Raw genomic sequence first — 121,896 nt, 5'->3', positions numbered from 1 at the left:
TGGGGCAGGGAGGGCAAAGGACAAGGCAAAGTGAAGAAAGGGGAAAAGGCAAAGAGGGGCGGGCCCACCGCAGGCACTTCCAAAGGGGAGCGGTTAATTAGCCTGATTGGCAGGTGGGCATGCAGGTGTGGCCAGTAGGGGCCTGAGCTCACACAGGGGCGTGGGAAGGCGTGGTCCTCCAGCTCACAAGCCTAATCGACTCCATCCTCTGTGCCTGCCTACCACAGAGGCTCTGTACTGAAGGGTGTTGTCCGTCGCTGCAGCCGCAGCACCTGCACAGCAAGTGTTGGATGATGGATGAAGGAAAGAAAGACGCGGCCAGGTCCTGGCTTGGTCCCCACGTCCACGTGGGGGCTGAGGACGGAATTCAGGGGGTCTGCACTGGCCCTGGCTTCTCTGTCGCTCTTTGGGTCTTTAGAATCTGTTCTCTGCGGCCACAGAGATGTGCCCAGTGTCAGCCAGACCACATCACACACACACACAGCCCAGTGAACCCGCCCCATTGCGCGTGCTGTCCAGGGCCGGAAAATACAACCACTCTCCCCACCCTCCTGGGTTTGCAGTTGGCCTCGATGCGGTAACAAGAAACAGACGATCAGAGAAAAACAGGCTCGTTCATGAACACGCGCAGGGCACGCGTGGGCGGGGTATCGCTCGCCAAGCCAGGGCTTACCCAGCACCTGGCGGCAGAGGAAAAGGACTTCGACGGACACATGGCAAACAAGCTGTATCAGGGAATTCGGGGGTCCCTTCCGGGGAGAGTGGGGGCAGGTGCGTCCCTGGGACGGAGGGCCGAGCGCCGCTGCACCTGCCGTCCTCAGAGGCAGGCGCCCGCGTTGGGGGCCGGAAGCCCCGGGCGCGGGGCGCTCCTCTCCCGACCTGCCGACCCGCCTCCAGGCCCCGAAAGCAGGGTCGGCCTCGGCAGGCGCGCCGGGACCCAGCGCCGGGCGACACTAGGGCGGAGGGAGGCAGCCCCCGGGGCGGTGGGCCCCGCCGACCCCTACCCCGGCGGCAGCGCCGCGCCCGCACGCGCCAGCGGCGGAACCCGAGGGCGGCGGCCGCGGTTTCCCTCGAGCGAGCGGGGGAATCTTGAGGGAGCGCACAGGAAAGGCAGGGCGAGCGCGGGCCCGGCGCGGGTGAGTGCGGCGGGGCCCGGCGCGGGGCGGCGGGGCCGGGGTGCGGGCGGCGGGGAGACCCGGGAGCCGCGGGGCCGGGGTGCGGGCGCGGGGCTGGGGCGCGGGTGAGTGCGGCGGGGCGCGGGTGAGTGCGGCGGGGCCGGGGTGCGGGCGCGGGGCTGGGGTGCGGGCGGCGGGGCCGGGCGCGGGACGCGGGGCGGGTGAGTGCGGCGGGGCCGGGGTGCGGGCGCGGGGATGGGGTGCGGGCGGCGGGGCTGGGGTGCGGGCGGCGGGGCCGGGCGCGGGGCTGGGGTGCGGGCGCGGGGCTGGGGTGCGGGCGGCGGGGCCGGGGTGCGGGCGGCGGGGAGACCCGGGAGCCGCGGGGCCGGGGTGCGGGCGCGGGGCTGGGGCGCGGGTGAGTGCGGCGGGGCGCGGGTGAGTGCGGCGGGGCCGGGGTGCGGGCGCGGGGCTGGGGTGCGGGCGGCGGGGCCGGGCGCGGGACGCGGGGCGGGTGAGTGCGGCGGGGCCGGGGTGCGGGCGCGGGGATGGGGTGCGGGCGGCGGGGCTGGGGTGCGGGCGGCGGGGCCGGGCGCGGGGCTGGGGTGCGGGCGCGGGGCTGGGGTGCGGGCGGCGGGGCCGGGGTGCGGGCGGCGGGGAGACCCGGGAGCCGCGGGGCCGGGGTGCGGGCGCGGGGCTGGGGCGCGGGTGAGTGCGGCGGGGCGCGGGTGAGTGCGGCGGGGCCGGGGTGCGGGCGCGGGGCTGGGGTGCGGGCGGCGGGGCCGGGCGCGGGACGCGGGGCGGGTGAGTGCGGCGGGGCCGGGGTGCGGGCGCGGGGATGGGGTGCGGGCGGCGGGGCTGGGGTGCGGGCGGCGGGGCCGGGCGCGGGGCTGGGGTGCGGGCGCGGGGCTGGGGTGCGGGCGGCGGGGCCGGGGTGCGGGCGGCGGGGAGACCCGGGAGCCGCGGGGCCGGGGTGCGGGCGCGGGGCTGGGGCGCGGGTGAGTGCGGCGGGGCGCGGGTGAGTGCGGCGGGGCCGGGGTGCGGGCGCGGGGCTGGGGTGCGGGCGGCGGGGCCGGGCGCGGGACGCGGGGCGGGTGAGTGCGGCGGGGCCGGGGTGCGGGCGCGGGGATGGGGTGCGGGCGGCGGGGCTGGGGTGCGGGCGGCGGGGCCGGGCGCGGGGCTGGGGTGCGGGCGCGGGGCTGGGGTGCGGGCGGCGGGGCCGGGGTGCGGGCGGCGGGGCCGGGGTGCGGGCGGCGGGGCCGGGCGCGGGGCCGGGGTGCGGGCGCGGGGATGGGGTGCGGGCGGCGGGGCCGGGCGCGGAGGGGGCGCGGGCGGCGCGTGTGCAGGGCTCGCGTCCCGGCGCCGCCGCTCGCCTGCGGGCCGTCGGCTCGGGCAGCGGTGCGGAGTGGGGCCGGGAGTGGCCGCGCGTGGAGGGCGGGAGGTTCCTTCATGCCCGGCGCCTTCCCGGCTCTGGGGGGCCGGCTCTGGGAGGGCGCACACCCCACCTTCCACGGCGGGGGCGGGGGGGGCACCGCGGGAGTGGAAGCGCTCTCTGGAACGCAGGAAAAGCTGCCTCTACGATACGGTACCTCGATTTTAGCCAAGATGCATAGCCTCTGATGAGATTGGGGAGCGAACATTGCCCCGGTTACTTTGAAGGGGACATGTGTATGTTACATGATGTCATGTGACATGTATGTTACGTAGCTGAAGATTGCATGTGGTGATGACAAATACAGAAAATGTTACAGGTGCTCTTCCCAGCCCCAGACGGTAACCGGAGCAGGTGTAGGTGGTCAGGGCGGGTGTAGGTGGTCAGGGCAGGTGGTGGCCCCTCACTGGCGCAGCCAGAGCAGGTGTAGGTGGTCAGGGCGGGTGGTGGTCCCTCACTGGCGCAGCCAGCACAGGTGTAGGTGGTCAGGGCAGGTGTAGGTGGTCAGGGCGGGTGGTGGTCCCTCACTGGTGCAGCCAGAGCAGGTGTAGGTGGTCAGGGCGGGTGGTGGTCCCTCACTGGCGCAGCCAGCACAGGTGTAGGTGGTCAGGGCAGGTGGTGGTCCCTCACTGGTGCAGCCAGCACAGGTGTAGGTGGTCAGGGCAGGTGTAGGTGGTCAGGGCGGGTGGTGGTCCCTCACTGATGCAGCCAGAACAGGTGTAGGTGGTCAGGGCAGGTGGTGGTCCCTCACTGGTGCAGCCAGAACAGGTGTAGGTGGTCAGGGCGGGTGGTGGTCCCTCACTGGCGCAGCCAGAACAGGTGTAGATGGTCAGGGCAGGTGGTGGTCCCTCACTGGTGCAGCCAGAACAGGTGTAGGTGGTCAGGGCAGGTGTAGGTGGTCAGGGCGGGTGGTGGTCCCTCACTGGTGCAGCTGACCACTCTAGCCTTGGAATCCAGGTCCAGGCTGTGGCCTTGCTCCTTCCAATACGTTTTCCTGTAATCCGCAAGCCATTAAGCACTCAAAGCAGGGTTCTGCTAGGTCAGGACTGGCCTTTAGGCAGACTTGTCACCTCTTAGATTGTTCTCCGGCTTGCTGGCATTCTTTTCACTCCATGGTCACGTTGCCTGGTTTTTTTACTTTCAGTTTTTTAGATGTATTTATTTGTTGGGAAGAGTTAACAGAGAGAGAGGGAGAGCCGCAGAGAGAGATCTTCCATCTGCTGGTTCACTCCCCAGATGGCCCCAGGGACCCCCGGCTGGGGCAGGCCTAGCCCGGAGCCAGGAGCCTCCTCCACGTCTCCCACTTGGGTGCCTTGCCTGACTGGTATCTGCGATCAAACTTGAGTTCCTTTAGGAGGATGAATACCAAGTCTGTCTGCTACCCAGTTTCTCCTGGCTTCAGGGGCTAAACCCTGACCTCCCGTGGGCATGTCCATTTGGTTGCCCCTCAGGCATCAAACGCAGTGTCTCCTCCAACCTTGCACACTGTCTCCATACATGCAGTCCAGGTCTAAGGGACTGAAATCTATTCCTGGCTGGGTTCCTCCTCACCGCTTACAGTCAGTGTATCATCACGTGCTTCGAATTTCCATCAGGACCTCCAAATCCTCTCCGTCTTGCTTGTTCCTTCCTTCAGGTACCGCGAGATGATTCAAATAACTTCCCGGGGTCTTCTTGATGTTTATTTCAGCTTCTGCCAGTGCACTTTCCATCCTGCTACTTAGTGATCTTTGTGCAGTTCAAATATGATTGTATTTCATCAAAGAGTTTTCAACATAATAGCCAAAGTGCTTAGTATAGATTCTAGGTCTCTTCCAGTCTTCCTCCCAACCCCTAGTCCCTTATCTGAAAGCCAGTGGTTACTGGTTCTAAAAGATCTCCCCACGGCAGTCATGGGCGTGCTTGTTAAAAACGAAGATAACAGCTGAATTCAGAGCACGTGAGATTCTTGTGTGGACGGTTAATGCCCAAGTGTGTATTTTTAACAAGCTCTGCCCTGGACCCTTGCTCTTTAGGGGTTCAGGACGTGCTGCCCCAAAATGTGGTGCCTTGGCATTTGAGGGACCAGCAGAGGCAAAGCTCACTCTAGGACTTTCTTCATTCATTCCTCCCACGCTCCTCCCCAAAGCTGGCCATCGAAGAATCCTCTGGCCGTTGTGTAAGGCCCTCCTGTAAGGCACCCTGCCTGTACCCAGAGGAAATGGATGCCCTTCTTGCTGAAAACAGAATCCGAACCAACAGGCCTTGCCGACTTGCCATGTTTATTACTTTTAGGTCATAGCTTCTGCCACTCTTATCAAACAGCATAAAAGCACACATTTCTGTTTCATTGAGTCTTCGTTTCTGAAGACGCCTATGTCATGTAGAACTTGCATTAAATATATTTATATATTTTCTTAAGCCGTCTTTTGCTGTAGGGGTCTCAGCCGTGAACCTAGTGTTGGGTGAGGAAAAAGCCTCCTGCCCCAACACTGCCTCGTGTGTGTCTGAGCACGCCTTCCTGTTTGTCCTTCCCTGTGTGCGTCTTAGTTGGGGCTGCTTTAACAAGATACCATAGACTGGTGGCCTAAGCAGTGGCTGTTTATTTGTCCTAGTTCTGGTGGTGCGAAGTCTGAAGTCAGGGTGCTTGGTAATGGCTCTCTCTCTCCTTGCCGTATCCTCATGAGAGAGGATGAGTGCATAGATCTAGGGATCAGGGCTTTAACGTAAGGACGGGGCCACGCAGGTTTGCAGCATAGAATACACGCAGCTCCTCTCTTGTTCGTGATGACTCGGAAGCCGCCCCTGACCATGCCCCACCCCTGATGCCCAGTCAAGGTGAGCTCTGGTCTTGTAGGCTCGCACTGAGCCCGTGCTCCCCACCTGGCATTCACCTGCCTGTGTTGCAGCCATAACTGTGACAGGTGTGACTCTGTCCTGGTGCCCGGCACAGGGCCTAGCACGCAGGTGCTTTGAAAGGCCTCTGGGATGAGGGAGTGCTTCAGAGCCAGATGGAGCGGAGTCGAGGAATTCGGTGAGCCTTGGGAGCCTCGGTACCAGCCCGGCTGGCAGGCAGACTCACGGGAGGGCAGGCTCCCTGGCACTGGCTTCATTGCTCCTGGTGATGCCTTGTGTTTTAAAGAGTATTTGAGAGGAAGAGTTAGACAGAGATGGAGGGAGAGACAAGGAGATAGGTCTTCCACCTGCTAGTTTACTCCCCAAATGGCTGCAACGGCCGGAGGTCAGCCGATCCAAAGCCAGGAGCCAGGAGCTTCTTCTGGGTCTCCCACGCAGGTGCAGAGGCCCAAGCATCTGGGCCGTCTTCTACTGCTTTCCCAGGCCACAGCAGAGAGCTGGATCGGAAGTGGAGCACCTGGGACTTGAACCGGCGCCCATATGGGATGCTGGCACTGCAGGCAGAGGCTTAGCCCACTATGCCACAGTGTCGGCCCTGATGTTTCTTACCTTAAGAGGAATTTTAAACAAAGGAGGCTAAGAGTGAGACCTTTTGGTGGAAGTAGCTTGGTTTTTTATGTTTTTTTTTTTTTGTCTATTTACATTGCACACAGTCACAGGAGATTTTGTTTAACGTACATATTTAGCAAGTAATTACTATTCATCTTAGAAAACTTAGAAAACACATTGCAATTAAAATGTAAAATAAATAATAATAAAATACCATTACCTGTCCCCAACTTGGAAATACTTTAAGATTTTGTTTGTGATTATTTCTATTGGTATTTTTTTTAACTTACAATCTTTTTTTTAAAAATTTATTTTTATTTGAAAGACAGAGTTACAGAGAGAGAGGTCTTCCATCTGTTGGTTCACTCCCCAGATGGCCACAACAGCTGGAGCTGCGCCGATCCAGAGCCAGGAGCTTCTTCCGAGTCTCCCACAGGGGTGCAGGGGCCCAAGGACTTGGGCCATCTTCTCCTGCTATCCCAGGCCATAGCAGAGAGCTGGATTGGAAGAGGAGCAGCCGGGACTAGAACCGGCGCCCATATGGGATGTCGGCGCTTCAGGCCAGGGTGTTAACCCACTATACCACAGCGCCAGTACAATCATTTTTTTAAATAAGTGTCATCTCCCTTAAAATTTTTTATTTATTTATTTGAAAGGCAGAGCGACAGAGTGATTGGTTGATTGGTTGATTTTGTGACTACTGGTTCTCTCTGTGGTTAGGTCTGGGCCAAGCTGAAGCCGGTAGCCGGGTAACTGCATCCTGGCCTCCCACGTGGGTTGCAGGGACTCAATCACGTGGGCCTTCATCCGCTGCCCTCACAGGTGTATTAGCAGGGAGCTGGATCGGAAGCAGAGAGGTCAGGACTTGAAATGGCACTTGGGTGTGGATGCCAGCATCTCAAGGGGTGGCTCCACCCACTGTGTCACACACTGGTCCTTTGCACTCATTTTATTTTTTTAAAGATTGACTTATTTGAAAGGCAGAGTGACAAGGAGGGACTCTTTCATCTGCTGGCTTACTGCCCAGATGGCTGCAACTGTTGAGGTTAGACCAGGCTGAAGCCACCTGCCAGGAATTCTCTCTGGGTCTCTCATGTGGCTGTCGGGCTCAAGTTCTTGGGCCGTCTGCTGCCTGCCCAGGTCGTTAGCCGGGAGCTGGGTTAGAACAGAGCAATGTCGCCCCCACTCCCTTTTAACTTGATTGAAATATTACCAGTTACGTTTATTGTCTTGTCTATTTTACTTGATATTTTGAGGTTTTTCTGTCATGAAGAAAAACATAGATACTGTACACATCATCCCCTTTTTCGTAAAGTTGTGCTAATTTACCTTTTAGAAATGTGTGAGTGAGAAGCTGGTGCTTGGTGTAGCGGGTAAAGCTGCTGCCTGCAGCGTTGGCATCCCGTATGGGTGCCGGTTCGGATCCCGGCTGCTCCACTTCCGATCCGGCTCTCTGCTGTGGCCTGGGAAAGCAGTAGAAGATGGCTGAAGTCCTTGGGCCCCTGCACCCGTGTGGGAGACCTGGAAGAGGCTTCTGGTTTCTGGTTGGTGCAGCTCCGGCTATTGCAGCCAACTGGGGAGTGAACCAGCGGATGGAAGACCTCTCTCCCTCTCCCTCTCTCTCCCTCCCTCCCTCCCTCCCTCCCTCTCTCTCTCTCTTCTCCTTCTCTCTCTGCGTAACTCTGACTTTCAAATAAATAAATTTTAAAGAAAAGGGTGGTGAGTGTTTCCCTCATTTTATTTCGTCAGCAGTAAAAACCATCTACACAGCCTGTTCCGTGGGAGTGCTGCAAGTTCTTTGTCATCTGCATGCCTTCGAACACTCAGGAGGCTGCACGTCTTCACCTCACCGTGTGCTGCTCCCCTGCTGTGAGTCTCCCTGTCCAGGGCCCAGTGCATGCCAGCATTTGGAGAAGCCCTTTACCTCGCTCGTGCGTTGTTGGGTCCCTTATTTGCAAGGGCCAGCATGGAAGGATGGCAGAGTGAGACTCTAAGCAGGAACAGCAGAGGAAGCTGGACTCCCTCTCTCCTGCCTTCCCCTCTAATGCAGTAAGGAAAAGCTGACCAGACCAGGGAGAAGGGGAGTGTCGGTGGGCTGCTGTGGAGGTGAGGATGAGGCCAGAGAAGTGATAAGAAGGAAGAGGAGCGGGGACGGGCAGCGGGAGTGAGAGAGGATGAAGGAGTGGACCACAGAGTCCCAGGGGTGCTCTATGTGCCTTGAATAATTACTTTTTTTTTCTTTTTCTCTCTCTAACCTAGCAAGTCCTTAGGAGAAGATGACTGTGTTCTTTAAAACACTTCGAAATCATTGGAAGAAAACTACAGCTGGGCTGTGCCTGCTGACGTGGGGAGGCCACTGGCTCTATGGAAAACACTGGTAAGTGTCTGGGAGCCCCCCCACCTTCTCCCCCAGCCCCCAGCAGCAGAACTGCCAGGCAGGGCCTGAGCGTCAGTCGTGTCCAGCTGGGCTTGTCGCTGAAATGCCGCATACGAGAAGCACGTTACACACACCAAACCCAAAGACAGAGGCTTCTCGTTGTGAACGGTTCCGTCTCATCGCCCCGTACGCAGCTGTTACTCCCCTGCTGAGGGGGGCTCTGGCAGCAGGGGAAGGAAGCTGCCTTTACTCCTTCGATTACTGGGAGTCGGGGGTCTCCTGGATGTTACTGCGTCCGTCTCTCACTGCAGCCTCGTTCCCCTGCCTGGCCCTGCCCGGCCCTGCCCTGCCACGTCTCTCACTGCAGCCTTGTTCCCCTGACTGCCCCTGCCCTGCCCTGCCCTGCCCTGCCTCTCACTGCAGCCTCATTCCCCTGCCCGGCCCTGCCTCTCACTGCAGCCTAGTTCCCCTGCCTGGCCCTGCCCTGCCCTGCCGTGTCTCACTGCAGCCTCGTTCCCCTGCCCAGCCTGGCCCTGCCCTGCCCTGCCTCTCACTGCAGCCTCGTTCCCCTGCCCAGCCTGGCCCTGCCCTGCCCTGCCGTGTCTCACTGCAGCCTCGTTCCCCTGCCCTGCCCTGCCCTGCCGTGTCTCACTGCAGCCTCGTTCCCCTGCCCAGCCTGGCCCTGCCCTGCCCTGCCTCTCACTGCAGCCTCGTTCCCCTGCCCAGCCTGGCCCTGCCCTGCCCTGCCGTGTCTCACTGCAGCCTCGTTCCCCTGCCCAGCCTGGCCCTGCCCTGCCGCATCTCTCACTGCAGCCTCGTTCCCCTGCCCAGCCTGGCCCTGCCCTGCCCTGCTGCGTCTCTCTCTGCAGCCTCGTTCCCCTGCCCAGCCTGGCCCTGCCCTGCCGCATCTCTCACTGCAGCCTCGTTCCCCTGCCTGCCCCTGCCCTGCCCTGCCGCGTCTCTCCCCTGTGACTGGCTCCAAGCATCCTCTAAGCCTAGGGTAATTGAAACAAGACAGGACTTTAGCCGTCTGTCTGAATAAGGAATTCCGAGGACTCATGGTGTTAGTATTAGCCTTCCGGCACGGAAGGAGAAAGGCCAGAGCTCCTCTTTTGGTTTAATGTGATAATAAGATTTAAGTAGAGAAACTTTTCAGAGTTACACAAATCATTGAGACAGCCAATCACACTGCCGTCTTTCAGGGGTTAGGACTTTGTTTCAAGAGCACAGCAACACTGAAATGCAGGTGTGTGAGATGCAGGTGTGTGAGATGCGGGTGCGTGAGATGCGGGTGCGTGAGATGCGGGTGCGTGAGATGCGGGTGCGTGAGATGCGGGTGCGTGAGATGCGGGTGCGTGAGATGCGGGTGTGTGAGATGCGGGTGTCTGAGATGCGGGTGTCTGAGATGCGGGTGCGTGACATGCGGGTGCGTGAGATGCGGGTGCGTGAGATGCGGGTGCGTGTGATGCGGGTGCGAAATGCGGGTGTGTGAGATGCGGGTGTGTGAGATGCGGGTGTGTGACATGCAGGTGTGTGACATGCGGGTGCGTGAGATGCGGGTGCGTGAGATGCGGGTGCGTGCAGGTGCGTGAGATGCGGGTGCGTGAGATGCGGGTGCGTGAGATGCGGGTGCGTGAGATGCGGGTGTCTGAGATGCGGGTGTCTGAGATGCGGGTGTGTGAGATGCGGGTGTGTGACATGCAGGTGTGTGACATGCGGGTGTCTGAGATGCGGGTGCGTGAGATGCGGGTGTCTGAGATGCAGATGTGTGAGATGCGGGTGTGTGACATGCAGGTGTGTGACATGCAGGTGTCTGAGATGCGGGTGCGTGAGATGCGGGTGCGTGAGATGCGGGTGCGTGAGATGCGGGTGTGTGAGATGCAGATGTCTGAAATGCAGGTGTCTTAAACAGCCGTTGGGTTAACAGAACAGAGGAGCTGTGCGTTGTGTTGGGAGGTTTCACATGGGAAGTGTGGGGAGCAATCCGGACTAGACTAAGTTACTGGAATTGGGACTTATTCTATGCATCTGCTCTCCCACAATATGGCGCTGGGAGAGGAGGAAACAGCTTCCGCACAGCTGCCTCCAGTTCAACCAATAAACTGTAGGACCTGCTCCTGATTGGAGGAGAGCAGCGTACTCGGCGTGTGGGCAGCCGAGTTAGGATTGGCGGAGGAGGACTATAAAGGAGGAGAGAGACGGCATGCACCAGGAACATCTAAGGGGAACACCTAAGGGGAACACCTGTGCAGCCCCCGAGAGAGCCGGCCGGCGGTGTGCCGCTCCCCTGCGGAAGTGGGGAATGTGGCCAGGGGGAACCGCCCTTCCACGGAGGTGGAAGGGATAGTAGCCAACCCGGGAAGAACCAGCAGCAAACCCGGGGAGGGCCGAGCAGACGAAAGAACAGCGCAGGGTCCTGTGTCGTTCCTCCACGAAGAGGGGGAGCGACAGGAAGGAAATTCAGACTGACGCTTTTGTAAGCGTCCTCAACTCGCCACCTTCAGAAGTAACTGCGATGCAGCCTGCTGTTTGCTGTGTGTTTTGCAGCCCTGGAGAAGTTGGGACAGACTCTCTTTCTCCAAGTGTTTGCAACGCTAAGTAGCTTGCATCTGAAGAATAGACCCAAGAAGTTTAAAATTGTTGTGTAAGAAGAGTTTGAGCAGAGATTTTACAAATAGGGAATACAAGGCGTATATTGTTTGACTTCTCCCCAACATTTTTAAATTTTCAATTTCACAATTCTTTTAAATTTACAAAACAAAAATTGAGTTCCCCTGTGCCCCCTCCCCGGCTTCCCCTGCTGTGAACATCTTGTATTGGTGTGTTGTATTTGGCATAATCCATAAACTATGCTGAGCTTCTGTTACTAACATCTTGTATTGCATAACTGAGTAGAACTGCCACTAATGATCCCCGCCCAGTTCGCCGTATATTTTTTACCCCAGCTCTCTGTCTCCCTCCCTCTGCTAGCCTGTCGACAGTCTGCGTCCAGGTTGAGAACCCCTCCCCTGCTGCACGAGGGAGAACGTGCGGTATAGTTTCTGTGTCTGGCTTGTTTCGCACAGCCTGGCGTCTTGTAGCTGCATCAGTTGTGCTGCAGACGACAGGATTTCATCCTCGAAGGTGGAACAGTTTTCCTTAGCCCTCAAGGGAAGGCTCCTGCGCACCTCTCCAGAAGCGTCCAGTCTAGGCCGTGACCAGTGCAGCCAGGGAACTGCTCACCCACTGAGACGGGCGGGTTTGGGGAGCTCACGGGTCCCCGTCCTGTATGTAGAGATACCATCATAATTTCTTGTGCACGTAGTCTGTGGACTTTAAACAAGTCCTGTTAGATGTCGAGCAAGAACAGAAGCCTCGCTCTGAGTTTGGTCTGAGTAAGCGTGAACCAGAAGTGTGGTAGGAGCCCGGAGACCTCCCTTTGCTGTCTGTACCTTGACTTTCCGGGCTACTGCCCCTCACAGAAGCCCGCGTCGTCCCCTTGCTCCTCCTGTTCTCACCCCTTTCTCCTGTATGCTTGGGTACTATTATGCCCCTTTTATTTATTTATCTTTTTAAAGATTTTATTTATTTGAAAGACAGGTACAGAGAGAAGTAAAGCCAGAGAGAGAGAGAGAGAGAGAAAGAGAGAAAGGTCTTCCATCCATTGGTTCGCTCCCCAGATGGCCGCAACAGCCAGAGTTGAGCTGATCTGAAGCCAGGAGCTTCTTCAGGTCTCCCACACGGGTGCAGGGACTCAAGGACTTGGGCCATCCTCTACTGCTTTCCCAGGCCACAGCAGAGAGCTGGATCGGAAGCAGAGCAGCTTGGACATGAACCGACGCTCATATGGGATGCTGGCGCTGCAGGCCGCGGCTTTAACCCGCTGTGCCACAGCGCTGGCCCCACCCCTTTTAATTTTAAATCGTGATTAAAAGGCAATACCGGATTTGCCGTGTTAGCCATTTATAACTGTAGAGTCCCGAGGTGTTGAGGATGGTCACGTTGTTGTGTAATTGATGCCCAGAGCCTTTGTACCCACTAGGCAGGGCCCCGTTTCTCCCGCCAACCCCCAGCCCCGGCAACTCCGTTCCTGTCCATTTCTGTGAGTTTGCTTTATATAACCCTGATAAGCAGAATCATACAGTATTTGGGTTTGTGACTGGCTGGTTTCACTGAATGAAACACCCGTGTAATAGCATGTGGAGGGATTTTTAACATTTTTAAGTGGAATAATGTTCTGTTCTGTGTATATTCCATATTTTCTTTACCTGTTGGTCTGCCAGTGCACGTGTGGGCTACTTCTGTGTCCAGGTCTTGTGAATCGTTGTGTGGGTAACTTGGGTGTGCAAGTACCTGAGTCCTGCTTTCAGTTCTCTTGGGTATATGCCCAGACGTGGACTGCTGGATTATATTGAGTTCTGTTTTTAATTTTTGAGGGGCCTTCATCCTGTTCTCCATAGCAGCTGCGTCATTTTGAAATCACACCAGTAGTACACTAAGGTTTCATTTTTGCATATTCTTACCAACACTTGTTATTTTTGTCCTTTTTGTCTGATAATGGCCATTCTAATGGGTATGAGGAGCTCCATTATACACTCTTCAACTCCATTTTCCTTTGTGGCCTTTTCTTTTTCTTTTTTTTAAAGATTTATTTATTTATTTGAAAGTCAGAGTTACGCAGAGAGAGGAGAGGCAGAGAGAGAGAGAGAGAGAGGTCTTCCATCCACTGGTTCACTCCCCAAATGACTGAAACTGCCAGAGCTGAGCTGATCTGAAGCCAGGAGCCAGGAGCTTCTTCCGGGTCTCCCACGCGGGTGCAGGGGCCCAAGGACTTGGGCCATCTTCTACTGCTTTCCCAGGCCAGAGCAGAGAGCTGGATTGGAAGTAGAGCAGCTGAGTCTTGAACCATCGCCCATATGGGATGCCGGCACTGCAGGGAGTGGCTTTACCACTGTGCCATAGCACTGGCCCCCCTCTGTGGCCTTTTCAATCTTTCATTCAGAGCTAAACTCATTCAATAGATTTTCCTCTCCTCCCTGCCTCCTCCTCGTGCCACGTTCCGTCAGTCTCCATTAGAAGGGTTTCTCCAGTTCTGCTCATCTGTGTCCTGGCCCACTCAGCCTTAGACACAGTCGACTCTCCTTCAGACAGTTATTTGCCTCGCATTTTGGCCTCACATTCCTGTTTTTCCTTTCCTGCTCCTGGCGGTCCTTTCCTGTTTGTCACCACTGCTGCCTGCTCGGTGTTAGAGGAGCAGTCTTGCCCAGGGGCCCCTTCTCACGTTGTCCTCCCCGTAAGGTCCTAGTCTCTCACACTGTCTTCATTTACCAGCTCTGTACATCCAGATGCCAGGTTTCAGACCTCTGTATGCAGTCATCCCTTGTTATCTGAGTGGGGTGGTTCCAGGTTCTTCCACCCTGCAGACACCAAAATACAGAATGCTCAAGTCTCTTGTACGAAATGGCATAATAAATATTTGCACAAAACCTATACACTTCGATGCATTTCTCAGAACACATCCCATCATTAAGTGACCCCTGACTGTATGCAACGTTGATACTGTGGGGCCGGCACTGTGGCATAGCGGGTAAAGCTGCCGCCTGCAGTGCTGGCATCCCATATGGGTGCTGGTTCGAGTCCTGGCTGCTCCACTTCCCATCCAGCTTTCTGCTGTGTCCTGGGAAAGCAGTAAAAGACGTCTCAAGTCCTTGGGCCCCCGCATCCACACGGGAGACCCAGAAGCTCCTGGCTTCTGGCGTTAGGTTGGCACAGCTCCGGCTGTTGCGGCCATCTTGGGAGTGAACCAGTGGATGGAAGACCTCTCTCTCTCTCTCTCTGCCTCTCTATAATTCTGTCTTTCAAATAAATAAATAAATCTGGAAAAAAAAAATGCTGATGCTTGCAACCTGCCTTTGCCTCTGTACATCTGCTGCACAGAGCTGGGACGGCAAAGTTGGCTGCTAAGTTGTTGTCTTTTGTTGTTTGCCGAGAGAGCGGTGAGGGCTCTCAGCTCTCGGTAATCTCTCCTGCCTTAGCTGCATCCCTGAAGCCTGGCAGCTGGGAGAATCCATTGCAGGGGTGGGGTGGGGTGTGGCCTGGCTGGTCAGCTCACTGCTCCCGAGTCTGAAGAGCAGAAAGGACAGACCGACGGTCAGTGCAGTCGCGCGACCTTGGGATCACAGGGCCGCTGTCCCCGACACCAGCATCCCAGGGCGCTCGAGTTCTGTGGCTAGAGTGGCGCCTCGCACGTCCTGCCCTGTACTCCAAATCAGGACGAGGTGGAAATTACGAGTGACTTTAAGAACTGAGGGCATTGGATAATTGTTTAATCTTTGCCTATAATAACTAACACAGTGTAAGTGCTATGTAAGTAGTTGTTGTTTAGGGATTGATAATGAGCGAAAAAAAGTCTATATATGTTCGGTACAGATGCAGTATTTTTGCATAGTTCCCCTCCTTGGTGGTTTTATCTGTGGCCATGGAACCCAAGGTTAGGGAGGGCTGATTATACGTCCAGCTGCTTGTCTATTGGGTGCTTCGCAGATGTCTTTAAGTAAGCCCTCTGAATCTTCCCTGCCACACCTGCTCTTTGGCAGTAATTGGTGCCGCTCACCATCCATCCAGTTCCCAAATCTGGAACTTGAACGTCATCCTCTATTCTTCCTGAGCCTCATTTCCACACCCAGGTCTCAATGCTGAGTGACTCCTCCCTGGGTGCTCACCCAGGTCTCACATGCCGAGTGACTCCTCCTCCCTGGGTGCTCACCCAGGTCTCAATGCTGAGTGACTCCTCCTCCCTGGGTGCTCACCCAGGTCTCACATGCCGAGTGACTCCTCCCTGGGTGCTCACCCAGGTCTCACATGCTGAGTGACTCCTCCCTGGGTGCTCACCCAGGTCTCAATGCTGAGTGACTCCTCCCTGGGTGCTCACCCAGGTCTCAATGCTGAGTGACTCCTCCCTGGGTGCTCACCCAGGTCTCACATGCTGAGTGACTCCTCCTCCCTGGGTGCTCACCCAGGTCTCACATGCTGAGTGACTCCTCCTCACCCAGGTCTCACATTGTGAGTGACTCCTCCTCACCCAGGTCTCAATGCTGAGTGACTCCTCCTCCCTGGGTGCTCACCCAGGTCTCACATGCTGAGTGACTCCTCCCTGGGTGCTCACCCAGGTCTCACATGCTGAGTGACTCCTCCTCCTGGGTGCTCACCCAGGTCTCAACATGCTGAGTGACTCCTCCTCCCTGGGTGCTCACCCAGGTCTCACATGCTGAGTGACTCCTCCCTGGGTGCTCACCCAGGTCTCACATGCCGAGTGACTCCTCCCTGGGTGCTCACCCAGGTCTCACATGCTGAGTGACTCCTCCTCCCTGGGTGCTCACCCAGGTCTCACATGCCGAGTGACTCCTCCCTGGGTGCTCACCCAGGTCTCAATGCTGAGTGACTCCTCCTCCCTGGGTGCTCACCCAGGTCTCACATGCCGAGTGACTCCTCCCTGGGTGCTCACCCAGGTCTCAATGCTGAGTGACTCCTCCCTGAGTGCTCACCCAGGTCTCACATGCTGAGTGACTCCTCCTCCCTGGGTGCTCACCCAGGTCTCAATGCTGAGTGACTCCTCCTCCCTGGGTGCTCACCCAGGTCTCAATGCTGAGTGACTCCTCCCTGGGTGCTCACCCAGGTCTCACATGCTGAGTGACTCCTCCCTGGGTGCTCACCCAGGTCTCACAAGCTGAGTGACTCCTCCCTGGGTGCTCACCCAGGTCTCACATGCCGAGTGACTCCTCCTCCCTGGGTGCTCACCCAGGTCTCAATGCTGAGTGACTCCTCCCTGGGTGCTCACCCAGGTCACAGGCTGAGTGACTCCTCCCTGAGTGCTCACCCAGGTCTCACATGCTGAGTGACTCCTCCTCCCTGGGTGCTCACCCAGGTCTCACATGCTGAGTGACTCCTCCCTGGGTGCTCACCCAGGTCTCACATGCTGAGTGACTCCTCCTCCCTGGGTGCTCACCCAGGTCTCACATGCCGAGTGACTCCTCCCTGGGTGCTCACCCAGGTCTCAATGCTGAGTGACTCCTCCCTGGGTGCTCACCCAGGTCACAGGCTGAGTGACTCCTCCCTGAGTGCTCACCCAGGTCTCACATGCTGAGTGACTCCTCCTCCCTGGGTGCTCACCCAGGTCTCACATGCTGAGTGACTCCTCCCTGGGTGCTCACCCAGGTCTCAATGCTGAGTGACTCCTCCCTGGGTGCTCACCCAGGTCTCAATGCTGAGTGACTCCTCCCTGGGTGCTCACCCAGGTCTCACAGGCTGAGTGACTCCTCCCTGGGTGCTCACCCAGGTCTCACATGCTGAGTGACTCCTCCCTGGGTGCTCACCCAGGTCTCACATGCTGAGTGACTCCTCCTCCCTGGGTGCTCACCCAGGTCTCAATGCTGAGTGACTCCTCCCTGGGTGCTCACCCAGGTCTCACATGCTGAGTGACTCCTCCTCACCCAGGTCTCACATGCCGAGTGACGCCTCCTCCCTGGGTGTTCATTTCTCTTGTCTGCCCCGCTGTCACCAGCTTCGTCCCCACGAGCACCCTCTCTTGCCTGGACCCTTGCTCTTGACCTCCTGTCCGTTCACCTTGCACCTGCTCTTGCCTGTCTGACGGTTTTGCAGCCCATTGCCAGGCTGATCTTGTACAAGGCTGGACACTGTTGCTTTCGTACTGAAGTGCAGAATTCTCACACGCCCCACAGAAGTTTGGCCCCATCTGTGCGCGTCTAGTCTAGCCTTGTCCTGTTCCACACGTTACCATGTGGAGCTCCTGGGTGTCGCACAGTGGCTGCTCTTCCTGTTGCAGGATTCTGTGGCCCATGCTAGTCCTCGTTGTCTCCTCCATGAGTGCTCTCCGGCTCTCTCCTTGCGAGGCAGCTACCATTTCTGCAGGTCTCGAGTGTTATTTCTTCAAGGAAGTCCTCCATGTCCCCTGCAGTCTGCGTTGGGTGGTCTTCGTCCGTCTTCTCCGTAGCACTGTGCACTTCTCCTGTGTAACGCTCATTCCTATTCTGATTTTTGGTTCCATTCGTTTCTTCTAAGACCGTAAAGGCAGGGCCCCTGTTTGTCTTGCCTGGTGTTGTCCTGAAGGCCCAGGCCATAAAAAGTAATTTTTTTATGTATGGAAGTAATGTTTTATGTATGGAAGAGGGATAAGCAGGAGACTGAAAGCAAATATCAACTCAGAGGGCAGATATGGAGTTCCTGCCTGGCCACTTCTGAATTCATAAATCCATGGTGCTGGGTTCTGAAGGAAACAATGCCCTGACTCCCTAGAGAGGTCACTCCTCCGCTTTCTGGGGCATTTATCTTGAATGTTCACGGTCTTGCTCCCTTCCTCCCTGCCTTCCATCCTTCTCCTTTGACAGCCTTAACCCCACTGCCAAGAGAAAGTAAGAGACGTGGGGCAGATGCCCCGGCACGCATCAGTGCTCCCTTCCTGTCTTGAGGGTGAGGCGCCGTCTTCCTGCACCGGGCCCCCTGCGGGCCCCACTTCCTGCCCAGAAGCAGCCTCCCGGCCCTCCTCTCCCCGACACTGGGTCTCTGGTCCCTCACCTGTACCCTGAGTTCGTACTTCGTGTGTCTTTCCTGGCTTAAACATGGCACTCAACTGGCAGTGCTGCCGGTGGCTCAGTTCCTCGTTACCAGAGTGTGCCTGCGACAGTCTTTCCCCCATTTCTAGCCCAGCAAAGAGGCTGGTAGCATGGAAGCGGGCAGTGTAGGACAAAAGCTGTCCCTGGAGTCGCACAGAAGTGGTCACTTCCCAGCAGTGTGACCCCGGACTCTGTTGGTCCTTAGTCTGTAGAATAGCAATTTTTCCTTGGGGCATTGAGGAGTAAATGAAATAATCAAACAATTCAAGCTGTTGGTGTGCTGTCTGCTAGACATAGAGGATCAGTGAATAGTAGTAATCGTGCGTGAATTTGGGGAAGTAGATTTTACTCGGTGCTTTGGAAGTTACAGTGCTGCCGGCGGCTGGGCAGGGGGGGCTAGGGACGCAGCTACCGGGGAGGAAGACGGGACCTAGTAAGTTGGTGTGGTAAGATCTGGTTTTATGTTTATTTCACCTTCCATGTGTAAGGAGACGGTTGTAAGACTGACACAGCCACTGCGGAAGAGGCAGGGCGCAGGCAGTTAGAAGCAGCGAGCCGTGTGGGCTCAGAATGCTGCCTTCACCTCTGGGGACCTGTCTGGCCCTGGACTGTTTGCCTTGGTCTTGGCTGGTGGGCCCTGGTGTGACTCTCAGCCAGGCCCGTTGTCTCGTTCGGGGTGGCTCTGCTCCTGTGAGTCCCGGCCCCTGGGCCCCGCTCACCCTTTCATAGGTTTGGGGGGGCTGTGCTCCTGTGAGTTCCGGCCCCTGATCCCTGCTCACCCCTTCGGAGGTTCAGGGTAGCTCTGCTCCTGTGAGTCCTGGCCCCTGGGCCCCGCTCGCCTCTTCGGAGGTTGGGGGGGAGGCTGCTCCTGTGAGTCCCGGCCCCTCATCTCCACTCACCCCTTGGGCTCAGCTTCTGACAGTCATGCTACCCCCCCCCCCCCATGTGAGCGAGGGCTCCCTCTCGTCTACTTCCCCAGAGCGTCCTCTCTCTCAGCCAGACTCCCGGTACCTTCCTGCAGATTCTTAACCTCACAAACACTGTGCATCCACCGTGTTACCCGATACAGTAGCGGGCCATGGTCCTGGGCCTACTTTCGTAGGACTTTATTAATAGCGGAGGTTTCTCCCCAGGCATGAGAACGTTAGCCTTGATTACTGTATGCTAGCTTCTCTGAGCATTGGTGCAAGCCACCTTCCGATTCTGTGCTCAGAAACATTTCCTAGGAGAGGTGAAAGGGGATAGCTATGGTTTGCCTGAGGGATGTGTTCAGTGTCATTCAGCTTTATTGAGAACTTAGTATAATGATAATAGCTAATGTTTAGTCAGAGGTTGCCATGTGCCAGACATGATTCTAACACTTTACAAGTACTTTTTTATTGTGGTGATAATTTGATGAGCTGGCTATCAGTCTTAACACCAGCGTGAAATTCCTAGCCCTACGCAGATGAAGAAACTGAGGGCCAGCAAGATTAAGTCCTGTGCCCAAGGTCACATAGCTAGCAAGCACCAGGGCCACAGTTCAAAGCCAGACATCCTGATCCTAGAGAGACTAAAGGCAGCCATGTCCCAGGTGCCCCGAGAGGTACAAAGAGCTGTGAACCGAGACCATCGGAACCCTAAGCCCGTGTGGTGTAAGTGGGGTCGTCGTGATCTGGGCTCCCGGTCAGACCTGAGTGCAGGTCTTGCTTGTGCCACTTTCTGGTTGTGTGATTTGGAGCAAGTTATTTAAGCTTGCTAAACATCTCTCCATTCACCACATTGCTGTGATGTTCAGTAGTCACAGCTCCTGGTGCACCCTGCAGCCACCAGCCAGGCAGGCATTTAGCCTGGGCCACGCTACCAGTCCTGCACACTGCAGCTAACAGCCAGGCAGGCATTTAGCCTGGGCCACGCTACCAGTCCTGCACACTGCAGCTAACAGCCAGGCAGGCATTTAGCCTGGGCCACGCTACCAGTCCAGCTGCCCGTGTGCTTTGTTGGAGTACCAGGGTTTGCTGCTCTGGCTCCTGACCCCAGCTTCCTGCTAACGCAGACCCTGGAGACGATGGTGATGGCCCAAGTGATTGGGGTCTTGCCATCCTTGTGGGAAACCTGGATTAAGTTCCCTGTCCCAGTTTTGACCCAGGCCGTTGTGGACATTTGGAGATGGAACCAGCAGGTGGAAACTCTCTCTCTGCATCTTAAATTAAAACATACGTTCACACATTTCTATTAGAGATGTGCAAGGGAGTATGTGCTTGTGTCTTATTTGAAGGACGCAAAGAAAATGTTAGAGATACCTGAAGAAAAAGAGAATTTTAAATCACATTATTATGGACATTTTAATCAGATAAAAATTAGAATAATGTGGCTCCCCATGTAACGTCACCCAGCTGTGACAAATATCCACACTGCACTTTTAGCTAATATTGTTGGAGGCTATTGATTTGGAAGAGGCACTTGCACTGGGCCCAACAGACCAAATCTGTGTAGAGTTCACTCATAGTGTCAGCTTTGGATGGTGACAGAAGGCTCTGTAGCTCTTTTTGCTGCAAACAATCAACCAAGCTATAGCCAAATAAGTTCTGACAGTGAGATCATGTTTGGGATTTGTTTTCACACATTCCAGTAAGAGATAAAGTAGAGGACGCAGGAAAATGAGATTAGTGTCTTCAAAGGGTAAGTCCTTAGACCAAGTGAATTTAGCAGGGTTTATTTGAGCAAAGCAAAACTGATTCCTGAGTTGAGGGCTCTGAAGAGAAGCTCCAGCGAAGTGACCTGACAGCGCGCGCAGAGAGCAGAAGTGAGGCCTAGGAGAACTGTTTACGTGTCGTTTTGTTCAAGAGAGCATCAAAGCAAGCTTGCCACACTGCATTGTGTCTTCTGAGTCGCGTGAGCTGTGACTCCCCTCCTTTGTAACAGTGTTCATCTGTTTTAGAAACCTGGCGTACGTGTGCCTATAGACTTTCATCGGTGGGTAGGCCCGGCAGAGTGCAGACCAGTGCAGAGCCATGTGCGAGCCTGAAGTGGAAAGCGAAATAAGTAAAGCTGACCTTGACGTCATTTGGAATTGTGATTACTGTTTTCATGGTGGGTTTTTTGCATTCCTTTTTATTTTGTGCAGTGTATTAAAGTAGTTATCTCACTACATTTTGGTATACCCTTAAACGTCGCACCTGAGGCCTGTCAACACCAGCCCTGGATTGTCCCTCCCGTGTCTTGGTGACTGGTGATGGATCCAGGTTCTAGGTCTTCTGTGGCTGGAAGGGATCTCCTGGGAGCTTCTTGGAATGCCGACTCTCGGGCTCCATCCTGAACCTGCTGCGTCAGACCCTGTGCTCCGCGCAGACCCCCAGGCGACCTGTCTGCACGTCAGCATCTGAGAAGCACCGCTCTGGAGCCGTAATTTAAATAAAATTTAGTAGAGCCTGTTGATCGGGCTTGGGCTCCTGCACCAAACACTAACAGGCCAAACCAATAGACACTATGACCATAGTGGCTGAGTGTTGGGTGACTGCCGGAGGCCCTGCCGGCAGTTAACTAAACTGGAATCAGTTAACTAGTTAAGCTGTGGTCAGTTAGGCTTTCTGTGCTGTACTTCTGTTTTCCTAGAAATGCTCTCTGATCATGTTGGCTGGAGTTCTTAAAACCAGTGGCTGCTTCTCAGAATGGTTTTGTTTAGTTTTTATTTCAAAAGCTGAGAGAGTTAGAGATGGTCCATCTGCTGGTTCACTCCCAAAGGCCCACAGCAGCCAGGGCTGGGCCAGGCCCTCGCCAGGAGGCTACAACTCAGTCTCGTCCCTGCTTGGGTAGCAGGGAGCCAGGATCACCTGCTGCCTCCTAGGCTGCTCATTAGCAAGAAGCTGGAATTGCAAAGAGCGCCGGGGCTTCCAGGGGCTCCAGGATGGGTTGCAGGCATCCAAGGCAGGTGTTTAGCCTCTGTGCTAAGCAGCTGCCTGCCCATAAGGGATCGTCCACTCAGCAGGACTGATCGAGGTGGTGTAGGTCAACCGCCCGTTGCTCTGTGCCTGGACTGTGGTTTGCCGTCAGTAAGTGCTGGCTGTTACAGAACCACATGATTGGCTGGGTGTTTGCTTGAGGAAGCGGAAGCCGGGAGAAATAATTTTTTGGCTCCACCACTGGGATACTTGGTGATTTAGGAAGAGGAGAACTGCCTGGGAGAAGTGGTTTGAGGAGGAGGTGTTAGGTTCTGTTTGCCAGAGACCGGAGCAGGACAACCAGGGGCAGGTGTGTGAGATTCCAGGGGTCAATTATGTGTGAGCCACCCTTGAGAGTAGACTCATATTTTTCCTTTTGGTGCAGATTATGGTTTTGTAACCTCCCGGGCTTTGGTACCTCTGAGGTTTCTGGTAAACAGGTGTTTCACTGTGTCGTCAGTTCAGATCCCCCCCGACATCGCAGTCGGCGCACCATGGCCCAGCTGCTTCATGTAGCTGAGGTAGGGAAAGTTTCCCCACTCACAGCTTTTCCCATCGCAGACTTAGTGAAATTGGAAGGAAGCAGTTTGAGTTTGTTTTGCTGTTTTAGCCATCTTGAAGTTCATCTTTCATCAAGCGCTGATGCCGAAATTGGGGTGTTTATGTGTGCTATTTAAATAAGCTCATTTATGGGCAATTAGGTAACACACATGTCAGCCCAGATTTGACAGGGAAAGGGGAATTAAAAAATAAAATGAAGTTTAATTATAGTCTCCTTCCTTTCAACTCTTCTGTTAGATTATCTAGAAAACAAATTCCTTTTAAAAAAACAGCCTACATTTGCTTCCTCTCATGTCTGTGGCCTGCAGGGGGATGAGATGCAAAGGCAGGGGGTATATTTAACCTCCATTTTGTTTTGCTGATTTCCTGAGATGGTCAGGGATTTTTATATCCGTGTGTGTTGTCCCAAAGACTGCAGAGAGAATAATCCTGGCTGATGATCAGCATAACTAACCCCCCCACCCCGCCCCCCGCCCCAGGTAGTAGCTGACACCTCAGAACTTCATGGTGCAGAATAGAACACTGACGAGAAGAGCTACCGAGGATCTGTGGGCCGGAAGTTGTCCTGTATCCTGGAGCCAAAGAGAATACCATTTTGTGCATGCTGCTTATAGAAAACAACTTGCTTGGTGGCAGGGAGGTGGGAAAGAACTCTCATCCTGTGCTGTCTTCTTGAATAGTATCATAATCTCCGTGTAATCTGTTTTCTGTGTTCTTTTTGGATGTACATAGACTGGAGTGCCTTATACATAACTTAGCCTAATTATGTGCTTATAATTGTATATGTAAATGTATAATGGCCGATGGATTGCAAAGAACTAGCATTTTGGTTGTCACCAAAACCTTACCTGATGGTGGTCCTGTCTGGCCTTGAGCATAAACATAGCAGCCAGTCAGTAACAGGACTTTTTTCCAATGTCTGCAGAGCTTGGCTAGCAAACTTTGGCCTCCATGACCATCAGGATGCTGAGAGAGCCCAGGGCTAGAATGAGAGTGTGAAAACAGAAGAGCTGCACGTGTCAGGAAGCCAGGAAGATGAAGGCCTTCTCCACGGTGTTTGTCTTGGTCCACAGAAGGCGGGAGGGAACTGAGAACTGACCCTCGGTTATGAGCAGTTATGTCGGTCAGGGACAAGCCCAGATGATGAGCCTCGTTAAAGATGCATTTATTTGAGAGGCAGAGTTACAGATGGAGAGAGGGAGAGATAGGAACTTCTTCCAGGTCTCCCACGTGAGTGCAGGGACCGAAGCACTTGGGCCATCTTCCACTGCTTTCCCAGGCCATAGAGAGCTGGATCAGAAGAGGAGCAGCCAGGACTCGAACTGGGGCCATATGGTATGATGGTGCCGCAGGCTGAAGCTTAACCTGCCACACCACAGCGCCGGCCCCTTAGTTGGCTTGTTCCTAAGACCACTTGTTGGAGAGAAAATGTGATGGTGGCAGTAGTGTGAAGATGAATTGAGGTGACCACGTGGTGGCATTGGCTGGTGATGTGATGCCGCAATGGCGAGTGCTTTATTAACCGCGTGTTGACCACTCTGGCACGTCTGTAGAGAGCAGATACAAGCAGAGTACTAAGGGGGAAGTTGCCAGGTTAAGAATCGGGAAACGTAAGTTTTAATGCTGCGCCTTTGGGCTGGCGTTGTGGTGCCGTGAGTTACGCTGCTGTGTGCAGTGCTGGCATCCCATAGTGGAGCGCAGGTTTAAATCTCGGCTGCCCTGCTTCCTGTTCAGCTCCCTATTCATATTCCTGGAAAAGCAGTTGATGGTGACCCAATCGCTTGAGCCCCTGCTACCCACGTGGGAGACTAGGGTGGAGTTCCTGACTCCTGGCTTGGGCCTGGCCCAGCCCTGGCTGTTGTGGCCATTTGGGGAGTGAACCAGCCGACAGAAGATCTCTTTCTCCATATCTCTACCTCTGTTTGTCACTCTGCCTTTTAAATAAATAAATCTTAGAAAGAAAACTTGTGTCTGAGACAAATCACGAGGCTGGAAGTTTTCTCGGACTAGATGTGTTGGTTATTGTCGAGGTGCTGGAAGGAGATGAGAGTACTCTGGTAAGTGAGCAGCGCACACTTGTGTGGGGCTTGGACTTGAGACTGGAACCACACATGTACTGTGTGTGCCCACGTGCGTGTGGCTTTGCCCAGAGGAGAAACACTGCTCGAGTGGCCTTTGTTTCTGATGGGGCTCGCCATGCTCCTGGGTCGGTGGGGGTCCCGTGTGTGTGGAGTGGAGTGTGCCGAGCACTGAAGAGGACGCTTCCCAACCTGAGAGACTGAGGTCTCCAGGAAGTGGAATGTGGGCTTGCCGGGATGTGATGTAGGGTTTGTGTACATTGACAGATAAATACAGTACAAATGGGGTTGCAGACCTGAAGGTTAAGCCATGGTTAGGTGGTGGGCAGATCTTCTGTATTAAGTGGGACCAAGGCCCTCTGAGCAGGGTGACATGGAAACGTGAGCTGGATGAGCGTTGTGTGTGGTGCTTCATTCCTCACTGCTCGGGGTTACCACTCATTTCAGTGCTGAATTACTCTTTCTTCCTAGGAAGGAACTTGACCGCCTGCCTCCTTTCCTCTTTCCATTTTAGCACTTAGGTTCTTGGGGAAATGCTCTGGGCTCGCTTTGTGTGATCAGAAACGTTGCTCCTGTTAACTGTGGCGCCCACCAGCATCCGTTCCGAGACACCATTTGACTGCACAGTTCCCGAAGGCAAGGGTGGTACGCTTTTTCCTAGTCCAGGCGTCACTGCTGTGCACTTGTCCCTTAGAGCTGCTGGTGGAATTTTTCTTCTGCTTAAACCCTCTGAGTCAGCAACACGGATGATGGAATTTTAATGCCATTGATTATCTCTGTGTGCTTGTTTCCTCTGTTACGTACTCCGAGGAGTTATTAGTGGGACTGCTTTCTGCTGTCATGACAGAAGGGAACTTCTTTATTGTGTTGTGCTTGGCAGAGAAGCCAGACGGCTCCTCAGGAGCAGGAGCAGGAGGCCCTCAAACCCTCTAAAGTCACTACGCCCTGACTTGCTGGCACAGAGATCCTGATGCACTTGGAACTTCCTGACTGGGAGAAGTGGCTCTGCTTGTGCAAGGCACACCCACTGCAGACACCAGCTGAGCTTGTTTTAATGAGATGCTTTTGGGTGGGATCCCTGGGTGACTTCAGAATGGGGACAGGTGGCCAGAAAAACAAATGCATTCTTTGGGCTATGTGGTGGGACTGAGCCCTGACCCTGTGATTCTAGACTGGGGTGGAAAACATGTAAGTCCTGCAGAATCATTTTGGTCTTGCCCTGCCAAGGCAACTGTTTGCAGGACTCAAATGCAAGGTGAGGTTAGAGATAAGAGTCTGTTCGTTATGCCAGTTTTCAGGCTTTGTTTCGATGATTGCTCCTGTCCCATCGTGAAGTCCAGGGCATCATCCAGTTGGACATGTCTTAAAAATGGAGCTCATTGGCTGGCGCCGCAGCTCACTAGGCTAATCCTCTGCGTGCGGCGCTGGCACCCCGGGTTCTAGTCCCGGTTGGGGCACTGGATTCTGTCCCAGTTGCTCCTCTTCCAGGCCAGCTCTCTGCTGTGGCCTGGGAAGGCAGTAGAGGATGGCCCAAGTGCTTGGGCCCTGCACCCACATGGGAGACTGGGAGGAAGTACCCAGCTCCTGGCTTTGGATCGGCGCAGCGCCGGGTGTAGCGGCCATTTGTGGGGTGAACCAACAGAAGGAAGACCTTTCTCTCTGTCTCTCTCTGTCATAGTCGAACTCTGCCTGTCCAAAAAAAAAAAAAAAAAAAAATGGAGCTCATTGTCAGTTGGAGTGAGGCTTCTTTGTTAGCTGGATCAAAAACCTGCCCTTCTAAATCAACTTTCAGTATGTTCCCAAAATTCCTAATGCAAATATTCACAGAAGCAGGAGAAGATAAAGTGTCTGTGTGAAGTTAAAGTCTAAAAAGGGTATGGAAGATGACGTTATTATGCTTACACGGGTTCCCGGGTGGACTTGGTGTTAAGCGGAATGCTAGCCAGAGTTCATTCTCTAATACAGTATCCATGTGGGATGCTGACACTGCTGGCTGTGCCTGCACCACGGTGTCTCCCCTCTACTCGTGCTCTTTAGAAATACCTCCTCTGGCTTGCTGGGTGGAAGGAGCACATTTTGGATCGAGAGATCTCTTTTCCCCCAAATGCTGGCTTCTCAAAATGAATGCGTTCCTCTTGCCAACACTCAATCTCTGGTGAAATCCAAGTGTCGAGTAGCAAGGGCCTGATTATTTGTTCAGTAGCACCTATTTTCTGCTAACTTTACTAAAAACTGTAAACACCCACAGACTGATTACCCAGTGCCTACATGGGCCTTGGTCAGTTCAGGCGTCTCCCTGGTTTCTTTGTCCCCACAAGTCACCAGATCTGATTCTTTGTGTTTCTTCTCCTAGTTTACTTCTGCTTCTTCCAGAGAAGAGTGTGCTTGCGTTTGTCTCTTGACGTTTCAGGGTGCTGATAGTGACTATTGGTACCACACTAACAGAATGTTTTTCTCTTTTTCCTCCAGTGTTTCTGCACAGATGTTTCTGTTATAGATTGTAGTTCAGGCAGTTCACTCAAAGATTCCAATAATTATGGGATGTTGCTTTCTTCTAGATTATTATTTGATGCCATTTTTTAAATTCCCCACCAGTGCTAATGCATGCTAAATGGTTTTTATTTTTTTTATTTTTTTTATTTTTTGACAGGCAGAGTGGACAGTGAGAGAGAGAGAGAAAGGGCTTCCTTTGCCGTTGGTTCACCCTCCAATGGCCGCCGCGGCCGGCGCACCACGCTGATCCAATGGCAGGAGCCAGGAGCCAGGTGCTTTTCCTGGTCTCCCATGGGGTGCAGGGCCCAAGCACTTGGGCCATCCTCCACTGCACTCCCTGGCCACAGCAGAGAGCTGGCCTGGAAGAGGGGCAACCGGGACAGAATCCGGCGCCCCGACTCGGACTAGAACGCGGTGTGCCGGCGCCACAAGGCGGAGGATTAGCCTAGTGAGCTGCAGCGCCGGCCGCTAAATGTTTTCGATAACTGAGAAAAATACTGTCAGGCTGCAGGTTGTGGATAAACTCAAATTCGGTATGAAATGCTCATGGAGTGGAGGGATTAACTAAACTTTCATCGACGTGTATATTGTGATTTGTCAACACGGGGATGACCTTATTTCCTATTCCATCTGTAGTAACTGGCATCTCCACGATTATTCATTATTAAACACCAGTTTCCCGTGATTTGGTGTATTATATTTATTTGTACTGGTGACTAGTGATGTATCTGTAACGTTCTTTCAGTTGTTTGGGGTTCTACTTTACATGGATTGATGCTAAGGAAACAGTGTAATGTCTTTCTGGAAAACCGCCTGCTGTATCATTGTGTAACCCTTACAATTCTTCTGACCTAAATCCTAGTTAATCAGAAAAAAAAATCATTAGCATTTTCATTGTTTCCTTGGTATTCTCACTGGTTACACTATTGTCTCTCTCAAAATGGATGATTTTAGGCCCCAAAGATCAAGTGCTCCTCCGTGGGCTGCGTTTCCTCCTGCGTGGTCACCTGTGTTTTGGGCGGAATGATCCGCTTTTCCCACGTACCACGAGAGGCAGTGGCCATTGTCTGAGCGGGAGATTGGGTCGGGTGTGAACAGGGAGGTGCTGTGTGTGTAGGGAAAAGCTCTCCCCCTCTGCACACCCCTCTCAAATTCATTTCATCTTTGCTTCCGTCCGGCTGCTCCATGGACAACCAGTGGACGCAACCACTGGCAACATAATGGTTAATTATTCTAGGAAGCTTGGAGAAGTGGAAACAGTTGTTATCAGCATCTAAACTGGAAATCTGTTTTGTGTGAAGCAAAAACTGCATTTGCACGTACCGAGGGAAGAGCTGGTGATAGAAATTGCTACATGATTTGCTTCTAGACTGCAGTGGGAAATATCCTTTTTGGGAAATGGGGTGTATCAGTGTGAGTTTTCTCTCAATGTAAAGTTGTTATTGAAATAACTTATCTTATTTTGCAGTCGTAATCAAGCATTTATGGCTTGGAATAAATTGAGAGCATCCTATTACCTGACGTAGCAGCCAAGTTGGTATTCTTTTAAAGCCTCAAACAGTGACATCAGCAGATTTTTTTCTTATCCAGAGGCTCCTGATTTCTTTGTCAAAGAACCCACATTTTAGTTCTGGGCAGACATTCAGGGACTTTTTTTTTTATATGAATACATTTTGTACCACCTTTTTTAATGTTGTATTTCATTTCAGTCCTCAGGAGACAATTTGTATAAGGAAAAACATATGGGTTAGAATTTATATACAGTATTTTTGTCTGGTAACAGGGTCTCTGGTTCATATTTGGACTTCTGGCCAATTAACAATCTGGAACTTTCTGATGACCAGGCTCAGAATTCATCAGCCACTGGACGGTTCTCGTGGTGCATCCTGCTGCACCAAAACGAACTTGTCGGCCTCTGTAGAGGGCCTGGTTCCCCTCCTCCCCCCCTTCCTCTCTTACTTGAGAAGCAGAGTTACAGACAGAGAGACAGAGAGAGAAGTCTTCCATCTGCTGGCTCACTCCTTGAGTGGCCTCAAAGGCCAGAGCTGGGCTGATCCGGAGCCAGGAGCTTCTTCTGGGTCTCCACGTGGATGCAGGGGCCCAAGCATTTGGGCCATTTTCCACGGCTTTCCCAGGCGCACTAGCAGGGAGCTGGATCAGCAGTTAAGCAGCTGAGGCTTGAACCGGTACCCGTTTGGGATGCTGGCACCACAGGCAAAGGCTTAACTTAACACCACAGCACTGGCTCCACACTAGTTTGATTTATGTAGTGCGTGTGCATATGCACACACACACACACACACACATCCTGGGATCTTCTTGTCTGGTGACATTTCATAATGGTTGGGCATTTTTGTCTTGTCCTACACTGTAACGACTCCTACGCTTGTCCTCTGGTGGTGATCACACTGGCGAACCTGGCCAGCTGATGTTTCAGGAGTCCCCTTCAGTTTTGTGGAGGACAGAGTCCGGCGGTCTGAGCACTGAGTCAGTCTCCTGCTCAAACATTTGCCACTTACTTATTAAACAAGTATTGAGTACCCTCTATCTGTAGGAGAGTGCTGTGGGCTCTGGAAGAGAGAGTGGGGAATTATCTAGGACTTCTGGCAGCTTATAACCCGGGAGGGAAGATAAAGCAAGAATTCTAGGAATGGTGCGAGGGCCTGAGGGTATTGTATTTGGCCTTTTTTTTTTTTTTTTTTTTTTTTTTTGACAGGCAGAGTGGACAGTGAGAGAGAGAGAGAGAAAGGTCTTCCTTTTGCCGTTGGTTCACCCTCCAATGGCCACCGCGGCCGGCGCGCTGCGGCCGGCATACCGCGCTGATCTGATGGCAGGAGTCAGGAGCCAGGTGCTTCTCCTGGTCTCCCATGGGGTGCAGGGCCCAAGCACTTGGGCCATCCTCCACTGCACTCCCTGGCCACAGCAGAGAGCTGGCCTGGAAGAGGGGCAACCGGGACAGAATCCGGCGCCCCGACCGGGACTAGAACCCAGTGTGCCGGCGCCGCTAAGCGGAGGATTAGCCTGGTGAGCCGCGGCGCCGGCCTTATTTGGCCTGTTTTTAAGGAGAGGAATGTAATGATCACATTGGGGCAGGCAATTGGCAGAGTACTCAGATCTGCATCCCAGTGCCCGGCTTCCAGTCCTGGCCCAGCTTCCTGTGGCTGTGCACTCTGGGAGGAGGCAGCAGTGACGGGCTGTGGACTTGGGTGGCTGCCACCCACACGGGGATCAGCCGTGACTTCTTCCTTGCTGGCTTTGCCCTCGCCCAGCCTGGCTGCCGCAGTCATTTGAAAAGTGAACAGCTGATGGGAGAAATCTGACTCCATCTCGGTCTCTCCCTTTACCTTTCTGCCTTTGAAATAAATAAAATCAAAATTAAGGAAAAAATGATGAAATCCTTGTTCAGTAGACTCCACTGTGTCTTTTAGGAATAGTAAAACAAGCAGTTAGAGCAGGAGCGACATTCAGGGGAAAATGGGAAATACGGAAAACTTGACCTCTTCCCGTTACGCACCAGATTTTTTCTGACTTTCAAGTGAAGTGCGGTGTCAACTTACTAAAGAGAGATTTGGCATTCTCTGACGATCATCCCAATATTCCTGCGTTTTTTTCCTTCACTCTGCTTCTGTACTGTGTATGATTTTATCTAGTCTGATGCTTCTCCTGCCATTTTGGCCAAGTTGACTTTCTGGGACCCCAGACTGTGTTTCTCTCCATGCCTTAGACCCTCTGCTTGGCCTCCCGGCCGTCCAAGCTCGTTTCCTCTCGCATCTGGGCCTCCTGCTCTGTTCCATCTCCATGAACGGCACTGCCTGCCACCAGATTGCTCAGTGCACAATGTGGGTTCCATTTTTGATCCCTCTTTTTTTTTTTTTTTTTTTTTTTAAGCTTTATTTTGAAAGATAGAGATCTGTCTTCTATTCACTCCCCAGATGACTGCAACAGCCAGCCCTGGGCCAAGTGGAAGCCAGGAGCCTCTTCCAGGTCTCCCAAGTGTGTGGCAGGGGCCCAAGGACTTGGGTCATCCTCGACTGCTTTCCCAGGCCATTAGCAGGGAGCTGGATGGGAAGTGGAGTAGCTGGGACTCGAACTGGCACCCATATGGGATGCCCGCACTGCGGACAGCGACTTTACCTGCTACGCTATGACGCTGGCCCCTGATCCCTCCTTTTCCATTGATTTCCATGAGCCGTCCCTGAAGTTTGTCTCCCGTATTTACCTGCTGTGTGTCCTCCTTGTTGCTCTACCGCAGTCCTGTTCCAGTCACCAGCACTGAACCGCGTGACCGAGCGAGCCTCCTTGGTCTCCCCGGACTCAGTCTTACCTTCTGACCAGTGCCTGCCTTCAGTCTGCAACCAAAAGGGTCCCTGTAAAATGCACATCTGGCCACGTCAGTTCTCTTCAAACTCTGGCTCCTCATGGTCCTTAGAACAAAATCCAGAATGCCCTGAACAATGAGCAGGCCTCTGGGGCCCTGGTCTTCGCCTGGTTCTCGGTCCGGTCTGGCAGCGCCTGCACGGCTTGCTGCCCCCAGCTGTCCTGAGCTTCTCATGCGCTGGCACGGGCAGCCGTTTACGTGCTGTTGACTTTGCCTGGATTCTACTTCGTTTTTGCCTGGCTATTGCTTGTTTCTGTGCTGGACCTCGGCGTCAGTGTCACTGCTATAAGGAACTTCTCCAATTCCTGCAGAGCTCGGTTAGACACCCTGTTGCGTGGCCCCTATGGAGCACATAGAGGTCACACTGCATAGTGGTTGCGTGTTGACGTGTCTTCTTTCCCTTCTATGCTGGGAACGTAACGAGGCAGGAAAGTGGGGCTGCTTCGCTGGCACATCAGTGCCTGGCGTATTACCTACCAAGAACTGGTCCTCTACTCGGCCACCAGTCCTCGCCAAGAGCCGCTGTTGGCCGGTGATCCTGAGGGACCCTGCTCATTGCGCCGTGCTGGCACTTACGTTAAATGAGTGTTTTCCTGTTTTTGGGAGCTTAATCACACCTGAACTTTCAAACAACATTATCTAAATGTAAATTGTGGAAGTTGTATTAGATGAGGCTGGGAAGCAGTTTATGAATTTACTGTGCCGTGAAGTATACCTTTGAAGGTTTGTCCACCCAGCGTTGACTGAAGTCAAGAAAGCACCCGGGCAGTTCCGTGGAGTCGGGTCGGCAAAGGAAGGGCTACAGCCCAGCTTCCTGGCCCGCCCTGCCTGCAGCCAGCTTCCCATCTCTGAGTGCGTGCTGTGTGTGACGTCCTCACGCCTGCCTTGCGGCGCTGTGACGGAGATGAAACGTTGATGAAGCAGCTGCTGTTGGGTGGTTACCGTAGGATGTTAAGTTACCTTCAGTTCCAGCTCTGCTGCTCTTACTGAAACGCTTTTGGGTTTCCTTTCTGAAATGGCTTTCCGAGCTTGCTGCGGACATCAGACAGTCTCAGTGGAGACATCTTTTTTTTCCTTTGAGGATGTGTTTGATTTTTAGGAACAGCCTGGTTCAAAGAGTAGGATCAAGATAGTTGCCACCTGCTTTTGATATTGAAGTGAAGTATGATTGTGAGATTTTCTTCTGTACTATCCAACGTGGTGCATATTCCGCCTTCCTTACCGGTGGCATTAACAGTGTATTCCACTTGGCATATTAAATTCAGAGTTAATTCCAACAGACTTTTGACTGTGAGAACACTGATAAATCAAGCAGCATTAAGCTCCAGATTGAGATCTTTAGATACGTGTCGCAGCCATCAAAACTTGGCTTGTGGCAGTAAAGGGTTTGGGGGGGTGAGTATGTGGTGATGACTTAGAGGAGCCTGATGCCTTGCAGTGTCTGTCCTTTGTGGAAGGGTTCTGGAACCTGATGGCAGAAATGAGGCAACACGGGCAGGGATGTAGACAGGCTTGCAGCCTTCACAGTTTCTTTCACAGCTTGTGCGGGAAAATCCAGAGTGAGTTCGCAGTGTAAAGGGTTGGAGGCACAAAGTAGTGTTTCTCTGCAAACAGCAAAGCACGAGGGCTGGAAGGTGTTCCTGGGGCCATGTGGAAGGTGGGCGGGGCATCGGCGCAGTCCAGGGAGAGCCAGTGGCCAGTGGCTGTGCCCACTCAGGGCAGTGTGACTGGCGTTCAGTTTCAGCTCTCCTTGTGTATGGTCAGACATGTGAAGTATTCATAAACTACGAGGGTTGTTAGTGTTAATTGCTTTAAACTGCTTTGCTGGTTTTTACCACATTGACCCTATCCTGTTTAGTTGGTTGCTGCTCTAAGATGACTCACTGACGACTGATGGTGAGGGAAACGGAACAGCAAAGCACGAGCGTGCCTGCGTTCTGGGGAGGGAGAAGGTGGCACAGCTCCGCTTGCCGCCCGGGCGGGAGCAGAGTCTCACAGGGCCTTGTTGTGAGGACCCAGACTCCACCAGGCACTGGTTCCCTAAAATCTCTACCGAACAACCTGGGCTTTGAGATGCTGGTTCTCTTTAACGGAAGCTTATTCTTGGGCTTCAGACGTGCAGCATTGGTTCTCTGCGTTGGGCAGTGGTTTCCTGTCGCGGGAGGTTGCTCGATGGAACGTGGGCGTATCCTGCAGCTCGGCGGGGGAAGACCAGTCACTGAGCAGCTCTGACTGTGGCCGTGGCCAAAGGCAGCCGGTTGCTTATTTTCATTTATTCTCATTCAAATTTCAGTACCAAAGTGGACTTTGAATAACTGAAAGTAGTGCAGAATTCAAGGTCCTTGATGTTAGAAAAAGGAAGAGAACATGGCCTTTCCTTTCTTTGAAATTTTTTCTGCTAGGTTGGTTATTGGTCATCTTTTCTAGGTATTAGTTGCTATTTTTTTTTTTTTTTGAAAGAGTTAGGGAGGGAGGGAGGGAGAAGCAGAGATTGTCCGTCCTCTCTGGTTCACTCCCCTGATGGCCACAGCAGCTGGAGCTGGGCCAGGCTGAGCTGGGGAGCTTGTTCCTGTTCTCCCACGTGGGTGCAGGGCCCAAGGACTTGGACCACCTTCTGCTGCTTTCCCTGGTGCGTTAGCCAGGAGCTGGATCGGAAGTGGAGCAGCCGGGTCTTGAACCAGTGCCCCCATCCTGGCCCCATGTAGGATGCTGGCGTCTCAGGCAGAGGCTTAACCTACTATGCCAAAACACTGACCCCTAGTTTCTTGACTGAGGTTAAGCAGGTTGAAGTTGTCAACGTGGGTAGCACTGACTCTAATGGAGAAGATTCTGGAGCTATCTAGGCAGTTAGCACTATTTAAAGTCCTCTCTGGTTTATACCTCCTTTAGAGCCCTTTTGTATTTAATGTAATTCTTATTTATTGCTAAATAAACTAGATACTTTGGTTACATGACCAGGAAATTGTACTTTTTCACATGGATACTGCAAGAATTTGTTGAATCATGCTTAATCTCACATCTTTTCCACTTAATTACAGTCTAACTGTATTTTTCCATTTTAGAGATGATTAAAACATTTATTTGCATCCATTAACCAGTACAAATATGAGCATTTAAAAAAATTTTTTAGGTCATCAAATTCTGAGAGAAGGTTTTCATTTTTGGAAGCCAAAATTTTGCCTCTTGACAGAATTTTCCATTCATTATATAATTGAGTGTTTGACAGTGATAAAAGAAAACAAAGGACTTATATAAAACAGTAGCAAAAGCAAGTAAACATCAGATTTATTTCTGGCAAATGACCTCAGTAATTTCCATTGAATATGAATTCCATTGAATGCAGGAGGCAAATGACCTGAGTAATTTTTCCCTGGTTAAGAAATTGTGGGAAGTAGGGAATGCGTGTGTGTGTGTGTGTGTGTGTGTGTGAATTTCTCACCATTGTTTTAACAAATTCCCACAAACTTAGAGGTGCAACAGTGTCTCATCACACACGCGCTCTGTGGATTCGTGGGTTGCCCGGGACTCGACCTTCTGGGGGCTCCAGGAGGCTGTCCACTCCCTGGCCTTCCTGTTGCTGGACTGCTGCTTGTCTTGATGCCTGCTCAGCCTCCATTTCCAAAGCCATCAAGGCTGTGTGCTTCTGACCCTTCTTCTTCTTCAAAATTTATTTATTTATTTGAAAGTCAGAGTTACACAGAGAGGCAGAGAGAGGGGGAGAGAGAGGTCTTCCATCTGATGGTTCACTCCCCAGTTGGCCACAATGGCTGGAGCTGTGCCGATCTGAAACCAGGAGCCAGGTGCTTCTTTCTGGTCTCCCATGTGGATGCAGGGGCTCAAGGACTTGGGCCATCTTCTACTGCTTTCCCAGGCCATAGCAGAGAGCTGGATCAGAAGTGGAGCAGGCGGGACTGGAACCGGTGCCCATATGGGATGCCTGCACCGTAGGCGGCAGCTTTACCCACTACGCCACAGTGCCAGCCCCTTCTTTGTTTCTGATAATATTTGGGAAGGCTGTGCTTTAAGGACCCTGTGGTTAGCTTGGGCCTGTCCAGAGAATCTAAAATAATCTCCGCATCCCAGGTCCTAAATTTAACCACAGCTGCAAAGTCCCTGATGTGAAGTGAAGTAAGGTGTCCTCTGGCGATGAGGATGTGGATGTTTTAGGGGGAGGGACGCTGTCCTACCAACCACAGGACGGAGAGACTTGCATTTAACACAAAATTTCATTCAGAGAACATACATTTTTCAGAAGTGCCCGTGGTTTGTTACCGGGTCCGTAAGAAGCTTCCACGTGGCGTTTGAGGGAGGAGGTGTGTGTGTGGTCAGGATCTCGGCTGTTGAAGCTCATGGCCGTCTGCTTTGTTTCTTTCGACAGTGATAACCTGCTGAGGAGAGCGGCCTGTCAGGAAGCCCAGGTAATGCATTCTCGGGACAGAGTTACGGCTCCTTATCTCCACGCTGCAGGAAACCCAGGCCGCCCCTGGGACCTGGCAGTGTTCGTGTCCAGTGTTTCGGCTCCTCTTCCCCAGCGTCAGGGATGAATCGGGCTGAGAGCCAACTCCGAGTAGAAGGGGAGGAAGCTGTCCACCTGCTGAAGAGCAGCTCTGGCGCCCGCCCCTTCAGCCTGGGTTGCTTCTGGATCATTCCCAAGAATGCATACCTGGACTGGCTGGAGCTCTGGGAATTTGTTTCTGCAGTTGTCCTGGAAGATCTGGCTAAACTGTGAATCACCGCTGATCCAAATAACCCCCAAGGATATCAGTTCAAAACAGGTGTTGCCGCTGAAAGTCAAATCCTCTTAACATGGTTGATTCGTATTTTTGAATCCCATCTGTCTAGCACAGCTGATTCTTACCATGTGTCCTGCTTGCCCAACTCCATGAGGTTTACTTAAATACCCGTTTGTCTGGGAGCATTTATAGCTGAACGGTGAATCCTTTGAGCTGTAAGACCGTAGTTCTGCTCCTCCCTCCCGGTTTGTGCGCTACACCTTGGGGCTGCATGGCTGGGACTCAGTAACTGGTTATATGTCAGTTAAGCTTATGACGTCAGAAGTACCACAGAAGAAACGTGAAGGTAAAAAAATAGCAAAGGGATAAAGAAGTTAGTCAGAGAAGTGGTTTTCTTTTTTTTTTTTTAATAGAAAACATTTAATAAATTTCAAAAGTGCAACTTTTGGATTATAGTGGTTCTTCCCCCATAACCACCCTCCCACCCACAAACCACCCCATCTCCTACTCCCTCTGCCATCCCATTCTTCATTAAGATTCATTTTTAATTATCTTTATATACAGATCAACTCTATACTAAGTAAAGATTTCAACAGTTTGCACCCACACAGACACGCAAAGTATACAGTACTGTTTGAAGACTAGTTTTACCATTAATTCTCATAGTACAACACATTAAGGACAGAGATCCTACATGGGGAGCAAGTGCACAGTGACTCCTGTTGTTGATTTAACAGCTGACACTCTTATTTATGACGTCAATAATCACCCGAGGCTCTTGAGACAATGAAAGATTGAGCTGCTAAGGCCATGGAAGCCTCTTGAGTTCACAAACTCCAACCTTATTTAGACAAGGTCATAATCAAAGTGGAAGTTCTCTCCTCCCTTTAGAGAAAGGTATCTATCTCCTCCTCTGTTGGCCCCTACAGAAGTGGTTTTCAGAGTTCATGCTTGTTTCTGAAACAAATAACCATGAAGACAGATGCTAGTCACAAATTTATCTCTTTAAATCCATGTTTTAAGAATTTTATTTATTTTTTTGTTTCAATGTGTTATGATTCTAAGTTGTTTTGGAAACCAATTCAAATAAACTTCAGTAATAACTGAGGTGGTCACTGCCCCCAGCTGGCCATTAGCAATGGAGACTCCTCTTGGGAGAAGAACTGGAGCTTTGAGTACATAAGATTCTAGGAGCTATGGAATCAGGACAAGGAGGAATAATGTAGTTGTGTAGATCTGGAATCTGGCATGCTGGAGAGCCTTGTTAATTTAATCACTTCTGGCCACATTCAAGAAAGGGTAAGAAAAGAACAAATGACAGTATTTGGAAATTTGTTGGCAAAATGTTAAGTCTAAGACTGAAAACAAGGAAATGATAACAACCAGCACCTTTCTATATGTAACATATGTATATATATAAACAGTCCATCAGAAATAATCTGAAGGTTTTTGTTTTTGTTTTAGAAAGATTAATTTACTGGGGCCAGTACTGTGATACAGAGGGTTAAAGCCCTGGCCTGCAGTGCTGGCATCCCATACGGGTGCTGGTTCGAGTCCCAGTTACTCTGCTTCCAGTCCAGTTCCCTGCTGATGTGCCCGGGCAAACAGCAGAGGCTGACCCAAGTGCTTGGGCCCTGCACCCACATGGAAGATCCAGAAGAAGCTTCTGGCTTCAGATTGGCTCAGCTGCAGCCATTGCAGTCATTTTGGGAGTGATCCAGCAGATGGAAGACCCCTCCCTCCCTCCCTCCCTCCATCTCTACCTCTCTCTCTCTCTCTCTCTCTCTCTGTAACCCTTTCAAATAATAAAATCCTTTCAAAAAGATTTATTTATTTGAAAGGCAAAGTTGGAGATACCTTCCATTCGCTGACTCACTCTCCAAATGGTTGCAACAACTGGGGCTGGGCCAGGATGAAGCCAGGAGTCAGGAACTCTATCCTGGTCTCCCAGGCACATTAGCAGGGAGTTGGATCAGAAGCAGAGCAGCTGGGACTCACACCGGCGCTCATAGAATATTGGCATTGCAGGAGGCAGGTCAACACACTTTGCCACAAGTCTGGCCCCAGAAGCGTTTCTTCAAAGCAAGAAATCATCAGTCATGAGAAAGAATTTCTAGTGGATTGATAGTAGATTTAGTGAGTTATTTGATAAGAATCTTTGCATAACTTCAATTTTTCTCCTGTCTCTCCTTTCTAGAATTCTAGAATTGTAGAACTTGCTGCCTTGGTCCATCCAAGACTTTTTTTTTTTTTTTTTTTTTTGACAGGCAGAGTGGACAGTGAGAGAGAGAGACAGAGAGAAAGGTCTTCCTTTGCTGTTGGTTCACCTTCCAATGGCTGCCGCGGCCGGTGCGCTGCGGCCGGCGCACCGCGCTGATCCGATGGCAGGAGCCAGGTGCTTCTCCTGGTCTCCCATGGGGTGCAGGGCCCAAGTACTTGGGCCATCCTGCACTGCACTCCTGGGCCACAGCAGAGAGCTGGCCTGGAAGGGGGGCAACCGGGACAGAATCCGGTGCCCCGACCGGGACTAGAACCCGGTGTGCTGGCACCGCAAGGCGGAGGATTAGCCTAGTGAACCGCAGCGCTGGCTCATCCAAGACTCTTATCTTTGCCCCTCTTAGTGCTGTCGCTCTCATTCTCTTTGTCCACCTCATTCTCCAGTCCAAATATAATGGCAGCCGCTCCTACTCAGCCCCCATTTTCACTCCCCAGATCTAGTTCTCTGCCTCACCCTTCATTGTTCTTTAGCGCTGAGACAATGAAAGATTGAATTTTGGAGTTAGGTAAAAATTCTTGGCTTATAACTTTGAATAACTTAACTTTTGGAATCTTGGCTTTCTGATCTGTAAAAATGAGATTATTCAATACCTCTGTGGTTTCTGAGAATTATGTGTGTAAATGTGCAGCTATTCGGGGCCTAGTAAATACTAACTGCATTTCTGTGTGAGTTGCTGTTGTCTAGTTAGCATTCAGAGTTGCAAAGAGGAGGAGGCAAATAGAGGGGTTCATTTCTCATATGTATAAAGATATGAAGATGAGTTGGTAATATTTTTATGAACAAGCTATACCAATAAAAGTTGAAGAAAAGGATTGTACTCAGAAAACTAAACACTCCCTCCAGACAGCCTGTGGTGTTACAGGTTTTATGTTTATAAAAAAACCTAACCATATCTTACAGAGAAAAGAAAAAGTTACTTTCCTCCCGTAGGTGAGGCAAGGTGTTTATTCCAGTATAAAATTGAGCCTTCTGCCCTTAAATAGTGGTACACTTTTGATGTTAATATGCGATCATAAAAGATATGGTATCCACTCTGGGAAGAAAACCAGATCTATAGGAGTGAGTTTTTTGGAATTGAAGAATGTATGTGATCTGAATGAAAGGACATTTGTAGAAAGCTGTTCTTTTTTCTTTTTCAGGTGTTTGGCAATCAGCTCATTCCTCCCAACGCACAAGTGAAGAAGGCGACGGTCTTTCTCAACCCTGCAGCTTGCAAAGGGTAGTTCAGTCTGTGCTGTGCTGTGTGCGGCGTTTCTAAGCGGGAAATCGCAGCGCGTCGAGCAGCTGGTTAGATTGTGTGGAACTGGAAGAAGGAGCTTCCGTACTCCTTTAGCACTGAGATTCATCTGCAATGTAGAAATAACACTTAATAAGAAATAGCTGTAAAGCGAATCGATGCTTAGCCCAGTTGTCTGATTGCAGTCTAATAAGCATTCTAGAGTTAACACACTCAAGGAAGTCTTATCTGCTTGAACATAGTCCCCGTGGGAGCGGCCGCTCTGCTGTGTGGCGTAATTGTTGGTCCATTTCTGTCAACAGGATGTTCAGAGATGGCTAAGAGCACCGGGGGCTGGGGAGGGCAGAACGTTCTTCCTGGAAGGCTTGGAACCTCGAGCGGGGTCTTCCTGACTGAGGAGATGGGCCCTGGGGCGCGAGGGCCCTGCGTGTGCCCGTTTCGTCACAGGGCAGTCTGCGAGGAGACTGGGGGAGGAGCTGGGGTGCCGGTAGGTAGTGATGGGTTCGTGGGGTTCACCGACTGCACCAAATGTAGCACCAGAAGGGGAGGCTGCGGGGGTTGGGCAGCTGGGAATTCAGTCTGTTCCCCGGAACACATGCCATAGGCAAAAACCTCGTCGGCAGTGTTAGTTAGATGACAACTCTCATTTGGAAAGGTGAATACAGAGACCCCTAATGCCTTTGGAGGAAATCACTTAGAATTTACGTTAAAAAAATGTTGAGGAAGAATAAAAATGTGATCCCTTTTATTTTCCTTCTGCCCACAACAGCTCATGTGGGCTTTCCTGAGGATTCGTCGTGCGCCACCCAGTGACAGGGACGCTCTGACAGGTGCATTGTTGAACAGTTGGGCCGTGCATTTCATTTTGTTCATTTTGTGAGATTCCATTGAGAGCACGCGCACTAACCTCGTGGTATAGCTTATTACACACCTAGGCTGCATGGTGTAGCCCATCACTCCCGGGTTAGTGTGCTACTGAAGTAGATACAGGCAGTGTGGGTGCAGTGGTATTCGTGTATCTAAACACAGAAAAGCACAGTGAGAGTACGGTGTAGGGCCAGGCCTTTGCCCTGACCGTGAGGGTGCTGGTTAGGACGCCCATGGCCGTGTTGCCTCAACTCAATTATTTGTCTGCTCCTAACTCTGGCTTCCTGCTGTTGCAGACCTTGGGAGGCCGTAGTGATGGCTTAAGTAATTGGCCGTCTGCCACCCACATGGGAGACTTGGATTGAGTTCCTGGCTCTCAGCTTTAGCCCAGTCTTCACTGTAGCTGGCATTTGGAGAGTGAACCAGCGGATAGAACTTTCTCACTCTGTCTCTTTGCCTCTCAAATAAAAAATTTAGAAAATATGGCATGAAAGATGAAAAGTGGGGTCTGTGCAGTACACCTCCCACGACTGGGACTGGCCGTTGCTGTGGGCGAGTCCGGGGTGAGTGCCTACGACGTTTTATACACTACAGTAAAGTGTACGTGGGGCCACAGTGGGTGTATACACATCTTTCTTCAGTAATCACTGTAGCTTACTGTGACTTGTATGCTTTATAAACTTTTTTTTTTTTACTCCTGTACTAACACTTAGCTTAACTTTTTAAACTCTTCTGTTAAAACTAAGACAGAAACACGCTAGCTTTGGCCTGTCCGGGGCTGGCCTCGTCCGTATCACTGACTGCCACAGCTTGTCTCACTGTGGTGAAGACACTTGTCTTCGGGGGTGGTCACGTGCACAGAGCTGTCATCTCCTGTGCTGACAGTGCCTTTTGTGGAACAGCAGCTGGAGGACCAGCCTGAGACTGCTCTTATAGTGAACCTTCTGAGTAAGGAGTACGCTCTGCCGTGATGACTGCAGTGTATACAATAGCCAGTGACTGGATTTATTATTATCACTACCATGTACTTCAGGTTGAACGTCTGTAATCTGAAAACCTGAAGTCTGAAATGCTCCAAAATTTGAAACTATCTCAAAAAGTTTCCGATTTTTTTTTTAAAGAGGTGTTTATGTGAAGGGCAGAGAGAGAAGGAGAGCGAAGTCTTCCATCTGCTGGTGCACTCCCCAAATGGCTGCAGTGGCTGGAGCTGAACCGATCTGAAACAAGGAGCTAGAAGCTTCTTCTGGGTCTCCCTTGTGGGTGGCAGGGGCCCAAGCACTTAGGCTGCCTTCCGTTGCTTTCCCAGGCCATTAGCAGGGAGCTGAATGAGAAGTGGAGCAGCTGGGACTTGAACTGGTACCCAAATGGGATGCCAGTGTTGCAGGCAGTGGCTTAACACCCTACACCACATCACCAGTCCAAAAAGTTCCGAATTTTAAAACCTTTTCTTTTTTTTTTTTTTTAAAGATGTATTTATTTGAAAATCAGAGTTAGAGAAAAGGAGAGGCAGAGAGAGGGATAGGGAGGGAGGGAGGGAGGGAGGGAGGGAGGGAGGGAGGGAGGGAGGGAGAGAGGTCTTTCATCCACTAGTTCACTCCCCAAATGGCTACAACAGCCGGAGCTGTGCCAATCTGGAGCCAGGAGCTTCTTCCGGGTCTCCCACGTGGGTGCAGGGGCCCAAGGACTTGGGCATCTTCTACTGCTTTCCCAGGCCACAGCAGAGAGCTGGATTGGAAGAGGAGCAGCGGGGACTCAAACCGATGCCCATATGGGATGCTGGCACTGCAGGCAGCGGCTTTACCCGCTACGCCACAGCGCCATCCCCAGAACATTTTCAATTTGAGATTTTTGCATTAGAACTGGTCGACTGGTAAAACTTATGCAGGTATTGTGAAATCTAAAAATAGTGGATTGAAACTACTTCTGACTCCACTCACTTTGGATAAGAGATATGGAACCTGTGTGTACTGTACACAGTTGGTGCGCTATACGCTGATATAACCAGCAGCGTAGCTTTGTTTATCTGAGTTGCCCACAAGGGTGCAGAGGTCCAAGGACTTGGGCCATTTTCCGCTGCTTTCCTGGTCACAGTAGCAGGAAGCTGTGTTGGAAGCAGAGGGGCGGGACTTGAGCTGGTGCTCCCGTGTGGGCTATGGTGTCACGGGCAGTGGCTTAGCCCACCGCGACACAACACTGGTCCAGCTTGGATTCTGTCAGCTCTCAGTGACGTAAAACGAGAACAGCGACCACAAAACCGTGGCTGGGAACAGACTGTAAAGGGGTGAGGTCAGTGTTGTCTGGGTCAGACACAGCTCTGGAGTCGGTTCCTCTAGACATTTCTTGGGAGACAGTGAGTGGGGATTCACAAACAATGAAGACAAATCATGCCTTACTTAAAAATAAGTTTTCTTTATTTGAAAGGCAGATGCAGACAGGGAGACCAGTCTCCCACCCACTGGTTGATTCCCCCAGATGCCTGGGCCAGGCTGCAGCCAGGCGCCCAGGACGCAGTCCCGAGTCTCCCTGTGGATGGCAGGGACTCCACACAGCATCAGCACCTGCTGTGTGTCGGGTGCACGTAGAAGAAGCTGGACTGGGAGCAGAGCTGGGGCTGCAGCCAGGCTCTGATGCTAACTGCTGGGTACAGTGCTGGCCCGTGCTTCAGTTCTCATCCACGTTCAGACTTCTGCCCAGGTTGCCTCGGGGGGCTCCTGTCCCTGCTTAGTTGAATGTTTGCCCAGCTTTGTTAGAGCTGTTTCCCTCCGCCTGTGAACAGAGCAGTCATAGTGCCTGTTGATCACTGTTGTGTAATAGCAGTGCCGAGCGTTACCACCAATAAACAAGCTTGACCCCAGAGCCAGCGCCAGCACTGTGGTGCAGCGGGTAAAGCCGCCACCTGCAGCGCCAGCATCCTGTATGGGCGCCAGTTCAAGTCCCGGCTGCTGCTCTTCCGATTCGGTTCTCTGCTATGGCCTGGGATAGCAGTGGAGGATGGCCCAAGTGCTTGAGCCCCTGCACCCACGTGGGAGACCCAGAAGAAGCTCCTGGCTTCAGATAAGCGTAGCTCCGGCTGTTGCGGCCAACTGGGGAGTGAACCAGCGGATGGAAGAGCTCTCTATCTCTACCTCTCTCTGTAACTCTTTCAGATTGAAAACAACAAAAAGCTTAAGCCCAACTGAACACCAAGATCACTGCTTAGTCCGTGCTGGCCTGTGGCAGAGGACCACGGAGAATTTGGTCTGGGGCCCGGTCTGGGTGCTGTTAGGCTAACTAGCTCTGTGAAACTGTGGGAGTCATTTCTTGGATCCTTAGTTGCTCACCTGTAAAATCAGAAAGGAAATGGCAGGTACGAGGTAGAATGGGTGCTTTGGCCTTAAATGAGACACTGCTGTGGAGCCATGATCATCATTCCCATCCTGGTCAGCCTTCATGGGAGCTGCCGCTGCCCGGTCTGAGCTGTGTTGAGGACATCCTCTCCTTCGCTCTCCCATCTGCCCTAAAGCTCTCCACCTCTCTGCTGGCCTACTTAATGCCACTTGTGTGTTCTGTTCCTGTGCTAGAGACCTAATAAAGTGGCAGCTTGCTAGTTTCTGATGAAGCATGGCAATTTGTTTAGCCTCTAGTCAGTGGTTTTGGGTTCCGACGTCTACGACATCTCCACCTTTTGCATGTTTCCGTAGCTGTTTCAGAGTTTGACACGTAACTGCACTTGCACTTCCGAGGGTGGACTCTTGTTTGAGGCTGTGGTGCCTCTGTCCGAGGGCAGGCTAGGACACCGCCCCTGGAGGACGGCCCTCTTTTCTGGAGGCTGCTCCGCCACACTGCGGCTCCATCACACTCCAGCTCCGCTTCGCGAGGCTGCAGCTGCTGCACTGTGGTCCCGCCCCATCATGGCTCTTCCCTGCGGATGATTTATAATTTATCGTGAAGCTGATTTAAAACTACATAAGAGCTTAAAGAAATAAGATGACTGTGTTTAGCATTAATTAATAATGCATTAAAGAGCAATTGTGTGCACATCTGAGAGCCTGGAAATTGCTCTAAGTACATGAAGTTTTCCTTCAGCCCTGGTGCTGTCTCACCCCTAATTATGTAGTAAATAATAGATTTTTCCATCTTTTAGAGGGAGCATTGGGAATCAAAAGGATTCACCCTGGTTTTAGAGCTTTTCTGGACCTGTGGCGTTGTAGACGTGCATGACAACCCAAGTGCTCTAGTCTTGACCTGGGTTGGAGATGTTAGCTTTGTCTGTGGGTGTGGCACGTCCCCTTCTTCAGGGTTTGCTTTTAGGAAATGACAGGCCACTCGATTGTTACGCTTTACTACCTACTGGACTTTGAGACCAGTCCCTGGCCGGGGTTGGGGAGGGAGGACTTACAACTTCTGCAGTCCTTGCTCCCAGCTGTGTTCTCTAGTCCTGACCTGAACTGGACAGTAGCTCCCTTCCACAAGACGTCGCGGTTGGATCACTTCCTTCTCAGACTTGCATGTCTGTGTTTGGGACGGGGCATTCCTTCAGACCGTCCGTGTCCTCTCAGTGTGCCACCTGGCATCCTGGGGGCTAGGGGCTTCCAGCGGTAGCAAGAGCGGCTGTCCTGCAGTGCCTCCTGTGCAGTTCCAAAGGCAGCTTGGCCATGTGTGCCCCCACAGGTCTGCAGAAGGGCGTGGCTGTGCCTGCAAGGTCGAGGCGTGCCGCTGACCGGTCTCCTGTTGCCACATCAGATCATTTCTGACTTGATCCTTTCCTAGCAGAGATTCTGCTTTCATGGAGAAGATTTTTGCTGTGTGTGCGGGGATTTCACTGTAGGCTTAAAGTTCAAGGAATGGAGATAGCCCTGGTGTTGGAAATTCTTAGAACTGATGTATCTTTCCTCACAAGATGTTTACTGGGCTAGAATTGAAGGCACTGTTTGACTCCGTTCTCTGGCCAAACGAGAAATGTTGCAGCAATAAGTCGCTTCCCTTTTCCCACCGGGATAGAAGTTCCACGAGCACACGTGGTTTGGTCTGCGTTGTCACGCCCTGTCCCCAGCTCCTCCAGCCCTGTCTGTCACGCAGTAGAGGCTGTTGACAGGCATTGAGTGTGAGCTATGATACGCAAATGGGCACAAACTGACGCTACAGACGGGGCCAGCTCGTGAGAGCGTGAAGGTTCTAGTTCTCAGTCCATAGTAGTTCATGCTCCTTGTTCAGCCTCCTGTGCTTGACCAAAGAAAGAAGACCCGTGTCACATGGTCTACCCTAGAGAACATGGTTGGGCTTTTTATCCTTCTCCTGAGAACTTGTGGTAAATACTTATACTTTCTCTTTTGTCTGCAGCAAAGCCAGGACTCTATTTGAAAAAAATGCCGCCCCGATTTTGCATTTATCTGGCATGGATGTGACCGTCGTTAAGGTGAGAATGGCTCTGGTTGTTAATTTTGTCCAACTACCACTCCTTACGACATGCGCTCTTCTCTTGACTTCATAGCAGAAGTCACTTGCTACTAAGACAGGAGCAGAAGACTTAGTGGGGTGTCCCGTTCTGAGATTTAATGAGAGCCGTTTTGTTTTTTTCTGAACATTGTCACATTGTCAGCTTTTTATTTTCAGAATAGGACTGGCTGAGGCATAGAGCGCTTGATACATATCACCTGAGAGGCAGACTGAAGGGACATTCCTTGTGGAAGAGGGAAGTTTTTAAAACTAGGACTTCTTTTCTTGGGGTGGGTGATGGGACTCCGTGGGCTAGGCCGCCACCTGGGACACCTGCACCCCATGGGAGAGTGCCAATTTGTGCCCCAGCACCTCTGCTCCCAGGCCTTGCTGCTGCTGTGTCCTGGGAGGCGGTCGATGATGGCTCGAGGACTTGGACCACCGCCACCTACGTGGGAAACCCAGGTGGTGTTCTGGGATCCCGACGTAAGCCTGGCTGCTGTGGGCATTTGGGAAGGGAACCAATGGACGGAAGATCTCTCTCTGTCTCTCTGTCTCTTTCTCACTCTTCTTTCCAGGTGGATGAAAATAAAGCTTTTATAGAAGAACGTTTTTCCTGAGAATACAGACCTTCGTGATTGAGTAGTAACTTTCTTGTTTCACAAATAAGTACAAACTTTTCTCTCTGGTAAGGGGTTATCTCTGATGAGGAATTTAACATTGTAGATCTCAAGAGTTTGTGAGATTCGAGGCTGGCGTTAAGGCACAGCACGTTAAGCCACTGCCTGCAACACCGGCACCTCGTTTGGGTACTGGTTTGAGTCCCAGTTGCTCCACTTCCAATTTAACTCCCTGCTAATGTGCCTGGGAAAGCAACAGAAGATGGCCCAAGTCCTCAGACCCCTGCACCCATGTAGGAGACCCAGGTGAAGGGTTCTCTCTCTCCCTCTCCCTCTCCCTCTCCCTCTCCCTCTCCCCTCCTTCCCCCTCTCTCCCCTCCCACTCGGACCTTCACCCCTTTTCCTCCTCCATGTGTTTCTAACTCTGCCTTTCAAATAAATCTTCAAAAATTATTAAGATTAGAAAAGGCAACAAAATGAGTTAGAAGAAATTGTTTTATTTCAGTAGATGACTCAGAACACCACTTTGTTGAATTTTAATTGACTTACGTGTGGAGGTGTACATAGGAGTCTGTGTTTAGTGAAATTAGAAATCCCACTCTGTGGATTTGTCTGTTGCTCACTGTAGTTTTGTCCATTTTTGCTCCTTGAGAATGTTATGAGCTAAAGTTTTGATTTATTTGATTTTCTTGCATTTTGACCCTATGATAGAGTGACTCTATTTAGCATTAATACTAGCTTTTGCTGTCATTCTGTCTTTCCTGGTATTAGTATTAATTATATTAGCTTCTTGTATATTTTTTGCTGTTATAATATTTTTGAAAAAGGTCTATTTGAAAGGCAGAGTAAGAACTGGAGAGATGGTTCTTCCGTTGCTGGTTTACTACCCAGCCGGCCACAGCAGCCAGGTCTCGGCCAGGTTGAAGCCAGGAGCCAGGAATTCTGTCCGGGTCTCTGACGTAGGTGGCAGAGAACCAAGTCCTCGGGCCACCCTCTGCCTTCCCAGGCGAGCGGAAGTGGAGCAGCCAGGCCTCAAAGCGGCACTCCGGTATGGGAGCTGGCGTCTTGAGGCAGTCCGACCTGCTGCACCACAGTGCGGGCCCCACTGCGGTGCTGCGGTTTTGCACTCTTTTTCTTTCAACATTTTTATGGTCTGTATATTTAAGTTGCATCATTGATTAAGGCATGAGAACAGGATATTTTAAAGACTTGGCACACCCCTCAGTATCTAGCTAGGGAGTGGCGCCTCTGACACACCCCTCGGTGTCTAGCTAGGGAGTGAGGTCTCTCACACACCCCTTAGTGTCTAGCTAGGGAGTGAGGTCTCTCACACACCCCTCGGTGTCTAGCTAGGGAGTGAGGTCTCTCACACACCCCTCGGTGTCTAGCTAGGGAGTGAGGTCTCTCACACACCCCTCGGTGTCTAGCTAGGGAGTGAGGTCTCTCACACACCCCTCGGTGTCTAGCTAGGGAGTGAGGCCTCTCACACACCCCTCGGTGTCTAGCTAGGGAGTGAGGCCTCTCACACACCCCTCGGTGTCTAGCTAGGGAGTGAGGCCTCTGACACACCCCTCGGTGTCTAGCTAGGGAGTGAGGTCTCTGACACACCCCTCGGTGTCTAGCTAGGGAGTGAGGTCTCTCACACACCCCTCGGTGTCTAGCTAGGGAGTGAGGTCTCTCACACACCCCTCGGTGTCTAGCTAGGGAGTGAGGTCTCTCACACACCCCTCAGTGTCTAGCTAGGGAGTGAGGTCTCTCACACACCTCCCTGTGGCCTAGGTAGGGAGTGAGGTCTCTCACACACCCCTCGGTGTCTAGCTAGGGAGTGAGGTCTCTCACACACCCCTCAGTGTCTAGCTAGGGAGTGAGGTCTCTCACACACCTCCCTGTGGCCTAGGTAGGGAGTGAGGTCTCTCACACACCCCTCAGTGTCTAGCTAGGGAGTGAGGTCTCTCACACACCCCTCGGTGTCTAGCTAGGGAGTGAGGTCTCTCACACACCCCTCAGTGTCTAGCTAGGGAGTGAGGTCTCTCACACACCCCTCAGTGTCTAGCTAGGGAGTGGCGTCTCTGACACACCCCTCGGTGTCTAGCTAGGGAGTGAGGTCTCTCACACACCCCTCGGTGTCTAGCTAGGGAGTGAGGCCTCTCACACACCTCCCTGTGGCCTCGGTAGGCAGTGACGTCTCTGAGCGCCTCTTGTGTCTTTAGGGTGCTGCTCACCTCTGCTGGCCCTGCGGTCTCCCCTAGGCGTCTTTATATGGCCGTTGTGTTCCCTGAGGCTAATGTCATTATCTCATTATACCCCTTTGTCTTTTAACAAATAAGGATACAAATTATTTTAACAAATAAGGATACTTTATAACTTTTTCTGTATAACTGCAGTGGCGTTTTTATATCCAGTGAAAGTAACAATTCTTATGTCATCTTATGCTAGCTAGCCCGTGTTCAAATTGTCATGTGACCCATGTATTTGCAATTTCCCCATTTTAGATACTTATTACTTGCAAGTACTTAAGTATTATGTGTGTTACATGCACAGAAACTAGAAATTTAAAAGGATGCTGTTTCAAAATTGGTGTCCTCACACGTCCTCACTCCTGCATTTCTTCCTGGTGTAGGGTTTCTGATGCTATTTGCTTTTCTTAATTTTTTTTTTTTTGACAGACAGAGAGACAGAGAGGAAAGTCTCCCTTTTACCGTTGGTTCACCCCCCAAATGGCCGCTACGGCCCACGTGTTGAGGCTGGCACACCGCGCTGATCTGAAGCCAGGAGCCAGGTGCTTCTCCTGGTCTCCCATGAGGTGCAGGGCCCAAGCGCTTGGGCCATCCTCCACTGCACTCCCGGGCCACAGCAGAGAGCTGGCCTGGAAGAAGAGCAACCGGGATAGAATCCGGCGCCCCGACCGGGACTAGAACCTGGGGTGCTGGCGCCGCTAGGTGGAGGATTAGCCTCGTGAGCCGCGGTGCCGGCCCTCCGATGCCATTTTCTAAGAGGACGCTGTCAGTCCTGTGAGTTCAGAAGCTGAGAGACGGTTCTAATTTTGAGAGCTCAGACATAACCCTTAACATGGCGGGCTGTGGGTTGAGCCACTGATTGCAGTGCTGGCATTCCGTATTAGCACTTGTTGAAATCCTGGCTGATCCAGCTCCTTGCTCATGCATCTTGAAAAGCAGCAAAGAATGGCCCACGTGCTTGGGACCCTGCACCTATGTGGGAGACCTGGAGGAAGCTCCTGGCTCCTCACTTGGACCAGCTGGGCTCTGGCCATTGTGGCCATTTGGGAGTAAACCAGCAGATGGAAGCGCTCTCTCTGTGTCTCTGTCTCTGTCTCTGTCTCTCTCTCTCTCTGTAACTGCCTTTCTTAGGGAAGGAGAGAGAGGGAGATATCTTCCATCCTTTGGCTCACTCTCCAACTGTCTGCAACAGCTGGAGCTGGGTGGATCTGCAGCCAGGAGCTCACGGGTCTCCCAGGCAGGTGCAGGGCTCAAGCACTTGGGCATCTTCACTGCCCTCCCAGGTGCGCAGGGAGCTGGATTAAAAGTGGAACAGCCAGGATTCGAACTGATGCTTGTACGGGATGCTGGCGATGTAGGTGGCGACTTTACCCACTATGCCCCAGTGCTAGCCCCCACATTTAAAATATTTAAAAATAAATTTTAACATATAGATTCAAAAAAAATTTCTGAGGCAGATTTCCCATCAGCTGTTTCACTCCCCAAGTGCCTGCTTTGGCCTCGGGGTGGGAGTAGAAGCCAGGAACTCAGCCCGGGTCTCCCGTGTAGAGGGCAGGGACCCAGCTGCTTGAACCGTCTCTTGCTGGTTCCCATTAGCAGGCTGCTGGAATCAGGAGCTGGTTCCTGGTTCCTGGTGTTGAACCCAGGCACTCGAGTGTGGGACATAAGTATTCCCATTGGTGTTGTAACTGCGAGGTCAAATTCTGCCCCTAATGTAGTCTGTTGAATTTGTCAAGACCTCTTAAAATTTTGGTTCTTTCATTCATGTACTCATTCTTATTAAATTTTTTGTGCAAATTTATTGTGCCTACTATGAGCTAAACTCTGTTGTACGTCTTGCAGATACATTCTGAACAAAACAGACTCCTTATCTGTACTTAAAGGGCTTTCTTTCAAAGTTTGAAAGGTGGAACATAGGCAAGAAGCAAATGCATCCGTTGTCAGATGGTGACGAGTGCTGAGAAAGACGGAGCAGGGGGAGGGGGCGGGGCAGGGGGCAGGGGTGGGGGCGGGGCAGGGGAGGAGGGGAGCAGGAGGAGCAGGGGGAGCAGGGGGAGGGGGCGGAGCAGGGGGAGGGTGGCAGGGGGAGGGGGCGGAGCAAGGGGAGGGTGGCAGGGGGAGCAAGGGGAGCAGGGGAGGGTGGCAGGGGAGGAGGGGGAGCAGGGGGAGGGGGTGGAGCAGAGGGAGCAGGGGGAGGGTGGCAGGGGAGGAGGGGGAGCAGGGGGAGGGTGGCAGGGGGAGCAGGGGGAGGGTGGCAGGGATGCTGTTTTAGTGGAGGTGCTCAGTGAAGGCTGGGCTGACTGTGAACAGAGGCCTGAAGGAGACAAGTGAGCCATGCAGATGCTGGAAAGGGAACCCAGGCCAATGGTACGGCATGTGCAAAGGCCCTGTGGCAGCGTGTACTCGGTGTGTTTGGAGTGGAGTGTGCAGAATGCGAACGTGAGAGGGATGAGGTTGGAGGAAGAGAGGCAGCAGCAGCAGCAGCCTGTGTCAGTCACGGATTCAGTAAATTGCCTTCATCTCCCTCGCGTTACTTCAGGTGAGGCAGAAGAGAGAGCCTCAATGAAATGTCCCTGGTTATCTGCCAGCGCTTTGACCTCATTCCATTAAGCGTTTCACTGTAGGCAGGCGTAGTCATTCGGTAGCTGATCCACGTGACTGTCTCCTGCACACTGTTTCTAGATGTTTTTATAGCCTGCCCACAGGGCTGTCAGAGAACTTGCCAGGAGGAGCCTTGCTGAGGACCGGATAAACTGTCTCTGGTTTCAGAGACCCCTGATCCAGGCTCTGCCAAAGAAGGAAACGAGGATGGTCTGCAACGATTTGTTCTCAGCAGACCCAGGCTGATTCCTAGTGGCCGCGTGTGTGTGTTCAGAACCAACCTTTACTCAGGATTTTAAATTGTAGTCAAGGTATTCGCAAATATGTAGCTGGTGAAGCCAGTCATTGCGTCTTTAGAATAAAAGTACAGCTGTTCGTCGTACAGCTCAGCAGTGCTATGCTGGGGACTTCCCGCCTGCTGTCCGCTGTGAGTTCATGTCATGATATGCTGGGGACTTCCTGCCTGCTGTCCGCTGTGAGTTCATGTCATGATATGCTGGGGACTTCCCGCCTGCTGTCCGCTGTGAGTTCATGTCATGATATGCTGGGGACTTCCCGCCTGCTGTCCGCTGTGAGTTCATGTCATGCTAGGACCCCCTGTGGTGTGTTCTCATGCCAGTGGGCTGTCCAGCCCAGGGCCGTTTGCAGACCCCAGCACGGTGGCACAACACCTGTGCTGATGACCTGCAAGCCCCTCCTGCGCGCGTGGTGAGCGCTCACACGACTCAAGTTCACCGTCTGATCGTCAAGGACCAGCCCAATGGAACGATGCGTATTGGAAGGTGAGGGGCAGAGGGACTGGCAGAGAGCCCCGGTGCCCTCCTCGGCTGTGCCGGCCTCTCACCAACCTGGAAGCTCCCTGGACTGTGTCTGAGGGTTTATGGAGTCCTTGTTAAGTAGCCGTGGTTGAGTAAGTCAGGGGTGGCTGGCGAGCGAGCCTGCCTCGGGGCCCTCGCCCCTCTCCTGGGGATGGGGTTAGAAGTTCCAACCTCTAACCACCTTGCCGGCCCTTCTGGCCACCAGTCTGCATCTTGAGACCATGGAGGGGCCCACAGGAGTCAGCTCATTAGCACAAGCTCTGGTATGGCTGGGACAGGCTCGCCGTGAGTATTGAGAGGCCCTCTCAGCTCTCAGGAAAGCCCAGGAGGTGCAGGAGCTCTGGGCCAGGAACAGCGGACAGAACCCACGGAGATGTTTTATTGCAGCTCTGATGCCGCAGCCCAACTGAAAGCTGATCTTTGAGATTAACAATCTGAAAATTAATGAATAATCTTTGCCTATTAGTTTCTCTAGAGTACTGTCAATTGGAGGAAGTGTTTGCTATTTTAGAATTAGTTGCATCGTGCCTGTTAAAATGTAGGGTTTGGTTATAGGGGTGTGCACATCATTGGCGACATACATGCTTCATTTAGTCTATGTATCTGCAATGACGTGCTCTCAATAAAAATGATACAGCTGAGGTACTGTTTTGTGACCACGCAGGCCTAACTGTGTGCGATCAGAGCAACCATAATAATCTCTTTTTATTTTGTACAGCACCAATTATGAATATTTACCTGCTAGATGCTTTACATACTGCTTTTGTTTGTTTGTTTGTTTCGTGTATGTGTGTGTGTGGGGGGTGGTTTGTGTGTGTTTTAAAAGATTATTTATCTCATTTGAAAGGCAGAGTTGGGGCCAGCGCTATGGAGCAGTAGGTTAATCTTCTGCCTGTGGCGCCAGCATCCCATATGGGCACCGGTTCTAGTCTTGGCTGCTCTTCTTCCAATCCAGCTCTTCTATGGCCTGAGAAAGCAGTAGAAGATGGCCCAAGTGCTTGAGCCCCTGCACCTGTGTGGGAGACCAGGAAGAAGCTCCTGGCTTCTGCTTGGCCCAGCTCTAGCTGTTGTGTCCATTTGGGGACTGGACCAGCCGATGGAAGACCTTTCTCTCTGTCTCTCCTTCTCACTGTCTGTAACTCTACCTCTCAAATAAATAAATAATATAATAATAATAAAAGGTAGAGTTATGGAGAGAGAGAGGGAGAGACAGAGGTCTTCCATCCACTGGTTCACTCCCCAAATGGCTACAATAGCTGGAGCTGTGCTAGACTGAAGCTAGGAGCTTCCTCCAGGTTTCCTACATGAGTGCAGGGCCCAAGCACCCTGGCCATCTTCTCCGTTCCTTCCAGGAGCATTAACAGGGAGCTGGATCGGAAGTGCAACAGCTGGGAATCAAATTGGCACCCATATGGGATGCTGGCTCGCAGGTGGTGGTTTAACCCTCTGCATCACAGTGTCAGCTCCTACATACTGCTTTAACAGTATGATAAGGAAGCTATGATTACCCCCTCCCCCAGTATATAAATTGAAAAGGAAATGAAGATCCCGAGAGTTTAAGGCCATCCAGTAGCAGAGTTGAGATTGGATCTGGGTGTCTGGGGCTCCCGGATCTGGGCTGTTTGCATTACGTCTGCTCCTTGTTTGCATACACACTGGGCTTCCTGCTTCGGATGGAGCGCAGCGGGTGAGTGATGGGTGGGATCTGCAGTAAACGGGAAGAGCGTCCCTTGACGAGCTGGCTGGCTGACAGGCCAGTTGTCAGGTTTGAATTTTAAAGTAAGGAGCTGACTATGTGGTTTCTGAGGTTCTCGTTGGGCTCTGAAACTGTGAAAACTGTACATAATGATATGAGCTGTTTTCATATTGATCAGTTGCGTTCAGTTTAAGAAGACAGTCAGTGTAAAACTCTGATTTTTAGCCTTTGGCCTTGTGATGCAACAGCGATGGGTTTGATCAGGGCTTCCTCTGTATTTCAGACAGATTACGAGGGACAAGCCAAGAAACTCCTGGAGTTGATGGAAAGTACAGATGTGATCATTGTCGCTGGAGGAGATGGGACCCTGCAGGAGGTATGGCTGTCTTTCTCTTTGCAGCACTTTGAAGGTGAGAAAGCTAGAAAATTTAGAGCAGCAAGATAAAGTAGTTACAACTTACGGAAATGACCTTTTTCATTCTCTTAGGGTTGTTGCTCTGAGACTACAGCTGTCAGCTTTCCTTGTGTGCTTTTATTTCATTGCATTTTATAAACTCTCCATGCAGCACGCGGAGGGTTCATATGTTAATCAAATTTGAGTTTAATAAAACAGACAGAACGCTAGTGGGGGAATAAGCTTCTTATGTTTTGAGGATTCGTATAAAGTGGCCCTGCTTGTAATGGAATCATAGTTTTATTATGAAGATAATTTTTTTAAAGATTTTTTAAAAAAAATTATTTGAAAGGCAGAATTAGAGGGAGAGACAGAGACAGAGATCTTCCATTCGTTTGTTCATTCCCCAGATGGCTGCAATGGCCAGGGCTGGGCCAGGCTGAAGCCAGGAGCCCAGCTTCAGGGTGTCCCACATGGGTTTGGGACCCAAACGCTTGGGTCATCTTCCACTGCTTTCCCAGACACATTAGCAGGGAGCTGGATCAGAAGTGAAGCAGCCAGGTCCTGAACTGGCATGTGGGGTGCCAGCATCGCAGATGGCTGCTTAATCTTCTATGCCACAACACTGGCCCTGAGGAATATTTAGTAAAAATTAAGCTGAAGGGGCTGGTGCTGTGGCTTAGTAGGTTAACCTTCCACCTGCGGTACCTGCTTCCCACAGGGGTGCCCTAGTGCAGGCTGCTCCTCTTCTGATCCAACTCTGCTGTGGCCTGGGAAAGCAGTAGAAGATGGCCCCAGTGCCTGGGTCCCTGCACCCGTGTAGGAGACCTGGAGGAAGCTCCTGGCTCTTGGCTTCGGGTCCACTCAGCTCTGGCCATTGTGACCATTTGGGCAGTGAACCAGCGGATGGGAGATCTCTCTGTGTCTCTCCCTCTCTCTGTAACTCTGCCTTTCAAATAAATAAATAAATCTTTTAAAAAACTAAAAATTACTCGTAAGAAGATGGATTCGTCCATTCACACTTCGTTTCCATCATTTATCCTGTTATCACAGTGCGACATTAATAGGACGAGGTATGTAGGTGCAGAGTGTGCGTGCGTCTGCCTTTGTTTTAATGTTAGATAGCTTCAGTGAGGTAACACCACACAGCTACTAAGGTGGCCCAGATCCTGAACACTGACAGTATCAAGGGCTGGTCAGGCTGCTGGCCACAGTGCAGAACGGTGTAGACAATCCGGGACAGCTGGGTGGTTTGTTAAACTGAACGGATTTTACTGTGTCATCCAGCGAGCACGCTCGTTGATATTTACACAGAGGAGCTGAAAACCTGTATCCACACAAAGCCATACACATGGTTATTTGGGACATCTTTGGTCACAGTTGCCAACACTTGGAAACAACCGGCGTATCGTTGAGTGGTGAATAAGTCAAGTGTGGTACTTCCAGGCAGTGCCGTGGCACTCAGCACTGGGAAGGAAGGAGCTGTCTAGCCCTGGGAGGGTCGGGGGACCTGGTGCGTGTTTTAAGTGACAGAGAGGCTGATCTGGAAAGGCTGTACTGTGTGCGTCCAGCCTTTTGATGTTTGGGAGAGGGGAGGTGATGGGGACGATAGAGCGTGTTTGTTGTCGGGGGTCGGGGGTGGTGGATGGTCAGCACCCAGGGCTTCCGGGGCAGTGAGAACAGCCGTGAGGATACTGTAACAGGGGTGCGTGTCATCCTACATGTGTCAGAGCCCACAGACAGAGTGACACTTGAGTGAACTGTGGACTTTGGGGGCAGTGTGCCGGTGCAGGCTCATCAGGAGAGCAAGTGTGCGTCCACTCTGGTCAGGGACGCCAGCCGCGGGGGATCAGCCATCTGTGGCCGCAGGGGGACAGGGAAAGTCAGTTTCCCTTCCTCCCAGTTCTGCTGTGAGCCTACCGTTGTTTTAAAAAATAAGTCTCACTATAAAGAAATGTTACATGCTCGAAAAGAGAAGTGTACTTACTGATTAAATATCACACAGTGTGTACAGGTAATGAGACATAAATGTGCGCAGTTTCCTGTTACACTTTTTAAAAAATAAGAAAGCAGTTGAATAACCATGGCATGTCCTTGCTGCTTTGGTCCACCGTTCCCTGCAGATGTCCCCTTCTCACGCTGACACGTGCTGTCGTGTGTTGGAAACCCCTGGAGAGCCCTGCGCAGGTGGCCTTGCCCGGTGCTCAGTTCCGGGTCCTGTGTCCCACAGTGCGCATCGGTGCCTCCCCTCTGCTGGCCTCCTGTCTCTGATGGTTTCACTGGTGTCCAGGGATCAGATGCCAGCAGCACACAGGGCACTGTCCTAAAAATTCTGGGAGCCCTACTCAGCTCCTTTTTAAAAAGCTGTGCTAATGACCTTGTAACTGTTTGTATGGCTTTGTAATGAAGTGTGAACAGTACTGATGACACGCCGGACAAGAATGAAGTGGACCACTTGGTCCCTCACTTAATCCTGGGATCCAGTGAGGCAGGAAAAGATGAGAGATCTGCATCAACCTCTACTTTATAGGATGTCCTTAAAGATACCAGATTATGTTTGAGGATACTTCCAAACGTTAGTGAAAAACAACTAAAAGATAAGTTTATTTTTATGTAAAAGAAGTTTGAAATTCTTGTATCTTTTTTTTCTAAAAAGCATTTTTCATGAACTTTTTGGATATCCTGTAAATGCCTGGATTTTAAAATTCTCTACACCAAAATCAACTTCGTGTTTTTTAGAGTTAGATAGAAGGAGAGATCTTTTATCTGCTAGTTCACTTCCCAAATGGCTGCAATGGCCGGAGCTGGGCCAATTTGAAGCCAGGAGCTTCCTCCAGGTCTCCCATATGCGGGGACCAAATCCCTGGGCCATCCTCCACTGCCTTCCCAGGTACACCAGTAGGGAGCTGGATTGGAAGTGGAACAGCCGGGACACAAACTAGCCCCATATGAAATGCTGGTGTCGCAGGCCGTGGCTTTACCTGCTCCACCACAAAACCGGCCCCCAAAATAAACTTAATTCTATTGTCCATGGACTTTTTAAAGTAGCTTCATGTTTGGTAGAATTACAGTGATGTATTGCTTTATAAAAGAGGATTAGGGGCAAGGATTAGGGGCCGGTGCTGCGGCCCCTAATAGGCTAATAGGCTAATCAATAGGCTAATCCTCCGCCTGTGGCGCCAGCACACCAGATTCTAGTCCCGGTCGGGGCGCTGGATTCTGTCCCAGTTGCCCCTCTTCCAGGCCAGCTCTCTGCTGTGGCCTGGGAGTGCAGTGGAGGATGGCCCAAGTGCTTGGGCCCTGCACCCCATGGGAGACCGGGAGAAGCACCTGGCTCCTGCCTTTGGATCAGCGCGGTGCACCGGCCGCAGCACACTGGGGCGGCCATTGGAGGGTGAACCAACAGCAAAAGGAAGACCTTTCTCTCTGTCTCTCTCTCACTGTCCACTCTGCCTGTCAAAAAAAAAAAAAAAAAAAAAGGATTAGGGAGAAATATTCCAAAATAAAAATAAGTGATTAATATAAGTTAACTGTAGTGGATTTATGGGAACTTAATTCTTCTTGTATTTTTTAGTTTTCATAAGAATACTATTCCCATTTTCCTGCTCAGAATAAGAAACGTTTATTTACTGAGTACAGACTTCTCTGAGTATAGCAAGGTGGGTTTGTTTTTTCCTGTGTGACTATTTCATAATGTAAACTAGGATCTCTTATCTAATTGATATGTATTTCACATTTATATAGAGCCTAACATATAGATACCAGTAAGGTTATGTCACATAGAACTTAAAATACAACTTTAATAGTATGATGTAGAGTTTTTACAATTGTTGTGTCTTAGCCTTACTATTGATCATAAGTCGAGAATACAGTTTATTTTAGCTCTGACTGTAGTGGAGAATGCTGTCTGTTTTAAGATCTAATACATAATTTAAAAAACACTTCGTAAGAACTTATTGAGAGGCCAAGAGAGAGCTCCTGTCTAGTGGTTCGCACCCCACATACCAGCAGTGGCCCTGTCTGGGCCAGGTCTCATGTGGGTGGTTGGAACCCAAACACCTGAGCCAGTGCCACTGCCTCCCAGGGTGCGCATCGACTGAACTGGGACCCAGAGTCCAGCGCAGGCACTCGGATATGGGGTTCGAACGTCTTAACCACTAGGCTAAACACCCATTCCCCAGTTCATCTTGTAACATGGTTTCCAGGACCAAAACAAGGGTAAGTGTTTGGTCTGAAAATTGGGTCCATTTCCTTTGTGATGAAATACGTGTTTATAACTTTTTTATGTCTGCAGGTGGTTACTGGACTTCTTCGAAGAGCAGACGAGGTGAGCGTGAAGAAAGTAGTTGTGCTGTAGCTTTTCCTCTTCTGTTCCTTCACCTCTCTCCTTCTGTTTCCTCCCGCCACCTCCCTGGTTACCTTTCACAGCAGGCAGAGTTGGGCTTTCTTGGATTTTAGGCCAGAAAGTACGGCTGCCTGCGTCATAAAGGTCTCCATTCGCTTTGGTAGTCCATCGTATCCAGGAACTCTTACCAACTGTTGTTGGAATACAAAGTCTCCTGTGGACTCACGTGGGAATAGATTGTAGCCAGCCAGCAGTTGCAAGGAATGATGATGCCTACAAACATCAAACACGGAGAAGGCAACTTTCTGATTTTCCACTTCTACACAGTTTTAAAATTGAGAAAACAGTACTGCAGATTGTTAAGGAATGTCTCACTCTGTAGTGAAAGAATAATAACCTAGGTGAAAAGGAGTTGCACCGATCTCAGGATTGGGGGAATAGGAATGATTGGAACAAACTCCAATTATATCTGTAATCATTTTATTTCTTGAAATGTCTGAAGCAAATTGGCCAGTGTTAACGTTTGTTAAATGTGGTTTGTGGGCCCATGGCGTTGGCAGTGTTACTTTGTGCGCTTCCTACAATAGTGTAAAATAGTTCAGAAGTCACAGAAAGAGCCTTCTGGCCCTTGGTGCTCCAGAGTCTTGAGGCCCCTTGCAGTCCCGTAGTGTTGTGGCCTTAATTAGCTGCTGTGCCTTCTGCTACCTGAACGTTGGCGTCGTCTAACGCACTCGCGCCTCGCTGGGCACTCTACACGTGGTAGGCCCTCCCAGTTGAACTTCGTCTGCAACTGTGAAACACGGGGAACCGTGTGCAGTGGTCTCGTGTCTGCAAATCCTCGCTCTGTCGACCAGTTTTCCTTCCACTGCTTGTCAGTAGTGGGTACTGAAACCTCCCTCTGAACTGTAGGCCGCTTGCTGCATCGATTGCTGCTCACTGCGTGTTGTTGGATTGCTGGGGTAGGGGTGGGGCAGGGAGCGGGGAGGCACAGCGGGCTCAGTGCTGTCGCGGCGGGCACACCTGCACATCGGTGTGAGGGCTCGCTTTGTGACCCTAACAGTACAACCTCCTCCTCCTCCCCCAGGCGACCTTCAGTAAGATCCCCATCGGATTCATCCCACTGGGGCAGACCAGCAGTTTGAGTCCCACCCTCTTTGCCAAGAGTGGAAACAAAGTCCAGTAGGTGTTCAGTGTGGAGTATTAGCATGTGTGGGTGAGCAGGCCCGGGAGTGAAAAATGCATGCATGCATGCATGTGTGTGTGTGTGCACGTGTATGTGTGTATGTATGTGTGTGTGCACATGTGGGTGTGTATGTGTATGTGTGTATGTGTGTATATGTGTGTGTGTGTACACGTGCGTGCACTTGAGTTCCCTGAAACTTTACATATTTGAGAGAAGGAACTGTGTCGGAGTTCCACCTCTCCGTTCCTTGGAAAACTTCTCAGAACTCTGATAATCTGGTAGGTCCAGGGCAGGTGTGGAGATGAGTACTTCAGGTCCTGTGTCCGCTGTGAATGCCGTATCCCTGAGCCAAGCTCTTTGTGCGTTTTCATGGTAAGATTCGTCAGGGGAGACGGATTTGCACTATTTGATTGCTTTGAATAGACGTGGTGACAAGCAGCAGCAAGCTCCTTGTAAAGACTAAACTGGTAGCCTTGGCTTCATTACCTTGATATTGTGCTTGGCTAAAATAGTCCAGCCCTTGTGGGAATGCTGAAAGTGGTAGACAGTGTGGAAGAAGCGGACAGAGAAGGTGGTGTAGCTCTGATGGTAAATGAAATCGCCGTGAGTGTAACAATGCCGGCCGAGTTACTGCCACTGTTCTCCGTTCTTAAAAGCACTGGGTGGGTGCACTGAGCTCCAGTTTTTCAGGAGGGTAGGGATCTTGAATTAGAGGCCTGGCTCTCACGCTGGTCAGTATGCAGTCCTGGGCAGATCTGAATGGTCCCCGCTAGGAAGGTGTCTGAGGGAGCAGGTGCATCGTTCCTGTACGCCGTGAGACGCTGGAGGTGGTCAGGAGTGAACAGTAGTTGAATGAATCCGTTTTCTTTTCCTGATTATAGCCTATAAATGCCTATATTTTAGTTATGCTGTGGAATTCCTTGATTGGGTTAATTTTGTGACCTCGTTTTTCTTTTGATTTTTGGAGTCAGTTGTTATTTTTGACAGTTCTGTATTTTTCATATAAGCCGTGGTCCATATATCAAATACTAGGCATGCACTTAAGACGTTTATCAGACCTTCATTCAAACTCCTCTTATACTTAAGCTTTAATTTATCTACTCACCAACCATCCTGAGGCCTAACAGGAGAGATCATTTCAGCTAACCATACTTTTTATTTTTAGTTTAGAATTTTTGAGCAGCTATATATAATGACAATGAATTACTGAAATATTTGTGCTTATCTGAGATAAATGGTCCCTGGTTTGGCTTTTGGTTACATTAGAGAGCTTATTTTTCCCTTGGGTCAGTATAGATTATTTGAACTGCTTTAGTGAACATTTTCAAAAACAAATGTCAGTAATCAGAGAGATACCATTTTCCCTGGAGAATCCCTTGCCTGTCCAAAAGCCAACTTATGTGCAGTGCAGCAACTGTGAGAGCCAGAGATAGCATTCAGTTTTAGGGGAGCTGGTTTCCCCTGTAATTAAACTGCTGTAGTTGCTGCTTCTATTGATAATTTAAAGATTTCTGAAACAATTTATAAACATGCCACAGGGCTCTTAGGTAATTGAGTAAGCCTACCGTGGGTTCAGATTTTCTGTAGACTTCTTAACGCTGCAGGTGCCTAAGGCTGTTTACAAAGAACTAGGCTTTGCTCTTTGTACTGCTGTCAAGATTGTCGGACCATAATTACTACAAAGGAAGAAAGAATCCTGCATTTGGAGTGTTGGGGGTAAATAATCCTTAAAGTGCTGTTCGCTGCTCCATGTGGCTTTACTAACAGCTGTAAGTTACTGCCGGAGAGTGATAAGTCTGAAGTTTTGTTTTGGTTGTCTTCTGCTAAGCAATCTAGAAAAAAACTAACATAAAGAGAGTTTTCGAGTTGTGGTTTTCTTTTTCTAAGACCCGTCTTTCAAAGGCACTTACTAGACGTCTTGCTGTGCTGTCTACTCTGCAGGATGAGCCGGGCCTTCGGATCCTTTCAGAAGGAACCTGTTCATACATACAAAGTTCATCTAAACTGAATCTCCTTTTTAACTGCTTCCTACTTCCCAGGCAGCATTTGTATTAGAGGAAAACAATGCATGCAAATTTGTTGATAGAGAAACAGAGAAAGTATAACAGTTTGAACGTGCTGACAGAGCGAGTGTGAGAACCGAGAACTTGGGCGTTTGAGTGGCGTGTGTGTTGTGGGGATTTTAGTTTCTGAGGTTCTGCCTGCCTGGTTCACTGGCTCGGTGTTTACATGTTAAGCCTGGCCACACTGATGGCGGAGGGCCTGAGGACGACACAGCTTTTAGATGCGGCATCTCCTTTTGGGACTCCGTCGACACCCATTTGATGTGGCCACAGCAGCCTCACGTGAAGAGAGCCCCTCTTTGGAGTTAGACCGAAAGTCGAATTTCACTCTGCCCCATGCTCGCTCTGTCACTGTGGGGATTTAATTGAATCTCTGTGAACCTCACTTTCCTTGGCTGTGTTTATCAAATACACGATAGCAGTACCTGAGAAAACTGACAATGCTAAACGTCAGGACTGCTGGGCGTCCGTAGTTAGCACGGTGAGGGGCCTCACATTGAAGACTTCAGTTAGGAGGAACAGAAGCTGATGATACACAGATGAACTGTACCTTTCCTGATTCCAAATTTTGTAATTAAATGTAAACAAAACCAGAGAAGTTTCCATTCTACTGATAACTGATTCACCTAGAAAAGGTTTTCAAGAACATTTTATAGACATTCGAGTCAGGTGCCATGGAAAGACGACTTTTTCTCCCAAAGATACAGTATTGACTCGACCTGCACATCTTCTTTGAATGGAAATTACATAATTTCTAAATAACTCATATCTTATAGTATAAATTAAAGTCCAGACAGAATATTTACTTTCATTTCATTAATACAAATTTTCCTAAAATAATTATATAATGACAGTAAAGGTGGTGGAATAACAACATTGCTGAATATAAGAAACATTTGAAATATTTAAGGATAAATCTAACAAAATGTGTAAGATTTTTATGCTGAAAATGTAGAACTTGAAGGAGAGAAATCAAGAAGACCAAAATAAAGGTATTATCTGTGTTCCTGGATTGTAAGACTCAACACTGAGCTGTCAGTTCTCCAAATTGACCTATAAAGTCAGCACAACCCTAATCAGGTTTCCAGAAGGATTTTTGGTACGAATTGACAGATTGATTCCAAGATTTATGTAGAAAAATAGATTAGAATAGCCAAAAGAATTTTGAAACAGAAGCAGTTTGAGAGCTCATCAACTTACCCTGTTCTACCCTCTAAAGCTGTAGGGATTGAGGTAGTGTGGTGTTGACAAAAGAGACATAAAGATGCGTGGAAGAAAAAGTCCAGAATTAGGCCCACACATGTATGGGCAGCTGGTTTTTCAACAAAGGTGCCAAGGTAGTTCAGTGGAAAAAAGACAGTTTTTTCAAGAAGTGCTTGTGGGACAGTTGGACAACCGTATACGAAGAGAATAACCTTCGGCCTGTCCATCATATTATATATAAAAATTAACATGAAATGGTTCATAGACCCTATCTTTAAATCCTATAATGGTAAAGCTTCTAAAAGAAAACCTTCAGTTAATAGGTAAATGCAAATTGAAATAAATCCATGAAATGCCACTACACATCTATTAGAATTGTTTATACAAAACAAAACCAAAAATCAACCACCAAAACCTGGAGTGCTAAGTATACGCAGCAATTTAAGCTCAATTGAAGGTACTTCAAAAAGTTTGTGGAAAAATGGGATTAAGTGTATTCCTGGTACAAAAAAATTTTTGGAACCCATGCCTAGTTTTTTCATAGTACCATTTTCCATGAACGTTTTGAAGACCCGTTATTGATTTGCGGGTGTGAATGCAAAATGGTATAGCCACTATGGAAGAAAAGTTGACCGTTTCTTACACAACTAAACACATACTTACCATATGCACACCAGTGACATTTCTATATGTTTCCCCAAAAGAAATGAAAATGTCCATTTAAAAATCTATATATGAATATTTATAGTAGCTTCATTCCTAACTGCCAAAATCTTGGAACACTGCCAATCATCTGTTGACAAATTCATCAACACAAACAAATCTCAAACTCACACTAACAGAAAAAACTTGAATTTCTTGATTCTGATGTCTGACATTCTGGAAAAGTCAAACCAGGAGCTGCTGGTCGGGGCGAAGGATTGGCTACAGGGCGTCTGCACTGTTGGAAATGTTCTCTGTCTTGGTCATGGTGGCGGCTGCGTGACCGCGTGTGTTTGTCAAAGCGTGCGCAGCAGTGTGCTTCAGGGTGAATTTTACCGAGCGTAGGTGGTACCTCCCCAGGGCTGGCGTTAGAGGTCATGTGAGGAGCTTGGAAGCAGCCACTCTGCCTAACGCCAAGTAAAAGCTGAGCAACACTGAAAACAGCACTGCTCTGGGACCTGAAGGGGGGACAGGTTCAGGGCGGACAGCTGCCCTCAGGACTGGAGGCCGGCAGGAGCCATGGTTTGGTGGAGACTAATGGCAGAAGCCGCCGTGGGAAAGCCTGAACAGAGCCTGGCAAACGCTGGACATCAGAACAGTCGACTCTGACAATTAGACCTGCAGGGGGACCCCGCTGTTGTGAAATTTGCCTTCAGAAGCTCTCTCAGGACCCTGCAGTGACTAACAGAAATCTCATGCTTTTCACATGGGGAAGGGGAAGGGGAAGGAGCCATTTGAAATACGCCAGAGCAGATTGGTTTTCAGAGCCTACTCTCAGGAGAAACAGGTTGACCAGGGGCTGACCTAGTGGAGCGTTTTCAGGGCTTAAGCTGGGTGAAGGAAAATACCTGACTCCAGTCAGTTCTAGCCATCCTGTCGCACCTAAGGAGGGGGAAAAAGGAATTAAACTAGAAAGGTAACTGGAAAAATCTCCAAATCCGTTGAGGTTACACAACATGCTTCTAAGTGACACATAGATCAAAGGAGAAATGAAATTGCAAACAGGAAATCAGTAGGAAAAAAAAGCAAACCCAATGCTAATTATTTGAAAAGATTGATGGAATCTGTAGCCAAGCTAAGAGAAAAAAGACACAGATTCTCAGTACTGGTAATGAAAGAGGACATCACTACAGATCTTACAGAAATTTAAAAGGATGATAAAGAATAGGAAGGACAACTCTGCCCACAAATTCCTGGAAAGACGTAATTGTCCCAAACCCACACGAGAAGTGGGCAGCAGGTGAATGTACTAATAAACTGTGGTGTGTGCAGACTCTGGAATATGATTGAGCAGTGAACAGAAACGAGCCGTCAAGTCTGAAAATGCCTGGAGGAACAACCTCAGTGCCTCTCACTGAGTGAAAGAAGGCTCTCTGGAGAGGCTGCATCCTGTGATGGAGCCAGGAGACAGGATTCTGACGACCTGAGAGAGCATCCTGTAGGATCAGCGGGGGATGCACTGCACCCCTGCAGAACGTCCAATACCAAGAGTGGCCCTGGAGGCAAGGGTGAGTTTAGGGTGATAGTGAGGGGTTAAGGTAGGTTCCTCGTTGTAGCAAACGTACCAGCCACTCTGGCGGGAGATGCTGTCCGTGTGTTGGAGCAGGAGAAATGTGGGAGTCTATGCACTTTCCTCTTAGTTTGCTAAGAGAGCCTAAAACTTCTCTAAAGAAGTAAAGTCCAAAAAATAAGTTAAAAAATTAGTTTTTTCAAACTGAAGTAATTTGCCTTCTTAGTGTTAAGAAAGAACTATTAATTTCTTCTCAGTTTGGTTAACATCAACGTGGACTTTATGTGGCTACCCTTTGTTATAGTTCATTTCAATTATGTATTAACCCTTGTAGTCCATTATTAAAGTTCATTCATATGGGATAATTTGAGTATTAGGCTAATAACTATATTACATTAAAACATCAAGTGTATATTTAAATCTTTGAGCTGGTAAGGCTAAGAAAATAAAAGTGAGAAACTGGTGACTTTGGGATGATGGTAGGGAATCGGCTTATTTTGAACACTGGTTAAAATGAATTTATCCTGACATTCTTGTGTGACCTCTTCTTTAGGGTATCCAAATTAAGGATGGATGCAGAGACTCTTTGTAAGCCAGATGAGAAATTAGAAGGGGTAGCAGAATTGAAAGGTCACTGGTTAGTAACTGTTAATACGTGTAGGTAGTGATTTTCAGAGCTTGCCACAGTCGTGAGAATCAGCCAGGTAGTGTCTGAGCTGGCGCACCACCACGTATGGGGAGTGTTTTTCCCAAAACTCAAGAAGCCAAACCGGATGCACGTTTTCTATCCTAGGTACAAATTTTCAGAAAACACAAGAAATGTAGATATGTTAATATTATGGGATGCAGTCAGTAAAATCCAGACCCTCATATACTTAATAAAACAACCCATCTCTTCAAGTAGGAAAAAGTAAAGGAGAGAAAATGAACCTATGGGCTTCAAGAGACTTGAGACATATGAACTAAGTGCAGTAGATACATCTTTTTTGGATCTGCTTTGAACATATGAGTTCCTTGATTAAATGTAACCATTGACTAAATATCTGCTGCTATGAAGGATTTTTACTGTTTGAGGTGTGATAGTGACAACTTATGTTATTTTTAAGTCTGTCTTTTGAAACACAATGAACTATTTATGGGTGAAGGGTATCCAGGATTTACTGCGGTTGACACGGGATGGGGTGATACATAGGGAAAATGAAAGGAGATAAGCTTGGTCATGAGTTGGTAATTGTTGAGGAGTTCATGTTACTGGGCTCTGTGCTGTTTTATAGACTTGAAATTCTACAGCATATAGTCATCCAGCAAATAATTGAGAGCCTACTGTGTGCCGTGCACTGCTAGACTTAATTATATTTTGTTTGATAATTAGATGTAAATTATCACTAGCCTGGTGGAAATTTTGTTGTCCAGAAGGAGGCAGATAAAAAAGTAAAGAACCATAAACTGTGACGCACTGTGAAGAGAAAGTGATAGTTCCCTGGTAGAAAGTTAGAGAAGGGCCCAGGTCTGGGCTTGCTGGTGTGGGCCTCTGAAGGCACACAGGTGGTAGACTTGCAGGCAGGGGTTGGGGAGAGGACGTGGTCCTGTGGGTCTGCTGCTCGTCGCGGCTGTGAGAGAGGGTGTCTTCAGCCACGTCTGATGTGTTTCTGTTGTTGACAGCATTGCGGATTTGTGTGTCTAAGTTTGAACAAGCATGAACTCCAGAATTGAGTAGTTAACACACTGTGAATGGGTGTCAGTAGTAATGTGTTTTGATTCATCGTTACCTATAGATTCTTAAATGGCTATCCAGGTACAAATAAGAACACATTTTTGTCTTTGAATAACAGAATCATCAGTTAAAATGAAGCCTACTTCCTGGTAATCTTGGAAAATAAGGGAAATGTATTTTGGGTTCTGGGTTATATTTTGCTAAGAAAACTACAACAAATCCTGTCATTAGCTACCCTTCTGGCTGTTAGGGTAAAAAGAAATACTGTTTTTAGAAGTATGTCAGGTTCTAAAAATGAATAGAAGATTTTTTTATTCATTTAAGAGTCATATTTTCCAGTGTTAAATATGCAGGCACAATGTGGAGACCCAGCAGATGTTAAATAAGTAAGTGATATCTTGTATGAGCTTCTCCTCGCCAAGGCCTGCTCTCTCTGAGCCCCAGTCAGAGCCTTCTACTCTAGTTGTGCCCACTAAGTTTGCAGTTTTTGAAAATATTCCCTTCCTGACAGGGCAAGAGGGTGTGTGTGTGTGTGTGTGTGTGTGTGTCTATGGCTAGGTGTGTGTCTGCATGTGCATGTGTGTGTCTATGGCCAGGTGTGTGAGCGTGTGTGTGTACATGTCTATGGCCAGGTATGTGTGTGTGTCTATGGCCAGGTGTGTGTGTGAGTGTGAGCGTGTCTATGGTCAGGTGTGTGTCTGTATGTGCATGTGTGTCTATGGCCAGGTGTGTGAGTGTGTGCATGTCTGTGGCCAGGGGAGGTGTGGCTTGGTTTTCACAGCACCTGCTTTCCTTCCCGTTCTCTTTCAGACATATCACAGATGCCACGCTTGCGATTGTGAAAGGAGAGACAGTCCCACTTGATGTGTTACAAATCAAGGTAAAGTCTTCAGATTCTCAACAATTATCGAAGTGATACATAGATACTATTAAAGAAATATGGCAGTTGGAATTAAAGTGAAAACAGTCCACTTTCCCTTCCCATTCCAAGTCTTACCCCCAGGAAAAACTACTTTCCCTGGTAATTCTGGTTGCTACAACTAATTTACTAGTGTTACTGCTTTTTTAAAAAGTGGAAAAACATAAATCAGAACCACCACGTTAACCATCTGAGGTGTGTGATGCATTACTGTGGAGCCAAGAACGCTGTTTCTTGGTTTACCAGTTCCAGACTTTGATCCTGTGACTTCTTGATTGAGTGAAGATACTTGAAAAAGTTCATGGAAAATGTGTATTAAGAAAATGTATAGCCAGCGCCGCGGCTCACTAGGCTAATCCTCCGCCTTGCGGTGCCGGCACACCGGGTTCTAGTCCCGGTCGGGGCGCTGGATTCTGTCCCGGTTGCCCCTCTTCCAGGCCAGCTCTCTGCTGTGGCCCGGAAGTGCAGTGGAGGATGGCCCAAGTGCTTGGGCCCTGCACCCCATGGGAGACCAGGAGAAGCACCTGGCACCTGCCATCAGATCAGCGCAGTGTGCCGGCTGCATTGCGCCGGCCGTGGCAGCCATTGGGGGGGTGAACCAACAGCAAAAGGAAGACCTTTCTCTCTGTCTCTCTCTCTCTCTCACTGTCCACTCTGCCTGTCAAAAAAAAAAAAAAAAAAAGTATGAATTGGCTCAAATTTTTTGCTACCGAAATCTTTTAATTCCATTTGAACCAAAATGAACTTTTAATTTTCCCACAGTTTTTGTAATACTCTCGTAGGTAAGAATTCCTCTGCATCTCCTCCAGTCTGTTCACTGTTTTTGGTTCCTCTATGGGTTGCCTTTGAACTGTGAGGCGCTATCTGCCGCGGTGGCTGCTTTGAGCAGTGGCAGAGCTGAATAAATGCAGACCTGGGCGGTGACCGATTTCCTCTTCGCCCCTGCTGCCTCAGAGCTGGGACCTTTCCGTGCAGCCTGTCTTCCCGGAGTGCGGGTCGCTTGGTTGTCTGGTACCATCGGCTCTCTGACAAGCTTAAGAGAATTACGCTTTTGTGGATTTTCTGGCGTTTTTTTTTTTTTTTTTTTTTTTTTTTTTTGACAGAGTGGACAGTGAGAGAGAGACAGAGACAAAGGTCTTCCTTTGCCGTTGGTTCACCCTCCAATGGCCACCGTGGCCGGTGCGCTGCGGCCGGTGCACCACGCTGATCAGATGCCAGGAGCCAGGTGCTTCTCCTGGTCTCCCATGGGGTGCAGGGCCCAAGCACTTGGGCCATCCTCCACTGCACTCCCTGGCCACAGCAGAGAGCTGGCCTGGAAGAGGGGCAACTGGGACAGAATCCGGCGCCCCGACCAGGACTAGAACCCGGTGTGCTGGCGCTGCTAGGCGGAGGATTAGCCTAGTGAGCCACGGCGCCGGTGATTTTCTGGCTTTTTTAAAATATTTATTTATTTGTTTTACCTTTTTAAAATGGGAATGCTGTTCACGTAGCTTCTTCCATCCTGGGTGGGAACAGAGCTTCTGTTTTTCTGGTAGGCTGTCCAGTGTTTACTTGCTGACTTGTTGATGAACTCATGAATGGTTTCAGAAGTATACTTAGTATTCACTGATTATGCTCACTGAAGGCGGTCGGAGGCAGTAAGGCCCAAGAGCAGTGAGCATGCGCATCTGTACCGTTCATTCCTGAGAAAAATAACCGGGACGCCGTGAGGGGACGGCTTTCAGAGGCAGGGCAAGAACAAGGCAAAGAGGGGCCAGCGCTGTGGCATAGTCGGCTAAGCCTTTGCTTGCGGTGCCGGCATCCTCTATGGGCGCTTGTTGGAGTCCTGGCTGCACCACTTTGGGTCCAGCTCCCTGCCATGGCCTGGGAAATCAGCAGAAGATGGCCCAAGTGCTTGGGTCCCTGCACCTGCATGGGAGACCCAGAAGAAACTCCTGGCTTCAAATTGGCCCAACTCTGGCCGTTGGGGCCATATTAGAAGTGAACCAGTGGGTGGAAGACCTTTCTCTCTGTCTCTACCTCTTAGATAGATAGATAGATAGACAGACAGACCTTTTCTCTCTGTCTCTACCTCTTAGATAGATAGATAGACAGACAGACAGACAGACCTTTTCTCTCTGTCTCTACCTCTTAGATAGATAGATAGATAGATAGACCTTTTCTCTCTGTCTCTACCTCTTAGATAGATAGATCGATCGATCGATCGATCGATTTTTTAAAAAGGTGAAGAAGTACTCACAAACCTATGGGCATCACAGAGGCGTAGGAGCCAGCCCAGTGGTGTCCTACTCACTGATGTTAGGAGTTTGAATGTCAGAAAGAATAATGTGGTGGTTATAATGCCATGAATAAAAATAAAGGATCCCTGACCCCCGGTAACTTCTTCACAGGTTTAGCAGTGCTGCAGAACTTACACACACGCACAGACGGTCACTCTCAGGCAGTGTTGGGAACCTATGTGAAGGGTACAAATGCTCAGTGTACTCTTCAAGTATGTTTGATTTGTCCAGTAACCATTCCAATTCTTGATCAGAATCTTCTCTTTAAAAAATTTTATTCATAAAAAAAAAACACTTATTTGGCCGGCGCTGTGGCTCACTAGGCTAATCCTCTGCCTGCAGCGCCGGCACCCCGGGTTCTAGTTCCGGTCGGAGCACCGGATTCTGTCCCGGTTGCTCCTCTTCCAGTCCAGCTCTCTGCTGTGGCCCGGGAGGGCAGTGGAGGATGACCCAAGTGCTTGGGCCCTGCACCCCATGGGAGACCAGGAGGAAGCACCTGGCTCCTGGCTTTGGATCAGCGTGTGGTGTGCCGCCCACAGCGGCCATTGGGGGGTGAACCAACAGCAAAAGGAAGACCTTTCTCTCTGTCTCTCTCTCTCTCGCTGTCCACTCTGCCTGCCTGTCAAAAAAAAAAAAAAAAAAAAAAAAAAAACAAGAAAACAAAACAAAAAAACCACTTATTCATGTAAATTCACCCCCAGCCCCCAGAAAGACCAAATTCCTAAGTAGGCAGATCCATGAAGTTAAATAATCCTATGGATGTTGAGCCCTGTGTACTCTGCTCATATTTCTTATATTTCCGAGAGGAGTCCCCCCACCTTGTCATCATTCCAGACTTGGGTCCTGGAAGGTCTTGTGTATAGAGTTTGCTTTGAGCATATTCCCAGCTGGTGAACCCAGGAGCCCACAACCTACTTGCCTTTTATGTTCCTTTTTTCTTCATGCAGCAATGTCAGAACTGTCCATCACAACCTCCCTGGTCATGACAAAGTGATTTAATTTCTATTTGATCTTTTAGTATATAATAAAATTGTCCTCAAAAAATGGTACGGCTATGCTGAAAGATGTTCCAGCCTACGAAAGGTGTTATAGATGCTTATCTATGAAAATATTATTTTAAAATATTACCAAAGGAAAGCGGTCAGGATAAGTATCTTAGTAATGGAGTGACTTGCTGTTTCTTATACATACCTGAATTTAACTGGAATATCTTGCCTTGCTTATATTTAAATCTCTTGTCTCTCTCTTTCCTTCAAATATACTGACTTGGTGAACTGATGAAACCAGGGTTAAATTTACTACAGGCTCCGTATTTTCATGACAGCCCAGGAAACAAAGCTTTGAATCCATTCCTAGAAAATGTGGCGCGGCAGCCTCTAGTTTGGTCTCTGAGGAACCCAGCTAAGTCGAATTCTTGCTCTTTTTCCCCCTCTTTCTGGAAATTGCTTTCAGACATGGAGAAAAGCATTGTAAGCCCAGGCCTGATGCTGCATCCTTCACCTTGTGAACGATAGCCCCAACCCCATTGAACTGTAACACGAGATTCTCCAAAGAGAAGAGAAATTGTAACAGTGCCGTATGCTTAGCTTTTACACTGACCAGTGGTCACACCTCCAGCTCTGTATGTCAGCAGGAATATTTTGCCCTCGTAAATAGAAGACATCTGGTGATATGAGTAATTGTCCCGGAGACCGAACTAGGATCTAGGTTTACTGCCTCAGTCCGTTGCATTTTGCACTTCACGCCTTGTCAGGTGGTGTAACAGGTGGCACCATCCTGTGACTTTGAAAGAGCAGTTCTTCCAACAGAAATATCTGCACTGCCTAAGAGCTGGCTGTAAAGAAACTGCCAGAACAGGTTCAGAAATGTTTTCAACTTTTTTTTTAAATCAGATGTTTAGATGCTGCCAACCCACAGCCAAAGGGCCTATGCCAGAGAGGGGGTTGTGGGGGCTGGAGTATCTCCCTCTCCCCTGTCGTTCCTGGCTAGCTCCGTGGTTTCTGTTTTTTCAGACCCTGGCTTTAACCATTCTCTTCAGAGGTGCTTGGAGCCCCTTGAGAATTCCTTCTACCTCCTTCTTTTCTCTTGATCCCGGATCCCTGAAATTCCTAGAGGAGGCAGAAATTGTCTTCCTGTCCTTCAGTCTTTGCGTGGTATTCCAGCCAGCTCCTTCTGACTGTGTGCCTGTTTTGTTTTTTCTTTTTTCTTAAATTTTATTTAAGTTACACAAGTTTCATGTATTTCATCAGTACAGACTGTGTTTGTCGATTGACCTATTCATCTCATCATCTGATACCTGCCAGGACCTGATGTTTTGTCTCTTGGCTCCCCCTGTGTCCATCTGGCCTTGCTTGCCTTCACTGTGCTCGTGCGTACTCAACAGAAGGGACCGGTCTCTATCACTCACTTGCATTTCACGTCTGAACGGCGACAGCCATGCTCAAGTCACTGTCTGAAGATACACAGGTCGTGTGTGTCTGGGTGCTCACTTACTGTCCAGAGCCGTTCTTACCCTCCTCAGTGAAACCTTGGGGTTACAGGCTTTTCCCTCAACCCTAACAGGAAACCCCTGAAACACTTCTCCCAGACGAAGAAAGCAAACAGTGTTTGTTGTTGTTGTTGTTGTTTTCTTTGACAGGCAGAGTTAGACAGCGAGAGAGAGAGAGAAAGGTCTTTCTTCCGTTGGTTCACCCCCCAAATGGCCGCTATGGCCGGCGCACCGCACTGATCCGATGGCAGGAGCCAGGTACTTCATCCTGGTCTCCCATGCAGGTGCAGGGCCCAAGCACTTGGGCCATCCTCCACTGCACTCCCGGGCCACAGCAGAGAGCTGGACTGGAAGAGGGGCAACCGGGACAGAATCCGGCGCCCCAGCTGGGACTTAGAACCCGGGGTGCCAGCGATGCAGGCGGAGGATTAGCCAAGTGAGCCGCGATACCGGCCTGAAAGCAAACAGTGTTAGAGCTGTCAGCAGGTCTTGCCCGTAGCACACAATTCAGAACATCGTTTCTCAAGGAGCCGTAGTTGTGCTGAAGGGTCCTCCGGGGGGGCTGGCCCATTAGCTCAGGACCGCTTCTTTAAAAAAAATTATTTGAAAGGCAGAGAGAGAGGGAGGGAAGGAGAGGAGAGGAGATCTTCCATCCACTGGTTCACTCCCCAAATGATCACAGCAGCTGGGGCCGGGCCAGCTGAAGCCAGGAGCTTCCTCCGGGTCTCCTACATGGATGCAGAGGCCCACACGGTTGGGCCATCTTCCTCTGTTTTCCAGGCACATGAGCAAAGAGCTGGATTGGAGCAGCTGGGACATGAACCAAAACTCATAAGGGATGCCAGTGTCCTGGGTGGTGGCTTAACCCTCTGTGCCACAACACCAAACCCAGGAAAACTTATGTCTCTCTCCCTGTAGAATTTATAATGCACACTGACATATTAAAGACCTCAGTTTCTGTCAAGATAACTTGTTTCCAATTGGATAGCTTTGGTGTTTGCTAGCTAATTTCACCATGGCATCCTCTGTGGTACCTTCTGGAGTGCTTGTTAAAGTGCCTTAACCTTGAAATGTTCGTCCAGGGACACAAAGTTGCAGTCAGACAGGAAGGGTAAGCTTTGGGTCTGACTCACAATAATAAAAACATTTTAGCACAGCTAAAATTGCATTTCAAAATTCTCACCACAAAAAAATAAGGGAGTTGGTGGATATGTTAATTGGCTTGATATAATAACTTTGCATCGTGTATGTACATGAGGTCATCACATTGAATCCCGTAAATGCCAGTTAAGATAATGAAAGCAAACAGGTTTATGCTTCGTGCTGCCATGTGCAGTGCTTGCCCTGACCCGTCGTCCGTCACTGTCAGTACCGCGTCAGCTCTCAGTAACCGGCAGTCACCCCTCGCTCCGTGTCTGAACTGTTTGATTCCATCCTCCCCGCCCACCGCCTGCTGTTCCTAGCTCCTCTGTCAGTGCAGAGGAGGAGACTAAAGGAGAAGCTTCTACTTACCAAGTGCTCTCTCGCTCTTCCGGGTTCGTGGCGATTGTTGGGTGCCTCCCATGACGTAGTTGTCTGGTGTCGGAAGCCTTTCCTGGCTTCACCTCTAAGTTCCCAGGTTCGGTACCCTCGGTCCCTGGTGCAGATTCTGAGACGAGGCTGTCAGATGGCTCAGAGTCTGTTGCGTCTGCAGTGTCCACTTGGCGCAGGGAGGCAGAAGAGTCCTGGCCGTGCAGCCAGTGAGTTCCTCACACCCGTCTCCACGCTGCCCTCGAGTTCCTTCCTCCTCGCAGCGAGCAGAAAGGCACATCTGTGCAGGCAGATGCCCAACACTGGGACAAGAGGCCAGCATCTTTTTTTTTTTTTTTTTAAGTGTTGTTTTATTTATTTGAAAGAGATACAGGGAGAAGTAGAGACAGAGGTCTTCCATCTGCTGATTCACTCCCCAAATGGCTGCAACAACCAGAGCTGAGCTGAGCTGAAACCAGGAGCCTGGAGTTTCTTCCGGGTCCGTGTAGGTGCAGGATCCCAGGCACTTGGGCCACCCTCTGCTGCTTTCCCAGGCACATTAGCAGGGAGCTGGATCGGAAGTGGAGCAGCTGGGACTCGAACTGGCTCCCATATGGGATGCCGGCGCTGCAGGTTGGGGCCTTAACCCACTGTGCCACAGCACCTGCCCCAAGAGAGGCCAGCATCTTGTAGGTTTTCCTGTTCATGATTCTCCCTCACTTGGCTTTGGCAGAGTTGGAATGGGAGTACAGTGGAGTTGGAGGGCTGCACCCCCTTCCCTAAGGAGAAGGCGTAGAGTACTTCTCTTCCAGTGCCCAGGATTCTCATCAGTTCTTAATTTTCTGCTTATACTGGTTGTGGTGGGGCGATGACTTGGTTCTAGAAATTAAAAATGAGAGTGAGACAAAGAGTGCCCATCCACTGGTTTGCTACCCAAATGCCAGTGGCAGCCAGCACAGAGGGGACACTGGGGCCAGAACCTGGGAATGCAATCCAGGTCTCCCATGTGGGAGGCAGGAACCCAGGCACTCTGCTGTATTACTAGTTTTTTTGTTTGTTTGTTTTTTTGACAGGCAGAGTGGACAGTGAGAGAGAGACAGAGAGAAAGGTCTTCCTTTGCCGTTGGTTCACCCTCCAATGGCCGCCGCGGCCGGCGCGCTGCGGCCAGCGCACCATGCTGATCCGATGGCAGGAGCCAGGTACTTGTCCTGGTCTCCCATGGGGTGCAGGGCCCAAGCACTTGGGCCATCCTCCACTGCACTCCCTGGCCACAGCAGAGAGCTGGCCTGGAAGAGGGGCAACCGGGACAGAATCTGGCGCCCTGACCGGGACTAGAACCCGGTGTGCTGGCGCTGCAAGGCGGAGGATTAGCCTAGTGAGGCACGGCGCCGGCCCTCTGCTGTATTACTTGTATCTAAGTATTACTTGTACTTAACTTCCTTAAGGAAGGTTGCTTATGGAGTCCAAACTCTTAAACTCTGTAAACTTCATTGTTATGAATTGCTTAATTCACGATTTGCTGGAAACTTGCTGATTGGGATATGCAGTGTTTGACCACAAAGCTTTGGGCTAAATTCACCTCGGTTTTTTTATGGTGTGCTGTGAAATACTTGACTGAATTTTCAGATGTTCGAGTGCAATATTCTGAAGTATCAGGACTTGAGGGCTCTGGCCTTCCAAAAAGAACGCTGCTTAAATCATCTTCGTGCTGGACAAGTATGAGGCACTTGAAAAAGTTCATGGGAAAGTGGAATAAAAGATGCTTGTGTGAGGAGAGGAGTGGCTGCTGACCGAGCGCTCCCTGAGTGACGGTCTGCGGGTGGCAGTGTGTCCCCTCGCAGCAGGTTCAGGAGCTAATAAAGAACAACTTCTTGCATGGCTTCTTCATGTCCTCCTGCTGGGCACTCACAAGGTTCATTTCTTCAAAGTTGGAACGTGCCTTGTAGAGTTCGGGTCTGATAGAAAGCAGGCCGTGAGCGTTTGCTGGTGCCTGCCCATAGAGAGTTGCCAGTTGCCGTACTTGTTAATCTAAATGAAGTGCATTTAACTTCCAGGGTGAAAAGGAACAGCCTGTGTTTGCGATGACTGGCCTGCGCTGGGGATCCTTCAGAGATGCCGCTGTCAAAGTTAGCAAGTAAAGAACGACCATCCCGATGTGTGACTGTCTTTAAGATGTCTTTGCTGTCCTGGTCTTTGAGGTTTTAATGTGCAGTGATCTGCTGGGGATAAGTCTGGTGGGCCTGGAGTGGAGTTGTGTGTGAATAATGAAGGTCATACAGGTAGAGGTTGCAGAGGTTATAGAGGTCATACATAAGAAGGTAGAGGTTATACCCTCGGGGAAGACACTCGCTTGCTGGGAGTTGAAGAGAGAAGGGTGTGGCGCTCTCTTCGGAGGGCAGCCTGCGGTTGAGTGTAGCTTAGGCTCAAGCTAGACTGAGCAGAGAACGGGATTTCCTGTCCTGCTTAGCTGGGCACCAAGCCAAAGGCGTGCCTATGCCATGGCCTCCTGGAGCTCACAGACTATTCCAGAGGGGTGGTGTTTTTTCTTTCTTTTTGAAAGAAAAGCTTGAGAGACCACATGCTGCCCCTCTTAAGGAAGGGAGGCAGATAGCAGCTGTGTTATGGAATAACAGGCCTGTTGAGTGGCCGTCTTTTCCTGGAAATGGACTTACTCCTGGAGATCCATTGCTTGAAATGAAACTTGGCTTGGAAAGAGGGTGTGAGCAGGCCCATTGATGTGTGTGAGAGAACAGGGACACTGTGGGTTCACGTCACACCTGGGGGCTGCTGTTCATCCCTTACTTTTCTTACAAAATGAGGGCTTCCAGTTTTAGTTACAGTTTAACTGAATTATGACTGATCTCCCACAGCTCTCATCAAGAAATCCCTCTTCGTGTCGTGGGCCAGCCTGCCACACGGATTACAAAAATGTCTCACTTGTGTCATTTTATCATTTCTGCTAATGAAAGCCCCGACAGAAGAATGTCAGCGGGAGACACTATTGTGTTATATTACACCCTGTATTCTTAAATACTCTATGTCTTTATTTTCAAATGTGCTCTGGTATGTTGATGCCACCAATTGCTTTGTGTTCTATGCACAACCTCAAATTTCAGGAGCTCATCAAGAGGAGTTGTTTAGCATTCCCTGAAAAAGTCTGTGAGAGCAAATTGTTTTCCAAATGCTTTAATTAATAACTAAACACACGCACAGGTCGGCGTTTTAGGAGTATCTTGCCCTTTATTTCAGTTTTTTCTGAATGGTGAATTCTAACATTTTAGTGATGGTTGTAATGCCCGGCTAGTGCTGTCTGCCGAGTTGCTTTGTGTTAAGGAAGAAACAGTAAGGACACAATAAATCATTTCTTCACTGGCCATGGGAAGACTGCAAGCATAGTGTCAAAATGTGCTGCTGGTGGAGATGAAAGACCTGCCGACAGTATAGAAGGTAGTTAGCTGCCTGAGCTGGATGTGTTTCTGTTTGGCTAACTGGTTTAAAAAAAAAAACAAGCAAACTCTAAGGAAACACACACACACACATATATATATAGGGGGAAAATCATATGAGCAAGGATCTCATTAGTAGCATCAACTTGAATAATAATTTAGAATGGTTCTACATTGCCCATTGGATTTTTTTTAATTTATTTTTTAAGGAATACAAATTTTATAAGTACAACTTTGGGAATACATTTATTCTTCCCACCATACCTGCCCTCTCACCCACACTCCCATCCTCTCCCTTCCTCCTCCTCCCTCTCCCCTTGCCAGTCCCATCCTCCATTAAGATTCATTTTCAGTTAACTTTGTGCACAGAAGACCAACTCTATCCTAAGTAAAGATTTCAACAATTTGCACATACATACACACCAAAACACAAACTGTTTGAGAACTAGTTTTACGGTTAACTCATAATACAACTCATTGAGGACAGAGGTCCTGCATGGAGAGTTAGTGCACAGTGACTCCTGTTAATTTAACAGTTAACATGCTTATGTATGACATCAGTGCCCACGCAAGGCTCTTGACATGAGCTGCCAAGGCTATGGAAGCCATCTGAGTCCACAAACTCCATCAGTATTTAGACAAAGCCATAAGCAGAGTGAAGTTCTCTCCTCCCTTCAGAGAAAAGTACATCCTTCTTTGATGGCCACTTCTTTCCGCTGGGGGTTCATGCACAGAGATCCTTCATGTAGGACATTTTTTGCCCCAGTGTCTTGGCTTTCCATGCCTGAAATGCTCTCACAGGCTTTTCAGCCAGACCAGGAAGCCTTAAGGGTTGATTCCAAGGTCAGAGTGTTACTTAAAGCGATAGTCATTCTGTAAGTCTGCTGAGTGGACTGCTTCCCATGTTGGAACGTTATCTCCTTTTTAATCCTATCTACTATTATTGCCAGACACTTGATCCTATTTGTATGATCACTTTAACACTTAATATGATCACTTTAACAATTAAGATGGAATTTTTAGCACCAAGCTTAATGGGATTTGGAATCCTATGACAAGTTTTTTAACTGTACCTTTAGAAGTAACTCTGTAGAAATGTATGCAGAACTATACAGCTTTACAGTTACAAACTTCCTCCTCCCTCTCTTATTCCCACTCTTATTTTTTATTGAGATCTACTGTAAATTGACTTTATACACATATGATTAACTCTGTATTAAGTAAAGAGTGCAACAAATAGTGTGATGAAAAAACAAAAAACTGAAACTTGTCAAGACAAGGGTAGCTCAAGTCATTGCTTCTCGGGGCCAGTTTCACTTCTGCAGGCTCCCTTGTAGGTGCTCTGTTGGTTCTCACAGAGCAGGGAGAACATACGGTATTTGTCCCTTTGGGGCTGGCTTATTTCACTCAGCATGATGCTTTCCAGATTCCTCCATCTTGTTGCAAATGACCAGATTTCATTTTTTTTTTTTTTTTACTGCTGTGTAGTATTCCGTAGAGTACATATCCCATAATTTCTTTATCCAGTCTTCCATGATGGGCATTGAGGTTGATTCCATGTCTTAGCTATTGTGGATTGAGCTGCAGTAAACTTGGGGGTGCAGATAATTCTTTTTTACTGATTTCATTTCCGTTGGGTACATTCTGAGGAGGGGGATTACTGGGTCATATGGTAGGTCTATATTCAGATTTCTGAGGTATTTCCAAACTCTCTTCCATAGTGGTTTTACCAGTTTACATGCCCACCAACAGTGGATTAAGGTACCTTTTTCCCTACATCCTCGCCAGCATTTGTTGTTTGTTGGTATCTGTATGAGAGCCATTCTAACCGGGGTGAGGTGAAACCACATTGTGATCTTGATTTGCATTCCCCTGATGGCTAGTGATCTGGAACATTTTTTCATGTGTCTGTTGGCCATTTGGATTTCCTCTTTTGAAAAATGTCTGTTTAACTCCTTGGCTCATCTCTCTCTCTTTTTTTTTTAAAGGTTTATTTATTTATTTGAATGTCAGAGTTAAACAGAGTGAGAAGGAGAGGCAGAGAGAGGGAGAGAGGGAGGGAGGCAGAGAGAGAGGGAGGGAGAAAGGTCTTCGATCCGCTGGTTCACTCCCCAGTTGGCCGCAATGGCAGGAGCTGTGCTGATCTGAAGCCAGGAGCTTCTTCCAGGTCTCACACACGGGTGCAGGAGCCCAAGGACTTGGACCATCTTCTGCTGCTTTCCCATACCAGCAGAGAGCTGGATCAGAAGTGGAGCATCTGAGACTCGAACCGGCGCCCATATGGGATGCCGGCACTGCAGGCAGCAGCTTTACCTGCTACGCCACAGCGCCGCTTGGCCCATCTCTTAACTGGGTTGTTTGTTTTGTAGTTGTGGAGTTTCTTGATCTCTTTGTAGATTCTGGTTGTTAATCCTTTATCAGTTGCATAGTTTGCACATAATTTCTCCCATTCTGTCGGTTGCTTCTTCACTTTCCTGTTTCTTTTGCAGTATGGTAACTTTTCAATTCGATGTAATCCCAGTTGTTAATGTTGGCTTTCACTGCCTGTGCCGCTGGGGTCTTTTCCATGAACTCTTTGCCAGTGTCTTGCAGAATATCCCTGATGTTCTCTAATAATTTGATGGTGTCGGGTCATAGATTTAGATCTTTAACCCATGTTGAGTGGATTTTTGTGTAAGGTGTAAGGTAGGGGTCTTGCTTCATGCTTCTGCACGCAGAAATCCAGTTTTCCCAGCACCATTTATTGAATAGACTGTCCTTGCTCTAAGGATTGAATTTAGCTCCTGATCACATGTAAGTTGGTTGCAGATGCTTGGATTGACTTCTGCTGTTTCTGTTCTGCTCCATTGGTCTATCCATCTATTTTTGTAGCAGTACCATTGCTGTTTTAATAACAACTGCCTTGTAGTATGTCTTGAAATCTGGTATTGTGATGCATCTGGCTGTGTTTTTGTTGTATAGGATTGCTTTAGCCATTCGAGGTCTCCTGTGCCTCCATATGAATTTCAGCATCATTTGTTCTAGATCTGAGAAGAATGTCTTTGGTATTTTGATTGGTTTTGCATTGAGTCTGTAAATTGCTTTTAGAAGAATGGACATTTGATCATATTGATTGTTCCAATCCATGAGCATGGAGGATTTTTCCTTTTTTTTTTTTTTTTTTTTTTTGTATCATCTTCTATTTTTTCTTTAGTGTTTTATAATTCTCATGGTAGAGATCTTTGACCTCCTTGGTTAAATTTATTCCAAGGTATTTGATTTTTTTTTTATTTTGTAGCTATTGTGAATGATATTGGTCTTAGAAGTTCTTTCTCGGCCAGCGCCGCGGCTCACTTGGCTAATCCTCCGCCTGCGGCGCCGGCACCCTGGGTTCTAGCCCCGGTTGGGGCGCCGGATTCTGTCCCGGTTGCTCCTCTTCCAGTCCAGCTCTCTGCTGTGGCCTGGAAGGCAGTGGAGGATGGCCCAGGTGCTTGGGCCCTGCACCTGCATGGGAGACCAGGAGGGGGCACCTGGCTCCTGGCTTCAGATTGGTGCAGTGCACACTGGCCATAGCTGCCAGTTGTGGGGGGTGAACCAACGGAAAAAGAAGACCTTTCTCTCTGTCTCTCTCTCACTGTCTGCTTGTAAAAAAAAAAAAAAAAAAAAAAAAAAAAAAAAAACCTCTCTCAGACATGGCATTGTCTGTGTGTGTTTTGACTATATATCCTGCTACTTTAGCAAAGTCTTCCCTGAGTTCCAGTAGTCTCTGAGTGGGGACGTTTCGATCCTCTATATGTAGAATCATGTCATCTGCAAATAGGGATTGCTTGACTTCTTCCTTCCCAATTTGTATCCCTTGGATTTCTTTTTCTTGCCTGATGGCTCTGGCTAAAACTTCCAGGACTATATTGAATAGCAATGGTGAAAGTGAGCATCCCTGTCTAGTACCGGATCTCAGTGGAAATGCTTCCAACTTTTTCCCCTTCAATAGGATGCTGGCTGTGGGTCTGTCATAAACTGCCTTGATTGTGTTAAGGAATGTTCCTTCTGTACCCAATTTGTTTAGAGTTTTCATCATGAGAGGGTGTTGTATTTTATCAAATGCTTTTTCTGCATCTATTGAGATAATCATATGGTGTTTGTTCTGCAGTTTGTTAATGTGGTGAATCACATTGGTTGATCTTCGAATATTGAACCATCCCTGCATACCAGAGATAAATCCCACATGGTGTGGGTGGATGATCTTTCTGATGTGTTGTTGGATTCGATTGTAGAATTTTGTTGAGGATTTTTGCATCTATTTCATCTGGGAAATTGATCTGTAGTTCTCTTTCTCTGTTGCATGTTTTTCAGATTTAGGTATTAAGGTGATCCTGGCTTCTTAGAATTTGGGAGGATTCCCTCCCTTTCAGTTGTTTTGAATAGCTTGAGAAGAATTGGAGGTAGTTCTTTAAATATCTGGTAGAATTCAGCTTTGAAGCCATCTGGTCATCGGCTTTTCTTTATTGGTAGGGGCTTTATTACTAATTCAATTTCTGTCTTGGTTATGGGTCTATTTAGGTTTTCTTTGTCTTCATGGCTCAATTTAGGTAGTTTGTATGTGTCCAGGAATCCATCCATTTCTTCTAGGTTTCCCAGTTTGTTGCCATACAGCTCTTTCAGAATGGACTAGAAGGTTTTTACCCGCTACGCCACAGCATCGGCCTCCCATTCACAATTTTTGGCCCTTCTTAATTTCCCTTACCAGTAAAGAGTCATCAGTTTATACTGTGTCATATATAGTCACTTTCTGTTACCTCTTTTGGTCTTATTTCTTCAAATCATAAGCACTCAAGGATAGGGATCTTATACTGTGAATTTCTTCTGTTTCATTCAGGTACATAGTTGGTGCTAAGTAAATACATAATGACCAGAATCACTAGTGCACAGTTAAGGTGGGGTGATTGGTAACAGATAAATCTAGGAGAGGAATCTACTGTATGGTAGTGTCTAATTCCAACCAAGCACCTTCCCTGTATTCAGTATCTTTTATGTATTTAGATTTAGCAAAATGTAGAGATCCTGTTCATTCCCATGCAGCATTCGACATCTCAGAGCTTCGTAACGTGAGTGACGTGAAATGGCCTGTGTGTATGAGAGGAGACGGAGGAACGGACCCAGTCAGAGAGCTCAGGCTCGGCCCCGGGTGACGCAGCCTCCAGCAGGGAGCTCACGCGCGGCCCCGGGTGACGCGGCCTCCAGCAGGGAGCTCGCGCGCGGCCCCGGGTGACGCGGCCTCCAGCAGGGAGCTCACGCGCGGCCCCGGGTGACGCAGCCTCCAGTCAGAGAGCTCAGGCGCGGCCCCGGGTGACGCAGCCTCCAGTAGGGAGCTCACGCGCGGCCCCGGGTGACGCGGCCTCCAGCAGGGAGCTCACGCGCGGCCCCGGGTGACGCAGCCTCCAGCAGGGAGCTCGCGCGCGGCCCCGGGTGACGCGGCCTCCAGTCGGGAGCTCACGCGCGGCCCCGGGTGACGCGGCCTCCAGTCGGGAGCTCACGCGCGGCCCCGGGTGACGCAGCCTCTAGTCAGGGAGCTCGCGCGGCCCCGGGTGACACAGCCTCCAGTAGGGAGCTCACGCGCGGCCCCGGGTGACACAGCCTTCAGTAGGGAGCTCACGCGCGGCCCCGGGTGACGCGGCCTCTAGTCAGGGAGCTCGCGCGGCCCCGGGTGACACAGCCTCCAGTAGGGAGCTCACGCGCGGCCCCGGGTGACACAGCCTCCAGTAGGGAGCTCACGCGCGGCCCCGGGTGACACAGCCTTCAGTAGGGAGCTCACGCGCGGCCCCGGGTGACGCAGCCTCCAGCAGGGAGCTCAGGCGCGGCCCCGGGTGACGCAGCCTCTAGTCAGGGAGCTCACGCGCGGCCCCGGGTGACGCGGCCTCCAGTAGGGAGCTCACGCGCGGCCCCGGGTGACGCGGCCTCTAGTCAGGGAGCTCACGCGCGGCCCCGGGTGACGCGGCCTCTAGTCAGGGAGCTCACGCGCGGCCCCGGGTGACGCGGCCTCCAGCAGGGAGCTCGCGCGCGTCCCCGGGTGACACATGTGCGTCCTGTGTGACTGTCCCATCCTCTTTTGTGGCTCTGTGGGGTGAGGGGCACTCCACCATGTTCTGTGGTTGGAGGTCAGTACTACAGCAATACCTGCCAATCTGAGGGCTCGGGAGACTGGTTGTATATCCCTTACAAACTGCAAGAAACTCTTCTGTCTAACTACGTACTATTGGGCATTGTGTTGAAACGCAAATCAACAGTTCACTCTTGTGCTGAGCCGTGATCTCGAAGCCTCCCAGAGCAGCCCCTCGCAGTAGAGGTGCAATCTGATGTGTTGTGTGTCCTGGACGGTACTGATCACCGTGATAGTTACTCTCATATCCTAAGCTGTGCTCATCTTGTCTTTCTCAGGTACTGGTATCTCGGACCTTTAAAAATCAAAGCAGCCCACTTTCTCAGCACTCTTAAGGTAAATGCAGTTTGCATGATCAAGACTTGCTGTGTTTGCTTTGTTGTTTCTCTGTGATGTGTTTATTTGCGATAGTTTAAGGGTTCTTGCTACAGATGCACATGATATACTCCAGCTCTAAAGTGCGGTATTTTGGTCACATGCAAATATGGAAAACATTCCTGTTTGAAAAGCATCAGCCCCCAACTGCCAACTCACCCCCCCCCATGACCAAACCCATATTAATCTCTCAAAATGATGTATTTATGTATTTGGTTTTATTTGGAAGGCAGAGGGAGACACACATGTACACACACATGCACATGGCGCACACACACACAATCTTCATCCATTGGTTCAGTCTCCGTATGCCTACAATAGCCACGGCTGGTCACAGGCAAAGCCAAGAGCCAGGAACTCCATCTGTGTCTTCTATGAGGGTGGCAGCAACCCAGCCCCTGGGCCATCATCCACTGCCTCCCAGGCACAGCAGCAGGGAGCTGGGTGGGATGCCCAGAGTAACCAGGGTGGCGCTGGCACTCCTGTGTGAGATGTGGGCATCTCGAGAGGTGGCTCCACCCCCTGTGCCACGGCAGTCACCCCTGGGTTTCTCCTTAGCAATCTACTTCTTTGTGCTATTAATTCACACAGTCTGCTCGGACTTTGAGCAGAGTAACATATGTTTCGTCAGTTATTTGTAGTGTGTCTGTATTAGTAGCTGTAAATGGAGTTTATATCAGAATACATCTAATTATACAGGCTCACCTATAATATATTTCAAACTTTTCTTGCTAAATGTGGATAATGGTTACTATATTGGATAGTCCATATATAGAATATTCCCATTATCAGAGAAAGCTCTATTGGGCATTGCTTCTGTGTTGGTATAGAGAAAAGTGTAACAATTTATATGAATGAAAATGCTAATGAAGTCACCTGTGACTGTGGACTACATATTATGTTCCGCTTTTATGCAGATCAAAGTAGTGTATTCCCAGTTTGTCATCTGGAGGTTGGCAGATAAAGTTTGAATGTAGTGAGAAGTGTGGCTCCAATGTTACTATCCAGAGTTATCAGACTTTTTCTTTTCTAATTATAAAAGTAAGATCTGTCATTATAAAACTTTTTGGAATAATAGTTCCCTTTACCTGCTAAAAAATTCCAGTTTTAAAAACTCAAGTGTAAAAAGCAAAAAGTACTAGAGGTAAACCTGTGTGAGTTTCACAACAGATTTCCGAGAACAAGACCTTTCTGTATCTGGGGTCAACTGGGTTAATAAATGTATTTCTCAGGGAGCAGTTCCACTGGGGGAAGAGTGAGTGGATTCTGGAAGAAACAGGAGCTATGTGTTTAAATGTTAGAGTCCAGGAGAATGTAAACTGCTTTCATCCGTTTATTTAGCTAACAACTGTCGATATATTCTTGAGACACAAAAATCGAGTAAGACAGCTTTGTTGCCCTCAGGAAGTAGTCTTATGCTGGGGCAGAGGTGCAGGTAAGGAGATCCGTGGTTTGGCAGGTGTGGAGAGAATGAGACGGAGTGGAGAGGAGGGCCGTGTACACCTGACTGCAGGTCAGAGAGTCTTCCTGGGGAACGTGGTGCTTAGGGAACTTGGAATACATATGCAGGACCAGATAAAGGGCATCCCAGGCAGGAGGCAGGACGTGTGAACTCCCAGTGGTGTTAATATGGTAATTAATTGCTGTCCACACAGTAGGCTGGCAGGCAACAAAGGTAGAGGGCCAGAGAGTGGAAGGGCAGGGCAGGCTTTGAGGTGCCCTTGGACTTACCCCCTTAAAGCACTGGGGAGTTAGTGAGTCTTGAGCAGAGGTGTGACGTGAGCAGAGGTCTGACGTGAGCAGAGGTCTGACGTGAGCAGAGGACTGACGTGAGCAGAGGTGTGACGTGAGCAGAGGTCTGACGTGAGCAGAGGTGTGACGTGAGCAGAGGTGTGACGTGAGCAGAGGTCTGACGTGGGCAGAGGTGTGACGTGAGCAGAGGTCTGACGTGAGCAGAGGACTGACGTGAGCAGAGGTGTGACGTGAGCAGAGGTGTGACGTGAGCAGAGGTGTGACGTGAGCAGAGGACTGACGTGAGCAGAGGTGTGACGTGAGCAGAGGTGTGACGTGAGCAGAGGTGTGACGTGAGCAGAGGTGTGACGTGAGCAGAGGACTGACGTGAGCAGAGGTGTGACGTGAGCAGAGGACTGACGTGAGCAGAGGTGTGACGTGAGCAGAGGTGTGACGTGAGCAGAGGTGTGACGTGAGCAGAGGTCTGACGTGAGCAGAGGACTGACGTGAGCAGAGGTGTGACGTGAGCAGAGGTGTGACGTGAGCAGAGGTCTGACGTGAGCAGAGGTGTGACGTGAGCAGAGGTCTGACGTGAGCAGAGGTCTGACGTGAGCAGAGGACTGACGTGAGCAGAGGTGTGACGTGAGCAGAGGTGTGACGTGAGCAGAGGTGTGACGTGAGCAGAGGTGTGACGTGAGCAGAGGTGTGACGTGAGCAGAGGACTGACGTGAGCAGAGGACTGACGTGAGCAGAGGTGTGACGTGAGCAGAGGTCTGACGTGAGCAGAGGTGTGACGTGAGCAGAGGTCTGACGTGAGCAGAGGTGTGACGTGAGCAGAGGTCTGACGTGAGCAGAGGTGTGACGTGAGCAGAGGACTGACGTGAGCAGAGGACTGACGTGAGCAGAGGTGTGACGTGAGCAGAGGTGTGACGTGAGCAGAGGACTGACGTGAGCAGAGGTGTGACGTGAGCAGAGGTGTGACGTGAGCAGAGGTGTGACGTGAGCAGAGGTGTGACGTGAGCAGAGGTGTGACGTGAGCAGAGGACTGACGTGAGCAGAGGTGTGACGTGAGCAGAGGTGTGACGTGAGCAGAGGTGTGACGTGAGCAGAGGTGTGACGTGAGCAGAGGACTGACGTGAGCAGAGGTGTGACGTGAGCAGAGGTGTGACGTGAGCAGAGGTGTGACGTGAGCAGAGGTCTGACGTGAGCAGAGGTCTGACGTGAGCAGAGGTCTGACGTGAGCAGAGGTGTGACGTGAGCAGAGGACTGACGTGAGCAGAGGACTGACGTGAGCAGAGGTCTGACGTGAGCAGAGGTGTGACGTGAGCAGAGGTCTGACGTGAGCAGAGGTGTGACGTGAGCAGAGGTGTGACGTGAGCAGAGGTGTGACGTGAGCAGAGGTGTGACGTGAGCAGAGGTGTGACGTGAGCAGAGGACTGACGTGAGCAGAGGTCTGACGTGAGCAGAGGTCTGACGTGAGCAGAGGTGTGACGTGAGCAGAGGACTGACGTGAGCAGAGGTGTGACGTGAGCAGAGGACTGACGTGAGCAGAGGACTGACGTGAGCAGAGGTGTGACGTGAGCAGAGGTGTGACGTGAGCAGAGGTCTGACGTGAGCAGAGGTGTGACGTGAGCAGAGGTCTGACGTGAGCAGAGGTGTGACGTGAGCAGAGGACTGACGTGAGCAGAGGTGTGACGTGAGCAGAGGTGTGACGTGAGCAGAGGTCTGACGTGAGCAGAGGTGTGACGTGAGCAGAGGTGTGACGTGAGCAGAGGTGTGACGTGAGCAGAGGACTGACGTGAGCAGAGGACTGACGTGAGCAGAGGACTGACGTGAGCAGAGGTGTGACGTGAGCAGAGGTGTGACGTGAGCAGAGGTGTGACGTGAGCAGAGGTCTGACGTGAGCAGAGGTGTGACGTGAGCAGAGGTGTGACGTGAGCAGAGGTGTGACGTGAGCAGAGGTCTGACGTGAGCAGAGGTGTGACGTGAGCAGAGGACTGACGTGAGCAGAGGACTGACATGAGCAGAGGTGTGACATGAACAGATATGCAATTTATTTTTTTTTTATCTTTGACAGAGTGGACAGTGAGAGAGAGAGAGACAAAGGTCTTCCTTTTGCCGTTGGTTCACCTTCCAATGGCCACCACGGCCAGCGCACCGCGCTGATCCGATGGCAGGAGCCAGGTGCTTCTTCCTGGTCTCCCATGGCGTGCAGGGCCCAAGCACCTGGGCCATCCTCCACTGCACTCCCGGGCCACAGCAGAGAGCTGGCCTGGAAGAGGGGCAACCGGGACAGAATCCGGCGCCCCGACCGGGACTAGAACCTGGTGTGCTGGCGCCGCAAGGCGGAGGATTAGCCTAGTGAGCCGCGGCGCCGGCCAGATATGCACTTTAAAAAATTGTTCGGCAACAGTGTGGACGAGAGATTGCATATGAGTAGCTAAAGGTGAGGGCATGAGATAGAAGATTGCTGTAACCGCAGGGAGAAGCGATTAGGTATAGACTGAAGTGCTGAGTGTTACCAGCAGAGGGTGCATGAAAGAGCTTACGGAGGGGGAACGGGCAAACGCTGGAAGAATATGGGTTTGCCAGAGTTTGGTGTGAGGCGCTAGAGTTTTGTAACTAGAGTTTTCTATCAGTGTGAGGGTTAGAGTAAGACCAAGTGTGTGCAGAAAGACGAAGTTTTCAGTTTGGTTCACACTGAATTTGTCAAGCCCACGGTACAGACAAGTGTGGGTAGAGTTGTGATTCAGGCCTGGAATTCGGCAGAGGTCTGGGCTGAGGAAATCCATGTGGATGTCTCTGAGTGCAGCTGTGGCATTGACACTGTGGGGGTGGTGAAGTTACCACTGCTAACAGCTGGCCAGGAACAGCCCTGAGGAATATGAGCATTTAAAGGGCCAGAAAAGACGACGAGGGCGTACTAAGAGCAGATCTAGGAGGGGGCGCTGACATAGAAGCCCACAGAAGTGAGAATCCCAGGAAGCAGCAGCAAGTGTGTGACTACAGACAGGACAGTGTCCACTGACTCGGCAGCCTCCAAGCTGGTGGCTTCCAGACTGGGGAGGCTGCAGCCATGTTTAAGAACGCTCAGGAACGTATGGGGGACGAGGCGGCGGCAGCGGCAGCGAGCGGAGGCCTCTCAGGCCAAGGAGTTTGATTTGCAGAGAAGGCGAAAGTTCTAAGTAGGGGTCGGTGGAGTGTTGCTTTTTTGATTGAAGAAATATCCTTGCCTTTACACTCCTAAGCACAAGAATAGAGTGGGAAGAGGTGAAGAAAAAGGAGAGAGGAAAGCATGAGTGGTTTGGTAAGGCCCACGCCAATAGAAGTGTGTGGGAGGGATCTTAGCCCTGGGCTGTCCCAGGACAGGAAGGGACACCTTCCTTGATGCAGGAGAAATAGAGAATAGGTGCTACAATCTTGCTTTCATCTGCAAGTTACGGAAGTTCTCTCCTGTCCCTGCTACTCTCAGGGAAGTGCTGAGAAGGAGGTGGGCGGTGGCGGGGGTGGGGTTGGGGGAAACATGAGAGAGCAGGTTCAGGGGGATGATCAAGCGGCTCTGAAGCCCTGAGACCAGGGATCTGTGGGGACCAAGAATTTGGGTGACTGGACGGATTCCCGAGCCGTGACGTAGTGACAGGTGTCTCCACAACTGGGCTTCTTGGCAAGTGCATTATGAACGAAAACAAGGGCCAAGGAAGCAACAGGAAGTAATTAACAAGGCGCTGAGAAAAACAGAATGGCCAGCGAGCGGAATTCCCAGTGGGGTTAGCATCTTCAGGGGCCAAACAGTAACATCCCTGTCCTCTGCCTTTGCATTCGGACCGAATCATGCAGTCGTTCCTAGGAACCCGGCAGATGGGGATGGAAAGTGTCAGTTTTATGCATGTCGCAGGAGGGAGGGACACAGTTTCGATGCAGGGTCACAACCTGACTTCCTGGTGCCACAGACTGGACTCGTCCACTGGAAGTGGCTTCTCCAGGGCAGAGACCACCGCAGTGAGCTTCCTGTGGGAAGCCGCAGCAGAGGCGTGCCTGGAGGACAGCTGCTGGCAGAGGGGCGGGAGGAAGGGGCGGGGCCGTGGGGCAGAGGGGCTGGAGGAAGGGGCGGGGCCGTGGGGCAGAGGGGCTGGAGGAAGGGGCGGGGCCGCGGGGCAGGGAGGAAGGGGCAGGGGCCGTGGGAAAGAGGGGCGGGAGGAAGGGGCGGGGGCCATGGGGCGGGGGCCGTGGGAAAGAGGGGCAGGAGGAAGGGGCGGGGGCCGCGGGGCAGAGGGGTGGGAGGAAGGGGCCAGGACCATGGGGCAGAGGGGCCGGAGGAAGGGGCGGGGGCCGTGGGGCAGAGGGGCGGGAGGAAGAGGTGGGGCTGTGGGGCAGGAAGAAGGGGCTGGGGCCATGGGGCAGGGAGGAAGGGGTGGGGGCCGCGGGGCAGGGGGCAGGAGGAAGGGGCTGGGGCCATGGGTCAGGGAGGAAGGGGCAGGAGCCGTGGGGCAGAGGGGCGGGAGGAAGGGGCCGGGGCCATGGGGCAGAGGGGCGGGAGGAAGGGGCCAGGGCCATGGGGCAGAGGGGTGGGAGGAAGGGGCCGGCCGGGACCATGCCTCAGCCCTCTGGACGTGGGCAGGAGTAAGTGGTGAAGCTGAGACCTGCTTCTTACTGTTTGTAATTCACGCCATGGAAGCTTGAGAGGAGGGAGAAGTTTACCCTGAGACTCTGGGTACGTGGGATGTGGGTGTGACTGGAGAGTAGGAGATCAGAATTTTCGCTTTTCAGGATGTAAGGGCCAGGGTGTGGCCACGGGAAGGGCTGGCCTGGTGAGTCAGAGCCGCCGTCAAGGGGTGAGGCGCAGACACCATCAGGTGACTCAGGACGACACTGGGCCGGGGGCTCCCAGAAGTAGAAAACAGACTGCAACCTGAGGCTGCTGGGCTTTGGAGCAGAGGCGAGAAGCCTTGGGCCGACTTGCAAGCCTGACCAAGCCTGGCTGGCCTCTGTGATGTGGGTGCAGAAGTGAAGTAAGTGCCGGATGCAACTGGCTGATTTCATTGTTGCGTCACCACGGATAGCGTTTTTAGGGGATGACTTTATTCATGGGTTTTTGGACCAGTGTAAGCAGTGGTTATCGGTCCACTTGGATTTCCTGCTCTGTGGTAGAGCGGTGGTGGCAACAGCCACGGGGTCTGTGGTTCTCAGAAAGGAACTGTCGCAGGAAACGACACTTGAGTCCATGCACCGAGAGGTGGCCCCAGCAAGTAGAGCTAGAATATCGATGTTTGCAGAGACAGACTCCCAGAATGAAGAATCGTGTGTGACGAAAGCTTTTCTCTTCTCATTTAAAGGAGTGGCCTCAAACGCATCAAGCCTCCATCTCGTACACGGGTCCTACAGTGAGACCACCCAGTGAGCCAGAAGGGACCCCTCCCCGGCCGTCTTTGTACAGGAGAATATTGCGAAGGCTCGCGTCATACTGGGCACCACCTCCGGAAGGTGAGCAGCGTGGTGACGGAAGGGAGATGAGAGCGCCCGAAAGCAGACCCCCAGAAATCGGTCTAGAGCCTTAGCTAGCACCGAGGTGGACCTGAAGGGTCGTTGAAGGCAGCCTTCCGTGTGCCACCAGGGTAGGCCCAAACGAGGCCCCAGCGATGGGCCCAGGAGGCTGTGCACTCTCCCTGACACTGACGCTGACGCCAGCACAGCTACTTTTGGTGTGGGTGTTGCAGACACATCCCACTTGGAGCCTGGCTCCTTACCCGTTGTGTCTAAGAAGGGTGAGGGACGGTCAGTAGAAGGGCTGGTGGAGCTGAGTGGACTGTGCTGCTAGTGGGTGGTGAGTTGTTGGTGCAAGAAGTTGACTTGTGCCTGTGCGTCTCCCACAGCCCTCTCCCAAGAGGTGAGCCTGCAAGACTGGAAGGAAGTACAGCTGTCCACCATTGAACTGTCCATCACAACACGGAACAGCCAGCTTGACCTGACGGTGAGTGTGCTTTTGCTTGAGAAACATCTGGTGTCTGGGAAAACTGACCAAGGCTACGTGTTCTTGCACTGATTGATTTTGACCCTGTGCAGACAGAGAGGAACCGATCAGGAGAAAAGGGGTGTGTGTGGCTGTCAAGGAGTGCAGAGGTGCCGGGGAAGCTCCGTGGGCTCTGAGTTAGAGTTCTGGCCGTTGCGTAGTGGCCTGTACAGATGAAAAGTTACCTACTCCTTGGGGCCGGTGCTGTGGTGGAGTGGGTGAAGCCGCCACCGGCAGTGCCGTCATCGCATGTGGGCACCAGTTCATTTCCGGGCTGCTCCACTTCTGATCCAGCTCCCTGATGATGCACCTGGGAGAGCAGTGGAGGATGGACCAAGTGCTGGGGCCCTGCACCCACGTGGGAGACCCGGAGGAAGCTCCTGGCTCCTGTGCCGTTTGGGGAGTGAACCAGTGGATGAAAGTGCTCTCTGTCTCTCTCTTGTTCTCTAACTCTGGATTTCAAATAAATAAATCTTTTTTTTTTTTTAATTTATTTGACAGGTAGAGTTATAGACAGAGACAGAGAGAAAGGTCCTCCCTCCTTTGGTTCACTCCCCAAATGGCCGCCATGGCCAGCACTGCACCAATCCAAAGCCAGGAGCCAGGTGCTTCCTCCTGGTCTCCCATGCAGGTGCAGGGCCCAAGCACTTGGGCCATCCTCCACTGCCCTCCTGGGTCACAGCAGAGTGCTGGACTGGAAGAGGAGAAACTGGGACTAGAACCCGGCGCCCATATGGAATGCCGGCACTGCAGGCGGAGGATTAACCAAGTGAGCCACAGCGCTGGCCCCATCAAATAAATAAATCTTAAAAAAAAGTCCTACTTCCATTTGTCACTGGGATAAAAAAGGATGCAAATTTTACTTATGTCAATACTTTATTTTTAGATACAGTCCTTTTTTAAAAAAAATTTGAGCCAGAGCTCCCATCTACTGGTTCAGTCCTCAAATGTTTGCAGTGAATTCAATCCAGGTCTCCCCTGTAGGTAGCGGGAATCAGTCACTGAAGCCAGGGTCCACCTCTCCGCTCTGGGTCCATGGCAGCAGGAAGTCGGAGTCAGGACCTGGAGCTGGAAATCAAACCCAGGAGCTCTGATACGGGAGCAGGCGTCTTCACCACCAGGCCAGAGACCTGCCCCAGCAGCCATTATTTTTGTGATGGTATTGAATCATAGCTTCAGAGCCCCGTAAAAAGAAACACACACATACACATGCCTGTGTTTGTATTCATACATGGTTTTGTCTTAGTCCTGTCTATAGACATGCATTGAACAACATGGTATCCAGTAGCCATATGCTAGCTACCTAAACTTAAACTAATTACGATTAAAATTTGAAACTCAGTTCCTCAGTCGCATTAGCTACAGTTCAAGTGTCCACTCTCATGCGTGGCTGTCAATACCCTGTGTGTAAACCATTCTCATCAGCATAGACAGCTACAGCGGATAGGGCTGCCATAGACAACACACCAAAGACAAGTTCAAATAAGGCAGGAGTTGGCAAACTGGTCTGCCATGTGTTTTTGTATAGTTCATAAGCTAAGAATTGATTTTCTAATTTTAAATGGCAGAAAATGAAAAGAATAATGTTTTGTGATACAAAGATGTCAAGTTTCAGTATCCAGAAATAGTTTCACTGGAACACAGCCGTGTTCATTCCAAAACAGATTCTCTGGCTGCCCCAGTGCTACAGTGGCAGAGCTGGGGACTGCGCAGAGAGACTGTGTGGTCCAAAAGCAAAAACCATTTACCATTTGGCCATTTACAAAAATCATTTCTGACCCCCATATAGAGAAAACTTTAGTAAATTTATGTTAATGAGACTGCAAGTAGAACAGCCATTCATAACTGTGGGTTAACAGGTTTTTTAATAAAGATTTTATTTCATTTATTTGAGAGGAGAGGGAGAGACAGAGAGAAAGGTCTTCCATCTGCTGGTTCACTCCCCAAATGGTTGCAATGGCTGGAGCTGCACTGAACCAAAGATAGGAGCCAGGAGCTCTTGTCTCCCATGCGGGTGCAGGGGCCCAAGCACTTGAGCCATCTTCCACTGCCTTTCTGGGCCATTAGCAGAGAGCTGGACTGGAAGAGGAGCAACTGGGACTAGAACCCGGTGCCCATATGGTATACTGGTACTGCAGGCAGAGCCTTAGCCTACTATGCCACAGCACCGGCCCCTAATTAATCAGATAGTATGTGCACAGTTGTCCTGGCCACTTGGAAAACTGGCAGATGGAGCTGGAATGTGGTGAGGCGTTTGATTCCAGTATTAAGACTCAGAACAGTGAGTTGTTTCTAATTGTTCTCAGGAAACACATGTCCACTGCAAAGCACCTGGAAAGCATAGCTCTCCCATGAAGAAATCCACTTGAATTAACTAAAAATAAAATAAATAAAGCTGTGAACGGGCTCGTCAGTATAAACCTGGCAGGACAAGGTCTTTTTCTTAGCACGGCATCTAAGGCAAAACGCGTATTAATGCATTTGTCTACGTGTTAAAAGACACCATAAACAAACTTTTTAATGAGAAATTGGCTGACTAGTAGGATGTGATAGACTAAGAACAAATGGCTTTCCTTATAATAAAGCCTTAGTGTAAACTAATAAGAAATAGGCAATGCGGTAATGTGAAAATGCACAAAGGAAAGCGTGTGACATGCACTCACAAATGATGAAGCTCCCAAATGCTTCTATTTGCTGAACTTGTACAAGCTAGGCCCTGTCCTAAGAATTTTTCGTGTGTTAACTTCTCCCTTGTAACTGCATTATTAGATACAACTTTTGTCTGAATTTCAAGGGAAGGACAGAAAATGTGCTCAAGGTCAAAGAAATGTGGATTAGTGACTGGAATTGACATCCAAGCTGGACGCATGATGGATAGCACTCGCTGGAACAAGCAGCCGCCTGCGTTTCTGATGGAAATGCCAATGGGACGCCTTTCTCAGTGGCAGCTTGCTTGTCCTATCAAGTGTATTTCTAGGAATGTATCCTACAGAAGCGATCAAATGAATCTATAATGCAGGCAGTCCTTTATTTCTTACATAATGAATTTGGAAAACATAGGTAAAAGTGAGATTACGAAGGTTTAAAGAAGTAGATTCTGTCCCAGAAATACTTTAAAAAGAAAGATAAAATTTCTAATTACACATTTCCCCTCATCCATTCTTTGATACTGCGTACTTCCCGTGTTTTGCTCATGTTCTTGTCTCTGATGATTGAATACCAATGAATGGACTGAGTTTAATGAGTACATGATTGTGGCTTGAGATTAGTTATATTGAGAATTCAGTCAGTTTTATCTTTGTCCCAGTTATAAACGTCTATGATACTGTGCTGCTTATCACTGATTTTCTTCCCTCACATTTCTTTGTAAAAATAAAAGCAAATGCAATAAAATATTCAAAGAAAACGAGGCTGCATGTAACAGTCCAGAATGTTCATTTATCATGAAAAGCAGCACATTTGGAGTCTGAAAGAAGCTGTATGAATGTGGATTTGTGAGAACTGAGTTCCCTGTACAGCTGTGTTCACAGTATCTGATAGCAAAGGATAAGGAGCAAATGCGTCCGTTTAATGAACTGGTATATGTAAGGTTATAAACGTGATTCTATATTGGTTTGCATGGAAGGATGCTGATCATATATTGTCAGGTTAAGAACAAGGTTACAATAATTTGTATGAAATGACTGCGTTTTTTATTTAAAAGGAAATTCTAAAACTGGATTTCATGGATGATGGCGCTGAGGCTCCAATTTGACGTTCTTTCCAAATGGAAAGCCAGCTGTCCAAACACCACTTCTGCAAATGTCCCTTCTTTCCCACTGGTCTTCAGGAAACCTCCGTGTACGTCAGGTGTCCATATACATGTAGACGTCTCTAGTCTGTTGCTCTCTTTATTCTGGTACTAATAATCTGCTTCTCTTAGGATAGTATTACATTCCTCTGTTCTGTTCTTTTTCCCTAAAGAGTCTCCTGGCTATTCTTGGCTCTTGGACTTCTATAAATACTGTAGAATGTTTATTAGACTCCACATAAAAGCGCTGTACTGATCTGGGTTGCATGTGCGGATAGATGAGTCCTGAACCATGCAGCGTGTGTCTTCACTGGTCAGCCTCAGTCTCTGTCAGTGACGTCTGGGAGTTTTTTATGTAGGATTCTGTTGGGACCGGCACCGTGGCTCACTTGGTTAATCCTCCGCCTGCGACGCCGGCATCCCAAGTAGGTGCCGGGTTCTAGTCCCAGTTGCTCCTCTTCTAGTCCAGCTCTCTGCTGTGGCCCGGGAGGGCAGTGGAGGATGGCCCAAGTGCTTGGGCCCTGCACCCCATGGGAGAGCAGGAGAAGCACCTGGCTCCTGGCTTCAGATTGGTGTAGCTCCGGCCGTAGTGGCCATTTGGGGGGTGAACCAACGGAAGGAAGACCTTTCTGTCTCTCCATCTATCAAAAAAAAAAAAAAAAATCTGTCTTCTGCTGGATGTATTTCTTGAAAATAGTTTCTTAAAATGTCATTTTCTATCTGATTTAGTAGATAGGCATGTAATTGGTGTTTACATTGATGCTGAATTAGCAGTCTAAATTCTTACTGATTTTAGTTTTTTTGTGTGGATTCTGTTGGATTTCTTGGCGGTTCCGTCAAATGAGACTGCAGACGGTGCCCGGTTTTGTTTCCTGCTCGGAGTTCTCAAGTTCACACCTTTCATCTCACTCCTGGACAGTGTTGTGTAGAGGTCATGGTGGTAAGGGCCATCATCTGCCTGATTAGAGAAGGGTTCCCGGCCTCATTCTCCTTTCTCAGGTTGAAGTTGCCTTCCATTCCCAGTTTGTTAATAGTTATTATCTGTTATCGTAAAAATCTTTCCAGCCTCTTCTGAAATGGTCAATCTTCCCATTTAATCTGTAATAAATTTACTTTTGAACGTTGATATGAGACTTTTGGCCAAGCTGAAGCACCAGGTTTACCTTTGCACCTTACAGTCGGGGCAGAATCTGAAACAGTGTTGACAGACAGTGGTCTGAATTAAGCAGCGAGGGACTGACTCCAGACAAAAGGGAATCAAACAAGACAAGCCCTCTGCTGGTCCCAGCCTGCTGCTGGAGAGGCTGCAGCCTGGGTCAGCTAAGGCCCCGCGGGGTCCCTTTGTGACCTGAACAGCCCGCGTCTGGACTGTGGAGGAACAGTGTGTGTTTCTGTTAGCATGAGAAAGAAAAAGAGGAAAAACACAAAGTGTTGAACTCTTTACCTATAATAGAGTTATAGATGTTAATAAAAAACAAGACTGGGAAGCGGAGGAGGGTATGGTGGGAAGAATTACTATGTTGCTAAGGTTGTATTAATGAAATCCATGCAGATAAATTTTAAAGAAAGGCCTTTGAGAATTGAGGGTCATCGAGACAGCCAGCAGAGCATGAGAGCCGCGCCAAGAGGGAGCCGGAGACCTGCAGGTTTCCTGTGGCGTCGCCGGGGAGTGCCTGCTGGGACAGGCCCGTGGGAGAGCCCCCAGGCTGGAGAAGGAACTGGCCGCCCTGCACAGCCAGAGGCTCCGTCCCGTCACAGGGCCGGGGCTCCGTGTTCCCGGCAGCGGGTCCTGTCAGACTCAGGGTTTGAGGAGCTGCTGCAGGAAGCTGGCGCCTCAGCAGTGGGCGAGATTGGCTGAGGCTGCCTGCGGTCTCCTAGCTACGCGCAGGGACTGAACTCCAGGGCTCCATGGAGGGGGCTGTCCCGCTGCCTGGATTTGTACGGTCTCCGAGCTAAGCATGGCTGTTACAGTTGTGGAGTTTTTTAAAAAACAGGAGTGTTCTCTTGTCACACGTGAATATTGTTTAGAATTTGCATGTCAGGGTGTGGAAGGCCATCCTGGACCTCAGCCACATGGCTGCATGGCCGCTGGTGCGCCTCCATGGCAGAGCCGAGCGCCCGGGGCGGGGCCTCCTGGCCCTGGATGGACGAGGACCGCTTTCCCCACCTCCACTCCCGGTGGCCGTTCCGCCTGTGCCCCGGACGCGCGGCCTGCGGAGGAGGTGCTTCACCGCCTCGCTGATGCTGCTTTGGACCGACTCCTCCGGCCCCCCGTCACCGCATCACATCCCTCTTCCTGCGTTCCCTGGACCCGGGCCCCTCCTGCTGCTTTCCCTAGGCTGCTGTTTCCTGGCTCACTGCCGCCCCCCGCGCCATCCCTACTCCTGCTCTGATTCCCAGCCCAGCAGCCTAAGGATCCTATTAAAATGAAGCCTGAATGGTGCCCCTTCCCCTCTCTGGAACCCTCCCGTGGTTCTCCGCATCACTCAGTCTAAGAGCCTGATTCCCAGAGAGGTCTACAAGGGCCTCCTGACGGAGCACCCCCGGTCTCTGTCCCAGCATGCCACTGCAGCCGCACTGGCTTCCTGGCACAGGTCAGGCACACTCCACGGCAGCCCCCTTTGCAGGGATACCCCTCCCCCGGGGCCAGTGGCTCTCCAAGTGTGGCCCCGACACTGGTAGCATCAGCCATGCCTGAGACTTGTTTGCAATGAAGTCTTGGGCCACACCCCAGATCTGCTGAACCAAAAACGGGGGAAGAAGCCAGAGTCTGAGTTTGGTTTGGAACCCACAGGAGCAGGCCTTGAGTGCTGTCAGGCCCTTGGGGATACCTGCTAAGGTCTGAGGCCCCGGGGCTGGGCGCCCGCAGTGCTGGACCGCTTCCCCTTTCAGGCTCAGCGGTACTCTTCCAGCTGGCCCCCTCTCCCGTCAAAGCCACCTCGCGCTCCTCGTTCTAGGTCTTTGGTCGCATTTCCTGCTACGTTGCAATACAATTCCCGCATACTTGCCTCCAGATAGCCTCTGTAACTCAGGATTTTATTACAGTTTTTCATTTCCTCCGTTCCCTACAGTTGAATGTAAGCTCTTTGCAGGCAGAAATTTGTGATTTTGCTGATGTGACCCGGGCTCTTCTTGGTACGTGGTTGGTGCCCATGAAGTTGCATACGAACCCTTGAGCAGAGTGTCCCACTCTGTGTCTTGTAATTCCTAGTTAAGGGAGGTGACTGTGCTTTAGTTGTACCCTTTAGCTTTAGGCATAGGCTTTAGGCTCTCAGAAGGCTGTGGGTTGTCTAGGTTACCGAAAAGAATTCCATCTGAAGCTCACAACGCGTTGGTATTTATAAGAGGCTGGGTTTGTATTGCTAGGCACAGACTGGTAGCAATTGTGAGGAGTGGTGCAAGAACCAAGTAGGTTTTCATACCCACTTCCTTGCAGCTCAGCTCTTTCTGTGGGTAGACATGGAGAGGTCTCAGAACATTATCATGGACTAAATGGATGCTGTTTCCAACTCTGGTTGCATACAAGTTTGAGAGCATGCTTGAAACCCAGACACCCGAGCTCTCCAGCCCACGCAGCTGGCGGTGGTGCGGTGTGTGCTGTGTTCAGTGGGCACTGAGAATCGCTGGCACGGGTGGGCAGAAGGCATCCTAGGGACTTTAACAGCCACGATTATTACTGAGTGGCAGAACTTCAAAAACCTCTGGGGTCTTATTTTGTGTACATGGTACAAAGCAGCAAATGCATTGAAGCAAGCCGTGCAGATGAGTCTGATGTAATTCTGCTTCAGTAAAGCCCTGGGGGAACTAAAGGACTAAAAATCTATTCTGGATTCGGCCACTAGAAGTGCAGCTTCCCAGTGGGAACCTCGGGAGACGACCGTGCGCGGGCCCGGGGTACTGACGCCTGTTTGCTTGCCTCCCTCAGAGCAAGGACGACTTCATGAACATCTGCGTGGAGCCCGACACGGTCAGCAAAGGAGACTTCATAAGCATAGGGTAGGTGGGCGGGGCCCTGGGGGAGGGCGGCTCGGGGCTGCGGACTGTCCGCAGTGCCCACCGCACGCCCCGGCCTATGTGGGAATTGTTTCTCCTGGGCCCCTCTCCTGTCCATTTCAGAAGATCAGAATGGAAGAGCAGTTTTTGCCTTTTAATTCAAAGTAGGAAATTCAGTGTAGCCTGGCAGCAAATCGAGAACTGTGGTTCTGGGGTCAGAGACGTGAATGCAAGTCCTGACTCTGGCCTTGGGCCTCAAGTCACTGAACTCAGGGTCGTTTCCTCTCTGGAGCGGGGTGTACAGTCGCCTGTGCTGCCTCTGGCCTGCTCTCCAGCCTCAGACAATGGGATGCGATCGTGCAGCACTTGAGTACCCCTTACCACTCCTGTCCTGCTCCCAGGCATGGATGAGAAGCTGGAAGGCGTATGGAGGGTTCTGGGGCCTTTCCCAGACGGCATGGCCTTCCCGGGCCAGCCTGATTTGTTCAGCCCTGTCTCTGCCAGAATCTCATTGGCTGAGAATACCGTAAGCTGCACCGAGCAGCTGGGGAGTTGCCATGCCGACTGGCAGCTGCTCAGCCCGTCTTCCTCTGCTTTGTCTCGGCGCTCCCCCTCGTGCCCGTGCCCACCGAGGAGGTGGACGTTTCTGGGGCAGTGGCCGGTCGCCATGGCTACGTCGTTAGCTGCGGCAGCAGCAGGAGGGCGTGCATTGGGCGCTGCGGCCTGTTTACTGGCTGTGTCTGGTGAGAGGAGCAGAGCCTGTGCCGTCTCTTAAGGGAGTCTGCTCCCTCATGCTGACGTCCCCACCCAGAAAACCCATCAAGTTCATGCCTGAACTTCACCGCTCTCTGGTACACGGGCTTGCGAGCAGCAGCAAGTCTGCTTTAGGTCCTTGAAGGACGTGAAATCCAGTGACGCACGCAGGCTTCCTCCGCATGTCGGACTGGGGCACTGGCGAGTTGCTCTTGGAAGCTGACACAGTTTCGTCGGTTGTCCATTAGTGCTAAGTAGAGGACTGACTGACGGGGTCACTTCTACCTCCTCCTCCTGACCGTGCCTAGCCACCGCGGGTACATGTGCGTGTGCACGGTAGCTGTACGCCACAACCATTTAGTCAAAGATAGAAGTAGACTGTTAATATAAGTGTAGGGAATTAGAGACCTTCTAAGACTGGTGGTTCACTTATATAAAAGAAACGTGTACCTTAAATTAGAATAAAAATGTTCTCCAAGAATCAGAAGAATGAAATAACAGAAATTCGGTACTTTCTCTGAAGAATTTCATTTCATTCTAATTTTTGCATTTAATTTAAAATAAACAAGTCAGAGAAAGCTGCAGTTTGCTTTCGCAATCTTGAATGTAGCAGCGCTGAGCAAGCGTCACCGGGAGACAGTCTATCACAGGACCCCACGGCTCACAGGCCATCTGTGTCTCTGCTCTCACACAGAGGAGGAGAGAACCTGCTGTACCTTTGGTCTAACGTGGTTGCCATTACTGGTTTAAGCTTGCTTTTCCTGTACCCACAGAAGCAAGAAGGTGAGAGACCCCAGGCTGCATGCGGATGGCACCGAGTGTCTGCAGGCCAGCCAGTGCAGCCTGCACCTGCCGGAGGTGAGGGGCAGCGGGCCGCGGGTCCCCTCTCGAGGCAGCTCGCGCTTGCCCGGGCTTTGTCAGCTCCTGGGTCACGTGAGGGAGGCAGACCTGAAGTTTGCAGTGTCCTCGAGCAAGGACCCTGTGGGCGCCGGAGCCTTCTGGGTGCGAATGCGCAAAGCTTCCTAGGCTTGGGTTAGGACGCACGGAGAATTCTCTAGCTGCAAGAGCTAACAGTGGGTTTTATTTTAACGTCTTTTATTGAGGACCTGGAAGTGTTTTTCATTTTGGCACTGAGTTTTTCTTTATTGGGAAATGACCCGCGTGGGAAGAGTTGGGAGTCTAACCTGAATGCTGAGGGCACTGACAGCCCCGGCGAGGCAGCTCGCCTCCACAGAGCAGGGAGGACCAGCGTTTCTCCACGGCTTACAGAACAGGTTTTTACAGAGAATAAGGAGGAAAATAAATCAGTGGATTTAAAGGCTTTCCCAAGAAAATTAAGCTTTCTTTTCATTTGAGAAAGATTAGGGCCAAGAAGGGAGCTTATGTTCATGAATCCCTTAAAGATGTATGTTTTAGTAAGTGTTTGAAGGAGATATGGAAAACTACTGGATTGGGGGATCTGGGTCTTCCCACAACCGGTGCTGTGGCCGGTGCAGTAGGCACTGAGAGAGGTCTTCCATCTGCTGGTTCTCTCCCGATTGGCCACAATGGCCAGAGCTGCACCAGTCCAAAACCAGGAGCTTCTCCCTGGTCTCCCACACGAGTGCAGGGACCCAAGGACTTGGGCCATCTTCTACTGCTTTCCCAGGCCACAGCAGAGAGCCGGATGGGAAGTGGAGCGGCAGGACTCGAACCGGCACCCACATGGGATGGTGGCTTTACCCGCTGCGCCACAGCGCTGGGCGGAGATGTTTGGAAAGACCAGTAGGCTGCATCCCCGGGCCCGGCGTCCCCCCAGGAGCTGCGCTGCCGGGTCGCGGGCGGGCGGGCGGGGCCGTCCTGAGCGCTGCTCTCTCTCCAGGGCACAGGAGGCGCTTTCAGCATCGACAGCGAGGAGTACGAAGCCATGCGCGTGGAGGTCAAGCTGCTCCCCAGGAAACTGCGGTTCTTCTGCGACCCCCGGAGGAGGGAGGAGATGCTGCAGGGGGCAGCTCCGTGAGCGGCCGCGGCGGGGGCGCCCGAGACGGATCCCCAGGGCCTGCTCGCGGCCAGTACCCTGCGCGCCGCCCGCAGCACGCCCTGCCCCGAGCGGCGATCCGTCCTCCGGGCTGATTGTCCCTTGTCTGCCCCGAGTGGACGGAGAGGACTCGAACTTTCTGCCCAAGCACAGCCGCCGCAGACTAAGTCCTCAGTGTGTTGTCGCGTCCAGGAATCCCGGGGCAGTGCCTGCCTTCCCCGGCTCCCGGCTCCCATTTCTAGGCTCTTCGTGGGTGTTGCTACCGTGGGGCTTTGGTTCAGTTTGTCCTCAATCCAAAAACAGTTGTGAGGCCATGTCCCTAGTCAGCCACCGCTAAAATACGGTAAAAGCCGAGTTGTTTCAAGCTGTCCTTTAACTGTTGGTCTGCATGAGAGCCTCCCGGGGTGGGCCTCACTCCCAGGCTGAGCTAGCAGTTTGAGGTGAGCGCCAGAAACGGCAGCTTGCCACGCTCCCCGGTGACAGTGTCCCCCACCCGTTCTCGGGAGAACGTAGCCGGAAGCGGCGGTCACCGCCTCTTCCACTCCCGTCTCCTGCAAAGTATTTTGAAAAATCATGTACCCCTCACCCATCCCAGTCGACGTCTGGAGTCTTTCGTGGGAAGTTGTCTAGTTGCCCAAGTCTGTACTTCCTGGTGTCATGTAAATATTGGTATTTTAAAATAAAAGCTGTTACATCACTCTTTTAAACATACTCAGTGTAGTTTAAATTCCACAGCAATTATTTATGAATGAACTAGTTCCTCAGTAGCTACCGTTTTTAAGTTGGTTTTTCTCCTGGTGTGTGTGAATTTTGTCATAATGTGATCTATTCTTACTGCTCACCCCAGCTACTTGTCAACAGCAAACAGCAACACTCACTCCCAAGGCTGACACAGCTGCTGGTATATAGCTCATGTTCATGTTTAACTTGGAATTTTTCATTAGGATATTCCTTGACCAAGAATACACATGATATTCATAGCTGAGATGAAGTGCAATGTCAGTTATATTCCTTGCTCCATTGTCACACGTCAGACTTCGCACACTGAAAATCAGTGCTCTACCAAGTGTCAGTTGAAAGCAGAGCACTAGAGCCCGCCCGACTGCTTCCTTACCATCTGATGCCACCACGGACTCTGTCCACAGGGAGGTGGAGATGTGTCCCTCTCTTTCTGGAAGGGGAGAAGTAGGGAGGCAGAACAGGTTCATTTTCAAACAGCTCAAGTTAGAATTAGAGGTATGAGTTTATTTTGGTGCAGAAACAATTTCGAAAGCCATGTGTGGTTTTCCACAGTAGACACTTTCACCTGGAAATTCTGCACTGAAACAAACTCAGTTTTCATTTTTTTTCTGGGAAGACCACTGCAAGAAATTCCTGAATGATGATCACAAAAAAATAAGGCTTCCGTATCTGGTATTGTAAGGAAGGAAATCCCGTCCCATGGAAGGGAGAGGGGAGGCCCCTGGGGCTGGGCATCTGGAGTAGCCGTCAAGAGGGCTCCTGGCTCCAGCTTCCTGCCCAGGTGCACCTGGGAGGCTCTGGGTCCTTGCCACTCACTGGCTCTGTCCCAGCCCTGCTGCAGGCACCTGGGTGATAACTGCTTGAGCGAGGGTTCGGCACCGCCTGGGCCTGCAGCAGCGTGGGAAGGCCCAGCAGACGGTCGGGCTGCCTGTGCGGGGGTTCCAGTCACAGCGGTGTGCTTTGTCTCCTCATCCAGATCACTGCCTGTGAGCACTGGGCTTCTCGCTCGTTCTCTGGATCCTTGTCTGCAGAAGCCCGACTGCTGATCTGTCTGGAGAACCTTAGTGCCTCTCCTCCTGTTTAGTGCAAATCATCTCAGCTCTTAGTGAAAGTTCTATGTTCTTAAATGTAAAGCTTATTTCTTCGCCCCATGGCTGATTGGCATGCAAAGTTATAATTAGTGAGTGTCCTTGCCTTACACCTGCAGCTAACCCTCAGGCCCCACCACCACAGGAAGCAAAGGCCCGAAGTAGGAAGGTGACTGAACACAGGTCACCTGATCCCAGAGCCACCACTGTCAGCCACCTAGAAACCCCCCAGAAGGTTAAAGATAGAAGCTTAGTGTATAATCTGTCCACACAGGTACCTACTGGCCCATACGTTTTACCAAAGGTCCATGTGGGGTTCTAGAAGCTCCCTGGTGTGGCTCAGAGTGCGCAACCCTGCCTCTTCGGGACGGGGACGGTACCTGCTGACTGTCCAGACCCTGGCCGCCTCGTCACCAGCACAGTCCGTGGGCAGCCCTGCCGGGAGTAAACCGCGTTCCCTGGACCAGGTGAAGGACTGCAGCACACAGATTCGTGTTAAAATGCACTTTAATTGTAAAAATCGTTTTGTGTAAATATAGTTATACATCTACCAGTCTGCACACGATTCTTTATGTATACAGATATGATGCACACGTCCTCCGTAGCACAGAACAAACAACCTCAGCTGTAGGGTTAACGCTGCCTTTCACTGGGCCCCTCCAGGACCACCATCAAACACAACAGCTGTGTGCAGGGCTCCAGGGCAGAACTGAGAACTGTCTCGCTCATTCTGTAATATGAGGTAAACACTTAGAAATAGATTCAGTTGCTCTTATTGCTATAAAATCATGCTGGGGTGTTAATCAAAATAGGGTTTTTACATTTAAGGCGACAGGGAGGCTATGTTGATCCTAATTTGGAAAAAAACAAAAATCAAGAAAACAGTTTTTCCAAGGAAAAACTTTTCAGGAAAGGTTCATTTTCCAGACCTCTATGGAAATTGAGTCAGCAAGGTCAGCCCAGGCTGCACAGAGCACAGAATTCCCCCCGGTCTTCACTGGGGGCTCTGGGACGTGCTAGACTCAGACCTTCCCCTCCTACTGCTAGTGGTACCCGAGCATCCCTCCGTGGAGGTTTCCTTCTGCCGATCACCTCTGGCTGGCTGACAGCGCCCTGTCTCGTCCCTGCATTCCCCACCCGTACTTAGAAAGCCAATCTACTGGTCTACACAGGTACTCTGTAGCAACATAGGTCACTCACCTCTCCTCCCTTGGGGTTAAATACGTCCTCAGAATTTAGGGCCACACCAGCTCTAAAAGCCCATGCTATGCTGGAATTCTAGAATAAATTCCAAAAAAACTGAAAAGAAGGCTTTCTTTCTTCATCGTTCCCTTCCTAAATCTGTAATTTCATTCAATGGCCCCAAGATTCCAGCTCCAGAAGTGGATTAAAGTGCCAGTCAGCAAACTACCTCCAGCTCGCCTCCGGTTGCCCCAGAGGCCCAACAATCATAATGGTCATGCCTCCCTGTTCCGCACCAGAGCTCTGCTTACGGGGCACCCGTCTGCCCCATTAGGACTGGCAGGCTTGGCCTCAGAAGAGCCCAGGTGGGTATCACAGAGCAGTCTGTTCACTCCAGCACACTCAGAGTAAAACTTCTCTGGGGTCTCAGCTGCTACCCAGTTACAGAACTTTCCCTTCCTTCTAGAGTCGTGGTTTGAACTTCCCCTGCATTTAACATCTTCATACTTGGCTCAGCACATAGAAACAGCAGTATAAAAATAAACTTCCAATGCTCGTAAGACAGACATTAACTTATTCACAGTCAGCCCTTCCCACAGCACTCCGTGCGCCAGCTGCTCCTGGGAACAGAGGTAGATTAGTAAGGAAAATGGAATACGAAAAACCCACGACTTGGGAGTCAGAAGAGGTTTTCCTGAAATGAGAGGGGTGGGGCCGGGCCTGCAGGACCCCCACCTCAGGAGTGGGGAGGAGGAAGCCCACACAGGGCGCGCTGGGCCCATTGGGGAGCTGTCCTCACACCAAGGCAGTCACTGCCAAGCCCAACAGTGTCTAGTGATTGCACTCGCCCCAGGCTCCACCCCCCTCCCTGACCTCCAAGGATGGTCCGCCTTGGGCCTGGAAGCAGCTCAGCCCATTCCCTGGGCCACCCAGGTCGGAGGGGAAAGCAGGCTCCGCCTCTCCTGGGGCGCCACTGCCCTCCCTCCGAGGGGCTGATCCTCTCTGCTCTTCACAAAAGGTCGCCCCCGGCCCGGTCAAAGGTGAGTCACTCGGTTGTGTTTGGAGGGCTTTCAGTGCACCCAGACAGACACCAAGTAGTCACCAGAATGACAAGCAGTGAATCAGCTGTGATTCTCCTGCTAGCTGGAATGTCCTGGGTGCTGTGTGACAGAGGACGCCACTGTGGCTCCTGGAATTACCCACCCCGCCTAGAGCGCTAGGTGGAAGAGAACAAGGTGCGCTCCAGCGGCAGGTTCCAAGGCAGAACTCCGGTCAGAACGTCAGAAAATCCAGCACCCCCGCCTCCCCACACACACGGAAGAGGAGACGCACAACAGACGCCGCATGTGGCAGGCAAGTGCCTTCCAACTCACTGCAGTCCTAACTTAGAGACCCTGCGGGCCCGAGCTGGGACGCCGACACCGGGATGGATCTACGCCAGGCATATGGAAGGCGTCACGTGTCACTACAGCCACAGCTAACTCTAAAATCATTTGGCCCATATTTTTGAGTCTGGTGGCAGACAAGGCCCTACCATTTCTGACTCCTTCTAAACAGAGTCCGAAGCCAGGCAGCAACTGGACCTCTTCCCAAAGGCTGAGAGCTGCCGTCCGCTGAGCCCGCACTTGGAAACATCCACGCCAGCGGGCCTTTGTCACATCCTGCCTGGACAGCAATCCCCACAAGGAATCGTGACACCTGGCGTTTTCTCCAGCTTACACAGGAGTGATAGGACAGGCCCAGTGTCATGGGTCACTCGCACTTGGGCAGGGACGGCAGAAGGGAGCACACCCTCGGTTTCCAGTCGTCAGAGTGCCCACCCCTACAGAGGGTGCACACCCGGACCGCAGCCACCAACTTCGAACAACGGCAGCTGGCGGGTGAGCGGTCAGTGGACGCACCCAGCTCAGCTTCTGCCACGACTGCGGAGGCCCCCATCCCTGCCAGGGAGCGGGCAGCTGGGCCAAGGCAAACCTTCAAATGGGGACCTTGCAAGCAAGAGGCCGCACTCGCCGACTCAGCAAGACACGCGCCGTTTACCCGTGTTGGTCAGCCAGGCCGGGGTGCCCCGCACCAGGCTCCTGCCCCTTGAGGAAGCTGACGAGCTGGGCAGAGACTCAAGTTTTGCTTTAGGGTCAGCTGAGTGCAGACCCCCTAAGGTGTGACACCGCCTCACTGGTCCATTGCCCTCTGGGACACCCGTGCCTCGGGGCTATCTGATTACGAGGCGGGGACACACACAGACACCAGGAGGACAGCAGGGAGACCCAAGGAGCCCGGAAGCCCCGACTCACAGCGGCAGTGAAAACAGGACCTCATTGCCACCCTGCTAACCCTCAGCACGAGAGGGCTCAGGTGCACAAGTGCTTCAACACTGTCCGTGCAGCCCCGTCCCGGTTCCAGGAAGTGAGGGTCTGCCCGTGCCCTCCCCCTCCAGGAGTCAGGCCCCGCCCCTCACCCCTACCCCTGCCTCTAGCCACCCACTGAGCCCTAGGAGACCACTAGAAGCAGCCATTACTTGACCCAAGTAAGAAAGTCCCTCCCTCCAGAGAGGCAGCGCGAGACGGCCACTCAGAAAGGGGACAGCTACACACAGATAGCTACACACAGTGGTTTTTCCTTTTGTAAACACACATCTTACTGAAATGATGGCTGGCCCCACACTGCAGAGAAAAGTGTTATTAGTTGCACATTTCAGTAACCAAACCTATTTATATATTTACATAAGTAAGATGTCCCCTTGATTCAGTGTCTGCACTTGTGTGGATTCCTTCAGTCTTAAACTCTTTAGCAAGGAGCAACAGCGGAGATTTTTTTTGATTAAAGCAGTTAAGCCCTAAGAACCCAGTCTTGAGACAGAGGAGTGAGCCTTCCGTTCGGAGGTTACTTCTCTCTGCTGTGTCCATGCCTGGCTGATCCTGACCACAGGCACGGCACACGGGTGGCATTTCCAGGTCGGGCGGGGAAGTGAGAGACGACTTATCACCAACCACCGTATCCCAAGCCGAAACCCTCCACTAGGGCGAGACCCCGACGACTCGGAAGAGCTGGCTTTCCGAGTACGAGTAACAGTCGCCCTCTCACTGCGGCTGCCAGCCTCAGGGCACAGGGTGGGCTAGGGGCCCGCGCTCCCCGCAGCGTCTCGGAGCAGGCTGGTACGTTCACTGCAGACACGCGGGCTTCCTGGAGGAAGGCACTGTCAGATTTCCTAGCAAGTCCTGTCTTAGGTCTCTGGAGCCCGCTACTCGGCCTAAGCGTGTCACTTCCACGGGAGACGCGTGTGAGGCCCGACACGCACACAGGCGCGTCCGCCGCAGGCTCCAGCCTCTGCGCACTCGGCCGCTCTCTGTCCTGCACGCGTGCCAGGGCCCCGCCCTTTACCACCACCCCGTACTCCAAAAGCACACTCAGCCCTGCGAGTCCATTTGCTTGCAAGTTCCAGGTCCAACACCGGCCCTTAGGAATTTGCCGGCTCAGCCCAAGAGCAGGGGACTGCGACAAAGGAACAGGACACCGAGTGGCCACCATGACCTGCCTCTGAGGAGGACGTCCAGGCTCCACTCTGACCTCAGGCAGAGCAGTGAGCAACCTGGCCCTGCCGGTCCTCGCAGAAGCCGGGCTTGGGCACATCCTTCTGCCTCTCCTTGTGGCCCCCACTCCCGTGATTCCCCACCGAGTCCTAGAACCGACTGAAAACCCTTGCAAGGTCTAAGGCCACACTGGACAGCTGGCCGTCTCGTTCCTGAACACATCCCGCGACAGAGACCAAGGCCACTTTCCGAGCAGTCACCCTCGGGTGTCCAGAGCTCAGCCCGCTCCTGGCGACGCAACTCCCGACACCACAGCCAAGGAGCAGGCAGCTCCGGGAGACAGTGGCGGAGTCCTCATGGCAGGACCCGAGCAGGGCACCCTCCCCTCCCCTCCGGAGAAGGAAGGCAGGAAGTCACGAAGCGGACGCTGGCTGGGAAGCAGGAGCCGTCAGAGGCGAGGCCAGCTCCGGCTGCCCGGGCCCGCGCCCTCTGCCTACGGGCAGCAGGGGTTGTCGATGACCAACATGACGTCGATGCCGTAGGCCTCCAGCAGGTCCATGAGAAAGCCGCGGTCGCCCTGGGGGTCGAGACCCATGCCCCGCGCGTGCTCTGCTGTCAGAGTTTTGTCCTGACTGGCGGACACCTCCAACAAAGTCTGAAATATCCGGTTGTTCTGCTCCAGGAAAAACCTGCGTTTGTAAGACAAGACACAGGGCAGGGAGGAGAAGACAAGACAGAAAAGCTCGCCAGAAAATCCACACACGGGGAACCAAAACTCGACTGCTTTGGGGCCGGCGCAGTGGCGTAGCAGGTAAAGCTGCTGCCAGCGTCCCATATGGGTGCTGGTTCAAGTCCCAGCTGCTCCACTTCTGATCCATCTCCCAGTGCCAGGAAAAGCAGTGGAAGACGGCCCAAGTGCTCGGGCCCTGCACCCACGTGGGAGACCTGGGAGAAGCTTCTGGCTTCAGCTCAGCTCCAGCCATTGTGGCCATCGGGGGAGTGAACCAGCGGATGGAAGACCTCTCTCTCTCCCTCTATCTCGATATAACTCTGCCTTTCAAATAAAAGAAACAAATCTTAAAAAAAAAAAAAAACTATACTGCTTTGTGTAATACACGTTTAGATGACTTCAAAACAAAAATATTTTTAAAAAAGAAAAGGACACAGGGTGCAAGTTCAAGTCTCATTGCAGTGCTTGGCGCGCCTCACAGGACGGCGAGGGCGGTCTCTGAGCGCCAGCCTGCTGATGCCAGCACTGCACCTGCTGGGTAAGAGGGGAGTGAGGAGGGCCTTCCGCCCAGCTCCAGGGCCCTGGGACGGGCAACATCAGCCAAAGCAACCCGCTAACCCGGGTCTGAGGCCAAGGCTTGCAGGGAGAGACTGAAATCTACTTTCCAATCCAGGACCTCAGTTAGGAGCAGCAGCTGAGCCTCACTGGAGAAGAGGCGGGCCCTGCAGTGCGCCACCCACATGGCCCTGCCTGACCCCACCCACGAGGTCCTGTAGTGCGACACCCACGCAGCCCTGCCCGGCCCCACCCACGCGGCCCTGCAGTGTGCCACCCACATGGCCCTGCCTGACTCCACCCACGCGGCTTGCAGTGTCCCACCCACACGGGAAGGGCGGCCCCAGGAGGGGGCAGGCGCAGCGACCTCGTGAGCCCGGGGTCTGGGGCTGGAGGGGGAAGGGGGAGGCAAGGCGCAGGCCTGGCCCTGGCACGGCACGCCTGTCCCCCAGTGAGCACTGCTCGAGTGGACAGGGATGATGCACAGCCTGACTCTGCAGTCGCTGCGTCAGAGCCCTGGCGTATGAATGAGCCCACGAGGGAGGCAGCAGCGCCCGCAGAGCCCTTGGCTGCAGCCTTGGGCCCAAAGCCGCCGTGGGCGCTGAGAAATCGAGACCACACCGGGGTCCAGCCCTGACACCCACACACCTACAGGGCGCCGTGTCAGAAAGGGCTCTCAGAGTCAAGTCTGCCGCACCTGCGCACAAACGGCCACAGCCCAGCCAGAAGCCGTCCCCCACCCAGCCCACCGCACCCCGGACCTGGGGCAGGAGGACCAGGCAGGAAGAAGGCGGAGGGGGTGGGGTTCCATCCTGCGAGAACACGATCCGCGCCTAAGGGCTGAACCACGACTCTGCCCCCGCGCCACGGGAAGCAGCTCATCTGACTCGGGCGCTATGTTTCAGATGGTCCCCTAATGTCAGTGCAGGCACTGCCCCCCTGGGAGGAAGCGGCAGCTGACAAGTCCCGGTCCCGAGGGACACACGGAGGCTGTGTGGTGGCTCCAGGCAGTGAGCTCCACAGAAAGGCACGCGGGACCCTCCCATTCCTCCACCGACATGCCCCTGCCTCCCCGCCTCCCCTGGGGTCCCCGCACGGCCTCGCTACAGCGCCCCGTTCTGAGTGTCCCTGGACACAATGAGGGACATCCTGGGCCGCAGCGGGGACAAGGGAAGGGGCCGGGTCGTCCTCCGCAGGGCGTGCCGCCGCCCAGGGCCACTCACAGCACAAAGAGGTCCTCTTCGCAGGGGCTGTAGTCTTCCTCCACCTCCTGGGAGTACAGCAGCATCTGCCTGTGGGCGGGAGGCAGGTCAGCGCCCCGGGGGAGCCCAGCCACGGGCTCAGCACCAGGCTGCACCGGCCACAGCAGGCCCCTGGGCTCGAGGCACGGAGGGAAGGGACAGGAAGGGTTCGGATCCTACGTCCAGGGTCCAGGGCCAGCTGTGCCCCAGGTAATCCCAGGTGAGTGACAATCTCCCCTACCTGTCCATGAAATGGGGACGGTGACACGTTCAGCTCACAGGACAACTGGACTGAGATGGTGCACAAGCCTGTTTCTAATGCAAAGTAGATGCTGCACACTCACAACCAGACCTAAGGGTCGCCTGGGCAGTTTCTGGACGCAACTGCCTTCCCTGGGCTCCACAGGTTCCCAAGTGCATCGGGAGGAAACGGCCCCCAGGGACGCGCCCCTCCCATCAGGGCAGCAGGCAGGGAGCCTGCCCTACCCCACTGCAGCGCCCCCTTCAGGTCCGGCTCCGAGGCAGCAGGCCAGCCGGCAGGAAGGCCCCGGGAGGGACGGCTGGCAGGTAGGACAGGCTTCGTGGAGAGGCACCCCCAGCCTGGGGCCAGCCAGGCCTCTCTCCCAGTGTGGCAGGTGCCAGTCTAGGCTGTGGCCACCAGCACCCACGGCACACGCGGCATGGCCCCGGGAGGGACGTTGGGCAGGCAGGACAGGCTTCATGGAGAGGCACCCCCAGCCTGGGGCCAGCCAGGCCTCTCTCCCAACGTGGCAGGTGCCAGTCTGGGCTGTGGCCACCAGCACCCACGGCACACGCGGCATGGCCCTGGGAGGGACGGTGGGCAGGCAGGACAGGCTTCGTGGAGAGGCACCCCCAGCCCGGGGCCAGCCAGGCCTCTCTCCCAACATGGCGGGTGCCAGTCTAGGCTGTGGCCACCAGCACCCACGGCACACGCGGCATGGCCCCAGGAGGGACGGCGGGCAGGCAGGACAGGCTTCATGAAGAGGCACCCCCAGCCCGGGGCCAGCCAGGTCTCTCTCCCAGCGTGGCGGGTGCCAGTCTGGGCTGTGGCCACCAGCGCCCACGGCACACGCGGCATGGCCCCAGGAGGGACGTCAGGCAGGCAGGACAGGCTTCATGGAGAGGCACCCCCAGCCCAGGGTTAGCCAGGCCTCTCTCCCAGTGTGGCAGGTGCCAGTCTAGGCTGTGGCCACCAGCACCCACGGCACACACGGCATGGCCCCAGGAGGGACGTCGGGCAGGCAGGACAGGCTTCGTGGGGAGGCACCCCCAGCCCGGGGCCAGCCAGGCCTCTCCCAGCGTGGCAGGTGCCAGTCTAGGCTGTGGCCACCAGCGCCCGCGGCACACGCGGCCCGGCCCAGGGCTGCCGCTACCTCTGCTCGTTGAGCCGCCGGTACTTCTCCCTGTCAGCGCTGTTGAGCTTCAGCAGGGGCTGCAGGTGGTCGTGGTGCGTCCTCACGTTCTGGTTATCCACGTAGACGTCGTATAGCTCCCGCTTCTCCTCGAATATCTTCTCTGTGGTGCCTGTGGGCCGAGGTCAGGGAGGTGGCAACCCTGGGGCGGGACCTGAAGGGAACTGGCCCAAGCCCAGTGGGAAACAGAGCAGGAGCCCGGGTGTGAATGTGGGAGGGGGCTCAGGCACGTGGGCAGGCGGGGTGAGGCCGGCCGGTACTCACAGGCCACATAGGACACCTCCACCTCCAGGCTCTCGATGTCGGCCACGTTCACATAGAAGAAGGGCTTGGACTCGGGAACAGTGCCCCCAATGCCGGGCAGTGACACGTTGGCCAGGCAGCAGCAGCAGTACACTGCGGGGAGGGGGGAGGGGGGCGGTCAGGAGAGGCCTGCGCCCCCCCCAGCCCCTTCCTCCTTCGAAGCCTGCTAGTCAACACCTTCTCTCCACGGTCAGCAGGTGGGCTGTCCCCACCCGAACTCATGCTGAGGGGCCAGCGTTGTGCTGCAGTGGGTTAAGTGCCACGTGCAGCACCGCCCATAGCGGAGTGCCAGTGTGGGTCCCGGCTGCTCCACTTCTGATCCGGCTCTCTGGGAAAGCAGAAGGCGGCCCAAATGCTTACGATTCTTGCCACCCATGTGGGAGTCCTGGATGGAGTTCCAGGCTCCTGGCTTCAGCCTGGACCAGCCCCAGTAGTTCTGGCCATCTGGGGAGTGAACCAGCAAATGGAAGATCTCTCTCCCTGTCACTGTACCTTTCAAATAATTCATCTTGAAAAACCAGCACAAACTCGTGTTGAGGCTTGGTCCCGGATGTGGTGCTGGGCTTTTAGGAGGTAATTGGGTCCCAGGGCTCCACCCTCACGAAGGGGTTGATATAGCTCCCTAGAGTCCAGGATCTCGAGAGCAGCTTACACAGGGGGCCCCTCAGCTCCCCTCCCCTCCACACATGCCTGTCGTCTGCGTGCACCCAGCCTCCCACCACGAGGCCCTCACTGGAAGCCAGTCATGCTCTTAGACGTCTAGAACTGTGCGCCAAGATAATCCTCTCTCTGTATAAAGTTACCCACCCTGGGGGGTTCGTTTCAGCTACGGGAAACTGACTACGGCAGGAGCCGGCTAGTGCCGGCATGGGCGAGCCTCCTCTCCTTGGGGTCACACCAGCACCCTGCTCACCGACCCACTAGGCACTTTTCAGTCTTCCTCTGGACGCTGTGGCCTCTCCCCTGCTCCAGGCTGGCCTGCTGGAACCCTTGCCTCTTCTGGCTCTCCCTTCCTCTGCCCGCCCCATCTCCGTCTCTGTCCTGCTACCCTGGGTGCTGCACCTGCTGTGCCCGCATGCTGCCCTCCCCCCACCCTCTCCCACCCTCCGAATCCCTTTTGCAGTGCAACTTTGCCCCAAAGGACCTGACCCAAACCTACGAGGGCCTGGCACACAGCCTCCTGCGCAGCTCTCACAGGCAGCACACCCCGTCATGTCCCAAGTTAGCCCCACACCTGTGCCTCCCCAACCACCCCAATCCTTGTCATCTTGGACTCCAGGACCTCACACAGAACAGCACCTCGAACACCACCACCCGCCCCCGCTGCTGCCCAGGGCATCTCGGGCCTGCTGGGGCCCACCGTGCCTGCTCTAATCCAGACCCCCACCTCTCACCAGAGTACTGAGGTGTCCCCAGCCCCCCAGGGCCCACGTTGTGAACACAGACCCACGCGGGCCACCGCTCCGCTTCCAGCCCCTGACACGGCCCAAACCCTCGCAGCCGCGGTCAGCAGTGCGGAGCCTCTGGAAGAACAGCCCGCCCCCCGCCTTGCTTTCCAGTCACCTCTATAGCACACGACGCCTACGGGCGGCGGGGAGAAGATCAGGATGCGCTTTCGAAGTAAGGCAAATTTCCAGAGGATGAGGATCTGTTCGCCAAAGAACTTGATAAACTGAGACATGCAGCCAGCTGGGTGTGTGATCTGCAAGAATACAGGGGGTTGGGAAGGAGGGAGGGAGGGACAGCTCGTTAGGATGATTGCAAAAATACACAGTGCAGCTGAGTGCTCAGTTCTGCTGCACTCCCCAAAACACAAAGCACAGCCACACAGCTCTGCTAGGGGGTGGGTATTTCCACATAAAATGACACTTGTCACCTTAACCGTCTCAGGTTTAAACCGGACCTCTGCACTACAACAGCTCCCCTGAGACACAAGTTTGAGTGTAGGGATCATTACCCACTTTTCTGGGAAGAGGTACATAGGAAGACTGCTCAATTTAACATTATAAAGGATCTCTGAAGAGACAGGGCACATGAATGAGAAAGTGCAACTCAGGGGCCGGCGCTGTGGCACAGCGGGCCACGGCCTGCAGCGCCGGTACCCCGTGTGGGCGCCGGTTCGAGTCCCAGCTGCTCCACCTCTGACCCAGTTCTCTGCTATGGCCTGGGAAAGCAGTGGAAGCTGGCCTAAGTCCTTGGGTCCCTGGACCCGCCTGGGGGACCCAGAAGCAGCTCCTGGCTTTGAATCAGTGCAGCTCCAGCCATTGCAGCCATTTGGGGAGTAAAGCAGTGGATGGAAGACCTCTCTGTCTCTGCCTCTCTGTAACTCTGCCTTTGAAATAAATCTTAAAAATGTGCTATGTATGTATATATATGTGTGTACATACATACATACATACACACACACACACTAGAATATTTGGCCATGAAAAAGAATGAAATCCTGAGACTGCAGTGAAATGGGTGGCATTGGAAATCATTACACTAAGTAAAATAAGCCAGGCCCAGAAAGACAAGAACCACATTTTCTCTTTCATATGGAAATTTACTTACATTTTTATATACCGTATTCTTTGGTACCTAAGCGGGCATACATGTCGTCTTCACTGAGTTACACATATTACATAACACACCCTTCTTTGTTCATTTTATATCTTTGCCATGAACCCCACGTTGCGTGTTCTTATGTGTATGTAAATGTTCATATACGAAGTGAACGTGGCAAAGCGCTGAAAACTGGCAAATCCATGTGTCCCCACTGAACTCTGTATACTTCTCTGTCCTGAAGTGTTCCAAAATAAACATCCTAAGAAGAGCCACTTGCCTGTCCTGGCCCTGCCACATAGCAGCAGGGAGGCCTGGGAGAGGGAGCTGCTGTTTCCGGGGCACCCGCCTTAGCTGGGAGGTGGGCGGAGCACCACCACCTCACACCGCCACTGAGACCAAGGGACACAAGACGGGGCGTGCTCGGCTTGTCGCCCAGGCCCACGTGCGGGGACCGCTGCTGCCACTGACCAAACAGGGGTTTCCAAGCGGGTGCCTCGTGAGACTTTTAGGGACACGGGCCAGAGCTGCTGTGACAAAAGGCGCCAACACCAAGGCCACCTGCTGTGATTCAAGCAAGGGGAGCCCTCGGGAGCCCTGAGGCAGCAGTGCACTGTGTCTCCTGCAGCTGCAGGAGGAGCGCCCTTCCCTGGCGTCTCCCTGTCCTGAAGCCGCCGCCCAGCACGCCCTGGCCCTGGCCCTGGCCCTCTGCCTCTCCTCAGCCTCCATCCAATTCCTGAATCCCTACGAGAGGTACCGTGGCCAGGCCTGCTCAGGCCTCTTTCACGGAAGTCGGACAGGAAAGGGAGCCCACGCACATCCCAGGTCCACCGCGCCCTCCCCATGCCCATCTTCCAGCCCTTAACGTGCGCTTCCAGGGCACCAGGCCCTGGCAGGGCTTGTACCAGTGTGTCCTGGGCATCTGAATCTACAAGGATCCATTCAGGTCGTCCTCCTCTGCCCGCTCATGGATGTAGTCATTCAAGAAAGACGTCTTACGGGCTCACTTTGTATTCTAGTCCCAACAATGAACAGAAAAGCCCCAAGCTCTCCTTGCTGTAGTTCACAGGCCAGCAAAACAGACAATTCCAACACAGCCCGAAGGCAGCGGGGATGGGAGGCGGGCAGGAGGCCAGGGCGGCGCACGGGAGGGTGCCTCACCCCTCTCTGGGAGTGATGTCTACATCAGCTCACACAGAGGCCTGGAGACAAGGGGGGACATGCCACTTGCTGGGAACAGCGAGCTCAGTGCTTGCCGAGCCCAGGTCTAGGGCTGGAAAGTGCCGGAGGAGCCAGGGCAGGTGCCGTCTCCTCTCCTCTGAGTGTCAGAGAGACTCACACCCTCCCTCACTCCCCTGTTCAACTGCACAGCGCACAGACACTTCTTGTGCAAACCTGGGGCTTCTCCTCCCATTTCCCAAGCCGGCACACCATCCCTCCCACGCCCCTGGACCCCACCTGACCCATCCGGGGGCTTCTCCCTCCCATCTCCCAAGCCAGCACGCCATCCCTCCCATGCTCCTGGACCCCACTTGACCCACCCGGGCCGCACCCGAGGCTCTGCCCCACAGCCCCCTGTCCGTTGCACTCCTATCTGCCCGGGGAGCAGTTAGCAGCCACCATTGGATCTCTGCCTCTGTCACCCCTCCCACCTCTGCCTCAGTCTTCCCTCTCACTCCTGTACCAAAAACTCACTTGTTTAACATTTCCCCTTACAAACTGTGTTTATTTTGCAATAATTCACTGACTACACTTGGGATTTTTGAACTTGTTCCCATGAATGTCATATTTCAATAAACAGTCTGAATAAAAATTCTTTAGTATGTGCACGTGTGTGATTTTCTATAAATGACAAATGGATTCATGTCATATATGCCGTTTTTTAAAAAGTCGTGGCATTTTTTTCTGGTCCCATCCTTGTTTATATGGATAGGCACTGTCTTTCCCACACCCTCCCTCTCAATAACCTAGTATGTGCATCCACGCACGTTTTCCCATGTTCATGTATGCATGTGTGTCTACCCATATCGATATTCAAGGCTGTGATAATTCAAGAAAAGCATGATCGTATCATACAGAGTTTCCTGTACCAACAGCCCTGGGAAATCTTCCACATGGATTTCTTATGCTCCACTCATCTTCATAATGGTCATGAGAGTTGGGCATCTGGTTTTTGATCCTTCAACAACTGGATGTGCTTCACACACATCATGTATTGTGTGCTACACACACATCATGTGGTAGTCTTCTATCTGCAGAAGTACATCATTGTGGTGGGCTTCTACCTACAGAAGGGACTGACACACAAGACTGCTGGACAGTTTAAATACGTTGGCATCTCGTGGTGTTTCAAGATTCTCCACATTTGTATTGCAACCCATGAAAGCACCCTTCTCCCTGCGGCTCACAGGATGCAGCAGGTGGGACTGAGCGGCCCTCAAGCAGAGCAAAAGCATGTGGTGAACCTCCCTTTTCTGTGCTGTTTGGCCTCTCGGGAGAGGGTTCCAGAGACAGTCGGGTGAGCCTGCTCATCTCTATAGATTGGGAGACAGTCCTGGAGCAATTTGACTCAGCAGGAAAAAAGGGGCAGAGTTAGGAACAGACAGAGGCAGGGACTTGTGTCAGTACAAGCCCGGAATCCCCCAGATGCCTACTCTGACCACTGGATTGTCCCTCAGCCCAGGCCAGGTGGGGGGAGAATCTGCAGACCAAGTCTCCTGGGCTCCCACACCAACAGGCTTCCCTCAGGCCCTCTCAGCGGGAGGCAAGGACGGGAGCTGGGCGGCAGGAGGGAGGCAGCAGGAGCTCCCTTCCATTTCCAGCCCTGGAAGTCCCTATGGCGCCAGCCTCCAGCTCTTCTTAGTTCCCTCAGCACACGCCGGGTCACACACCGAGAGGGACCAGCATCAGATGCGCAGCACTTCAGAGGCTGGGCAGTGCACAGCCCCTCTTCAAGCTCCTGTGTTTTTTTGTTTGCTTGTTTTGACAGGTGGAGTTAGACAGTGAGAGAGAGACAGAGAGAGGTCTGCCTTCCATTGATTCACCCCCCAAATGGCCGCTATGGCTGGTGCACTGCACTGGTTCGAAGCCAGGAGCCAGGTGCTTCTCCTGGTCTCCCATGGGGTGCAGGGCCCAAGCACTTGGGCCATCCTCCACTGCCTTCCTGGGCCACAGCCGAGAGCTGGACTGGAAGAGGGGCAACCGGAACTATAACTCGGGATGCCGGCGCCGCAGGCAGAGGATTAGCCTAGTGAGCCATGGCGCCGGCCAGCTCCTGCGGTCTTGATAATGCCACGTCCCCGTGTTGTCACTTCAGCCCTCGCACGTGTGGCAGACTGCCCGCCCCCGGTATTTGCAGCCTTATGGGATCCATCTTCCTCTTGAGCTGCTCGCTGCTAACCAGGAGGATACGGCAACACTGCAGGGCTTGTCACTTCCAGGATTAGGTTACAAAGGATTCTCTCTTGCACCTTTCTGGAAAACTGTTGGCGAGTGTTGATGAAGCAAATGGTCACCTGCTAAGACCCACATGGAAAGATCTCAGGGAAGCCTCCAATAACCAATCAGCGGGGTGCTGAGGGCCCCCAAGAAACGCAGCCTTGCAACGCCCACAGGGGCTTCCCAGTGGGCCCTTCCCCGCCAAGCCTTCAGACGAGGCCTTGCCCTGGCTGCTCCCCGACCACAGTCACGCGAGAACCCGTGAGGCCCGTGAGGCCCCGGCTAAGCCCTGCCAGGATTCCCAGTTCTCAGAAGCTGTGAGATGATGCAGACAGAAGGCTACAAGCCGCCATTCTGGGCAATTTGTGACACAGCAATAGATGACTAATATGGGATGGCAGCTGTGTCTGAAAATTAGTAATAAGTGAGTTACCTCATTCCCTCCTCACTCTCTGTCTATATTACCCGTTCCTTGTACTGAATTACTATAAAATACCCAATACGGCTTCTGTTTGCCTAATGAGAATTTACTTACAAGGTTCTCTACAACCTGATTTCAACCTGTTTTTCCAATCCTTTATCATGGAACCCCGGTCACAGTAGTTTGCATGTGTCCCGTGAATGTCTCTCCCCTGTGTTCACTCTGCAAAGGCAGTGAGCTGGGGTAGGGAACACATAGTGGCTTTGCTACCAGGCCCAGGTTTAAAGCCCAGCACTCTCTCCTGCTAGCTTCGAAGTCTAAAGCGAATCACGGACCCTCCACGCCTCTGGTGCCCTAGCTGGAAAGCAGGGATTAAAGAAAACACCCCCCCGTAAAGAGGGGGCAACAGGTATCGATGAACGGCCAGCATCAGAAGGCGCGGAGAGCGGCCGACCACAGATCCACCTGCTGCTTAGACCTCCCGCAGCCTGGAACTAGCACTCCTCACTTCCCACCGGTCAGGGACCAACTGGTCTTCCGAGACGCCGCCTCAGAGCTCGCCCCTAAACCCGTGGCGCCACTTCTGCGCCAAGGGAGCCCTGCATGTCACAGAAGCATCCTGGGACCCACACGGGACGCGGGACGCGGGGAAGATAAAGAGGAGGTTCCCATTCGTAGTTGTCTTTGTGCTCGACCAGCACTGAATGCCTGGCCCCGTGTTTTGTTAACCGTAAACAACACATCCTAGCACTGCAGAAAAAATACAAAATAAAGCAACATCAAAACTATCGTAACTGGGGCTGGTGCTGTGGTGTAGCGGGTGAGGCTGCCACCTGCAGTGCCTGCATCCCATATGGGCACCGGTTCGGGACCTGGCTGCTCCACTTCCAGTCCAGCTCTCTGCTATGGCCTGGGAAAAGCAGTGGGAGATGCCCAAGTCCTTGGGCCCCTGCACCTGCATGGGAAGACCCAGAGGAAGCTCCTGGCTTCAGATCAGCACAGCTCCAGCTGTTGAAGCCAACTGGGGAGTGAACCAGGGGATGGAAGACCCCTCCTTCTCTCCCTCCCTCCCTCCCTCTCTCTCTCTGCCTCTCCTTCTTCCTCTGTGTACTTTCAAATAAATAAGTCTTTTAAAAGAAAAAACTGTCATGACTAAGAAATGCCATACCTGTTCATCAAACTCTCCATTTTTATTTCAAAGGTCTGGTTTTCAATCAGTTGAAGCCGGACACCCAGGAGTCTAGCACGACTGGCCTGTTTGCCACCCACGGCTTCACATTATGATCATGGAAGTGTCTAGAACATGTACTGTTTAAGACAACTTGCATCATGTTGTAAATGAACCCAGATGCTTATGTTATAACCCTAACTGTCGAGGGCAGCCTTTTGACATGAGCCCAGGACATGCATTGCTCGTTAACGTTACCAACAACAACCATCCCATCACCAGTCCAGCTGTGCGTGGGTCTGGTGGACCTCACCTTCATCTCGGGGTACATGTAGCGGTGGATGGAAGGCAGCCAGCACACAGGGGGCAGGCTCCCGCCTCTCCCAGGACCAGCATGCAGCACTCCCTTCTTGTCCTCGTAGAAGGCGGCCAGGTGAGAGTAATGCCCCGGCGTCTCCAGCTGGTGTCTGCACAAGACACACACACAGTCAGTGCAGCTCTGTAACTTACTCCCCCTCCAAAAGCTGCAAGGCAAAGGCCCCGATGGGCTCAAAGCATGGCCACGTAGAAGATCAGTAGGAAAGCCCCTGACAGCATCCTGTAACACACTCCCCTGCCCGTGGGAACAGCCGGAACCAACAGAGGATGACTAATGCCTATTGTTCGGCAGCAAGGTATGCGAAGGCTCTGCTGCCGCTTGTTTACTCTGGGAAGGGGCGGCTGGGAAGACTACAAATCCCTGCTTTCATAAACTCGGTCTTTGTTTGGAACTCATGCTTGCTGGCTTTGTTACTACGAAAGAGTAAGGAGACACTCGGCCCTGGATGTCTCAGATACGGGAAACCAGTTATTATTAGATCTCACTGAGGGCTGCTCATTTCTGCAGCAATCAAGAAGAAATACAAAGCATCAGGATCTGTTCATTCCCAACCCTCCCCCTGCTCCGGTTAGAACTGTGGCTCTGGGTAGACACGCCTAGCGACCCCCAGAGAAAGCAGCATTGAGGCCCCAGACCACGTGGACAACAGGGAAACCCGCCTCCAGGGCACATGCAGCTGTG

At 51.6% G+C, this 121,896-nt stretch overlaps 2 protein-coding genes across 16 annotated transcripts in view; one reads left to right on the top strand and one right to left on the bottom strand.

The window, feature by feature from the left end:
- Positions 1–844: 844 nt before the first annotated feature.
- AGK (acylglycerol kinase) lies at positions 845–103,169 on the top strand. 14 transcript variants are annotated; one of them, XM_070071395.1, is made up of 18 exons: positions 2,710–4,180; positions 5,139–5,361; positions 7,738–7,857; positions 8,248–8,365; positions 35,782–35,821; positions 39,554–39,633; positions 45,838–45,913; positions 54,189–54,281; positions 58,594–58,626; positions 59,729–59,823; positions 67,830–67,899; positions 76,269–76,348; positions 84,075–84,132; positions 91,236–91,383; positions 91,773–91,870; positions 99,625–99,695; positions 101,219–101,303; positions 102,307–103,169. In XM_070071395.1, the coding sequence occupies exons 4-18, from the start codon at positions 8,265–8,267 to the stop codon at positions 102,442–102,444; spliced, it is 1,266 nt and encodes a 421-aa protein (XP_069927496.1). In that variant the 5' UTR covers positions 2,710–4,180; positions 5,139–5,361; positions 7,738–7,857; positions 8,248–8,264; the 3' UTR covers positions 102,445–103,169. The 14 variants fall into 14 exon arrangements, with proteins under 14 accessions (XP_069927504.1, XP_069927500.1, XP_069927499.1 ...); XM_070071399.1 differs by lacking the exons at positions 2,710–4,180; positions 5,139–5,361 and adding an exon at positions 850–1,136 and having other exon boundaries at positions 7,741–7,857; positions 8,252–8,365; XM_070071398.1 differs by lacking the exons at positions 2,710–4,180; positions 5,139–5,361 and adding an exon at positions 850–1,136 and having other exon boundaries at positions 8,252–8,365.
- A 1,611-nt stretch (positions 103,170–104,780) lies between these two features.
- Positions 104,781–121,896, bottom strand: part of DENND11 (DENN domain containing 11) — a 48,742-nt gene continuing 31,626 nt past the window's right edge. For both annotated transcript variants that reach the window (XM_070071393.1, XM_051835135.2), the window contains exons 4-9: positions 121,150–121,303; positions 114,829–114,967; positions 113,227–113,358; positions 112,924–113,074; positions 111,512–111,580; positions 104,781–109,692 (exon numbers count right to left, since the gene is read on the bottom strand). In XM_070071393.1, the coding sequence (XP_069927494.1) occupies positions 109,497–109,692; positions 111,512–111,580; positions 112,924–113,074; positions 113,227–113,358; positions 114,829–114,967; positions 121,150–121,303 (841 nt within the window). In that variant the 3' untranslated portion in view covers positions 104,781–109,496. The remainder of the gene's footprint in view (positions 109,693–111,511; positions 111,581–112,923; positions 113,075–113,226; positions 113,359–114,828; positions 114,968–121,149; positions 121,304–121,896) is intronic.

This window comes from Oryctolagus cuniculus, chromosome 3, assembly GCF_964237555.1.
Source record: "Oryctolagus cuniculus chromosome 3, mOryCun1.1, whole genome shotgun sequence".
Taxonomy (NCBI): Eukaryota; Metazoa; Chordata; class Mammalia; order Lagomorpha; family Leporidae; genus Oryctolagus; species Oryctolagus cuniculus.
This window is presented reverse-complemented; position numbering and strand designations above follow the sequence as displayed.

What these genes read in the sequence shown, in the direction of transcription:
- AGK (XM_070071400.1), top strand. Translation starts at nt 8,265, where the DNA reads ATGACTGTGTTCTTTAAAACACTTCGAAATCATTGGAAGAAAACTACA. An exon ending in CGGCCTGTCAGGAAGCCCAG is followed by an intron (nt 35,822 to 39,553) that starts GTAATGCATTCT and finishes TTTCTTTTTCAG; the next exon opens with GTGTTTGGCAATCAGCTCAT. An exon ending in CTGGGCACCACCTCCGGAAG is followed by an intron (nt 91,384 to 91,772) that starts GTGAGCAGCGTG and finishes CGTCTCCCACAG; the next exon opens with CCCTCTCCCAAGAGGTGAGC.